This window comes from Tympanuchus pallidicinctus, unplaced genomic scaffold, assembly GCF_026119805.1.
Source record: "Tympanuchus pallidicinctus isolate F22 unplaced genomic scaffold, pur_lepc_1.0 scaffold8, whole genome shotgun sequence".
NCBI classification, from domain to species: domain Eukaryota; kingdom Metazoa; phylum Chordata; class Aves; order Galliformes; family Phasianidae; genus Tympanuchus; species Tympanuchus pallidicinctus.
The window spans coordinates 22,153,163-22,297,341 of NW_026294802.1; the positions used below are offsets into that span (position 1 = coordinate 22,153,163).

Sequence of the window (144,179 nt, forward strand, 5' to 3'; positions counted from 1 at the left end):
AAGACAAGGGAAGTACCACAGTGCAATCAGCAATGTGAACAGTCATTCTGTGTCTGAAAAGTCACTTATTTGTTCTCAAGCATTCCAAAGGAAAAATTCTCTATGTGCAGCTGCAGCGCATCTCTGATACCCCTAAAGTTGATAGTGGTTCTAAGCACTCTCTGTCCTGCTGCTTGAATTTTCAGCTGTCAAGCTGTCTCACACAGTTTTCTAAGAACTGCCAGTATCTAATCTTTCCAGTGTTAGGTTCATCAGTTTTTAAGAGTGTATTGCTTTGAAAAGGCATAGTTACACTGTGAGAAAAAGTATATATACATATATATATACACATATATGTAAGTATACATACATGTATGTATGCATGTGCATATGTTTCATGGCCTACTCTAGAACAGGGGCAATCTTTCATTTCCACAACTGATATGGTGTCCTCTGACAGCCTATTGAATCCACAGATCACCAGTAATCACTGTGCTGTCAGTGGATGGAGGGCAAGAGTTTGAAGATTCATGGCCTTGATAGCTCCTTCCTGGTGCTCATTTCCATTAGACGGTAAGGAAATGCAAAGGACTACTGTAACCTTAAAAAAAAATGCCTACTTTTGATTTATTCAGATTCATGGTGATCAGTCTGCTTTGGTTCTGCCCACCCTCAAATAAACGGGGACAAATCTGGCCAGTCCATGAAAAATACTTAGTTGTTCGTTAATAGTTCTTTTCCTTTGTGCAAGATATAAGTTGCTCTTATTGTTCTCAACATAGTGATTTTAAAGCCAATGATATTAAAAGCAGCCAGCACCCATCCACTGCAGTTCATCTGTATGCAAAAAACTTGGTTAGTTACATTTTTGCACTACTTACACCTGATGTACTTACCTCTCATTTCTCTAGAGACTAATGGACTGTCAGATATATTTAATTAATTTGGCAATGTAAATATAGATTGAATTCTACATTTTAAAGATTTTTCATCCGTAGTCCAGAAAACTATCAACTTGACGTAATAAATCTTGTGTGGAATTCATAGTTGGATACATTTTCTGTCAGTTCCTATGTTCAGTGCTTTAAAAAATGAAGGTATTTAAATACAGAGTTTAAACATGCACATGTAGTGCATCACTTCATGTAGATTAGTAGATATTTGCACTCTATTCGTACGTTTTCAATGTATTAAATATCATACATTGATATAAACAAATCATACATTGTTATAAACAACAGCCATAACACTTTTGTACTTAAAAACAGTGAAAACATAAACAGTGAGTTTATAATCTACTTTTCAGTTAAGAATTCCTCAGTGTTTGAGCAGTGCAGTCTGGAATCTGTGTGGTTTTCATTTTAGTTTGTGGTCAGACAATATTCAATCAAATGTAGTTCAAAGAGAAGTAGTTAAATACATTAGAACAAGTTAATGTTTGTGATCTGATATCCAAGAATGGCTTTCATATTGTTTAAATAGTAACATCACTAAAATAAATATGTAACATTGTGATATGATTAGACAGCCTTCTTGATCTTGAACTCTACTAATGAGCTTTCTGCCACTTTTCTTTGATTTGTTTAATTGGAGCAGTAAGGGCTTTCTGACAGCTATATGTGTTCAATCTAAGGTAGACATTGATCTTTTTTCTACATTCAGTGCAGAAAATAACAGCTCCGATGGAAGTTTTTTTCATACTTTTTTTTCATACTAGTACAAGTGTCTGAGGCTTAGGGGTGCTGCAGATTCCTGATGTTACCTCCTTTCTGCAGGAAAAGTACCTCATTCACGCCTGGGAGTATCCACACCTTTCCCATTGGCAAGGATATTGAGATGAGCAATAACTTCTTCCTGGCCTTTTGGCTGGAGCTGTATTTGAAAGGAAGTACAGGTACCAATCATCTTTCCTAGTCATCTAGATGGAATCTAAGAAATTTATGCAGGGGGAACTGAATAGCTGATGCTCTCCTGTCACAATGTTTTTATAGTGCCAGCCTAAAATGGGTAGGATAAAGTGTGCTTCTCTTTATTGACTGGAAAAGGAAGGTTAAATTATAGATAGAATTATAGATTTAGCTTGAAAGTGACCAAGATTACATGAAACAAATCCCACCTTAAGGAGTATATTCTATGTATATTTGAAGAGCTTTGATACATATTGTTTTGCTCTCATACCCATCAGGTAGATTAAGAGTTCTTGTAACACTGTGATTTTCTTTCATAGGTGACACTACCGTATGCCTTTCTTCATATGAGACACAACTTGAAATATTTTGATAAAATGAGATGCTTGCGGAAACGATCAGCAGTGTCATTCTTAGGCGTCCTTGTCATTTGCTTGCTGTTCATGAACTTGTACATTGAAGATGGTTATGTTTTGGTAAGTTTCTTAAATGAAAGAAATTCTGGAACAATAAAATACATCCCTAGAGAATCATTAAGGTTCATAATTCCTGTAGTCTCCTTTTGGTGTACAGCTAACAGAAAAATGTGTCCTGATGAAGTCATCTGATCAATATACAACACACACAGGTGTGTCAGTAAGATCTGAACTGTCCTTTACTTTTTGCCCTAAGTACAGGAGGAAATTAATGTAGAATTTTTTTTCTATCAGATACTTCCTTCTAAGCCAAAATGTATTCTGTGTTTCCCATATTTCTTGATTTCCTTCAGTCTTAATGTAGAAATTGCCTACATCTGGAATATTCATGTAAGCTAGGAGTTCCTTCTTCAGTCCGTACTATGAATCTCACTTGTAAATACTTCATTACATGATGATAGGGAATATAATTATAGAAGAGAATCTACATTAATTCCATATTTCTTTTAGGCTCTTGTATGAGTAATTTATTTTCACTGCTTTTATTCTATGTTTTTGTCATATTCTGTTTCCCATATTTGAATCTTCTAGTTTTGGTGCTACAGTTAGATGGATGAACAATTAGATGGAAATGACACCTAGTGTAAGTCAATGGTAGCAACAAATAAATAAATAAATAAATAGATAGATAATCAGAAAGTCTGTTAAGAATTTCAAGTAGGTTATCGAGAATGTAACATAACCTGCAATTTATATGTACCCTATCGATGTCTCACTGGAGAATGAGAAGTATATCTGAAGTTTTAGTTATATTTTGAATTTCCAGTTCATCAGAAATTGGATTGGGCCCAGTGGAAGGCGTGATAGCCTGAAAGGTGGAGCTAAAAAATAATAAAATTCCTAAACTAAACATATAGCATTGTGATACAATTAGACTGCCTTCTTTCTTGATTTTAAGTTGAACTAATGAATGGCTTTGTGATTCTTCTTTGTCTGACTCGTGTAATGGGGCAGTACAGACTTCCCAGTATTGTGAAAGGTGAAGTCTTTGCTGGATCTGAATAGCAATACGATAATATGAGATATGTGCAATATGTAAATAGTAATATGCTTATACGAATTTATCACAACAATGTATATCTTACTAGTGATATTAATTAAAAACATTTTACTCACTGCATTACCCACAGCAATATTGTTATCTTTGTGAATACAATTAGGGCCATCCTAGTGCTTTTTGAACTTTAGAAAAGATAACTCATACTTCCAGTATGTTACTCCATTACTGACATAATGCTTTCTCTAACAGCACTAGTACTAAGATTTTACACTGTTTGATTTATTCATGATTTCTTCATTGTAATTGAATTTGACCTGGCTTATCAATTTTTTTTTTCCTAGCAGTATTTTCTTCTTTCAGTAATTGCTTCTAACTCCCCCAGATGTCTCTGAAAGTTCTTTTATTATCACTGCTAATGGCGTTCCTCTTGATTTGTTTTTTAATTCTTTTCCTATCCTATTTGCCAACTCCCCAGATGGCTCCATGTCTTATTCTTAATTTGCTCTTTTTCCCATCTTTTTTTAGAAATTCACTCTTCTTCATTGCTTCTCTCATCACAGTTCTGGCATGTTTGCATTCATGTATCTCCCAGCCAAGTCTCTTGCCAAATCTCCTGACAGTTCTCCCAGATCTCTTGATACATTTCTGGTCCATCAAGCATTTTTCAAATGTGTCAGGCTGTTGACTTTTTATCTTATTTATTTATTTTTATTTTCAACTTTTCCAACCATGTCTGACAGCTCCGTTAATTTACTAGTGTATGTGTTCTGCTGAGGTAAAAAAAAAAAAAAAAAAATAAGCAGCTTTAGTGTTAGTAGTGAGGAAAGACACATCTGGATAGATTTTGAAGACAGCAAGCTAACCAGTGTGCCTCAGGAAATTAGAATCTGAAAGTTCTCAGAGTCCTGAAGGCCTTCTGACTTTCTAACTACAGCTTGTTTCCTGCTGGAAGATCTCCTGTAGATAAGTGACAGAGTATGCGTGTAATTGCCCAGCTTTTCTTCCCAGTTTTGGACAGCTGGTACCACTTTCACCACACACAACATGCAAAGAGCATATTTTCAGGAAGTTACAAATTAAAACTGAGATACTCTTTTTTCACAAGGAGAATCTTGCATGTTCAAATAAACCCTTTCATTGGTCTCTGCAGGGCATTTGCAGTGGAAGTGGAAAGTAATGACTGTGAAAATTAATGGCTCACCAGGAGAAATTATTTAAATTGTTTTAATAGATGGTATGCAGTGCTGATATATTCTTATGGTTCTGCTGTAGTGTGAGTGCCACTTTATTCAAACATTTAGAAAACATTCTGAATTAATATAACTTATATTGCAATATCTCTGTTGGGATACCTTGACTTGTTCTACATACTCTGAGTTATAATTGAAAAATGGATTCCTAACTCTTCTATGAATACCAGGCCTTACTTGGGCACTGTGAAAACAGTAGCAATATTGTAGTTGACATAGAATCTTTAGTGGAGCAGTGTATGTATATAAAAATGGAGCACTTTGGACTGTTCTGACACTTACAGGAATCCTTCAAGATCCAGCAAACAGTAGAACATGTTCTAAAGGTTAATCAAGAAAGAAGAGCCAGAGCTATTGTAAAACAAAGAAGACAACTAAAGAGAGTAATTAGCTCCTCATCTTCACTGATCTCTCCACAGCAGTCAGGAGAAAAACAAAACAAAAAAAACCTTTATATTTAAGGAAAAATCAATATTTCAGTTTTGCTTTCCATTCATTTTTTGAATGAACAGCAAAATCTACCCATAAGAGGCATTCCTTCAAGAGTAAAATGAAAAAACTTTTTAGTTTTTCTTTGTTTTGTTTTTGTGTGGTCAGTTCATTTTAACATTTTGTCTTCACATTTACAATTTCAAATTATTTTTAAACTTTTTATGCAATAAGTTGTGTTTCCATTCTCACATCCTATGAAATGAGGAATTTTGGTGTTCTGTTTTGGAATTACAAATGACATTTTGACCTTAATGAAAAACACTGTTTGAAAAAGTAATACTAGTACTAGAACAATAGTTTTCTGCATTTGTCATTGTTGTTGCTTGTTGTTGTTTTCTGTTTTGTTTTCGAGCCAGTTCACTGATTTGCATTTTAACCTAGAATAAGCCTTCTTCACCTAACTTATGAGAAAATGTGAAGTAGTATAGCAGCACTAGAGAATATAACAGTGCGGGACATCATCCAAAAGATCTTTACTCAGATGCCAATTATTTACTCTTCTATGGAAGAAAAATAGTGAACTTAAAATGTACATGGGATCGGTTTACAGGAATATTTATTTTCACCATAAAATACATCTTCACATATTTAGAATGTTTATACCATCAAACATAAATTTTGCTTACTGTTATTCTTGTTAGAAGCAGAACTAATGCTGCACAATGCTCTCATTTAAGACAGGTCAGGACATTTTTTAGCATAGTAACATACTGTAATAGAAGAAATAAACTCATTTCTTAATTGGCCTGTCATCAGACTAGGCTCAAACAATGTAAATTGTAAACAGTCTCATGGTGCTGCATCTTGTTATATACTTTTTTTTAAAGTCTGAGGGAAAGGTTAAATGGATGATTTGCTGATGAAGTCTCTCTTTTTCTTGTGTGATTTTATTAAGGCTCAGGAGGCCTCTTGAAAGAAAAAAACAAAAAACAAAAAACAAGAATAGGGGACAGAGAGAGAGAATGTGGTGATGTGAACTGTTCTTTGATCTGTTTAGGGCTTTTTTAATAGTTTTCTTGTTTGAGGGTTGGTTTGGGCTGTTTTGCTTTTAATCACTGAAAGTATTTTCGAAAAGATCTCCTCCACCACTTCTTTCAAGGAAAATTTTCTCATGTACTGTGAACTGATGTTCTCTTTTCCCTGTTCTCAGTATGCCAGCTTTTTTTTGTGATAATTAACTGATCCAAAACCTTTCAAAAAACAACATTTAAAGAATTTTTCTCCAAACTGCTTTTTCTTCTTTTCTTTTTACCATAATCTGAAAAGTTATTTCCTGCAACCAAAAATGTGTGATATTCAGTAATGGGTTTTAAAAAATGAGGTAACATCTACATGCTTTCAAGAAAGTGACACTGAAAAATGTTATTCTTGGAAACCTGCCTGTCTGTGTTGCCTTTCTGGCTAGCACTCATAAATGTGTTTCTCTGTATCTCTCTCCCTCTCCTATTCTTCTTGTTTTCTCACTAATAGGAAGGGGACAAGCAATTAATCAGAGAAACAGCCACGCATCAGCTCAACCCAGAGCGCTATGCTCACACGTACAAAGATTTGTCTAATTTCTCAGGATCTATAAACATTTCCTATCGCTACCTAGCTGGCACGCCTTTGCCAAGGAGAAGTAAGTACCTGCAATCTGACTGTTATGAAACGAGGTAATTTAAAATGGGTGAAATCCATGTAGTTCCTGTGGTGTTTCTAAGATAAATCAGTTAAACGGTGAGGATCTCAGAGAGTGTGGTGGGACAGGTATCTCTGAACAGGCAGTTCCTGGGTAGCTGCTAATTCAGCCCAAGCAGTGAGTGTCCTACAACTTCTCTATCTTCTAATCACATGCCTGCCTGATAAGCTGTCCTTCAGGCAGCCCCAGATTTTCTGTGGATATTTCTGCGGATCTTCTCCAAAGCTGGGAGAGATGATTCAGAAACTGGTAGCTATGCACTTGATGATGGTGCTCTACACACATTCCCTAAGACTAGACACAACTTGTGCCTGTACAGTCAATATGATTGGGATCAGATACAGCTTTCAGGTCCCCTGTTGGATCAGTCTTGCAGCTGGAATTCATTGTTTATTTAACTATGATAACTAGAAATAGGAGTTGCAATATTTATGGAGATGGTAGAGGAGGATTCTTCTCCCATCTTTCTCCCAGCCAAACAAACTATATGCTCAATCTGACTTCAAGCAGGCCTCAAGACTTTCATCTGAAGTGAAATATAGACATACTTCAATTTTATCCAGCAGTTCTTCCAAATCAATCATTTCACCAGCATAAACAGGGCTCAGGAGTCCAAGCACAGACAGTAAAATAGAATTGTGACTTGCTGATCTTCATAGGTATAAGGTATAAGGTAAAGCTGTAAGGTATAGTTTGTTCAAATTAGATTTGAGAAAATTCTGACTATGTAGGCAGCATGCCTGGCTTCTAGGGATTGTACTTCACTGTACAATTACATTTTAAGTGGAATTTAGACTCAAGAAAACCTATGCATCGTCATATCAGAGTAGTCTTTTACAAACCACTTTTTAAAAAAGTTGGTGCAGACTCAACTTAATTATCAAGTCTTAGCATTTATTACATTAAAATAGATATACATCAGAAGATATCTGAAAGTACTGATTTGGACTGCCAGGAAAGAAATATGTAATAGTAATAACTGCAAGGCAGCAGAGATTTAAATTGTTTGCTTACAATGAAGATGCATCTTTCCCCAGCAAAATGTAGCAGCATTGAAAACAGCTTGTGGAAATACAGATAAGCAGTGGTAAATTCTCTTCTATTTCAAAATGATGTCCAAATTACATCTTGCAAAAGGGACTTACGTGTGCTTACTCAGTGAGTTCTGAAGAAGAGTTAGAAAAAAATTCAACAGGGGAAAATTGGACAAGTTCAGTTAAAAATGAAAATGAAAATGCAGAGAGAAATTATCCATGCTACATTCATAAAATGGTAAATATATGCATAAATGGAACTAGTTCTGTTTAGTGCTTAAAATGATGAAAGTTTAGCTCATGTTTTGGTGCTGTACTTCACAGTGCCTTGTTTCAAAAATATTGTGTGAATCATAAATCATAATCACCTTTCTTTCTTTCAGATTTTCATAGTCTTAACATTGAATTTTTGATCAGTGGATTTTTTCCTGTCCCAGGCTTACACATTCACATTGTTTGGATTTTGTCTATTTCACACTAGTATCCAGTATGATTCTTGTTTCATGAAAAAGGAATAAACATTCTTTGCTGCACGCATCTCAGTAGGTTCGCCATTCAAAAGCTTTATTCAACATTAACACAGCCCTAGATGATAGCTTTGAAACTAGTTTGCAATGTCAGATTCTCTGTTTTTGTCTGATTTCTCTTTTGTACAGGGTATCTTACAATTGGGCTATCTTCTGTGAAACGGAAAAAAGGAAACTACTTGCTTGAGACCATCAAGTCCATATTTGAACAGTCAAGTTATGAGGAACTTAAAGAAATCACAGTGGTAGTACAGCTGGCAGATTTTGATTCAACCTGGTGTGAAGGGATGGTCCAGGATATTTCACAGAAATTTGCACATCACATAATTGCAGGCAGACTAATAGTTATTCACGTCCCTGAGGAGTATTATCCAATACTAGATGGTCTCAAGAGAAATTACAATGACCCAGAAGACCGCGTGAAGTTTCGATCCAAACAAAATGTTGATTATGCTTTCCTGCTTAATTTCTGTGCTAATCTTTCTGACTATTATGTGATGCTAGAAGATGATGTTCGTTGTTCAAAGAACTTTTTGACCACTGTTAAGAAAGTAATTACCTCAAGAGAAGGATCCTACTGGGTAACTTTGGAATTCTCCAAACTGGGGTATATTGGAAAGCTTTACCATTCCCATGACCTCCCACGCCTGGCCCATTTTTTGTTGATGTTTTACCAAGAAATGCCTTGCGATTGGTTGCTGATCCACTTTCGTGGGCTGTTAGCTCAAAAGGAAGTGATACGTTTTAAGCCATCGCTGTTCCAGCACATGGGATACTATTCATCTTACAAAGGAGCTGAAAACAAACTAAAGGATGATGATTTTGAAGAGGAATCATTTGATATCCCTGACAACCCACCTGCAAACTTGCACACCAATATGAATGTATTTGAAAACTACGAAGCAAGCAAGGCTTACAGCAGCATTGATGAGTACTTCTGGGGCAAGCCTCCTTCTACGGGGGACTTTTATGGGATTGTATTTGAAAAGCCTATTAAAATCAGTAAGATTAAAGTTATAACTGGAACTGAAGACCGGCAAAATGACATTTTGCATCATGGGGCCTTGGAAGTAGGAGAGAAGATTGTAGGGAGTAAAATAGGGAGAAAATGTACTACGTACTTGAGACTAGGGGAATTCAAAAATGGGAACTTTGAAATGACAGATGTAGAGCACAAAGTTCTGTTTGATATTAGCTGCATGAGAATTCTTGTTACCAAAAGTCAAAAAGAGTGGCTAATTATTAGGAGCATTAGCATCTGGACTTCTCAAACATCAAGTCAATAAAACGAAGCTACCTGAGAAAATACACATTAAATGCAATCAGCTGGGTCCCAACTGGTACCATTTCCCAGATAAACTGATTTATTTCCAACTCTTACCTAGAGACACAGAAAATCTGGGGAAACAATAAAATTATCAAAGCAATTTATTTTTTACTAGTTTGGCCAGGCAATATACAAGCATTTACTTGTTGAAAATTTTGAATTTTATAGGAAATGCAAAGTTCTGAAACTTTTCTTGAGATCTTGAATCCTCTTTTTTTTTTTTTAATTGTAATTTCTCTTTATAGAGAGATCTTCTGGACTGTTCAGATCAAAACAAAACATAATTACAAAAATGTTTAGAGCTATGATTACTACGTTGTGAACAGAAATTGGATTCCACCTTATGCACATTCAAATTTAAAATGTTATGGTAATATGCGTTTGTAAAATAGTTGGTGATATGTTTCTTTTAAAGGCAGTTATGATAAGGATGTCTGTCCTGAAACTGGCAATTTCATTCTGAGCACTGTAAGAAAATATTGTGGCTTGTCATTGAAAATTCTTTTCAAAAGGGAATGTATGTAAAATTATGAATCTGACATGATTACTATGTGAAAAATAGATAACTGCATCTATTATTCTGTCTCAACAAATATTGTTTGTTCTTTTTCCTAGGTGAAAGAAATACTACTAATGTTTTTTATTAGGGGAATAATTTAATCTCATTCAAATAAAATTCCTCATAGTAAGAAAACATTCTGTTTGAGTACAGATGTCAGTATCAAATCCAGGCACCCCCAGGGCAATCTTTGTCTCTTAGGCATCTTAAGTTTCGTAACATATTTAAGTTTCATAATTTTCTGTTCCTTTAATAGAACTCCCTTATGCACATAGCTGCAGTATTCTCCCTGAAAATTTTTCCACCTTCCCTACTTAAACATCCAATCTATACATGATACAAATGTAGAGTGTACCAGGTTAAGCAATTGGAAGTGAATGCTACACCATTCTTTACTGGCTGATGTCTAGGCAACAGACCACATGAAAAATGAAGATTCTTAATTTAAGGAGCATATAATATGTCTCTGATCTTTTTTTTTTTTCTATCGTTCTCTAAATTTTATCATATTGGTCCTGTTGCCATCTTTTAATGGCCTCAAGTTTTTCCCTACAAATTTATTTTGCCTGGCTTGAGCCAATAAACAGAAAGTTTCCTGAGTCCTAGTGACTTCAGTGTTATCTCTGGGTTTCCAGTGTATCACACAGGGAGGCTGTATGGAAATGTGACTTATATTACACACATACATTTGCATGAGTAGAATCTACATGTGTTTTTTTTTTTCCTCTAAGAAATTCTGCAGACATTCTCAGTAGACACTAAAATGTCCATAGGAATATCAGATGTGACACGGATGAACATTGTATTATCAAACCCAAGAATACCACAGTTATCATCTAATTTACATGTATGCGTTTTAGTTAAACCTGGGAAGCAAGGATTAAATTTCAAAATGTCTGCACTGACCAAGAGTGAACTAGCTACTGTACTCAGTACATCCAAACCTGACATAGCTATTTCAGAAAATAATATTTGAAAATCTACACGAAACAGCAATGATACTGCTTTTCCTGATTCATAAATTCTGCTAAATTCAAGTCTACGTTTGGAAAATCTCCTACTCAGAGGCAAGGTACATTTTTAAATAAATCTTGTACATGCTTACACATAACTTGAAAAAATATCCTTGCCTTTAAGAAGAGTCTATTCTCCTTAATATACACCTAAATCTCTATTCTTCTCATATGTCTATGGAAAAATATCTTAAAGCAACATACATGTCCAATATGGAAAGGAAAATATTACATTTTTCTTAATGAAAAATATGTACCATTCTCAAATGGTTATAAAAACTTTAAAAGGACCTGGTTTTTAACAGTGATTTCCCATGATTGTCAACTAACTAGTTGATAATTAGTAATGAGTCAACATGAAGCTTTAAATGAAATGTCTTTCTACATTTCCTTTCCTTGATTGTCAACTATTAGTGCTAAAGCAAATACAACTAGGCTGACTAGGAGTGTTTACTTTTACTCTGAAATGCAATATTTCCAACCAAATCTTCCAAATCAGGATGGAGAACATAGTCTATATGTTCTATAATACTCAGTCTGTAATGTTCTTGTAATCAAAACCATACACAATGTGAATGGATGATACACATTAAATGCACTCAACAAAAGCTTAAAGAGTATTTCATGAACTAGAAATGAAAATAATCGGTTCAACTGTGCAAAAACTTACCTAATGATATATATTTTTTGATATGCTTATGGTAAACAAAATAATTTTAAGTTGTATACTAAATAACCCTCAGAAATGTAATTTCAAACTGAGGCCTAGACACTGGCATTTGATGCCTGGCCATGCTTCAACAGCTGGGAGGAGTTGGACATGTCAGCTGAACACGGGGCTGTTTGAAAATGCCAAGACCAACACCTTATGCTAAATTTGTTGATTGTCTGGATTTAGGAGACTGTAACCTTCTGATCTACAGCTTACTGAGTGTTTTTACTCTTTTTAGAGTCACAGTACTTGTCGCCATTCCTTCGAGAACAGAACACAACTGCTTTCCTTTCTAAAACACTAGCAGGGAGTTTTATCTCCTGCATCATACAAACATAATAAAACCTCATTTGGATGTAGGATCTTCCCTATCTGCGAGGGTCAAATCCATGAATGTCAAGCATATGCCCCCAAAGGAAGCTTGCCTCAGGTGCGGATAGCAGTACGCTCTGGGAATGAGAGGCATGCATTAGCCTTCCTCTTATATTTTATTTTATTTGAAAACAAAACAAAACAAAAAAATTAAAGATTCATTTAACTCAGGAGAAGCAAGAACACTGTCCTATAGAACATCTGATCATTCACTTGAGTGTGTGCATTCCACTTCCTCCTCCAAGTAATTCATATTTTACCCAACTCATTAACATGGAAATTGTTGCCAACTTTTTTTTTTCTGCCTAAAAAAGAGAAGAAAAAGTAGTGTTAGCTGGTCTTCAGACAGATTTCAGAAAGATGTAATTGATATATCTTTTCTTCATGTGTTAAGTGATTGCCTTCAGAAAGAGAAATATCTAACTGGAAGTGTATATGTTCACTGACGCTTCCCAAAGTTCGGATTTTCTTTTTTTTAAAAAAAAAAACACTGATGAAACAAAAGATTGGCAGTGTCTCTGTTCATTGATGTACACTGTTGGTTAGTGTGTTTCTTGTGTTCATTTGTGGACAAAATGTCAGTATTTTCACACTGAAATGCTAATACTGAAAATCTTCCACTGTGTTCTGCACATTGATCAGTCAATTCTTAACTGAACGTGCATATATTGTTTCTATTAGCGCTGTTTGGGACTACTTATTGTACAATTCCCCTGGGATTTTTTTTTTCTTTTCTTAATTAAAAGCTGATTTGTCTTCTATCTTTTACAAATAGTGTGATCCCTTTGATATAGGGAATTTTAGGGAAGTAAAATATTTCTCCTTGTGAAGTAAAAGAACTGAGTTCCCTTTTTTATGAAGAACAAACTCAAAAGACGAAAGCTGTCAGTTTTAGCATATTTGCTGTATTTATTACCATAAGGATAATGAATGTATTGTTTGTAGATAAGTGCTTTGACATTTTTAACATGATGTTCTGTTTTACACTCTGCTTATTTTCTTCTTTTAGGGATCAATTTTTTTGTTATTTTTTAATAGGAAATTCGGATCCTGATCATTGCTGATTTGTTAAAAGTGAAATAAAGAATAAATTGTAAAAACTTAAAACTGAAAAGCTACTAAGGGAAAAAAAAAAAGAAAACATAGGCATCATTTAAACTTCAGAACTGCAGATGCAAGTAGTTTTCATTGTGAAGCACTTCAGAGATTCCGCTGGAAATTGTATCTTTTTACTAGCTTCATCTCATGTTAAATTTACAGTCCTTTGTGACTACATGTTCAGTAACTGCTAAATTATCAGTAGTAGTACAGAACATGAATTATGAACTCAAGCAATATCATATCCTCAAATGCTACAGCGTACTGTTTTACAGTAAACAGGTGGAAAATATGGATGAATTATAATGAAAACTAAGAACTTTTGTTTTCATATTCTACATACTAAGACAAGTGTATTGAAGTGTCTCCACCACCCGAACAGCTTTGCAGATAACGCAAAACAAGGGGCTTAATACTTTTCCTTCTCTCAGTCTTTGGAAAATAAAAGCTGTAAAATTTCGAACATGTTAATATTTTTTCTTTTCTTTTCTTTTCTTTTCTTTTCTTTTCTTTTCTTTTCTTTTCTTTTCTTTTCTTTTCTTTTCTTTTCTTTTCTTTTCTTTTCTTTTCTTTTCTTTTCTTTTCTTTTCATTGAATCTAATATTTCTCTTATCTTTTTATTTTTCCCTTATTTTTTTAGCCATCTAAGAAGGCTGAAATCCAAATAATTTCTGAACAGATGTATTTTGCTATCTCTGCACTGCATTTTCTAAGTTATTGCCTCTTTTACTAACTTTGATTCAGCAAATGCATCCTGTGTTGCTAAGGGACACAGAGGTTCAGGACCTCTAACTGTAAGTAGCACAGTCAGGTTTATAGACTAAGATTGCTGATTCCTATTGTAAATGAAGAAAAGAAGGAACATGTCTGGAGTCACATCAGGGTACAATAGATGTCTAAGGTCCATCTATCTTTGTTTATTCTTTTGAGAAGGCTATGAAAGTCATTTGACCTGAATATTCAATTACTAGATAACTAAAGGTACAGGAGATCCATCCCTTTTGTATTATTAAACATAATACATATAAAACTATATAAAGACATATGATACATAGGAACCAAATATTTAAATATACTTTCTAATCAGAAGCACTGCTGCTGTAGTTACTTTTCACAGTAGGAATGTTCAGTGTCTTCTTCACAAAGGTTAATTTGCAGTTTTTATGAAAACAATTAGTTCAGCTTTAAAATAAGAAAGATAAACCTCCCCCTTCAATCTTATTATTTATTACATGTTAGTTTAAGGATTAAATTAACTACAGAGATGGATTAATTACAATAACATTTCCATAAACACTGATTTGGTGTTGTTGGTATAAAATTGAACTGGCATTTGAGCTAATCTTTTTAGCTCTATTTCTAGATGTTTTTCACTTCTCATATTGCCTACTACAAACTCTCAAATAAAATTCCACTTTGCCCTTAAAGCCAGCAAAAAGGCTCTTAAAATTCCCTCTTGAACTTGAAAGTACTTTACGTAGGGTTACATTATTAATTAAATCCTTTTCTGGCTCTTTGCTAGACTTATGTGAGAGGTTCACGTTTAATGAATAAAGCCAGACATCAACAGCTGACACTTATTTCCTCTGTTCAGCTGCTTAAATAGCTGCCTTCCCTCCTTTTTGCTTTTTACTCATTAACACTGGGTTTGCTCTTTCCAGTTCAGAGAAACCTGACTGGCAACCATGGAGATCTCAGTCTGCAAATTCTCAGTCGAAGATACTGTGTTTTTATTGCATAAAACGTTCCAGTTTCTGAACACACTCAAATTTATTATTTTTTTTAACACCAGCAAAAGCACAGTGCTTAGTTTCTTGGTCTCTTTCCCCTGGCATAATTAGAGAAGGTTTTCCTCCTAGATAACTGCATGAAGCAAGGGCATTAAAAAAGGCACTAACAAGAAAAAAAAAATCATTATGCACTTAACTTTTTAAAAACAGGTTCAAGGTTTCTTTTGTGATCAGGCTTCATCTATCTGTAGCAATTTGGGCAGAAGAGATGAGAGTAGCATGATGGCAAGAAAAGGTTAAATAAATACCGTGTCTTTAGCAATGAAGAGAAGGTGTGTGTTGCTGAGCAACAGGGTCAGCCAGGTATATTTCTGCAGTATGATTGCACTTAAACTAACTTATTATTTAAGGATTGTTCTTTGTCGGAGTATCATCATTGTACTATCCCTTTTACAGTAAAAGGGAGTCTGTGATGTCCCCCAGAACTGCTCTTTTTTTTGACATCTCAATGAAAATAATAAATTCAACTTTAAAAAGCACTGCCTTGGGCATGCGCATTGATGGAGTACACACAAAGGATAACACAAGCTGTCTGTCCAGCTTACTCTATGGTAGCACTGGAAGACTTATGTCTAACAGACTTAGGGGTGAACATGTGACAAGGAACAGCTCATATTCTTACCATGGTACCCAGAATATTTTTTAAAATAAATGTAAGATTGGAAAAGACTCACTGGCTTAGTGCCCTTCTCTTTAATCATGTTACGATTCACTTTTCTTTTAATCATATGTTCTACATTTACATATGTTTAACTTGGGACAAAACTATATATGACCTAAGAAGAAAAGAAATGTGACAGTGGATTCTTGTATACCTTCCTTTCCCAAACATACCTTCAACTTGTTCTGATAATCTGGATATAGAGCTTCTGCTCAAACCAAAATCTTAAGCTGATATTTAAAATATTCTGTCTTTCCTCAGACACATTGTACCTGCAACAGCAGAGGGCTTTAGGCATAAATTATGCCTTTACAGCAATACGTGCTGATATTGAGTCTCTTGCCTTGTGCTGCCACCACTTGTGAGATTTCAGTTTATCTGCAGCCTCAGAATCAATTCTAATTTCATGCTACACTTTTTAGCAACACATGCAAGCAGTCCTTCCCTCTCTCTTTAATTTAAGTACTGAATAAATTAACATCTTGGTGGGTAAATACTGTCAAAACCCTTTCACCTTCATTCAGGAAACTGGGCCAATTTCTGTTGTTTATTTCTCAAAATTACTTCTTTCTCTTAGTCAGTGCTCAATAGATTTAAATGTCACGTCTCCTGTGAAGGCAATAAGATTCTTTAACGAGACACCCTTTTAGATAAAAAGTGCTAGTTCTTTTTTGCCTTAAAGCAAAGGATGCTCTGTTTGACTGTGTCAAAATCAGATGCATACCTTTTTACCTTCATGAAAATCTAGTAAAGCAAAGTGGCTTTGTTAATCACTCCTGAAAATGTTTCCTGGCAGCAGTCTGGTTTTGCATTTGCAAATTGAGCCAGGTTTCTCTCCTCCACACAGCTGAATAGCGTCTTTCAAGGAAGAAAAAAAAGAAGCCCCAAATAAGTCTTCTCTCTAGTGGTTGTCTGCTACCTTTCAAAGACGCAATTTCTTCCATATGTTCCTTCCCTTCTCCCACTAAAAACTGCATGTTAATTTCAATATGTGGTCTCCCATCTTCCTAATGCCTCAGCTCTTTCCCAACTGCACATTCTCATTTTCTTTTAGAAATGAGTACTTTTACTTTAACCAGAACCTCTTATATTTGGGGGATAAATGACACAATTGATATATTTACCTTGACCATAAACAATTGGTAACATATGTTTATTACTTTGTTACATTTGGGATCTTAAAAGTAATTTCTTTTTGAACTGTGGAAAGACAGCTATTCTTTACAATAGAATTTTAGAATAAAAACTTTGGTGAAATAAAATAAAATAGTTTAGGAACCACATAGATACATTTTAAAAAATTATTTGTCTTTAAAAATATATTAGAGTATCTTTGTTTCAGGATTTTGAGCAAAAAAAGAAAAAATGCATAAGTAAAACAAAATTACTGAAAAATTTCCTTTCACAAACTTTCATCTCTTCTGCCAGCAGCAAAGCATTGCATTTCTCCAGTTCTACTTCAATAAACCCAGTTTCTTTCTATAATTATATTTCCCTTACCTCTACTGAATCCCCATGAATGAATTCAGTTCAATAAATATATATCTTTTCACCGTTACTAAATATTGAACTGTTATCTTCCACAGATTTAGAGATGATGATATTAGAAAGACGTTGTTAGTGTTCCATTGCTTTGAAAATCATTGGCTAGAAGTTATTTTTGTTTCTTTATTTTCATAGAAACAGACTTTCTAAAGGCAAAGGTGGGCACAGGTTATATTTCTCCATCACCTATTTCCGTTACTTTCTTCATATCCAGATTTTGCTACTCCTCACACTTACTGCAGACACGTATTCACAGGGTGGGAAAAAACAAAAACAAAAACAAAAACAACAGCAAAATAAATAAATAAATAAACAAATAAATAAATAAATAAATGCATTGAAAGCAATAAGAGAAGGAGAGTATGAGAAAGAGAGTTAAAACATGTCTTTATTTCAAGCTCAGTACAAAGAAAGTTAAAAATGTGTTCTCCTGCTGCCTTGGCTTCTCATTGTGACACTCATTCCATTCCATGTAATTCTATGAGTGAAAATTTTTCCGTCAACTTTGCAGTACTTTGCTGAGCTTTTCTGCTATAAATCACCTGGCATGTCAGCCAGCTTTCTTCCTGGTCAGAATGCACCATGCTCTGCAGAGGCACTCTTTAGCTCACTTTGTCTGAAGTCACATCACTGGGGCTGGAGTTGTGAAGAGGAGCAGCAAAGCCACTGCTTGGTGCAGGACCTCTGTGCAAACCTACTTCATTGGTTTTTCAAGCAAGTTGCCAGGCTGGGCTTCAAGACACTGCAGATCCTGCCACATCAGTACGCAGAGGCTGGCAGAGCAGCTCACTTTGCCGTGTTTCCAACAGGCCCATAGGACTGTTTGTAAAAATGTTTTTCCACATAGCAAACAATCCTTCTTGTTATTGATTGTGGACCTGTCATATTTAACTGCAGTGAGTTTTGGAATAGCAAAGTAATAAAGATATTAAGGTAAGGGGAAAAAAAAGGGCTTGTGAATTTTCCCTAGTTAGTCATTTACCATATCTCAGCAATAAATAATGACACATTTTTCTTCCATTAAATCTAGCTTTATTTCTCTCTCTCACATTTATTAGCTGCAGAGACAACTAAAAACTGAAACCAACAAGAGCGAACTTTCCCACCCTTACTTCACAGTTTTCAGCATTTATCCACAAGGAAACATCTACCATCTGGTGAGCATATTTTGGTCAGACGCTCTGCTCCCAGTAGTCAGACTGTCTTGGAACAATTCCTAGTTCTTATTAAAAGAAATAAAATCTTTCCCTGTGCCAGTGTGGATTTTGGGCCAGACACCTACCTCAGCTACAGTGGTGCAAACAACTACTTCCAATACCAATTAAAAACAGAAGCTATATTTTTTTTCCTTTCTTTGTTTTCTTCAAGTTTTCATTATAATTCAACAGAATGAGGTTAATAAAATAGCTCCAAAACATTTTTAAGGGGAAGATCTTTAGTTTAACTCATTCACTCTTACAAAATCAATTTTTTATTTTCGTGCAGAATTCCCAAGCATTTGAAAACTGTTCTCAAGTATTTAGAATCTCATTCCTCATCATGTAAGTTATGGCTAAGCCTTTCTACTAAAACGGTCTTTATTCAAAATGATAATCAGAATTTCATAAATGGGGTGTGCATCGATCTGGGCTGCACTCAGTAGCTTATGTGGTTCCACTGCACTTGTGCCAAAAGACTTGGTTTTCAGGTTTTGGTCTTTAAAGACAAAAAGTTTCACGACTTTTTTTCTCCTCATACTTATCTTCTGAGAGACACAAAGAAACAATTAGGAGAACTGTTTATAGCCTTCAGGAGAACTGCTCGATTTTTTGAATCCCTTTTGTTGGAAAACTGATCTTTTCTCCCATATGGCACCTCAGAACAGACTTTTGGCAATCAGGCTCCTGTTTGGAACACATTCCTAAAAGATAATGTCCTTTTTTTTTTTTTTTTTTTTTTTTTTTTCCTTTAACTTCTTCTTTGAGTTTTCTGTTGTATTTAAACAATCACTGTCTGTTATGAACCTGAGGTATTTTTTTGTTGGCTTTTTCTTTCTTCTTTTTGTTGACTGGTTTTTGTTTGGGCAGATTTTCTTTGGCTATACTGAAAGTCAGATGTTAACTACTCCACTTTGAAGACTGTTTTTCTCTTTTTTTTTTTTTTATCAGAATGGAAATTAGTTGTAATAAATGCATTCTGCATCAAAATGATCTATTGCTTTCTTTTATAACTACAAATGAAAGGATGCAGGAAGAAGTGGGGATGAACTGCAATAGCACTTAGAGCTCAGAGTTATTCAAGATTTCATAAAAAATCACTTAGAATGATTTTCCATAAGTTGAAATAGGGTTTTGATTTTCTCCTCCACTTTTGTCCCCATCTTTGGCAGGGGGGTTGGACTTGATGATCTCTGGATGTCCCTTCCAATCCCACGCTTCTGTGATTCTGTGATCTTTGCACCATGTCCCTACATGTTGCTTGTACAATTACCCAGTACAGTCAGGCAATGAATCAAAGAGAAGAATAAAATATTGACCTGATCAGTTACCATTTGGCTGTATGTATGCTTGTCCTGGCAGAGTTGAGGGAATGCAGCTCAAAGAATTCAGTTAGACAGAAAGAAGACAATGTGTATTTATTGACTCAGCAGTTGTTTATAGTGGTTGTAATATTTATAACCCTTTTACTTTAGTGTCTGTACCAACATACATAATAATCTCATTGTTGAAGATCTAAAAAGATAAAAACATATTCAGAAGAATGAAAAAAATGTTAATACGAACAGATGAAGTAAAGCAGAGAAACTCTAATAGGATTTCTCAAAACCAGAAAATAGAACTGTAACAAAGGCCCAAACAGGTCTCAGTGTATTCACATTCTTCAGTTGCAAATACTTTTTTGTTTGTTTTGCATCTTCACTAGTCTAGTTTTACATAAACTGTAATAATTTTACATGAACTGTAATTGCAATAAGAAAAAAAGTCAGGTTGTCTATCTTAAAAAGCAATTCTTGTAAAGAAATTTTCTTCAATTTCACTCATGTCTCCTGTTACATTTTTACTAACCATTGTCACAGACAAGCATTTTCCACAATTTCAAATCATACTTACTTGGAAAAGTTACCTGACATACATAAATTTTAAAACTTATTGGAATACCAGCTCTGACTTTTCCATCTCCATAGCCAAAGAGATTAACACTGTTGGTAGCTGACTCCTAAAGTCAACTGAGTATTAAACAGAAGCTTTATGTATGGGTTAAGAAAACTATAAACAGAAAACTAAAGAAACTTGTTTGAATTGTATTAAAAAAAAAAAAAAAGGGAAAAGGAAAAAAAAAGAAAAAGAAAAAAAAGACAAAGACAAAGACAAAACAAAGAAAAACAAAAACAAAAAGAAAAAAGTTCAAATTAATTTTTTTAGTATGTTAAGTATTTCCCCAAAAATTTATAAACACATATATATTATGAATATACTTCTTAATCTACGTAAAAGCATAAATGGAAATAACTATGTATAGTCAGTGGATAACTGTTTATCAAGCACATGAGGCTGCAGAGTGCAGATACGAAGACTGCTATGGAATCTTGGTGGCTGTCCCAGTTTCTGTGTCTGTATGTCTACTTTCAGTTTATTCAACACTTCTCACCACTGTGTGAAGACAATTACATTAAGACAACTAAGAGTGTGAACAGAAGATAGTCAGAGACAAACTTCGCTGCCAGTAAACAAGTTTAATAGTGAGAAGATGAAAACTCATGGGACTGTGGAAGGAATGTTGTGGGGAAAACAAAGAAGATATGCATAGTTGTAATCCCAGAGACAGAAAACAAAAGATGAGCTGAATTCATTCTTGTACAGTATTCTAATGTAGTTTTCACAATTCTTTGATGTCCTTAACATTGAAAAAGACATTTGGGATTGCATAGCTTTGTAAAAGAACTCCAATTTTCTGTGTGCAAGGACAGGAGATTTCAGTTTAAAAAAACATATCAAAAATCTCCACTATAGGATGGGAGAGAGATGGTAAAGCTAAAAAGGATAAAACTACATCAATTCTTTCGATTTCATAGCAGACTGGTCATAAGAGTTATGACCTTTAGTAATTTTTAAAAAAATGACAAGGTGGAGGAAAAAGCTTCTCGTGCAGCCAGTCTCAATGAGAGGCAGATAGAGACTGAGAGAAATCAGAGGGGCTACAGCACAGATCAATATCAGGTGGATCCAGAAAGCAGGAAAGAACAGCAAAACTTAAGAGCCAGTAGAATTTACACCCACATGAATAATTTAGACCAAATTTAGATACATATGTTTGTGCAATTTACATTCTTTCTTAATGATATAGTTTCTGGTGCTGATCAAAGAGAAATAATCTAGTGAGGCCCATGAAGTTAAGTTTAAAGACATCAAATCTCAACTGCTGTTATATTCAAGTTTTCAGTGTAAAGGGCAGGTTCTAAGTTATGTTCATCTTGGAATGTCCAAAGCTGAGTTCAGTTCAGAAGGTATTTTCAACAGAAATCACTGTTTATTATCAGGCTACTCAATTTATGTGATTACACAGGCCCTTTTATAGATTTTTTATAAAGATCTTTTATATGTATTTCTATTCTATATAAATGTAAAAATACCAAAAGTGTTGTACTCAATATTTCTCACACTTGGAATTCCATTTTGATTTTGACTTTAGCTACAAATAGAGAAAATCAAAGTGAAGGAAGAAAAAAAAGAAAAAATAATCTAAGCACTTAATAACAAGTATAGTAAGCACTTTCAAATGAATTTTATTTGCTTGGGGTCAATAAATGGGGAAAATTGGTAATTGTTTTTGGATAGCATTCAGTTTCATTAGTACTGATGTTTGTTGCCATTTTAGATAATATTGCATCACACATATCTGAGATTTGGGTTCGATATTAAATGTTATGAGAAACAAACAGCTATCAGTAGTGTCATCTGGAGGCCAAGTATTGTTGTTATCTATCAGGATTTATAAATAAAAATAAAGCAATAATCCTCAATATTAAAGTGGCCTGAACTGAAGCATTTGATTTACAGTGGATGGGGTAAGACAATTTATAATCAGTAGAGAGATAACCATTCTCCAGAGAACTATTACTCACATTCTAGGTTTAGCTAAAAAAGTAAAAAGAGCAACCTCTTAGGGTATTTCAATTGTAAGGGACTGAAATCAGGCTTGGATGAAAGACTTCCAGTGTTCAACTGTTTCGACTCTTAAGTTCAGTTCTGTCACATATACCCCCAAAGAGTATTCAGACTGATGTTTTAAACAGAACATGTTTGTTTCTATACTTTTCCAAAAATGAAAGCTATAATTTCTTCCAGAGGTTTCAATTTTTCTGGTCTCAATTTATTAAGCAAAAACTTGATGATCAGTTCCAAAGACTATCCACTCTACCATAATGTCTTGGGCAAGGCTTTTATTTCACAAACACTGACATTTTGTGGTATGTTTGTGTATTCATGTGCAAAGAACAGTACATTGACTAATTAATGTTCTATGTTATGAAACTCACTTGTCTTCCTAAATTCCTTCTCTGTTCTTACAATTGTCTAAAATAATAAATTGTCTCATTTAAGATATATATATGTACAATTCTCACAAACTATGAAATTCTTAAACAGCTTTTAGTTTTTTTAAGTTAATCTTATTTATCAGTAGTGCAATTCATGAGTCAGAGGTGTGCATACTTAGTGTGACTATGAAGTTGCTGAATGGATAAAAGCTTGATTCCAAAATTGTCAAAGCTTCTTAACACTGAAAACTACAAAATACCTAATTCCATCTTAAGGGCTTCTCAACAACTGAATCAGACTCATGCACATACAGCTGCTGTGTCCAATCCCTCATTAGCCTTGTTCGCAGATCTTACAAAGTGAGCAAAAGTTTTCATAGTTTTCATCTAATGCTGTGTTCCAGCTTTAGACTCTACTTTTTAATTTGGAATAAGGGTACCACCTACTGGCCATACATTTTTAATTCCCTTCATGTCATTCCCATTGTACAGATTCAAACAACCTAATTTCATACCTCTTTCACCATTTCATACCATTCCAGGGATGTGGATTTGAATAACACTCTTACTGTTGAAAATATACATATTGTTAAGGGGTGAAGGATTGAGAAAAAATATTGTGCAGAAGGCCAATTCTTTTAGTTTGATATATTAAAGTTTTACTGAGGCAGTTATGAACAGGAAGTTTTGATTACTCAAGCATTACACAGGAATGGTTTTCTTTCCTAAAAAGAAATGTGGAAGAGTATTCTTACTTCTCCTTCTTTTCAGGACATAAACAAGGAATAACATAATCTTATGATTATCATCTCAGGTGTCTAACTCTGCCCTGGCTATTTTCTACCTCTGTAGCAGGAACAAGGAATGTCCAAATTCTTCCTCTTCAGCCATCAATCTTTATATTTGAACAAAGCACAGAAGACAAGAAGAGGCAGAATTCCTGGTTAGAATACTGAAAGTCCACAGAACAAAATGTCCTGTGAATACTAGGAGCAGATTGAACTGAGTTGGATCAGGGAACCTCAGCAGTCTTTCGTCTCATTCATCACTCAGCTTGCTGAGCACCATTCCTCTTGAATGGTCAGCTATGTGAAACACAGCTAATCTTTTGTAGCATTCCTTCTAAGGCCAAATTTCTGCAAATTCCTATTTGACTCTGGTCCTAATCACAGAGTAAAAACAAGCCCCATATTTTCCTTGCCACAAGCCTAACAACATTGTTCTCCTGAATATACCCAAAGTCTTGCCACATCTGATTCATCCTGCCTCATGCCTTGCATTCCCCCAGAGCACATCAGTCAGTTCTTACCAAATAGAATTTGCCTTTACAAAAAATCTGGAGTTCATTCTCGTTTGAGACAGAAACATTTTACATAGTAAGTGAGGAAATAATTTAATTTAGATGATATTTCATCTAGCAGAGAAAAGCATTAAAAATGACTACAAAATAACACTTGACATATTCTAACTTGTACCATTTATTTCAGTTTTCAGTGGTTAGTATGATTTGTCTTTGGAGAAGATTATCAAAGGTGGAAATGCATTATTTGTCTTTTGAATTCTTTGGTCGCTACATGGAAAATTAGCTTTAGCCTTGATTAAATTGTCATCTTCCTTATAGAAAGAAGAAGGCAGACTCGATGATCCAGTCTGTCATCCTTTACCTATTAATTTTCATTATTTGAACTCTATCTAGATTGAGTTCAAGATTGAATGAACACAAATTTCAGAAAAAAGAAGACGGATTAAAATCCTCAAACATTTGCCTTCTACAAGTCTAAAAACAAAACAAAAAAATATTGTAATGTAAAATATATACAGAAAAATAGCATCGTTTTTACAATGCCACTAAAATATTTAATGTAGGACCGGTTTTTTCAGGCTACCACTCTTTCGGACAGAAGGGACAAAACTCAAGCATTTGTTTCAGAAGATCAGAAAGACTGAGGTTATTCCAACCAGGCAAAAAATAATTAGAAGATGTGATGCTAATTAGTAAAGCAAATTTTTGTAACCTTGGATCAAATCATACAATCAAATAGAAAGTTCAGAATTAGAGAATTTTGCAGGCTTTTTTTCAGTTAAAAGGATAGACTGACAGAGAGTATTTATGATTTTATTAACAGGGGAAACTGAACCATCAGCAAAAAATAGGACAAATAAAATCACATTCTCAGAAGCAAGAAGTGAAACTGTGAAAGTGAGAAGGGAATCTAGTACTTCCTTTTGGCAAAGAGCAAAGTGGGATAGAACTTCTTACTATATTGAAGGATGTGTATGAAACTGTTTTCAGAGCTTGATGTAATGGTGCTAAATGTAATAGTAACACAGAACTGGAAAAAAAAACCCTACAATAATTTAAAAAGTACTGTAGGCCATACAATAATTTCTTCAAGGTACTGTAGGCCATACAGTAATTTCTTTAAGGAAAAAAGCATTTTCCTCAACAAATATTTTTCTATCCAGTAGTGCAAAAAAACTTTAGGTAGTTTCATAAATATATGAGGAACTAAAATCATACAATCTTCTTAGTTATTTCAGCAGAACTTGATGCAGTACTTGGCACAGGTTTTCCATTTTCCTTCAGCCATATAGCTTAAAACTAATAGTGTACTAGAAGTGAAACTGTAAACTCTGTTCCATGTGCTTAGGTACACTATGAAGATGACACTACTTTAATTAAAGCAATTAAATTATTCTAGGCTTTTCCTTTAAAACTTAATTGAGTTGAAATTTTTAAAAAGGAGGAGGGAGCTAAAAAAAAAAAAAAGAAAGAAAGAAAGAAAAGACAATGAACACTTTTAATGATTTTACAGAAGCAAAGGATTAATTATTTAAAAATTAGTTTTTGAGATTTTACTGAAGTGTTTAAGGCCAGACTGGATGGGACCCTGGACAATCTGAACTAATATTTGATCTAGCAGTTCACAGCTCTGCCTGTAGCAAGGCGGTAGGAACTTGAAAATCCTTGAGATCCCTTCCAACCCAAGCCACTCTATAATTTGTACAATTTCTATGATTTCTTTTGGTAGGAGGAGAGAGAAAAATCTGAACTTGGGTACTGAAAAAAAATTAAAGACTAAATCCTAATCTTGGAAGCATTGTAATGGGCTAAATCCAGTAGTGGGCAGAACCCAAGTGGGAAAGCAGATGCACACATATGCTGGGTATAGTTATGACTTCAGTCATCCCTAGATTCACTTACAGAAATCTTGCCCCATCACTTAAGTGAGGCAACCATTATTAACATATGGCATGTTAAACATTTACCTTAACCTTCTTTTAAGACCTTTTCTTCCTTCGCACCGTGGTAGGAGAACAACAGCTCATCACCAAAGATGGTTCATGCCAGCAGAGTTCCCTTCCATCTTTGTAGAGACATTTTATTAAGAGATGAAGTGTCTTTATTCATAAAGTCATATAGTTTTATCCACAGTGTGATACTAGGTCTGGTCAAAATATTATAAGAAAGCATAAAAATATTTATAACAAAATATTTTGCCATCAAAAAATGACAATTGTCTGGCCTTGCAAAACTTGTAAAGTTGTTGGTTGTGCCAAATCTCCAGTAGTAACCAGCAGAGAGGCTGACAGTTCAGCTGTGAATGTGTGAACTAGCTCAGCAGGAGTGCTAATTACCCAGGAAAGCTTTTGCTGGCTTGCTCTGATGTCCAAGATTGAGTAAGTTACACGGCTCTAAGCCTGTTCAAATCACTCAGTAGCCATTTTTCCAACATCTTTTGGTATCAGACCTCAATTTCCTAAATAAGTGGTTAGTGGACACATGGGTTGCCATGGCCCAGAAGCCCAGCAGCCAGGAAAAAAAAAAACAAAAAGAAGAAGAAAAAAGAAAAAAGAAAAAAGAAAAAAGAAAAAAGAAAAAAGAAAAAAATAAGTGAGAGGGTGTGGATAGTAAGACCAGATTTTTACTTCATAATTTTAATCGAATTGTGAGGGGGAAAAAAAATAATAGCAGAAAAAAGAAAAGTTATCTTGATACAGAATTTTTGACAAATAATCAAATTCCACCAATACTAAGAATGTCTAGTAATATTTTGTAGTTTGTATGAGACATATTGTTAGACTTATTAACAAAATATTTTTGAACTAATAACATCATGTGAAAAATTTTGCCTTGTCTTACTGACTAATTATTCTTGATACTGAAATTTATGTCTAGCTTTAAGAGTATCTTTAAGTCCCTTACCATTTAATTTCTTAAGATTAAATATCTGTTTGAAATTAATAAGCTGACAGCACAGAAAGTTCATGCTTTTAAGTGATTTGTAACAATAAAGCCAGAAAAACCTACTGAATTTAATTAGCATTAGTTTGGGTTTTTTTATAGTAAACCCACCCAATTATCGAGACACTTCATCTTTCTGTTTCTTTCCACCAGATGGTGGTATACTGCAAAAAATCACAAGGCCTTTCCACTCCCTTCTCCAAAAGAGGAATACTTCATTAGTAAAATTACTTTCCTTCAAGTCTGTTATTTATACTTTCAGAAGTCAGATAATTTTATTTTCCAAAGATTGAATAAAATGAATATGAATATGAATATTCATTTTGAATAAAATGAAATAAATTTTTTAATAAAGCTCCATCCTAACTCAGCAGTGACTCTGTTCACCTATTTATTCTTAGCAGAGTCTACTAGTTGCATTTTCCTCTGGTTCACACTTGTAACACAGATGCACATTTCTGACGGATAAAGTGTAAGCAAGTATTGAAAGTATATTTAGATGTCATGATACAACTCCTGTATGTTATGAATGCTTTGAAATCAGCCCAAGAGTTAACTTTGGCTTAAAGATGGGGCTTGTCTTCAACATGAGAAAACTCCAGTTCCATCACCTTCTAGAACTGTGTAACTTGATAGAAACAGGAGATTTTGAAGCTCATACAGAGCATGGATTTTTCTTGCAAGAGCCATGGATATTGGTAGCTGGGGTTTGCATGACTTGTGATGTGTTGAGCCTTATTCTAGCTAGTTAATACTCTTAATGTTCACCTTCAAGTATTGTGGTATTGAATTAGAATCTGCATCTGCATTCACTTCAGTGCCTACAAGAATTGAAAAAAAGGAAAGAAAAAAAAAAAAAGATGAAGAGCTCACACTTACAAACTTTACATTCTCATCTGTGAAACCAGTGATTATCTTTTAGTGAAAAACAGTAATTTCATCATCCAAACAATGAAAGCTGTTTATTACTAATTTTCACAAAGCAAAAACGTAAAAGGTGAAATAATGTCGTTGTCTATGCTTTATTTAACTGTGTTTCTCCTAGTCATGCCTTTATATTCATAAACAAATAAAAGGGTCCATTTTGCTAATCCTCAAACTTTAGAGGCTGAGCTCTGGGCCCCTGGGAATACGACATTCAACACAAGCCCTGACATTACACCCTAAGCTGTGTGGAAGTGAAAACCAGGCTTTAAGCCTAGAACAGGCCCATATTCTAATTATCCTGTGAAAGTCAAATCTCAGAAATTAAGCATAATTAAAGCAGATATTCTACCCTTTGGTCCCTAACATAAAGCAGCCCAGACTCCCAGTTCAACTGTTATCCATACTCTGCCAAGTTATTTTCTGCCAGATTGACTTTTTCTTCTTTAGACACATGCTCTCTCTTTTTACCTTATGCTCATTGTATCTGAAATGTTGATTTTCTTCTCTTTCAATTTCAAGACATGTTTCCTAAATCACTGACAGTTCTTTCAAACAATTAATATTCTATATGATGCTGTATCTATGACACCAGACAACAGGACCAGTAAGTTCAGATTTGCTTTATTCCTTTTCACCTTTTTTTCAGAGAACTTGTTCTCTTGCTGTGTCATTTTTTTTCAACTGATGATATACATTTTATAAAGAAAAATGTATATGAATTATTTCAGGCTCAAACGAAGATTCTTCTGGCCTCTGTAACATTCAAAGCTGCACTGGTTATAGATAGGTAATACTTCATTAGGTTTCTCCCCTAAAGTGCTTGTCTTTTCATGGAAGAAGTCTACATAACTAGTTTAGACCTAGGTATCTGACTTACAGATGGTTCCAGCCAGGTGAGACATATTCCATGCAAAAAAGTCTATAACACTTACCTGTCTGCAGTTGGGAAGGATTGAACGAGGTGACCTTGACAGTAACTTCTATTACTGTTCTCTTTTGTTACTTCATATCAAATTTACTGAACCTTCAGTTCTGTAATGACACCGCTTAGGATGCTCTCAGGGAATTGAAGAAGAACCTGTCATTTCCTGAGTAGCCCTGATCTACTGTAATTTACGCAGGCCTAAGATACTAGACAGCAGTTTAAGAAAGTAAAACACAGTATGATAACCATGTGCCAGTTTACTCTTCTCAAAAATCAAGAATAGATTTTGGCTTGTGCAATTCAAGTTTCTGCTGCTTGCTAGGTTCTAACTTAGTAGGAAAATCAAAATACAAGCTCTCACCTGTTTGATTTCTGCAAGTCCAGGAGGGCATTAGGACAGGGAAGAACCTATCATCTCTCATTTTTGGGAGAAAATAGACGTAATCTCATTGGCCTTAGTGTGAGAAGAGAGGTAACTTTCAGGAACTGAGATGTTTTTTAAAGTAAATTTACATTATATTGATCTGATGCTTTGTGGGGGACGCTGTACTAAATTCCTTTCTTCACTGTCTAGCTTTAATAGTAACAATTCATTTTTTGGTGGATCAGTTATACTATTTTTCCATACATCATTTCAACTTCCAAGAAGGCTGTCCTATTGTGATTTGCAATATCTGTTTCTTAAAATATATCTACTGCTGTCTTAAAAGAGGAAGGCTTCTCTGCCAGGTTGGGTCAAAAAGCCTCTTTTCCCTTTCTTGTACTCCCAATTTTGTGTTAATTTGAGGCCAACACGTGACTATTGAAGATAGGGAACTAATTTTGTAAATGCTGGAAGATGACCATGAGATACCAGTAGTGCAGCAATTGTGTTTTGGTCTTTGCTTTTGTCTGCACTGCTAATATATAACAACTATTAAAATATCAGCAATAAATCTTCATATAATAAAATCTTCATGTAATAGAATGTGTTTAAATAGTAGAAAAAGAAATATTATCTGTTTATTAGCCGTTTTCCTTTTTCCCAAGCCTTTCATATGGTCATAAAAAACCATACTGTTTCAGTAACCTATAGCTTTCTATTAATCTCGATGAATATCCATAATGGTGAATTTGAGCTATCTGTTCTCATTCATACCAGTTGCCAACCACATTTTCTTAGTTAAAGTTTAGATGAGGAAGATGAGTCAGAGTGCCTTTCTTTATCCTCCAAGGACCACTTGTATTTTTAACAGAAAAGCACTGAAGTGCCTCAGTGAAGAGAAGTCAGATTTACAAGCACCATGCTTCAGAGATTTTAACACTCACTCTATCTAAATAAAGACTTTACTTTTCACAGTAAATGTCAGCTCCTTTCACATTAAGACGTGCCTTGGGAAGGGGTGCAAATAGTACATTATGTTTCTTCACACACTACTAAGAACTGCTAATAAGGCATCAAAAGTGTTTCATCATAGCATATCTTTTTTCGCCTTCTGCCTTGTCAAATGTTGTTTATAATCTGTATCATCTAGGTCGGAGAAATGTGAATTTAGGGGAAAGATCATGGAACTATGCATTAAAGTATGCCTTATAATTTGCATCATTGAGCTAGATACTTGAAGATCTACTTTGTTCTAAGACCATTTCCAGATAACTTTTTAAAGATAATATAAATTTCTGGACTTTTAGTATATAAATTTGTCTTGTGGAAGCTGAAGTTCCCAATGCTACCCCTTGCTTTTACACTGTAGAACTTTCATAGAAACAGAAGTATCTCAGGTGGTTTGTTTTAGGGTTGGATTTTTGTTTGTATGTTTTGTTTTATTTTTGCCCCATATACCCTTATTTGACCTTCTTTATTCCTTAAAATATCAGTGTCCTATTTGAAGCAGAGCAACAAAACGAAGCCCTGTTAGAATAAAGGGATTCAAAAGAACTAAGAATATAAATAAAGAGAAATATCAAAAATAGCAAAGAAAAAATATTAAAAATGTAATTTAGGATTTTTTTAAGTTATCTTAGTCTACCTGTAGGAACACTTCAGTTTAACTTTTATTACCTAGACTTTTTTTGTATTAGAACAGTTCCTGCACTTCATTGCCTGAAGTTAAATATTTGCTACACGAGTATTTACAGAGACATTCCTTTGCCTGTTCAAAGAATAATTTCCTTACATTTCTTCAGTACTAAAAAATCATTTAAATTAAAAAAAAAAAAAAAAAGTGGATAACATATCATGTTTTGACCTTCTAAACCATGAGTGTGCAACCTTTTGACTTTCCTTAGCTGCACTGAGTAGAGGAATTGTCTTGGACCTCATTTAATATATAATATAATCAATTTCTAGAAGTAAAAAAACTTCTTTTATAAGTATATATATTATTCAAACATTAGAAAAAGAGGGCAACAAACCCATAAAAACAGAGGGATATTTGTTTTTGTGAAAATAATACATCAGCATCTGGTTGGATCGAAGTGGTTGCAATTCTTAGTGAGTTCTCAAGGTGCTTGTCAGAATTTTTTAATGAAGTTTTACTCTTTATAAGTAGTTGTTCATGAATGTACACACCAACAAAAAGGAATGGCATAAATAAGGCATGACTGTGAGCGAGGCATATTTTTCTCTGATATGTCTTGTAAAAATCTAGTAAAAAGACAGGATTAAAATTTTTACTTACATGTCTGATTGTAATTCTTTACATTTACTTTGAAAAATCTGAATATAATATATTTAAGTTGACTGAAAATGGAATCACAAATATTGCAAAAAATTGATAATTTTATGTAAATCTTGAAATCTCAAATTCCTTTCTCAAAATGGAAAGCAGTGTTGCATATTTTTCACTGTTCACAAAATTATGTTTAGCTAACATATCAAAATGCACAAAATTATCTGCAATGACTTGAGCTTGCCATCACTTCAGTTTCATTTTGAATGCTCTTATGGTATGAAATATAGCACAGATAAGTTGATTTTTACCATGACAATACATGTTGAATTCATTTAAATGAGTAGTCAAATCCACTGAACGTGATAAATCTGTGAGCCATTTTTCATCTTCAAATTCTGGCACAAATTTTCCTTTTGATTCTATAAAGGACTTGATTTCATTTTGCAAATGAAATCTTTCTAGCATCTTACCCCAACTTAGCCATCTTACTTGAAAAAAATAAGCGATGTCCCCATAATCAGTATCCACTTTAGAGACTTCTGGAATTGCTGGACCACTTGGATTTTATGAAATTCACAGCTTTAATAACGATTGGATGATGAGTTTACTAATTAAATAAGAAAACTTACATATCTACTTAATAACAAAAAATGTATCTTCACAGGCATACACACATATATGTAAGTTGAAATGTTATCAGTAATCATTGTGTTTTACTCACCAAGTTGCACGGAGGCATATAACGTAATATTTCAGTTCAACTGACTGTGTGTGGTAGGCACAAAGGGAGGTGTTAGCGCCATGTTTGCTTTTAGTTCTCTCTTGAATTAATTGATAAATAAATAGTCTTTCCCAAGCTGAGTCTCTTGTGATTGTGAAGGTATCTGATGAACAATCACCATATCCTTATGTCACCCCATGAGATTTTTCATAATGTTTTCTCCCCTTGTTCTGTTCAGAAGGGGGAGTGAGAGAGTGACTGAGTGACGCTTGGCTGCCTGCTGGTCTTAAACCACAAGAAAGCTAGATAGAAAGAATACCCAGTTAATACCTTCTCACATTTTTCTGTTAAGACCCTTAGTTATCTACATTTTCCCACTCAATTGTTCCCTAACAGATGCTTTCACCTGATCTAACATAGAAATCTGTAAGATCACAAGGTGAAGAGTAGATAGGTGTGATACTTATTTTAAAAAGAAATTGTAATGTTCATAATTCGTGTAGTTTTCACAGAATATTAACATAGCGCAACTATACTGTAAAAACTACCTTCAGTACGTGACAAATTTTGAGGAAAATATCAGTTAACTATTTGCCAAGGATTTCAGCTGCAAAAGCATCTGCAACGTTATTACTTCAGTGCCTTCTACATATTAAAGACAATCATTGAGAAATCTGTGCCATTATTCACTGTGTCCACATGAAACTGAAAGATCGTGGTACCTTTGTATTGTGCAGTTAAATGCCCCTGTAAGTTATACTTTATTTACTGCAAAATTTCACAGAATCACAGAATTGTAGGGGTTGGAAGGGACCTCCAGAGATCATCGAGTCCAACCCCCCTGCCAAAGCAGGTTCCCTACAGCAGGTCGCACAGGTAGGCATCCAGGCAGGTCTTGAACATCTCCAGAGAAGGAGACTCCACCACCTCCCTGGGCAGCCTGTTCCAGTGCTCCGTCACCTCACTGTAAAGAAGTTCTTGTGCACATTTGTGCAGAACTTCCTATGCTGCAGTTTCCGGACGTTTCCGCTGGTCCTGTCTCCACTCACCACTGAAAAGAGTCCAGCCTCGCCATTCTCAATCCAGTCATCCATTTGTGAGTATATAGACATCTACCTTTTCTCTTCATCTTTTCATTCTTTTGATTTCCACTTCTTGCACAGAATAAAAGTCTTGTTTTCTGTTCCAAACTGTTCTTTATTTAAAAGATCAGTAAATGTGGTACTGAAACATAACAACTGGTTATACATGTTATACAAATACCCTAAAGGCTTGGTAGTACACAAAAATAATCAACTAATTTAATTCATGCAAGAACTGTTAACTGCTAAGTAAACTATTTCTAATATCTCTTATATACCTGCTATAAAATAGGATATCTTTAATCTCCATTGTCTCAAGAAGGCAAATAGGTTTTTAACCACAAGGATTATACATTGAATTAGCTAAATTGCTTTTACTTGCTAATAACAGGCTTTATAATATTATATTCTGGAATAGTTGTCTTTAAATGCATTAAAACATTATGGATTTGAAGTTTTTTGTTGAAGGAACTGTACCATATTAGAACAGACAAAATAATTCCCCAGACACACTGCTCTATGAATAACTACCTTTAAGAAAAAAAGGCATGATGCAGCCCATATTTGTGTACGTGTGTGCACACATTTATTTTAGACCTTGAGTTAAAGATATCTAGGGGGGAAAAAAAAAAAAAAGAGTCTTAATTTCTAAAATATAAGATTACAAATATCAGGTTTGATTTTTTTAACGGTGAGTTGGCAAACAAAAACCTGATATTAATGATAATAATGATAATAATAATAATTAAAATTATAATAACATAAAAATAATAATACTTAGAATTTCTCCAGTCAATGTAGAAAATGTGAAAAAAAAAATAAGCATCAGTTTTTCATTCACATTGTGACAACACTTTGCTAAGTAGCTTAGATACTATCTCTGGACAAGTGTACTCATGCTGCTGGCAGATATTTATGGATGCAATATTTAGAATGTCTGAGAAGCCCATTATGTAGACATAAAAGAAACACATCCTACAAAACACTTCTGTAACTGAATTTCAAGAGTAAAATAGATAAAACCATTCTTATTAGAACTTTCATATCCCTCAGCTGAGCTTATAGGCTTGAAAATAGTGCTAGGCTAATATTGCACTTCATCTTTTGAGTCAAAACTATTCAGTATCTGACCCAATAGGACTGTAAAAAACAAATGCTATACCTTGGTAATTTGAGTGCAATCATGTGTAGTCTTAAAGTTTTCCTTTGTAAAAGGGCCTAGGAGGAGTTTCCTGAAACAGTGTCTGTACATGTGCATTCTCATCTACCTGAAAAACAATAGCTGGACAAGAAGAGGCTTCTGAAAGCTTTATGTTTCTTAATATCTATCTGGCCTCCCTTCAAAAGCTCTTGGATGTTTCCCATGTCATTGCCCAACATTGCTGCTTCAGAAGAGTTAGATGTTCATTTTAGTCCAGACCATTGCCTGTGTACTGTGTTTCTCAGACCAACCCAAGTATCCTGAATCTGGCAACTTTTGAAACCTGATAATCAACACTGTATTTTGTGTATTTGCTTTAAAGTGATACCAGCTAGGTTCAAGAGATTGGATGAAAATTTTAAATTTCAGTAGCAATGAGAAAAAGCAATCAAATATGTTCAGTTCCTCCTGCTGGCAACGCTTACAAATTTGTTTCTTATGTATCTTGGCAGTACAGTAAAAAGAAAGAAATAAAAATCATTTGAGATCTATTTAATACTTTATTTAGAATTCAGTATTTTTAATGTAACTTTGCAGATTTTTGCAATCATGGCTTTTGAATGCTTCAGTTTTGTAGTTATTAAAATATTATTTTCCAGTTTCTTGAGGAGATCAGCCCCTCTCACAACTTTCTTTTTTTACTAGACAGAAAGGCGTGATTTTTGATTCCTACTGTCATGTCACAGAAGTCATTGTCCTTTGTTTAGAGGGTTCTCTGAAACTGCTGTTTTATGATTGCCTTCAGTCAGCCTAAGATTGAGGCTGTGTTAGTTAAGAGCAGATCATGAGGCACAGCCACATTCGTGCATCACAAAATTAAATCAGCCATCTATTTAATCTGAAAACCACCTGTTTCATCTACTCTGTTCATACCACAGCCATTGAACTCTTCCCTAAAACTGAGATTCAATTGAGAAAAGACTGAAAACAGAAGATATATATCACAAACAATGCACAAGAAAGCTGAAGACTGATCACCATAGAGTGGTAAAAAAGTAACTATTACTTTTTATGATATTTATTTTAAAGAAAGATATGTTTCAGAGATCATAAATTATTAGTTTATGCATGCTCAACTTTTCTTGTATAGGACATTTTTGTTTTTATAGAGGATAGCTATTAGAAAAATATACCAAATCAAATTAAATCTCAGTTATGTTTAATCCTACATTAAAAATCATTCAGAGTTTTATGCAATTAGTCTGCATGAAAAATATCCAATATCTGAGGAATATCTGAAATAATTAAGTATCAAATTTCTGAGAAATTAGTACAGTTATTCATCTATAAACATCAGTAATGGACTAGGTAGGAAAAATGTTCTCCTCTATGGAGACAAAGAATACATTTCTCAGTAACTGCCTTTTGGAAAATAAAACAGTCCACATCAAAGTAATTTATTTAAGCCATTGTGACAATCTGAGTTAATGGTCTTCAAAACAACACTTTTAGACATGAGGCAATTCTGAACTTCAGGGGAAAAAAGAAGAAGAAGAAAAAAAAGCCTTGTCTGAGCTTACAAATTTTTTCATATTGTGAGGGCCTCCTCTGTCTTGAAGTCCATTTATTGCCCATTGTTACTGCAAATACAGAACAAGGGGAAATGGCCTCAAGTTGCACCAGGGGAGGCTTAGGTTGGATATCAGGAAAAACTTGTTTACAGAAAGAGTTATTAAGTACTGGAATAGGCTTGGGGAGGTGGCTGAGTCACCATCTCTGAACTGTGTTTAAAAACCATTTGGATGTGGTGTTCAGGGACATGATTTAGTGGAGGGTTTTTAAAGTTAGAGTAGTATGGTTAGGTTGCAGTTGAACTTGATGATCTTTAAGGTCTTTTCCAACCTGACCAATTCTATGATTCTATGATTCTAAATACCACAATGTTTTCACAGGCAATACACAGCTAGGGCCAATGTTCACATCCTGAGAGCCTCATTGATATAATGAGTGAAACAGAAAAAAATATGCCTGCCTACCTATTTGTTTTTTGCTTTGCAGGGTTAAAGAAAGTTTGCAATTCCACAGCAGCGAGGTTAGCTGGAAGTAGCAATAGCTAAAAGTAAAATGAAATTTCAAGAAAATAAAGATCCCCCAGACAACCAAAACATCCCTTTACATCTCTGTTTATCTGACTTAATAATGAGGATTTGATGTGCTTTCTAACATCTTAATGCTTGCTTTTCACCAGTGACCAGTAACATGAAATGCCAGCACTGGCTTTTGTATCTTTGACCATTCTACAGCCATGGATATTGTATCCTCATCTAGTTAGGACTTCCTCTCATTCTGAATGACACTCCTCTCATAGATCCCTGAACACCTCTATCAGATGCTAGGGATCAGTTTAACAAGCTACTCTGTCACACTTTAAGAGCTGCCTCCCTCACTGACACATAATAGCTGACCCTGCATGAATTCAGTGTGCTGAAAGTAAATGGGTTATTTCAAGCCATTTTTAGCCAGAGTACCTGGCTAATCTGTTTGCTGTGACTTGCAAGGAGCAAGCACACAGTCAGAGGGTTATTTCCACTAGACAGGTAGAGCACCCTAGGAGATCCACTGCCATCACCCTGAGTATCTAAATCACCTGCAAAATGAAACATAGATGCTTGCTTGTGTTTCTGAAAATTCTAGCATTTTCTCTCAGACGACAGTCACATTACTTTATAATACTTTTTAAAACTCTTCATGCTTTTAAAATGAATACACAGAAAAAATTACCTTGGCAACTTATTTTTTTTTTCTCCTGTTCTCTACAAAATAATTATCTGAAGACCATCTAGGGATTTTTTTCCTCATATATTACTTGCAGTAAATTTTAGAACAAGCTCCATTCTGCCTTCTTACTTCAGATCAACAGGTAATTTGGAATCTAAGCTGTTATAATGGAACTACAGAGCTAGTAGGCTTTTAGAAAGAGGGATGTTCTTCACTTGAGAGCATACCGTGTCACTAGTCTAATTCTACAACCATTTCATTAAAAAAATTAAAGGGTATGACTCTATTGGACCCATATTTAAGCAAAGCTCTTAAGTTCATTAAGCATTTAAATCATTGAAACAAAATGTGCTTAAATACTTAGCTGTTTCAAATTATGATTATTGTAGTAATTAGTGTATGCTCAGTTATATCTTGTGAATGCATGCTTTTAGTGCCTACTCAATAAATAAACTGATTAATAACATTTGCAGGAAGAAAACAGAATGAGCTTTGGAGTAGTGGAAATACTTTTTACAGTTAAAAAAAAAAAAAAAAAATCCCTCTCCATGTATCAACATTGGTATAACTATTGGTATGGGTATGTTATTACATGTGTATCCCTCTATATGTTTAACAGTACTTGACAGAAAATCTGATGTATGAGAGCATATGGTAATTCCTTGAGTGATTTCTTCTGGCCATTTGTTGGAACATTCTGAGGAAATATGCCAAAAAGAAAACAGACAGACTTCAAAACCAATGTCTATTCTAACATTTTGGTAGCCTGGTTTGGGAATCAAGGCTTCCCTTGGGAAGGGATCATGAACTGGCACTCTAATTTAACTGTTTCTTCATTCAGTTCTTTCAGACTCTTTTCCAGGATGAAATCCAGGAGCATGAGAGCCCAAATTAGATATAAAGATCAGACACTTTGGGATGGATGGAGCATGAATTTTCAGTGGCTCTTGAGTACTTAACAGGTTGAAAACACCTCTTTTCATGCTGAAATCTTCCCTGTGTCTGTGGAATTCTGAGACTATTATTAACTCCTGGAACTACTTGTTTGACATTATGAATTTGTAAAGGAAAGAAAAGGAAATGAATTTCAATAGTAAATTTAAGTTGTTCTTACTTAAAGTCCTCTTTCAAATATTTTTCCAAAATTTCTCATATAACTGGATATATAGTATACTGATTTACCAGTAACACCACAAAAGCATGAATCATGTTTTATTTTTTGTCTTTATTTTTTTCCTGAGCACTCATGTATAAGGTAAACACCATAAATTAGTTTACTGATTATTTAAACTCTTTTCCTTATTTAACCACTGATATCCACAATTCTGAAGTATATGTGCCTTTGCTTTAAGTCACATACTTTGTTGAAGTCTCATTACTGTATTTTCTTAAATTATGGCTCTTCAGAGACAAATTAGGAATCAAGAACTTAAATTCGCTTACAAGCAGGCCATTTCAAATATGAATTTTGGACTTACCATTTAATAGTGGACCATATTGCCTTCTTTGTTTAGATCTGATCCCTAAGAATTTCAACTAGACAATATATAAAATGCTGTGGCAGGTCAGACTACTGTATCATATAAAAATTTGCAAGCCTATACATGTTTGAGGTGTTTCAGTAAGAAATTTTTAAGAATTTCAGTAAGATTTATGGATGGTATCCATTTTCTCAGTGTATGACAGTGTTCTTTCTAAAATAGGAAAAGACTGATATATTGTTGGAAGGATGTTGAAATCTCAATTGTGTACAATACGTCATGCTTAGAAACTAGATTTATTTGAAAATGTATTGGTCTAATTAATCTCAAGTAGGAAAAAATCACAATCAAGTAACAGCAATTGCAAAAAAGACACAGTTATGTTATCATCTTGATGATCTTCCATAGTATATTTTCACACAGGTATGATTTTAAAGTTAAATAAGATAACTATAACACACAGTTACCTATAAACTAAATACACATTGTTTTCCTCTGCTGCATCAGTAATATGAACTTCTCTTGAGTATGTATGGTCTTCTAGCTTTGTTCACATGTAGTTGCCGTTTCAGAATATAGGGATTTTTTCTTTTCATTATTTCCTTTTCTTGGCTTGAATTTTCTAGATCAAAAGCGTCTTGCTGAAGTAACTGTAGGATGTAAGAAAAGACAGGATATTATCATGGCTTTTTTTTCTACTGAAAATCATCAATTCCACAAGAGTTCTATTTGCCCCAGGCTCAGACATTTCCCGAAGATCAGGGTACAGAGAAGTGATATTTAAATTCCACTGAAACTAGTAAGACCATTGGATTTAGCTATAAGAAAGCTGGTGTGTCACTCTGGAGCTAAATATGACTTAAAGTTTCCTTATCACTGTCACTCAGTAATGGTTAATTTATCCTAAAAACCTCCTAAAACACCCACTCCTTGCTAATTTCAGATTTTGTGGAATATTTTTATCACAGAATTTCTACATTAAAAATCAAAATGTGTAAAAAGAAAGGAAATAAAGTACATGAAAACCAATTTTTTCAATTAAAATATGTTATTTAACTGCATTTGAGTTTTATTTATAGTTTTTTAAGTATTTTCTTCAGATTTATATCTGCTTTATCTATTTTCATCCGTTCTTTTACCATGCTCTTCCATGGCCAGGCTGAAAGGCATTAAGCTAGAAACATTTTAGACTCACCTCAGTATTTTCCTAAGCAATCAAATTCTGTTAGTCACTTAATTACTTAATAAATGAGTGCTCATCTAAATCCTGTTGATATAAATGGAAAAAACCTCATGATTTCAACAGAGTTTGGAGTCAATCCTGGATGAGTAAGATCGCAAGAATTTGTTTCATTATATAAAGTGTTTATTTCAAGTCTTCTTCAGTTCTTCTCCCTCTAGCTCTATTCTTTCTCCCCCTATTGTGCCTCAGAAAATTCTGCACTGGATAACCATGCTCCTAGGTTGATACAGAAGCATCCTTTTTAAATTTCATATGCAGTATAATTAGAAGTGGAGCTTTGCAACCACCACAAAAGATGGTACAACTATAAAATAAGGAGCCATGATTAAGCCAGGCTATGGCACATGATTGATTCCATGGTAGATCCTTTTCAATAATAAATGTATCAGTGAAGAATCCTCTGAAAACTCTGGCTCTCAAAAGATGCAGTCTTTTTTATGCGTCATCCTAGATGGTACAGTGAACTGAGAACCCTAAGCAAACACATAGCTCTGCTTCAGCAGGCAAAAGGGGATCAGGACTCAGTCAAATTGCCCATGAACTGTGATAACTGAGGAATCTCGGTTTAGTGGAAAGCGGGTACTGATATTTAGACATATTTGTTTTGTTGGGTTTTTTTTACAGCATGACTAGATTCTTTCCAGTGTGTTTACATGAATGTTACAATAAGGTACATATCACAGATGGATCACAAAACAATTACTATTTAGGAGTAGCAACCCTAAGTTTTGGAGGGACAGAAAATCAGGATTTCCCTTGCTATTAGTTTCTTAGCAATTATAAAAAGTTCAGAGTACCTGGTAAAATTACAGGTGTACATGGCATGTATGTATTTTGAATCCTGTTTGTCTTAGTGCCCTTCAGAAACTCTGTGTAAATTTACTTATGCTTGAATAAATCTGCAGTAATTTAATGTCTGTTAAGCACATATTAATTTTGTGCTCTGGCTCATTTTCGTATGTTTATTTCACTCCTTGGTATAGTTACAAAGAGTGGAGAAATTATGTAGTTAAGGATTTTTGACATTTGTTCACGTGTCTTTATCCAAAACAGATATTCACCTCTTCAGAAGCTATGTTAAGTCACAACTCTTTCACTAAGTGGTATATTATCAGTATTAAATATTAGAAAATAGCAAAAACATAGGATAGTTTAGACAATGTGATGGGGTGATTTAAGCCAAGAGCACCTAAGATCTGGAGGAACACTTGGGATCTGAAGTAGAAAAGACCATTGTGACGACAAACAGAGCTTGAAAGTGTAACAGTCATGGAAACATGCACTTGTGACACTTCATTTTACCTCCCAGTGCTGAAAGGCTCTGCTGTGGCAAACTTTTTGGAGTTGATACACTGTCAGCATTGCTTCCAAGCTGAAGCCATCCAGAGCAGCAGGGAACTGTCTTCCAGAAATGAGATCCTCATCATCTACCTCTACCGTTTCCCCCACCTGGTTGTTCATGTTGTTGATAAGATTGCAGACATTTAGCAGGGTCACTTTCCAGTAAGAAAGTTTTGCTCTGTTCATCTGAAAATACAAAGATGTTGTATGATGTTACATTACGCATGGTACGTAATGTAATGCAACTTTTGTTTTGTTTTGTTTTGAGTGGTAATGTATGACATTTAAACATTTTGGAAGGAAGAAGCTTGTTTGTTTGAAGTTCTTTTCATCTGTCAAGCTTTAAGACAATAATTAGAGCATGAAATTAGGACAACTCCTTTATTAAAAACACCAAGACTGTTTCCCCACTGCTTTACCCCCCAAGTAGATATACATGATGGAAAAATAAACTGTTACCAAACCAGAAAGGTAGCATTTCATAGTCATTCTGCACAGGTGCAAACAAAAACACAAATGGAAATTAATATAATATAAATTCATAGGTGTAAATCAGGACAGTGAGTCAGACCCAGTGGATAAATTTCCAGTGCCAGATTCCTAGCTAGATGCCTGTGGTTAACTAGATGCTCCTCCCCAGTTCAGAACAAATAGCAGTCATTTCAAAATTCCTAAAGAAATGGAACAGAGTCCCTGCTTCAGGGCAAGTTGTCTGGTGAAGCTGGAGCCAGTGTTATGGAATCTGTAAGCCCCAGGGATTTTGGATACTGGAAAGTCATGAGTGTTAAGTGATGTGAATAGGACTAGGGGCTTGGATGAAGATGGAGTATAGGTGAAATAGAGTTGTGCAAAAGACGAACTTGGTGGCTAGACTGAAATGCCTCATGAGATCAACTGTCTTTGGGTGGTCCATAATGGAACAATTCAGAGATATTACAGGAAGACAGAAATAAAGAGAGAAATGTCACCATAATGTGATCCAATAGTTTACATTATTTCAGAGTAATTTGATTTTTAAAACCTTTAGCAAATGATAACAAGAATTTTTACTTTTTAATGGCACTATTTTAAGACAGTTATTGAAGTAGGTTTTTTTAAATTATCATTAGAAATACCTAATTTCTGTCTCAATCACTGTTTTCCTTCTCTGTTGTCTTTGTCAATTCCTTGGTTATGATCTATTTATTACCCTAGTCATTATTTCTTCTAAATTGTATCCCTCTTAGTGCTGAATATAGAGATTAGTTTCATTCAAGTAGAACCAGTGACACAGCAATCTCCAATCAAAAGTCAAATAGCAAATTCCTATTTATTAATGGCAATTAATGCCCTTGAGGCATATATTAGGATGCTGCTCTACCTATGAACTGAAATGTTGTTTCTTTTTCCTGCGTGTGTTAAGTTAAATACGGGTATTACATTAATACAGATATTGCCTCTTACCAACAGCATTAAATAAGTGTGTGGATGCAGTTTTTACCTAGCTGAACATTGAGTAATCACACAACCTGCTGTTTGTTTAAGGAAATTTTCTAACAAAGAGGTATTATATGCAAGATCTCTGCATATTTGCAACTGTTTTTTAAACTAAAAGAAAGAAAATGTAGATAAGTGAAGAAGAAAAAAGAAAAGCTCTCATCACTAATAACAGTAGTTACAAGAAATTGCCTTTTTACCGTAATCATTAGTTCAGTATGCAACTAGTACATGCATGAATTTCAAAATGAGACTAATTTAGCCTTTTTAGTAAAACTGCTATGTTCTTAGATTTCTATTAGGGCTTGGATAGCAAACAGTATTTTGTTTTGAGAAGAAACTAATCTCAAACCTTATTCAGAAGGTTCTACATTTTTCAATTTGGGCTCATGTGCTGTCTCATCTGGGCTCTCCACTCAGGCATCCCATCAGTCTAATTACTTGAAAAGTTGTGGCAGGTTCAAAACAAAATTGACATCTGTACAGAATGCCTGATTTAATTAGCAAAAGTTAATTTAGCCAAAAAGCAACTGTTCACTGAAGTTTCAAAATCTTTACTCTGTTTTAAAGTATTTGTGAAATGCAAACACAGAGCTTTTCTTGCCAAATGAGGAGGCTTTTCCAATACAATTCTTTCTCCTTGTATATGAAAGAAATATGAACTAGAACATCCCCAGCTAAACTGCAATGAAGAATAAAATCCAGGAGCAGTACTGTGTGAGAAAGTGAGAATTCAGAGTTGAAAACAAGACTATGCTGATGGATATGACTGGATCTTTTTGATCTGAAGTTATTATTTTATGTAACCTTGATGTATGTCTTCTTTTTTTAAGGAACATTTCTCTCTGTATTAGCAAAATACCTAAATTGCAGTCTCCATTATGTGCAATTGGTCTTGGCTGCTACTTATGAGGTTAGGGAAAAAATCTTACAGTGCTGTATGCAAGCATACTTTGTTAGTCAAGGGAGTCTAATTCTCATTAATAACATGCATCACTTCAAAGTATTTTCACTTGGATACGCATGCTTCTGACTTACACTGTTGCCAGCTCCCAGAATAAGACTATGAAGCATTAAGAACTTCAGTCAAGAGTGAAATACTTTTTTAACTGAACATGGACCTCTCTAGATCATGTCCAGTTTCTGAACAGTGCAGGCATGTTACTTTCTTATAATCTACTTCACTATTACAGCAAGTATTACAATCACACAGCTTTGTTTTATAGGTTATGGAAAATCACTGAAGAGGGCATGTTAAAAAAGTAAATAAACAAAAAAAAAAAAAAAAAAAACAAAGAAACAAACAAAAAGCATGAAAACACAGTTTCAGATGACTGTAACACAAATGTTCAGGTAGACATTCAATATGTGAAATATTTTCCACAGATGTCTAAGCAATACCAACTACAGTTGCTCAATGTATGTTTTGGAAAAACACCTACATGAGAGATCAAAGAAATTGTATCTGCCAAGAAGGAATAAACTGTTTTGAAGATTAACTTGAAAAAATCTGGGAGGTACCTGGTGGAACAAAAGAGACTGCCATATGAATCACAGTTAAAAATTATTAATGATGAAGAATTCATGAAATGAATATGATACATGCATTTCCACTGTTAAACATGCTTCTGAAATATGACTCAGATATATGGTTTCCCATACCTTTTTAAATACTGAAAGTGAACTCAAAATTGTCTAAGAAACTGAAACAAGCTTGGGAATATTTCCCTCTTAGACAGTACCTTTTCCTGTGAAAACTACAGAGAATCTCAAGTGATAATATACATGCTTTTTTCTTTCAATTTATGATTGAATGATGCTCCAGGACATTTTAATATAATTTTTGCTGTTTCTGTTTTGTAATGAATACCCCCAAAATGTTAATTAAAATAAAATAAATACAAATATTCAGTTCTCCTTTTTTTATAATCTTGCCTTTATCTAGTGAAAGCAGGTGAAAAAGATTCAAGACCAAGCAAAATCCATGGTACTGAACAACTAGGTAAAACACCTGACTTAGCTTACAGAATTCCTGAGATACAATGCAGAGAATTGAGGGCTCGTTACAGTGCCTTTTCTGGTGTACTTCACTGTCTTTAGTTTTGCTTAATGACTTCCTCTACACAGAATAAGACAGGGAGACCACTTATTTTCCAGCAGTATTAATAACACATAAAGGACTCAGAATTACTTCTGCACTGTCTCTACATAGGTGCTTCAATGGTTCCTTTTCGGAACAGTAATTGAATTTTGTTCAAAACGTAACAGTAGAAATGATAACAAAAATAATTTCTGCCTTTAAGCACATGAATTGCATCCTAAGGTTTTCTGTGATGTATACTAATGCTAACAAATGTAAGGACTTGCATGCAATAACTGAGTCAGGAAGTTAGAAACTCTTAGACAGCTGCAGCCTCATCTGCCTGATACAAAGGCTAAACTTTCTGGGTATATACAGTTAGGAACAGGCATTCAAGCTCAGAAGGTTCAAGATTTCATAAAAAATTGTGTATGTAGGGATCTCAAATGTCTATCCTAGTAATAATGATTCCTTCAAATAAACATTTTTTCCTTCTTTTTTTTTTTTCCTTGAACTAATAGCATTACAGTTTTGTTTGAGTTCAAGACAGTCTTCATGCAAATGGTGGATTCACGATAGCACTTAAGAAGCTGTGAGTAGATGTATCTTTCTGATGCAAAAGACAGTCAGCAGGTAATCATTTGCATATTTGTGATACTTCAGATTACGTTATCTTACTAAATCTTCCAAAAGGCTCCTTGGACTTTATCTTAGAAGAAAGACATATAAAACTTTTTAGGGTCTTGCTTGATCCCTGTATCTTTGTTGAGGCATAACAGCAGGGAAAGGTGATAAGCTATATTAAATGTTGAAGGCAGTTCATGAAAGCATTAATGTAATTTTTTTAAATATGGAGATATATTCAGCACATGGGTGACTTTAAAGAGTATCTTGCAAAAGACCAGTAGACATTTATCAACAGTCTGTGAAGTCAAAAGAATATGGTAAAAAAGCATATTTCCATAATATTGCATAGATTTGATGCCATACTTCACAAGTACCTACTTAGCTAGAATTTTTCTGTGAAATACCAGAAACATGAATGATTTTACTGCATTTTACTGCATTAGATCTGGGCTTTCATAAACGTATTTTTTTCCTTCTATTTTCCTTCCACTTTATTGATGAGAACCACTGAGTCTTTTTAATTGGCTGGATTTCCCTTGCTGATGATTACCAAGTCAGTGTTAAAGATGATTAATACAATTTAATGGTAATTGCTCTCAACTAGAGACTAATCTCAGGCACAAAGACAGTCAGTTATCATGCATACCATCCTAAAACTAGTCTTTCAAGTCAGAAACATGGTTCTATTCTAATGAAGACTAAAAACTAGCAAAGGCCAACAAAAAAATAATAATAATTTATTATTTCAGTAACAACTGGAATAATGATCTATCTCTTGTAGAAGTAGTTTCATACACCTTTTAAGTGGTTCCACTATGCCTTTACTGTCAAGAAAGAGTACTTATTTTATACTAACTTTATTATTTTATTATTTTATACTAATTTTATACTAATTAATTTAAAATAGTGATTTAAAATTCTATCACTTAGAATTAAAATGTCTCCATCACCCATTGTTTCTGTCAACTTCAGGTGTCATGTCACTTGCAGTATCTATACCATAAAGCCATTAAAAATTAAGTTACATGACGTAAAACAATGTGTAAAAGTATATAACAAACATCTTTGTATTATCAACAGGTGCACTTTATATGGGCATTTTTAGTTACCTTCAATTGCACTCTACAGTAAAAGAGAAAAAAAGATGGAAATGGCATTTACAGTTACAGTTCCACTCTAATCTGTGGCAGCAATAGAATAGCTGCAGGGTTTTCTCCCAGGGCGTATTATGGTTTGGCAGGCAGAGAAAGAACTATTTAAAGAACATTAAAATTTGTCTCTGGGAAATAATCTCTATTAAATCTTTCTTTACTTTAGAGAAACCAGCGGCAAACAGGTTTGTTTGTGATCTACCATGCCAGTAAAGAATGTGGGAACTTAAGAACTGCTGGACCAGATCAGAACAATGTATTTTCCAGCCTCATTTCTTATCCTGGTTTATTCAAATGATGCTGTGGAAAAGCTCACATATAAGAAAATACAGTATAAACATAAGTCTTGCAGGCAGGTTTTTTGTTTCTTTTTTTTACAACTAGCCATTGGCTTATGAATTTTTTTTTTTTTTAAATTTTCAGAAGAATGTAGTTTTATTTTCCAGTGAAATCAAGCACCAAGAGTTAAATCATTCTACTTTAAGCCTAGGAATCTTGTTTCAGAGTTTTTTCTTCAAAATATTGCTGAAGAAACACTAGGCTTAGATCACTTGTGGAAAATAACAGTACTGAGGAAATGTCTGTCAGCTTGTTCAATACATATGTGCAACACTTGCTACTTCACCTACATTAGTATGAGTTTGGAACAGAACTTTTGTCTACTTGTTTTAAATAACATGTTTATCATTCATCGTCTGGCTACTTGTCAAGGAAATGTCATTTGCCAGATTAATAGTTTCATAGTCATGTCCCCATGTTCTTGTACTAACATTATAATGAAATTCCTAAACCAAAATCAGCATATGTATTAACAGATTTTGCTTTATGACTGTCTTAATTTTATATGCACATAGAAAAAAATTTCCACATAAAAATCTCACTTAGAGATTTGACTAAAGGTTAATTTAACTTTCAGCAGGCATAATCTTATTGGAAACACATTTCCTCTTATAAATTTATCTCTCTACACATTTTTGACAGTTTAATGAAAGTATCAATGTTACACGTGAGGAACACTTTTTTGTGTGTGTCACATCAACACCTTTAAATTTCCTTTGAACTGAGAAAATCTTACACCAAAGTGATGTCTAGCACTGAACTTTCAGGCCTGGACCATAGGTTATTGCTTTGTATGAAGACTTTTAGGTTTGTAATGAGAATTCATTTGCTTTCTAACCATTAGCTGAAAGAGGAAAAATAATTACCTTTGATGTATACATATTGGTCAATAAATCTGCTTCTAATGCTTTCATTTCCTCTTCTGAATCTGGGAATAAACCAGTAACATATGTTTATTATTTCATCATAAATCATGGACATTTGAATTCAGCAAGCAAAATATAGATATATAAATGAGGTTTTTTTGGGAAAAAAAAAAAAAAAAAAAAAAAAAAAAAACAGTAATAAAAGTGGATTCACAGCATTGTGTTCTAATGAGACTATAAGGAGGTTTTTGGTACCAAAACTTTATTTTGAAAGGGATATCCATCAAATTTCAAAGCATGACCAAGCTTATTGACATGAATGAAGGAATTCACTGTTCGCTTGTAGACAGGCCCATTAATTTTCAGCTGTTTCAGTACAAAAAATGGTGCAATTTTCTTCATCCAAAATCAGACTGATTTTCTTAATTACTACTTGTCACCTCTACTAACTAACATTTACTTAGCTGCTGTTTTTTGGGAGCAATTGCAAACATTCTCAACTTGGATCTTCAAGGTGTTTTTAAATGGTGACCAGCAAATTAATGCAAAGTCATTCTACTACAGTCTATTGGAGATAAGCCATTCTTCTGGAAACCCTATGAACATTTCTTTGCTGAAGGGCTATGCTCAGATCTATTAGACTGTCTCTGTCTCCAATCCAGTCTGCTCTCACACAGCAGCCATCTATTCCCCGAGTCATTAGAGTGATCATCTTCTGTGCCTGAGTACAGTACAGTACAGCAAAGAAGAGACCAGAAGTCTCAGTTTTTAACCACCTTTATGCTTATCACTTGCTAAGGAAGTAGCTTTCTGGAACATTTTTGGCTTTTGCTTCTGCCATATGTGAAAAATCATAGCATCTTCTAATACAAGTAATGTAAAATAGTATCCCCAAGTTCTTTGTCTCCTCAGACATTTCTACCAGTTGTGATTCTGCTAAAAGGAGTTTTTAATAGAAGTGAATATTTACTAAACAATCACTTTGCACAGTTGTACTGCTTCCAATTGTGTTAAAGTCACCAAAAAATGTCTGTGCCTTATGTCAGTCTTTCTCTGCAGTGATGCTGATGTTCAGCTTTGCATTACTAGTACGCTACACTAACTGCTTTTACTTAAAAATTGTTACTTAAAATATTGATAAAGACTGGATGTCAGTACTGCAGCATGTCACTAGTAACTTCTCTATAGTTAATGCCTTTCAGCCCTTTCAGCACTACCTGTATTCATCATTACCTAGTTTCTCAATAGCTTCACCAGTGATGAAGTCCTTTCTGCTGGCATCACATGTTCACCTGAATTTTGACTACTGATACTAACAGCTCTTGCAAAGGGATGAATAGTGCATGTGAGACAGCATCACAATTTGTTGTATTCTGGGGCAATGAAATGACTCATATCTGGTTAGGACCCTGTAAAAGCTATATAGAACAGAACATAGTTTCCCCACCACCAAGGGTGGAAGGCAGATGCAGAAGTGGAAAGCTTACTGAATAGATGGGTATTAAGAAACATCTTTAATGAGAAAATATCTGGAGGATATTACTTAAGAAGCTGTTCGCACAGTGAAGAATGAAACAAAGCCTGGAGGAAAACGGAGTGTATTCAGATAATTCAGGAGTGAAAGAGACAGATGACGGGTAAAAGCAGAAAAAGAGCAAACACTCAAGAGAACAATCTGATTACAGATTATTGTTCAAATCTGAGGAAAATCCAAACACTTTGCTGTCTTTTGTATGCTTACCTTATTATTGATAGGAAATATAGCTTCTTTCTGTATATCTACATTCTACAGAAATAGTTGTCTTCTATTAAAACACACTTTCCCCTGAGAGCAAACATTTTCAAAAGAAAATTGATCATTTTCCTAATGACTTACTTGTCCACATTAGCAAAAATTCATTTGGCTTTTCAACACAAACTTGTCTGTGACATTTCTCATTTAAATATAATTCCAAATTTTCAAGCAAATGAACCATCATGTCAGTTATACATACAATTCTGCTTCTTTTTTATACGAGTCTATTTTAATTTCCACTGGAATCTTTGACTTCAGTGGTTTATGAATTTTAAATTTTCTCACAGAAAATACTAGTCATGTTTTTGCTTAAAAATCTACATACATATGCAGAGAAAATAATAAACTTTTAGCCCTGTCCCAAAGAACACCAGGTCTGTAAAGCACACAAAATGATTATGCTTAAGCCATGACAAAATACAAGTTTAAGTGCGTTACATTTTTCTTCTGTGGGGGAATGTATACCGGAAACTTGCATCCAAAACAAGGAATTCTGAATCCTCCTGGATACTGAAGCTAAAAAATTAATCTACTTTTAAACCTACTCTTTACATTTTAATGGAGTTACAAGTAACAGTAATTTGTACACTAGTGAGATTGGATTTTGAAGACTATTCTACTACACATCTGTCACAGTACACCTGTTTAATTGCAATTTTTTTTTTTTTTTTTTTTTTGTCATAAACTGATGATCTAAATAACACACACTTAGCTATTGTCACTTTCCAAACAAGCTGGCAGTGCATTTTCATGTATGACCCTATTTTTAAGGTATCTAAAGCAACTGATCTTAGAGCAGAAATGCACTTTCAGCTAGTATCCTATTGTGTGATCAGCATCTTTGTGACAAGCATTTTTTGTCATATCAATGCAGTTGCTAGTGATTGTTTTTTTTTTTTTCCCTAGAATCCTAAAACGGTACTTCAGCTACTAAAAAGTGACTACAGTACATATAAAGATAGTCATGCTGATTGGACTTTGATGGAAGGAAGAAGAAAACACACTATCTATGATACCTTGGAAATACCTGGGATTCAAATATCACAAATGTAGCAACATAATTAATGGGACAGCCTACATCGACGTTCCTCAATGACCACTCTGCAGTTACACCATGGTAGTGATGCTGCGGAGGGGAATGTTTTGCAGATAGGGAGTAAATTACGGGAGTGATGGAAAATGTGATGCTGGACAGAGCCCGCTCTGTGCGAGCCGGGAGCACCTGCAGGGCATAGCCGCGTCAGACCGAGCGCACCCCGCCCCGTTCGGTCCCGCTCGAGGCTGCGGGAGCGGCTGGCCGCGTGGTGCTGCCCACCGCACGGAGGCTCGGGGCGCAGGGCGCGGCGGAGCTTACCTGAGCACAGGCTGCAGGAGGCCAAGGCCAGCAGCACCACGCACACCAGCTGGGGTCTCATCCTTGCAGCGCCACTCTCTAGAAAGTAAAGTCCATAAATCCTGGGGAGAGACGGAGAGAGAGACAGACAGACACACAGAGAGAGCTCCGCTGCTCCGCGCCTCGGCACACACACTGGCGGGCGGCCGCAGGCACCAGATGGTGGACCCGGACCCTTCCCCAACTATATAAGCCTCGGGGTGATGTCACGGCGGTGCCGCCATCGCCTCATGGTGAAGAGCCCTCCCTCCACCCCCTCGCCCCCTCCTTCCTCGCCCCCCCCCTCCCCCCCCATCTTTTTTCCCCCCCTCTCCCGCTGCCCCCCTCCGCCGCTGACGCCACCTCCCGCCTGACGCACGCGGAGCCCCGCGGGGCGCGCAGCGGGGCGCGCAGCATCCCCACTCCCACCCACGCGCCCGACTGCTCGTATCCCGGCAGCGACCTGCCCGCTGAGCTCGAAAAGCTCCCATCTACAGATATGATAATTATTTATGAAAAGAAAAAGTTTCCGCAGTTTCTCGGACACCTGCGCGTGCGATGCGCCGGGTCACGGGTTGCGCCGAGACGCGAGCACCTCGTGCGGCCGTCGTGGGATGTGCTTTGCCGTCTGGTTTGGCTTTCCCTGCAGCGTGGGGGAACACGGGGGAGACAACGGATAATAGAAACAAATGAAGTCTGTGTGAGAGAGAGAGATAACGGGAAAGTCACTTGATAAAGGTTTTTCATAGGTGCAAAGAAGTGCTAACGTCCGCCACAACCAGACTACCCCTTCCGAAAAGAGAAACAACAGCTATTGTTTCAAGGAGAGTAAGCGCTCCGTCAAGACGTTTATCCAAAGGTGTAGGTGTTCTGCTTGAATTTCACGACATTGGTAAGACAACCCACTAAGAGGGGACTCTGCAGCCAGCGCCCGGAACGCACGAGCGCAAAAAGCCGCGGGGCACCGCGGGACGAAGCGGAGACAGCACGGGGCAGACGGCGCTGCCCCAGGACGAGCGAAGTGGCAGTGAGGGAAGGGGGGCTGCCACTAACTGTCCCGGTCAGTCCTCTGCATCCTAGAGACCGGCCGTAAAAAAAATAAAAGGCACGGAAATTGTCTGAAATAGACGGTAGGGCAGGTTAACCTTTAACGTGGAGTGTGCAAATGAGAAGCTGAAGACTAGCATCAGCCTCCATCGCGGCGCTGCTCGTAGCATGATTTGTCTCAGATACAGAGAAATGCTCCATCTGTTGAATGGAGATATTACACTGCAGAACATTTTGGTCTCTGTGAATGCATTTAAGGACGGATGTACATGCCACATATAGCAGGAATGCACTCTGGTAGAATTCTGCTAGCACTAATGTTCTCTTCACTATAGAAAGTTTCCTTTGAAATTCGATGGTGATGGGTGCCTCTGTCCTTATCTACCTTCTATTCCTGTCTGTGCCATGAAACAGATACCTCATTAACAGAAAACCTGCAGAAATTTCAAAACCCTGCTGCAGAGAACATCTGGTGGGAAGAGTTCAATTAACTGAATTCCTTCTTCCCTGAATCAACTTTTGTAACAGGATAAAATTTAAATTTGTAAGCTATTTTGGGTTGTAGATGCTTAAATGCATGCAAAAATACAGCTGAGTGCATTCCAGTGGTATTAGCTCTGTTTGTGTGTACTGGTGGGAACACATTTTCTGCCTTACTAAAAAGGAAACAGAAAGAAGGAAAAAATGGAAGGGAAGGGAAGGGAAGGGAAGGGAAGGGAAGGGAAGGGAAGGGAAGGGAAGGGAAGGGAAGGGAAGGGAAGGGAAGGGAAGGGAAGGGAAGGGAAGGGAAGGGAAGGGAAGGGAAGGGAAGGGAAGGGAAGGGAAGGGAAGGGAAGGGAAGGGAAGGGAAGGGAAGGGAAGGGAAGGGAAGGGAAGGGAAGGGAAGGGAAGGGAAGGGAAGGGAAGGGAAGGGAAGGGAAAGGGAAAGGCAGGAAGGCAGGCAGGAAGGGAGGAAAAATTTATCACATTGTGTGGGCTATACTAGTCTGCCAGAAAGTTTCAGCTACAGCTCATCTGCCTTAGCATGGGGGTTAGATGGCCACTCATATTCCTCTCCAGTCCCATTTTCTATTATTTCCGTGATGTAGAAAGACCAATCTGCAGCTGATTTTGCTCTGTGGGTGTTCTGCAGTTCAGGCAGCTCTATGAATGAGAATCATATTTCATAGGTATTTTCTAGTGCCTACTCTCTGTCACAGATTTCCTCAATAGTGTAATTGCCCATATTCTTATGTAACTGGAATTTATAGGAATGATGTTTTATTTTTTTCCTCAGGAAGAGAGTAATTGCCAGTTTTCCTGCCATTAAAAAAATCACCTAATTGCTTTAAAATAAAAAATAATAACCCTGGAATTCTAATATTCGTGCATCTTAGGAAATGACTGTATGTTATGTTATGAGCCATAATATTTCTTATAATTGTTCTGTTTTCACCTGTTTAGTTGTTGTTATTTTGTTGTTGTTGTTTGTTTTGTTTTTCCCAAGAGAAATGTAAAAGCAGAAACTTCAGTATTAAAAGTCTTTGCTTTCTCATCACGTTGAATGTTCTTCACACATTATCTTCAAATGCCCTGGATCAGGCATAACTGAGTTTGGACAATTACATCTTTTTTTCCCAATAGAACTAAACTATCTTCTATTTCCCAGATGTTCCTGTGATTGCTTTTTCTAACTCTTTTCTACATCTGTAGCTCCTTCTATTCTTTGCATGCTAGTACTTTTAAGCCTTTTAAAAATGAATGCCTTAAATCACCTTGTTTTCTGCAAGGTGAGAAAGAGCCTTGTTTTCTTGCAAAGGATTATCCCAGAAAAAACTTTTATAAGGAAAACAAATTCTTAGACCTCCTTCCATCCCTCTTTCTTCTTAAGTATTTCTCAGCTAGAGAAAACATGTATAGCTCTTCATTAACGTTAGTCCACTTGGGAATCATTTTATCTGCTTGCCCTCAACATGATTTAAACAGTCTATCCAGGCCCACAAATCATCTCCATTCACAACTGTGAGACATCTGAAGATAGTGAAACTATTAGGCAAATGGTAGATTCATTAAAGAACAGATATCTTTATTTCATCACTGGAACAAAAAAAAATACCATCTCTACATGTGGATGACACCTAACACAAAAACTGTACGCACCAGAAAGGAGAGAACCACTCTGCCATAGGAAATACTGGAAACTATAATATGGTAGATTCATTGTTTCCAGTTAGCAGTTTTATGCCTTAGAAACAAAAATAAGCACAGTGAGAATAAATGAGATCCAATTCAGGCTGTTTGTATTTTGATATTAAATTATTAATTTGTCTGAGATTTTTGTGTTCATGTGTGGTTTTTGTTTGGGGGAGTGGAATGTTGTATCCAAACCTTCAGGAGATGTAACAAGTATGGAACTGGAAGATGAATCATTCAAGATTCATTCACCTAGGAATTATTTCACAAGTTTTTAAACAGCGCACTGGCTCAAGATGCTAGTTCATCATATCAAATTCAAATTTAGTTGATTTAGGTTGCTTTGCCCCTGCAGCAGTTTGGCTACCAGCAGTTTAAGTTAATTTTCTTGATGTAAAACTGGAAACATCAATTTCTGTCATGTCAGCTCCAGAAAAGTAGAGAACATCTGAAGTATAAAGTAGACAGTGCAGATGAGTTTCTCAGGTAGTTTAATTCTGCAGCATCACTTTCTTTGTCACAAAATATGTCTAGGGTTTTTCATTCAGTTTAGTCAGGACAGTGATGCTCAAATTTTAGCACTGTGGTCAAATGCTGAAAGTCTTAAGACTCTGGAGACCATCTGTGCTGCTGCTGACAGTATCATAAAAAAACTCGGAAATAAGGGAAGACATTTCACAAACTGGATCATTCCTAAGTAAATAAAAAATTAAGCATCCCCTCCATTCTAAACTCCATCTCCTTTACGCATTCTGTCATATGATATTTGAAATTTGTGAGATTGTGCACTTTAAGGAAACATTGAAGATCCAACAGAATGATACCAAAATTTATTGTTGTAGAAAAAAAAAAAAAAAAAAAACAACAAACAACAACAAAAAACTAAAAGCAATCATTATCTTAATCAGATATTTTTTTTTTCATACACAGCAAATCTATGACACATTTTGCAATGAGCTGCAAATCAGCACAGATTTATATACACCTAATGGCTAATTTCTTTAAGTTTTAAAGTTCCAGTCTCTGAAACTGTGAAAGAGGCAGTGAAAGAGGCACTCCTGTGCAGCCTCTGCATCTGAGGACTACGTGTCTGGCAAGGTTGTTATTTGTGATACTTTGACACTTCAAATAGCAACAACATCTTAGTACCCCAAAGGCCCACAGTTCTCCAATCACAGAATATTTTAGGTGTTATCATCTCAATAGAACGAAGGCTCATTTTTTCTTTTTTCTTTTTTTTTTTTTTTTTTTTTTTTTTTTTTTAATTTTAAACATAGGCATTACATTTTTGAGACATTGAGATTCCCTAATCCTTCTGCTGGCAAAATAGATTCTGTCTTTATGACTGTAAAGCAAGTGTGGAACGTATGCAGCTATATGTATGTGCAGTTAAAACTATTATGAACTGCCAAATTGTGAACCTTTCAGTCATATGTATGTGTAAATGTTTGGGCATTGTTTAGGAAAAGTTATTTTGGATAAAATAGGCTGGAAGAAAACTATCTTCCCTCCTACTCCTACTTTCCATTTTTTTTCTTTTACTGGTATCTTCATACTAGCGAGCAGTGCAGTTTAGAAGAGCCACCACAGTGTGTCATGGGAGTTATGCTTTGGACACCTCCTGCTTACTTTCACCTCTCAGCAGTGCATCCCCAGGCCAGACTGCATCTTTGTTATTTCTTGATTACATATTTTCTCCAAATAGCCAACTTAATCAATTTTTCATTTGTCTCCAGTGAACCATGAATATTTTAATGCAACTTTCAGCATGTAATATATACAATGGACATGGGTGAACAGCCTGATGTAACTCTATTGAAGACTGTGTGTTTGTGTGACTCCCTGTTTATCAGGGTGATTCTGCTTGAAAATTTTGTGCTAAATTGAAAGAGTGAAATGAAATTGATCTGCATTCAGAAGCGTGACTGCCTTTTTCCAACAATATTTTGATTTTGTCAACAATTGTCCCTCAGATTTCCCTTGAACATGGCAACCAAATATATATGTAGTATTCATTGTTATATTGCAGTTACATAATGTAGGTAGGAATTGGACCCTGCACTGTGTAATTATTGAAAGTATTCTATTTTGCCTCTTAGGCCACCTTCACAAATTTCTTAAATAATCACACTATTTCTTTGTTCCCAAGAGACAGTTTCAATTTAACTAGTTACTTAGAAATCATACAGCCACGAAACTACTTTGTGTTAAAAATGCAGAGGAATATTTCCTTTGTGCACAGTAGAGAAGCAACATGTTATTATTGCTGTAAATCAGTGAGATCATGCTGATACCTTCGATTTAGCATGATACGGGTTCCTCACCAGGAGACTGTAACAAGTTTCCTAACTATCAGTAACCTTTCAGTTTTCATAAGAAGAAGCCTCAGGAGTCACTGACTGTAGCATGACTGACTGTAGTCTGCTGTAGCATGAGAAAAAACAATCATGACCTCATTATGTAGAAGTGTTTCTTGTATTTGCTTATTATTTTTACTTATCTTCCTTTTTCAGAAAACTTCATTAAACAGGGTAAAAGAACTATTTTTACTTAAATTTATTATTCATATACAAGGTGCTTGGTATCACCATTTACATGTAAATCATTTTAAAAAATGTTAGATTAGATTGCTCTTGATGTATTAATTATCTTTACAACCAAAATATCTTTAAAGCCACAGTGAGCTGTGGTTTCAATATTGTGCCAGCATGCAGATTCCAAATCTACACCCTTTCTGCAACATGCAGCCTATGAGAGATGAAAAGCATCTATGTAATTTGCACATCTGTAAACTGAAATTTGCATGTATAGCATTTAAGAAATTCCTTGGAGACCAAAAAGCAGACATTCCAATAAAGAAAGACAGGGTGGTAATAGGAATATTTTGCAACAGCAAACACAAGCAATGAATCACTTGCAAACACACAAAAACAAAACAAAACAAAAGAAAACAAACATTTTTCTGAAAAAAATGCATTCAGGCTTTTCATCTGATGAATATTTTGCATTTGCATAACACCTTTCAATTTCAGTGCTTTTCAAGCATTAATTAACTAAAGCTGTGTCTAAACTAGTATGCAGCTGTAAGTATATGCTGCTCTGGAAAGAAGAAAAAAAAAAAAAGAAAAAAAAAGCATCATCTGCAGCAGGCAATACCAGCCTTGTAGCCTTGTTTGCGTTGGTAAGGCTTATCACTGGGACTGCTGAAGAGATGCAACCTTTACCCCAATTACTTATCAAAATCATCAAGAGTAGAGCATCCTGCTCCTGACCAGGTGTCATGATAGTAGTTCCACATGTGCAATTGCTATCCATTTCCAAGCTTTTTTCTCCCCTACTTCTTCCCAACAGAAATATATTAGACTGGGAAAAGAACAGTACTGCTGTCTTCACTGTAGGTAAACTGGGGGATTCAGCTAGCATAGGGTGCTCACACCTCAGTTTAGCACAGTGATGTCAGCCATCCCTTGTACTGCAGACATGATCTCAGCTTCAGACCACACCCCTTGTGCATTGATTAGTGCTGTTGGAGCCATGTTTAATTGAGACCCAGAGGCCACTGTTTTCTAATCACTACATGACGTAGCCCCAGTCCTGCAGACACCTTCATACATGCCTAATTCTATGATGAATAGCATGACTCAATTGCTGAAACTCTAGCTTGTCTGTATCTGTAAATTTCAAGTACCGATGGTGAAGAAGAATATGAACTGTTGATTTAAACAGAGAGCCCTGGATTGCAACTCTTCGTTTCAGTGAGATACTTCTGAAATTCTTTGGGCACTAACTGAAAATGTTTTAACAATACAACGTTAAAAGTAGGATTAAAGAGTATTAAATGTACCTGGTGGTCCATTGCAACATTTCACATTGTTGATTTAGGTAAAACTGAAATTTTTGAAAATCAGGAATAAAAACTTAGGGCAAAACAACAAACTTCAATTTCTTTTCTTTTTGCTCCTTTTTCCCAGCCTCCTCTGGATGAACAAACGCTCCAGCTGTACTCACTGGCAACTGGTGAGATAGACTGGTATTCACTGTTAGGGTTAGCAAGCATAGCTGCAATGGCCTCACTCTATAGGGCTGTACCTCTATGAGCAATGCAACTTGTTGCAAGTGAGCCTCTCTGCCTCTGTTTCCACAGAAGTCATCAAAGGGAAAAGATTTGGTTATGCAGATGAGAAATGAGGTCCCTCTGCTGTGGGAACAGACACTTGAGGTCCTAATGAAGAAAGAATAATGTTAGATAGCATCACTATAGAGCTAAGGGGTATGCAGAAAGAGCGAAGAAATTAAACTTAACAGGTGTGGCATGTTATCTATGACAGGCTTATACAGGTACAACAAGTGTAGATAGTTTTGACTCTTCACAGTCCAAAGCTGCAGCAGGAGGATGTTCACTGTGAGTAGAGAGAATTATCCTCTGTGTAGGTTTTCAGAAGTTCAGTTCATATTTACCTTAATAGAGAATATAACATAGTACTAACCAACTTTGCTACTCTTCTGAACTCACTTTACTCACTTCTGAAGTTTCTCAGAAATAAATGTTAGAGGTAGTTTATGATGGGTAGTTCAGATATAATTCTAACTTTATCAGGTAAGCCAGTGCTGAGTGAACCTGTACATTTTCTTTTAGTGGAATAGGGCTTGCAGCTGTATTTGGAAATGCTTGCAGTGTGCAAGCACCAGCATCATCACTGCATAGAGGCTTTGTACTAGAGGCAGATTCCACAAGTGGTTCTGACAGCAATTTCTATTCTTCACAAGATAAAAGGAGAGGGTACTTGTTTGCCATGTATAACAATACAGTGATGTTCTCTGTCATTTATTGCACCTTTGCATATAGGCTCCAGTGGCAGATTCTTGCCAGACCATACCCTTCGTGGTCATAGATTTGACTATACATCAGTCCCCAGTCATAGATTTATGCACCTATCCAACTAGATCTATTTTGAATAGCATTTCATGTCATTACACAGGCCTATATGGTCGATCATAGTCATAGTCAGGGATTGACTAACTTCACTCTAATTCTATACCTCCTAGTGCAAGGGAGCTAGTTTTAAATAATACAAGTAACCTTACTCATTAAAATCAGTGGGAGTTAATAATATAAGCAACTTTGAGGATTTGGACCTGAGGCAATACTAAGTCAAAAGTGTCAATACCTCTTTGTTACATAAATATAATCCTCATATACTACTTGTCAGTAATATGGATACTGCCCACCAGGAGGATGGGGCAGAAATCAAGGGGTACATTCTTTTTATCCTCTAGAGTCGAGGTCCCGGGGACCATGGCAATTTTCTTGCTGAAACAATAATTAAACAATTAGTTGGGGAAAATAAATCCTTGACCAAGAGGCACAGGATAGTTACACAGCAGTGACTGTTTACAGGAAATCAAGTCTGCTTCACTGTAAGGAATCCTACCCTAGTCCAATCCAAAGTGACATATTCAGAAGATGTATGTCTTGATATATATTTATCTCTCTGCTGTTATCTGTTTCTTCCCAGTGCTTCTTTTTGGTTTGTCAGATTCAAGCATGCATCCCACATGGCTTTGCACCCTTTGAAAATCTTCTTGTTATCAGCTGGTCTCCAATACTATCTCTTATTTGAATTTCGGTCATAAAATTCATATATGTCAAATCTTCCTAAATATTTCCTTAGAGATCTCTTCCCCTTATTGGAGCTAATGCTTAATCTGTCAAAAAAATTGTGACTCAAATGTCTGAAGGACATAAACAGTTTCAAATGTAATATTAAATTTGAAATTGGCAAAGGATCAGAAAATACAGTATAAAATATATTGCCCTTTCAAGGCAGCAGGTTCAATATTTTTAAAAATTGTTTTTGTTTGTATGTTTGTTTGTTTGCTTTTATTGGTGGGAGGTGGTTTGGTTTTGCTTTGTTTTGTTTTCTTTTGTTTTTTCATTTCTATATCTTAAATTGGTTCTATTTGCATTGCTTTATTCTGAAGTTAACACCAGATTGATGTTAAGTCAATGTTCTGTCAAATAAATTTGCCTTACAGTTAGGATGAAGGTAAGAAATTCTTTTGAATATGAATTACTGGCCAGTCTCAGGAGGTTCGTTCTTTTCTCCTAAAGGAGAGAAACATTCATCATTCATTGTTCTGGAGATCAGTCTTTCCTAACACATTTGCAGTTGTTCATTTGTGTAAGAAGGCCTTGATCAGAAAAAACTCCCACTGGCTTCAATGCAGAAGCTTCAAAAAAGCATGTAAAATGTGAATTTAATTGTTTCCAGGTATTACATCATATACAGATTCCAACCTTGCTGAAAAGTCTTTTTTTTCTTTTTTTGTCTTTTTTTTTTAAAGAAGAAATGGAGTGAGAGAAAGATTTAGAGGCTGTTTTAGCCTAGAATTTTCGTATGTTATCTATTAAGAAGCTTTCTTATTCTTCATGGTACACTAATTTCCTTTAAACGTAATTCATGAACTGTCAGTATGGTAGAATAAGATTGTGAAACAGCAGCTTTCTGCCACTGTGGAATTATGTGTGATACTTTCCATCCTTCCCTACATGATACAGGATTGAGGGGTGTAAATCTTTGTTATTGTCCTGCATGAAAATAGGCTGCAGGGATGGAGGTATTTTGTCATTTAGAGAAGGTCTGTGCATTTTTCATGAATGGCTAGTATCTTGAAAGAGGGAAAGCTTGTATATCTGGCCCATATGTGAGCTGACATCTGGAGAGGATCTGCATGCAGATGAAAACAAGCATGCTGGAAATGTACATCAGAAAAACAATATCAAGGATTTTGATGTAAAGTTGAAAAGTGATAGGCTTAATCAGAGCAGGTACTGTCAGAATCTTAGGAACTAGCATTAAAGTACATAAGCGTTTCTCTAATGATTAGAGTGGTGTTCACCTTCAGGGGGCATGTATTTCAGATGTTTGGCTCTAAAAGATGTTCAACAGACACAGAGACTTGTTTCTGAAAATCATTTTCAGTTGCAAAGATCAGTTTTTCTAAATGCTAATTACTTAAAATTACTTAAAAATGAATTTCACTCTTGAAGTGTTAAATAATGCACCTAACTTGCATAATGAACCAATTGCTCCAGCTCAATTGAGTAAGAGACTTTAGAAATATCAGATGAAAAATAAAATATTAACCCAAGATATGTATTTATCTGAGGAATCAGATCTGGCTATGAACCTCTCAGCGATTTAATGAATTTCAGAAAATATTTATTCAGATGTGTTTATAGCCCCACATTGTATCTATATCCCTTCCCACTCCCCACCCCTTCCCCCCCAGTAAAACTATTTTTGGTATATTTTTAAATAAGGAAAATTATTTTTATATGTATATGTCTTCTCAACTGCTAAACCTCTTCCAGGAATAGGAAACGTTCTTGGTGAATCTGGTATATTTCCAACATGTGTTTTGTAATAGGTACAATCTCAGCTAGGGCTCCTGGAGCTGTTCTCAGATCCATTTTAGGTTTTCTGATGAAGGCTTTATGTCAATTATTGGTGACCCAGACACAGCAACTTGGGACAAAGTATTTCATCCAAACTGCTTTATTAGATGTGGATGCCACAATAGTCAGAGCTACTACCAAGTCAGACACTTACCCAAAGAATATAACCACAAAGCACTATTGTAGCATGCCATATGAACTGCTGTGAAAAGTAATTATATATTTCATAAGAGGATTAAAAAAAAAAAAAAGTAAAGGAGGGTATTAGATGGATCACTTATCTCTATCTGATGTTTCCATGATTACTGTGCAGTTCTGGAAGAGCTGAAAAATTAACTCATGTCTCTTAACACACTTTAATCAAAATTATAGGGTGAAGAAAAAAGATCTAATGGGCTGCTGGAGGAAAAACAAAACAAAACAAAACAAAACAAAACAAAAAACATAAGGAATGGAGCAATTGTTTTGTTATGTCCAATCATTAACAGACAAACTGGTTTACTACACCAAATGCCTTACTGGTGTCACATTCTATCCCTGATACACGTCCCGCACTGGTAGATTTTTAAGTTCACTGGTAAAAATAAGGCAAATATGAAATAGTCTTTTTATTCCCTAAATCAGGTAATCAGCAGTTTAAGTACATTTGGAGCCAAAAACTTGTTTAATCCACTACATTTAACTTGTTTAATTATATTATATCTACTAGTTCTATAATAGATAGGTTATTCATTAGTATACCTCAGTGTTTGGTTAATTTCCTTCAGCTCTTATTGCAGACTGTTCAGGTACCTAAATGACAGACATTTACCATTAGAGAAAGAGTAGACACTTATCATTAAAAAGTTATAGGGTTATAGGTAAAGTTATAAATATATGTATAATGGTAAGTATTGTAAACGGAAAAAAAAAATGTCAAGTCACAGGACATCAGCTCAGTACCCAATGAAAGCAAGGACAGAAAGAGGTTTGGGGCTGGATGAACAACGTGTTGACTGGAAGTTCTGCAGAGACAGAATTTGAATCCACATCTGGGGAGTGGTTCTCTCCCTTGAGATCGAATGATGTTTATGGTTAGGAGCTTGTAGACTGTAAAACTAATTCTGTATCTGAAATTATCAATAAAAACCTAGTTACAGAGGGGCAAGCTGTCTGTTTTGTTTACTGTTGTATTAAAGTAAGGATAATCCTTACATAGAAGTCCTCTACACAGGACACAGTGGCTGGGGTGGTGCACCAGCTGGATCCAATTTGCAAATTGTAACCTACAAGATTTCTTGCAGTGAAGGGTATGCCTTTACTGGGAATGCAGTGGGAATGCAGGATAGTGGGAAAAAAAAAAAAAAAAAAAAAGGTTTAGGAAACAAATGTACAGAGGCAATAAAGACTTAGGAAAACTGTGATTTATATGACCTCCAGTAGCTGTTTAGTTTTGCCTAGTTGCTTTTTGAATTCACTCATTTTTGTCCGTGGCAGAGTTGGCAGTCAGAGCGCAGATTTACAAGGGCTGCTCTGAAAGTAATGCCTCCTACTTTATTATGTTGGCATGATGTCAGAAGCTGATGTTGATGGTACAGCAGAAGTTGAACCTTTACACCAATATTCTGTTACATTTTGTTTCAGTGTGACAGATGGCAGCAGAGGGGCAGTCTGACAAAATGGCATCTGGCATGGAAGTGCATATAAAGCAAAGGCATGTGATTGAATTCCTACATGGGTAAAAAATGATACTCACTGACATTCATTGACACTTGTTGAACATTGATGGAGACCAAATCGTGGATGTGAGCACAGTGAGGTGGAGGTGGTACATTTCATCAGTGGTGATAGCAGCATTAAAGTCAAACCACATTCCAGATGGCCATGTACAGCTGTCAAACCATGACGTGAAAAGCGTCTCAATCAGCTCATCCATGCAAATCAGTGGGTTATGACTAGGGAACTGTGTACACAGCTGAATATCATGCACTGGAAACAATGGTGACAATGTTGAAACGTGACAAAGTTTGCATTAGGTGGGTGCCATGAATGCTCACACAGGAACAGAAGGAACATCATATGCAGAACCTATTGAAACCACACAAGTCTGAAAGGGACAGTTTCTTGGATCATGTCATTGGTGGTGGTGGGATATGGTGTCACCACTATGAATCAGAGTGAAAATGGCAGTCTGTGGAGTCCATGTGAATTCCCCATTGAGGAAAAACTCGAGATACAGCCCTCAACAAATAAAGTGATGTGCACTGTTTTTTGGGATAGGAAAGGAGTGATCCTTGTAGATTTCCTGGAACCCGGACAAACCATCAAATCTAACCACTACATTGCAACATGGACTAAGCTGAATGCTCAAATTCTCAGAGTCAGGCCAGAGGAGATAATCTTTTACTGGCAATTCAATAATTCCAGGACCTATACCAGTCTGAACATGATGGAACACATTGCCAGTCTTTGCTGGACTGCCCTAAAACACTCACTCTATAGTCCAGACTTAGTGCTTTCTGACTTCTACCTGTTTGAGCTGAAGGTTTTTTGCACGGCAAGCGGTGGCATTTCATAGCAATGCCACCACCATAATAGCTGTAATACAGTGAGTCATCTCCATTGGTGCAGGCTCTTGTTTATCACTGGCAAAAATACGTAGCTAATATTGGTGACTGTTGAAAAAAAGTGTTTTGTTACTGAGAATTTGCTCTGTCAGATAGTGTTATTGTGCTCTTTATATCTGTTGTAGTTTCTGTGGAAATAAATAGGTGGCATTAGTTTTGGAGCAACTAAGATATTTTAACTTTGCTGTCTGATTATTTCTGCAGGTCCTTGTATTTACACCAGAAGTTATCACTGTTTTTACTTTCTTCTCCATAATATAGACTTTTTCCATAGTAATCAGATATTCACAGATTTTTAAATTTGAAAAATGTTATTGCTAATGGATTTCTGATCATATATTAATCTGTGTCTTAAAATTCTCACTGCCATTAGCTGTCCCCCTTTTCCTCATACTATGTTCTTTTTCAGTTGGGTTACTTGCTTTATTTTTTTTAAAATATTTTTTTTTAAATATTTAAAATTTTTTTTAAATATTGAAATTGTAGGCTCAGAATGAATGTTTACAGTATCATAATGAGCTTTTCATCTTCATTCCTGATTTCATCCTAAATAGTTGTTATATTTCTTTAACCAACTGAGCTGAGGTCATCAGTATGGCTTTTATCTGTCAGTTTATCATCAGTCTTCTGAGTCTCTCTTGCAAATTTTCTGAAGTAAGTTGAAAAGCATAAATCCATGCGCTCTCTGAGGATACATCACCCAGTTTCCTGCATTTAAAACAGTTAGAATCCCAGCACTGAGCTTTCCCTCTTAACCTATTGGACCATTTAGTCTAGTGTCACATATTCATACACTTGGCTGCACTTAAAGCAGACAGAAGTATTTATGATGTTGTAAAATGAGGCTGTCAGAGTACTAGAAGCGGACTATGCATAGTAATCTCAAACAAGGAATGGGTAATTTATTTAGTTTCTAAGGGAGTTTTGCTGCTTCCATGGAGGTGCTCACTGCTGCAGTCAGAATCAAGCCTCACAATGTGGCTGAGCCAATCTAGCTGCTCAGCTTTGCTCAGATGGGAAATCCTCTTCCCACATCTCTTGTCAACTTGATCCTTTTTGTCTCCCTGTGTGCTATTACTGACAACTGCCAGACACCTCAGTAAGTGACTTTAGTTAGCACAGCAAAAAACTGTTTATTCACTTTCTCATGTCAAATCAGTTTTCCATTCATTTGAAAAGTAAAATGATGTAAGCCCAAAGCTTGTTGACAACCTGATCTGACACAAGGAAAGGGTCGGCAGTCTGCCCAGTGGGAGTGGAAAGAGACCTCCGGTTTTTTAGGCCAGCAAGACATTAGGTTAGATGAAGTCATTTCATGCTAAAACGCTCTCTGCTGCCGAGCTGTCCTATCACATAGCCAAAGGGGGAGGTCTCATTCTTTCCTTTCTTTTTGATTCCTTCTTTTACTTGGCTCCATCTCTTTCCTTCTTTTTGTCCTGCTTCTGATTCAACTCCTCCCTTCATCAGCTTTGGAAATCATACTGTCTGACTGATCTTGTTTGATCCAGAGATAAGCCAACTCACAGCATCAATCAGTCCAAAACAGACAGAGCAAACTCTTGTTGCTGGGTCATAATTTGAGCGAGTTTCTTCAGCTTTCCAGGAGATTGGATGAGGTCCCAGAGGCTATGTGAGATAGGTGCTGGAACCAAATGGTGGGTATGAGGAAAGAATGGGAATGGGAGGGCAGTAACACATCTGTACTTTGTTGCATGTAAAAAGTTAATTTGGCTCTTTGCATTCTCTGAAATTATACCTGCACTTTCTGGTTAAAACTAGATTGCATATCTCTATGCTGCAGTGTTTTTTCCAAAGGAATGATTAAAATACTTACTATGAGCTGCTTTGGAAAATGACAAAATAAACTTTTTTGTTTATTATCTTTAAGCTTTCTGATCAAGTACCAAAGATTTGCATCCAAATTATTGTTCATTATCTATCTAGGTGGCAAGTAATACTCTAATGTCTACAGTTCCTTTCCTTTCTCCTTTAAATAACAGCGATAGGATGGGCTTTCTTAGGATTTTAAGTTCACTATATAAACATTTTATGGAGTGTTCTAAAAAAAAAAAAGAAACAACAACAACCACCACCGACAACAAAAAACCTGTACCTGCAAGCTGTACTGGCTGTCATTCATTCCTTACTTCACCTACGGGGAAGATATTATATGATTTGGCTGAGCAGAGCAGCTCACGGGTTAAAAATGGGATGTTACCAGCTATTTGCCTTTTACTTTTCACATGAAAAGAGAATGATTAGGAGATAACTGTGCTCAAGACTTGAGCTGTGGAGTTGTGGCTTTCTTGTTTTTTTTGTGTGTCCCTATGGCATGCTGGAAAGGGCCCTGGTCTGGAATGTTGGCCCAATGTTCTTGGAAGATCAGAATTGCAGTTTAAAGAAAACTAAGGACATGTACATACAAATGCGGAACGTCTGAGGTGCTTTGGAAGTTTAAGAGCCAGCTAACTAAACTGTTGTGTCAACACTGCCTACAAAATTAACCTGTCCCTCTGACAAGTTTGTCTGCTCTCTGCTCCAGTCATTTAGTTTGTGTGCTGAAGAACAGAAGTTAATTTCCCTACTACTGCTTTTTCTTATGTTTTTGTACATGTATTTGTATAAAATCAGTAAGTTCTTTTTCTCTTTATGATACTTTTGTCTGGGGTTCTATAGATTAATTGAATACCAAGTGAAATAGTATGTATTCACTTATTTATGGTTTGCTAAATGTCTTGGGTTTTTTTTTTTTTTTTTTTTTTTTTTTTTTTTGTTATTCTTGCTGTTGGTTTTAGGTTTGGGTTTTGTTTTATTTTGTTTTCAAAGAGCAATGTTCCTTGTTCGTAGGATTCTCTCCTTTATCTTACAGGCACTCTCTTTATTCCTGGATTTGGTTAACTTAATTGTGACTTCCTCTCCTCCCTCAGCTATGGGGAGAATGTCTGCTTCTTAGTGCTGGAGTCTCTTGCAATTCATTGCATAGCTACATAAATGCAGCATTATGATTGACTTGCATAAAGGGAGCCAGTTCCCACATTAGATAAACTTAGTTTTCAAGTATTTTGCATCTTCTGGTAGAAAAGGAACAATTTACATTGTATTTTAATATTTCAATAAGTTAAAATTGTGAGAAGACTATTCAGGAGTAATAAAAACAACTACATATATAGCCAGGTTCTCAATTCTTTTTGTAATTTAAAAAAAAAAAAAAAAAAGAAAAAGAAAAAAAGAATATTATTCTACAGATAAAGCTATTTCATTTTACCTCTGCTGAGAAAAATATTTATTTGAATATTAATTGTTCACCAGGAAATGTTACACTGATTTGATTTTTATGCCAAGTATGCCTTGAACTTCTGTTAGGGACTGAAAAAATTTCCCTGTCCTTTTTATATGAGAAAGTCTCTTCATGGTACATGCAACCTGAGAAAACAAAAGGAAAGACTTCTACAGGCTTAATGTGTTTGGGCTTATATTCATAATGCCAAAAGCAGTCTACTTAAAATCTGCCCTGGAAGCAAGATGAGAAATCTGAAAGTTTAATTTCTGCTTCCTTATTTTTATGTTACTTGGATGATTACTGAAACAAGGCTTTTTAAGAGTCCTTCTCTTTGTAGTCACAGCTCAGAGAATTTAGAGACTTGGGACTGAACTGAAAATATGTGGGGCATTCCCAGCACTGCTAGTAATAGGTAACCAATGGAATAGGCCTTTGCTTTGTTTTCTTCAGTCTGCTTAAACATCTTGACTGAGGGAGGAAAGGGGAATTTTAGAAGGAAAAAAGAAAAAAAAAGGCCTTTTTCAGATAAGTCCTCAGTCTGGTCGAGTACTATCCAACCATTCTTCCCCACCCCTCCGCCATCATCACCTCAGTTAATAATTCAGTACCTTATTATGTTGCACGTTTGGTCAGCCACATAATGAATTTGCTCTGTAATATGTGGAAGAAAAAAGCAAACTGAAAGGAATAAATAAATAAATAAATAAAAGATGATACAAATAGAAAGATAAGAATTTACATCTAATATGTACCTGCTAAAATAACTGTACAAAGTAGAGGACTAGAGTGCGCTGCGCTGGGGGCTTCCTGTTCCAGGACTCTCACCTACCGGCATCAGCCTTTGTGGTGCAATGGTTCCTCCTTCCCATGCCCTGCTCTAAATGAAATTGAAGAAAGGGAGTGAAGGGGAAAAAAAAAAAAAACAAAAAAAAAGTTGTTTTCCTCCTGAAACTTTACTTCAAATCCCTCGTTCCCAGAGGGTTCCAGCAGACAGGAACTGTAGCATGCATTAATTTCCCTTTTGGCAAAGCCAGCTCAAAATAATAACAAGAAAGCACCTCCAACGTTCAAGTACGAACTGAACCTTTCATGCTGCTGCCTCGCTTGTTGTCTGCTAGGCCACGCTTACCAGGTTATCGGAGGCCCCATTAGCCACGAAAAGGTTTGCAAAGTTTTTCATGCATATAGATACTTTACTTCAAAATGTAGGGAGAGCAGAGGGGCCACATAGGTCTAACTTTATCCCTTCATCTTCCTATTACTTGTCCAACACCTTGTAAAGAGGTACTGCTCCTTGATCTGAAAGGCACGTTATTATGTACTGAGAACTGGTGTGGCAACTGTTGCCAGCCCTTCATTAACGCTGGTGTTTAGCCGAACGACTTGACCTGAAGTGGCTGGAGCCTCCCGGGGAAAGTTTTCAATCCTTTTGTTGTGTGTTTTTGCAGAGTTCCCCACCGGAGCAAAACCCCTTCTCTCCCATTTGCTGGCTGGTGCCCGGGGGCGATGAGGCTGAAAGTTTAGAGAGCTCTGTGCATAACTTCACATCACAACAGCAAGTGCGCGTTCCCTTGTGTCCCGTCCCCCCCCCCTCCTTCTCCCTCCCCTTCTTTCTTTTTCTGCTCCTAAAACGCCTCCTTTAAGACTGCAGCTGGGCAGGACTCCAAAGGTGCAGCAGCAGCAACAAGCCGGAGTTCAAAGTTAGCAGTAAATTGCACAACTTCCAGCTCATCGCTACGCTCGGTGACTATTAACAAGCTGGAAGGCGCTCAGGGAAAAATATAGGGGAGAAGGGAACACCCTCGAATTGTTTGGGGATCGCTGATGTTATGCTTCTGCCGCTGGGATCATGGCTCCCTTTGGAAGGAATTTATTAAAAACACGGCATAAAAACAGGTAAAAAAGCTTGCGTGCGCGGAGGAAAAGGGAGGGGGATACGGGATGGAGCTCTTTTACTTTTTTGTTTTTTGGTTCTGTGGGACGGATGTGTTGCTCCGGTCCCACGCAGCGCCGGGAGCTGTAACTTCGGGGCTCACCTGCGGCCGGGAGCCCGGCCGGAGGCATCAGGGTGGCGAGCGCGGGGGAAGGGGCGCTCCGTCCCACTCCCCCATCGGTCTCTCTCCTCTCGGGTCTGGCACATTTGAGTCCCGAAAAGCATTTTCAGCAAAGGGAACGTAAGTTTTTCTGACTTTGAACCCACGCCAGCACGAACAATTGAAGTTCCCCCGTGATAACAAGGTGAGGCTGGGCCGGGTCTGAGAAACGACGCTGGTGACCCCCAGTGAGGGTCCTGAGGGCGGCGGGAGGTCGGGGGGACCTGGAGCCTTTCGCCTGTGCCGGGAAAAAAACTCTCTGAGTTTCTTACGGGAGAGCCGAGCCGCGTCGCGCCGGGCCCTCCGCATCGCTTTTCCCCAGGCGGGGGGAGAGCCGCTGAGGATCAGCCCCGTCCCTTCACCCATGTTCTAGCTCTTAAGTCTGGAAGGCAGGAGAGCTTAATCTTCCAGCGTTGGCAAGGGGGGAGCTTTTTAGCTAACCTTTAAACTGGGCCGGACTTGAACAACTTTTTTTTTTCCTTTTTTTTTTTTTTTTTTTTTTCTCCTTTAGACAAATGTGCCAGGTGACAGTTGTGGTCCCTGGGTTGGCTCCTGAGGAGTTTTAATTTTTTATTTATTTTTTAATTTTTTTTTGCAAGGGACTTTGCCCCTCTGTGCATGCTTCCACATGCCACACACGCAAACTATTGAAAGAAAAAAAAAGAAAAGAAATAGCCCCGTGTGGAGTTATGTAATCATTTTAAGTGTAAGGATGCCACTGAAGTTTTTAAGAGTAACTTTGCTTGGAGTGAACATGCTACTTTGAACCCCGTGAAATTTAGAGTGGCTAAACCTAGCTAAGGTTGAACAGGAACAACAGTGAAATTGTTTTTCACTTTGGCTCAGTGAGAAACTCAAAAATCATTTTTAATCTCTTCCTGGTTTGACTGGTGTTCTCCACTAAAATTTGGTTCTTATTTAGGGGTCGGCAGGGGAAAATCTTTTCCCGAGGGAATGTGATCTGGCCTTAAAAAGTGGCATCAGAATGTATTGTTTTTTATTCCAAGGGCAGGTTTTGGCTTTTAGATTTCCCATTTGATAAACTGAAAGTTATTCTCATAGTGGGGTTGTGTGAAAATATTCAAGTATTGTATGTAGTATAAATCAGAAAGACTGTAAACAGCTGAGGTTTAAAAAGTAAGACACTGTTTTAGAGTTATTGATATCATGTGTTACCTCTTATCATGTATATTTTGCTGGGAGTTCCAGGAGCAGAAATATTTTGAAGCACTTTTTATACGCCTATTCAATGTTCATATACTTCAGAAAGATCTACTTGAACTTCTACATGAAATTGCTTTTACATAGAGCTATAAATTTATTGCCATTTAAGTAGAAGTTTTGCTAGTGACATCTATTACCTGAATAACTGAGTTAAATCACAAAGCACAGTTTCCCACTGTTAATGAATCTGTTTCTCTTTCGGACTTGTGAAATATCTTTAGACTATTTGTATCAATCTCACTGCGTTTGCTGATGTGATATTCTATTCCTCAGGAAAAGAAACTCATAATCCAAAATTTTTAAAGAGCCAATAAAAATTCAAATACCAAAGGAACCATTACAGTACAGAATATCTAGCATTTTCTTCTCATTTCCCATTTTCCTTTGCCCCCCCCCCCCCCCCCCCCCCCAAAAAAAAAAAAAAAAAAAAAAGGCAATAAAAGAAATGAATGCCTTTATGAGCAAACAGTTGCTGTGGCAATAAGAATAAGAAGGGGTTGAAACTTTGAAAATCTTGTGGCCACAGAAGAGGCAGTGGTGGGAAGTTAAGAGGGAAATAAATCAATAAAAAAGGTAAAATACATAATTCTGAAACTTGCTATTGTCTTTTCAAATATTCAAATTTTGATGTATTTAATGCTAACTTCTGATACTGACTTTTGAGAATTAAACTTTATTTATCCAACTAGTAAATGGATCTTGTACTATGATTACTGAAATAATTCTGAAGAAATACTGAAATAATTCTTTTTTTCATTTGATAGCCTCTTTACCAACTCATTTGAAACCATGAAAAAGAAGTCAATTGATCTTAAAATCAAGCAGTAGCTGGGACTCAGAATTTGTGGCCCATAACCTTGCCTTAGTTTGCCTACCTGTAAAGGGGGATTGAAAAGAGATAGGCATATATATGCATATTTAATGTACTGCTTTGCCTAATAGGTCTGGTGATTGTCAATGTCTTCAAAAAAGCTGTTGTAAGAGAAAAGTTACCAAGGGAGAATACAGGAATAGCAAACTCTATCCTCTCTCCCCTCCTTCCACTTTGAATTTTCTCTAAAAGTATGTAATGAACATTAATTACATGCAAATATAGCACCTGGAAATAAACAAATGAGAAGTAAATTCTGTTTGCAGTAGGAGGAGATAAAGCTAAGTTAAATGGCTTAGTGAAGGCAGCAAAGGTAGTTGGAACAAGAGCCAGAAGGAAAATGAAGGAGTTGCAGTCATTTGCTCAGATAACAAGATGACACCTCTGTAATTAGTGCTTGTCTTGCAGCATTGCCTAGAGGTTCCAGTACAGGTTCAGAACTCTGTTTTGCAGTAGACTCTTCACATCCAGGTCATAAAATGTCAGTCTCTAATTCAAAGAGTTTAAAAAAAGGTTTACTCTAATTTTATCTGTGTGTATGAGGAATTTCATCAGGAAGCAAGGGGATGTTGGCTGTGATGCCATAAGTCTTTAAAGAAAGAAACTGATATTAAATTTCAGGAAGACAAAACCTGTACTGAACTGCTTCTAGCATTTGGAAGATCTGTGGGCGCTACTCTCTTGTGCTGAAATCTACCTCAGTAAGGAGACAACAGAAGGCCTTGGTTACCATTCAGCCCTTATTTGATTTGATTTCAGAGGAGCAGCCACTAGGAATGTAACCCTAGCATACTTTTCTTGGCCAGAGGGTGATATCTTGATATCTTTTCCAAGACTTGCAAGGAGTTTTTATACTGTTCTTCAATCTCCAATGACATCAAGAATAATTATAGTCCCTAGAGCGTGTATGTACTTGTTGACATTGTCCCCTGGAGAACAATACACCCAAAAGGTAGCAGGGCCATGCCCCACCCATCTATGAATTCCAACTCTGTTCAGTAGGGACAGACCGCATCCTCTAAGACAATAAAGAAAAAGGGGCAGTTTCCTGAAGGACTAAACTTCAGCAACATGAATAAACTCAAGAAGATAATTTTTTATGCAGATATCTTAAAGACACTATGCTTCGGAAGTGTGTGATGTGATGAAATGCTTAGCCAAAAACTGAGGTACATAAAGTATTAGTTCTTTGCAGATAAGGTCTGGTATTGAACTAACACATTAGACTGCACAGAGACAAAACAGCTCTCTATCCAAATATGAGCAATGAATACAAAGTGTACTGTGTTTATGTACCAGTGTTTCACATTGTATGCAGTTTCCTGGTTGCTAAGTAGAAGATGAATCTGTGCCCCATGGATTTTCTTAGGATTAGGATTTCTTTATCCTCAGGTGCTAGATTTGGTCAGTCTTACATTCATCAGTCATGTAGATATTTCAAACTTTACTCGTCTTCTCAAGGATATCTGGATCTATCATTGTCTTACCTGCCCTGTGATCTCATAACAATAACTGACCCCATTGCTATTTTTCTTTTATTATACCACTTCATTGAGTTTTTCACATAGATCTTACTCAAACTTGCTGAAGCCCTACTCCATGCAAGCTGTTGACCAGGGTAGTAGACATCCAAAAGGGAGAGCACACAGAGAGTCTTTCTTCTTTGTATGGATGTCCTAGATGATGCAGGGCTATTCTGTTAGGCACAGGTGGCTTGAGAAACACTTCTGCCAGCATAATTCAGGCTGATCCTGAGTTTACCACAACTATTAGTATGCTCTGTTGACATACAATGCATCTGAACCCACAGTACTGTTTGATGAGGAAACAATTGTATTATAAATCTATTATTACTTAAATGTATTTATTGCTTTTGTGGTTCCTTCCTGATTTTTTTTCACCTTTTGCCATCAAGGTCTCGTTTCCACAGCCATTAGCATAGTGTTTCTGTTTAGTAGGCAATCATTTACTTTGTCTACTTTTTTCGTTTTCCTCTCTTTAACCATCTAATCCGTGATTCAGATGTAGAAAGAATGACTGTATGTATCCATTCATTCATATAGATATAGATAGAATTCCTCCTGCCCTGAAAGTCAGAGGCCCCTCCTCAGCGAGAGTAACATTCAATTGTTCCCTGAGGATTTCTATTGCAATGTAAGACAATGAATTAGATTAGAGACTTCATCTATGGGATGCTGACCTACCATTACCATGTTCCCTCCCTTCCTCCCTCCCTCCAGTAATTTTGCATCATACTTAGTTAGTTATTCTGAACCTTTCTATTGCTTTACACTTCAGTACTCTGCTGTACATCAAGTCTAAGACTTGATGAAGAAAAACTGGTTTTGGTCAGCATTTTGGCTTGGACAGAACATGATGTTGGAGATCAACTACTTATCTGAATGAACTGTTTGTGACCCACACTGTAAGTCTTACTGTACCATGTGAGGTGTCTAATACTTAACTTCTTGGATGAGCATTTCTCCAGGAAAGTCCACGTGAAGCTATAAATGTGCTTTTTGATCCAAAACTACTGGATATTTGGTATGTATGTTTGAGTGAGGGGGAAGGGAAAGGGGGACAGTAGGATGAGTGTATAAAGGCTTATTTAGAATCAATTGCGTTATCCGTTTTAAATTTTAAGCTTGAAAAGATGGTGCTTGTTTGGTAGTGATGGAAAATAAGCTTCTCCTTGTTTTTACTTTTACTTAAGAAAGAAATGTATTAGTGAGCCATTTAACAAATTATTTTTTTAGCCAGAGTTCATATATTATAATTACTTTTTTACCTCTGGCTTGTCAGCTTTGTCTCAGGGGTCAAAATGATTGCATACATTTTCTAGTAATCTTCGTACATATTTGTTCACTTTCAGGAAAAGCTTTTTGTCTAGCAAAAGACTAATCTTATTTCTGAAGAGTTAATTATCTACTATTCCAGGAGGGCAGACAGCAATTTCATACCAGTGGAGTAAATAAAATGACTAATAGAAGTATGTAATACTACACCATCTAAGGAAAGAGCTTTATATAGGTTAAGTTGGAGCTAATTTGAAACACTAATACTATGTGCAGTCTGAGGAAAGCACACACATACAATGTATGGACTGAGAAGGCACACTTCAGACAAAGAAACATGTTTTTAGTAATATAGAAGAAAATCTTTCTAGGCAGTGGTAATTTCATATTTTACTAATGAAAAATGAGTATTTGCCATGCAAGAAAAAGACTAATTTGATAAATGTGGTGATTTCAGTAGAGAAATATGTTTCTAGAGATGGGAAATTACTTTTTAATATTCTTATATCTATTAAAAGTCAGTGATAGTCATGTAATAGAATATTATAGTTTGTAAGTTTTAATATAACAAATGATGTACAAACGTGAGTTAGTTCCTCCAACTTCTGTATTTAATACATAGGTAAAAAATAATGGTAATAAAAATATGGTGCAAGATACATATTCTACTTAAGACCACACACACATCAAACGAAATATTAGAATGAACTTTGGACATGTTGGTACCCATTTGTGTACATAGACGACTGAGCTATCAGCACTTATACTATTTCTCTTACATGTTATGTTACTCTGCAGACTGACTTTCTGTCGTCTTCCCCAGTGTTATCGTGCTAGCAGTTCCACAAGTATCACATAGAGCACAACAAAGTAAAATGGGTTCAGGATGATGAACAGAAGGAAAGAATGACCAACAAAATGAAATTAAAAGGAAAAATAGTTGGCTAAGTTTATTTGTTAAACAAATACCAGAATCATCCTCCTCAGATAATAAACAACTGCAGTTCATTGTAATTCTCGGGTAGGTAAGATGGCATTTTACAGACATCATGCTGAATTCTCTGAAAGTTTCTGTCAGATCAATTTGTATCTGATCTACTTTGCATCATCTATTTCATGCCTATGTCACATTAACAAAACTTACACAGAATTGGGTGCAGGATAGTTGGCATACAAATGATGGTGATGGCTTTTTACCTCCAGGACTGTACATTTTCCATGGAACTCCCAAATTCTTGCAATAAGAAATGAGAAATTTTCATACATGATTTCTAATGCATGTATGTTACACATACATATAAAAGCCAAAAATTAGTTTTTACTTGAGAATGTTGCAGATTTTGGAGACTCTTACTAAAAATACAATTTGTTTTTAAAAGTACTGAGCACTTTTCTGGATCTCACCTCAAGGAATTACCAAAATTACTCACTGATCACCTTTTCCTGTCTTGGCCTATCCAGAAATGCACTTAAGGAGCACGTGTTGTAATAGCTATAATGATACAAGCTTGTTTATGACCTCAGACAACTGATAAGCATACCTAGTTTTCCTCAGCTGTAATTTAGGACCTAATGCTTGCATGCCTCAGGAGAATATGTAGGACATGACTAGACAGTGAAAAATTCTGTGGAAATGCAGGGTATTAAAGCAAGGCAGTGGGAGAGGTATGAATAAAATCTGGGAGTTCCTTATTTCTAATCCTTGTACAGTCCACTAGACATGTCTGTCACACAAAGAAATAAGAATGCATAGTGGATTATTTAGATTTCATTTCACATTTCATGACTCACTTAGGAATTTTTAAGGGTCTAAAATTTTTCATAATATTAATATGTCCTGTGGGGAGTGACGTGGTTTTGTGGGGTGAAGAAAAAGAAAATAACCTTTGAAACCAAAACTAAGAATGGAAGGTCTTCAGTAGTAATGATAACAAAGTTGTCATGTAATCATTCTTTTATAGCTACAAAACTTAAAGCTTGATCGCATGAAGAGAGAAAGAAAAGACACTGCAACTGAAAGAAATTTTTCCACAGAAAGTTTGGCAGATCTCTCAAATGCCTATTATATAAAGATGTGTTTCTATTTCACTAAGTTTTTCATTCATTTTTCTGCCTGAGCATGTTTACATCTGTCAGATTGAACATCTCATTTTTGTGCATTAGTGTTAGAAGTAAGAAGCCAGGCTATCGATCCATGTTGGAAACCTGTAGGTGATGTAAATCTCGTTTTCCTAGTATTTTTTTTTTTTTCTTCACTTGTTTATTCTACTTTTGTTAGCTGCTTAGAAGTGATAGGAGGAAGATAATAATGATTATATTACACAGATTATACAGAGGTATTTGCTATAAAGGAAATGCATAAATACCAACCTCCTTTTTTGAAGGTAGATTGTGTCAGTTTGGTTAATCTGTTTTCTTTATTCTCCACTTAATGTAGGGAATTTTGAGTTATGAATTTCCTATTATACTGGAAAAAAATCATCTCTCCAGACAAGATATTTATTTTGCTCTCATTTTAATAATACAAAAGTAATAAGGCTTAGATTAAAAATGGAAATGCATAACATTCAAGGGCTAAATCAGGTTTATAAAAGTGTAATGATAATATATTGCAAAAATTTTGTTTTGGTCAGATATGTTTACCTTAATTTAACTTGTAAGGATGCATGACATCAATGGAATCATGTGGTTGAGTGAAGACTACTAATTTTTAAGGCAATCTGTTCTTTTGTCTTGACCCTGCAATTTACTCTGTGTTCAAAGACTTCTTCGTTCATACTACTTTGTTTTCCCTGACCTTTTCCAAATTCACAATAACATTAAGTCTCATTGAAGGTGGTTTCCATTGTTAAAACACTTTATATGACAAAAAACTTAAGAGAAAAAGTCAGGGCACTATTTTGATAGCATATATTGTGCCTAATTTGTCATAGGTAGGTATCAAATTCAGATTCAGATTACTGAGCAAAGTCTGACTTAGTGATATTTATAAATGAAGAATAATATCGTGGTCCATCCAATGGATAGTCAGGAGATTACCACATTGAAAAATAAGCTGTGCCTGAGAGAATATGGATCAGTTCAGAATACAGGAATTAAAAAAAAAAAAAAAAAAAAAGTGTGCTGTATCTAGCTAGATTGGGTTAGTCTGTTAGTGTCAGTGAAATTTTCAGCTGCTCTTGTTTTTGTTGGCTTTATAATCAGCAAATTGGTTTGCTAAAATGTTTTTTCACTTGGACATTACCTGTTGACAGACTTCTTCTGTACTGACTGCTAAAGCACTAAGTGTACTTGTTCAACTTGATTATTGTCTGTATCTCTCAGGGCCACTTTGCTGTCAGTATCCTGTTTTAACATATCCAGTCTCCTAACAAAAAATTTAGATTTGCTATGGACTTTCCTGCACTTTCCTAGAGTTTTAGTGCTTTAAGGTCTTGGTAGATAACTAAACACATTTGTTTACTCACAAAGACCATTTCATGTATCAGACAAAGATGTAGTTATTTTTGGAGTGCAAGCATGTCACTGCATGCATGTGGATGGTCACAGTACTGGTTACTGACACTCAGACTGTCCATTAGATTCAAGTGCACAGTAAAGCAAAAAGATGAATTTCAACTTAGTCAACTTGAGCCATTGAACATTTATGCATCTATTAATCTCAGCACTCTTTGTAGTTAATGTATATTTTAGATGTATACACTTCCAGAGGGCAATTCATTCAGACATCTATTTTAGTACAGGATTAATCACCCCTGTGGAGGTGCCTATCTTATGCCACTGATTAAAGAGGAAGGTCAGAAAATTGTCTTTGACTACACATCTACATTTTACATAGCTAAAGTGAGATGAGCTGAGCTCCACCTCAATCACTTTCAAAGGAAAAGACTTCATGAAGCATGCGCAGACCTTATAGCACATCTATTTAATTGTCTTTTGTACCTTTCATTTTAGTAATTAAAAAGGGAATAGTAAATAGAGAGATGAATTACAGATGGGTAATGTATGATTAAGGGAGAACCATCCTAATAGCATGGATGCTATTCCTTACTCCTGCCACAAAATTCCGATGTGATTCTGGGCAAGTCACGTTAACCGCAGCTTACAGAAGTGGTTACTCACTGCATGTTCCTCATTTTATAATTCCATACCCTGTAATATGTTTTGCACAAGAGCTGAGCAGAGGAAGCTTAGGGATATCATGCTTTGGACATCTCTATAGATATCAATTCAGTTAACTGGACTGGGAGCTAAAATGAATGGTTTGGCTTAACTCTTTTTGAGTTTTGAACCCTTCTATCCCTAGGAGAGAATGAGAAGATAAATTAAGTAATGTGTCAGTTTATGAAACAGTTGAATATCTAGTGATAGAAGGCATAGTAAAAAATTAACTTCATTAATTAAATTAATTACTTTTAAATTAAAATAAAATTAATTAAATTTTAATTAAATTAAAATCAAAGCCATCTTTTGCAAATGGTAGTATCATACATAGGACAGAAGACATAGAATAGACAGATACTGAACAATAGTAACTAATAAGGGTTAGATTTATGACAGATGCTTTGATACTTAGATCTCATTGTAATCACCTAAGACTAGCATTAAATCTTCTGATATTCATTAAATTATTATTATTAAAACCCACACTAGTAACATTTTGATTGACAGAATTTTCCAGTCACTTGTACTATCATTATGTCTCACACCAGAGTGGAAAATTCTGGTTATAAAACTCCCTCACACTCTTCCACAATTAAGAAAAAAACAGCCTTTCATCTTTCTGAGCTATGAATTCATATTCAGCAGTACTGTCCAGAGCACACAAAGTGCAGTCAGGTTCCCTAATGACCTGAACACACCTGTGAGATACCCGCTCTGGCGGCCTCAATATGTATTTGTGAGGGAAATTCTGACAATTTTTTTTCTAAACTGAATTTTTCTTTTCTAAACTGAAATTCTCTCAGTGTTTCCTTTTGACACTGTTCCATTTTGTCTCAGTTTGCGCAAATTACTTACATAACTCAAATACAAAGAATTGTGTTGAAGGGAGAAGGGGATCAGGCTCTTGATTGTCATTCTAATTAATACCACGATGTGTTATGCGGTGGACATCTAACAGTACTAACAGTAAATACTTAAGTCCTGCCCTTTTCTTTATGCTTCTGCCTATTTTATGTAAGTTTTTCCTGACCTTGCGGTTTCAACAAATCCTGTTAGGAGTTAAACTCTTCCATGGCACTTTTTGTGGAAGTCTAGGTGCCCACAAGGGGATTATGAATTTCAGAAGCAGGGAAAGCATATGAAAGTGTCTGCAAAGCCTCAGTGCTTTCTATGACTGGAAAGCTGGAGTACTGTCATGCATTCAGTGAGATGGGGGCCAACATAAGTAAGAGAAGGCACCTTGCTGTGGGTATGCTGAATTGAGTTTGTCTTGGTTGAATGAAGTAGCATGGAAAACTTCAATAGTGCTTCCAAAAGTTTGAGTATATATTGAGCATATTTCTTTTCATGAAAGTGTTTGTGCGTGACAGGCCCATATTTAGTATATAAATGCATATATAGTAGTTCGTGCTCTGTGTATCGTGTAATTCATATCTATAGCTAAAAAAATAGACTGTCATACACCTTATTACTGGATTAACTTGTATCAACTGCATCTAAAGATCAATAAAATATATTGTCTATCTCATCATTATAAATAATATCTGCAGAAAGACATTTCTGCAGATTGTATGAATGTGCATCAACATATTACAAAACTTGGTGCCTACAAGAGTTCTTTTAAAGTCAGAAGTGACAAATAGAATGTGAGCATGCCATGTAAGAGTTCTATTCATGTATATTTCTCTAAACATCACGGAGTTGTTTTCATGGCAGAAGGAAGTATGCCTTCAGTTATTTATCACTGTTTTATCCATTCAGGTTCTGCCATGTACAGTCAGAATTAAACTTGTCCTTTTCAAGCTATAAAATCATCTATGTTGCTCATGTGTTGAAAACATCCCAAGCTGCAAAGATGTTTGGATATGTGAAATAAAGAAACATTAGGTTAATTTGAATGTTGACTCAGTTTGACTTTCCATGAGTTGAAGACAACATATACTTTGCGGTGTCTTTTTGGTGTCATCGACTTCTTGGGATAATGACTATTCTGCCACAGAAACATCTTGCAAAACTAGCCCCATAATGTCTTGGATCTGCCATAGTCTTTGGCCACAGACACTTCTGTGTGTGATATCCCTTCAGCTGCATGAACTTTTTGAATGTTTTTTTTATTAAAGTGTTTGGTCACTTTCAGGTGAGTTATCTCAGACAATTTAACAAGGCTCTTATCTTTATGACCCAATTCATCTGATGTGAGTGAAGTGTTTAGAGTGAAGTGGACCCATCTGGATACCAGAGAATATTTATGTGAGGATTCAGAAATGAGTTTTTCTTAAATTTAACTAAGGACAAGAAAAATTGAACTTACGACAAAAGTTTTTAAAGCAGTTTAGGAAAAAATAAAAAATAAAAATTCTTGTACTCACCATTTCGGTTTCCTGATGTTTTGGAAGAAACTTCAGGCTTACATCATGACCAGTCAAATATTTTAGGATTTACATGTCTTTTTTATCTGAATCATGGGACATTCTTCCACTGGAGCCAACTTCCTTTATCTTTTCACTGCTAAAATGTTTTGTGTGCTATCAGACATCACTCTTTGGTATTCTTCACCTACTCTTTATTCTTCACATTAGAGCAGACAATTTCCTCTTGATCTTTATGATCTAGCATTGACCTTGCTTCCAGACAGCAGTTCCTCCCTTTTTACCTTTCCCTTCTCTTGCTCAACTGTCTAGAACTAGTTTTGCAAGCCCCTTTGCCATCTTTAGCATATCCATCACTAGGGCATCTACTAAGGTTAAAAATTTATTTGCTCAGTAGCCTCTTCAGAGAGGATGAAGAGCTTTTTCAGAGGCCCTATCAGCCCTTCCCTGGGGCTACATATTGAAGCATACATTGATAGGTAATTTTAGGAAATTACTTGAACGCATAAGCTGCAAAATCTCCCCGATTGTAAAATGGAATTAAATGCTACAGTTTTATTTTCAAAAATCCAACTCCACTCTTCTTGTTAGTATAATTATGTATTTAGTACTGAATTTAGCCCTTTTAATATTGAGTCCACTTTGTCAGCTCATCTTTTTATCTTTCATCCATTCAAACACTGTAAGTAATGGAACACATTTTGTAATCAAACTAACTTTCAAAAAGCTCAAGAAATTAATTTGGGAAAAAAAAACAACAACAAAAACTGATTGTAAATGAGTTTCTGGTAGAATCCCTTTTGAGGCAACATTTTCAGTACACTTCAATGAAATAAAGCCAAATGGAGAAAATCATACAGTATAATTTGAAAATGGTTTAAAGTCTGTAAAATATACTGCAATTAATACAAAAGAAAATTGAAACCCATTCTTACTCCCGGCAAACTGTAAATATATGCATATATATACAATAAATAGATAGTTGGATTAAGATATATTACGATGGCTGCTCCAAAATTAATTCCTTCTATATTATTATGTTGTCCCACAGTGTCAGAGGCAGATGGTGGTGGTATGACCGCAGAGGTTGAATCTTCCCACTAATATTCCATTACATTTTGTTGCTGTGCAACAGATGGCAGCAGAGGGGCAAAATGGACAAAAGGATGCGCAGCGTCCTTTGGGGTAGGAAACTTCTGGATTTGTGATAGAAAACTTTTGTTTTTCCTGGAACCCTAACAAACTATCAATTCTGACCACTGCATCACAACTCTGACAAAACTGAAGGCTCAAGCTTACAGTCCGGCCAGAAAAGAAGACAAGCTTTCTCTAGAAGCATGAGAATGTCAGGAGCCATATCAGTTTGAAGACCACAGAGCACATCGCTAATCTCGACTAGATTGTCCTACCACACCCTCTCTATTGATGTTTTCTGACTTCCATCTGTTGGAGTCAATGAAAAATGGACTGAGTGGGTAACATTATCCAACTGCCATAATGGCTGTTGCCTCCATTGGTGCAGATTTTTGCAAGTGAAGCATACAGGCTTTTGTACTTTGCTGGTGAAAATGGTAGTGCTAATGTTGAAAAATAGTGTTTTCTAGCTGAGAATTTGCTCTATCAAATACTGTTATTGTGTTCTTTGCATCTCTTGTAGTTTCCATGGAAACAAACAGGAAGCATTGCTTTCAGAGTAAGCTATGTGTATATATGTATATATATACATAAATTGTTTTGAAAGATTTTTAGATGTGCAAAGTTAAGAAAGCAAATAGAAAATATCAGATTTCTGGCTGCTGATATGATTGGACTTTGGGTTTTTCTGGGGAAAAATATATATATGGGTACTATAATTTTATAATACACAGTAGTTTAGATTTTAAATAACCAAACATGATGTTTGATAAGATGATTGAGCAGGTCCATAGGCTTGCTGTGGCAGAAGAGGCATTCCTAAAGCCCACATACCATGCTACTTGACATACTCAGCAATCTTTGCATTGACGCCCATTATCACCTGACACCATATGACTTAACTCAAGGATCAATGCTCAAATGTATGTATGTATATATACATATATATATATATATATGCACATACATTTCACAGGTAGTCATCAGATTACCTACCACTTCATGAAATTCTAAGTTTTGCAGTTGCTAACCTAAAAAATTGAACTTTGCAGTAAAATAGTATTTAGGATCATCACTTGTCTCAAATAGTTGTAAGCGTTTTTGTATACTTTAAGGATGGGCTTAAGGTGTTAAAAAAATCAATAAATAAAATAATACTGATTCATATGATGTTTCTTTTTAAAATCATGAGCACAATGTCCATGCTCTGAAATTCACCATAGGCTGCTATGGAGCAGCCACAGCAGTAATTAAAGTCATTATCTTTAAAGAAAAGACTGTAAGGAACAGAAACATTTCTTTGCTGAGACTCTGTTCATCTTGAGGACTTGGTGAAAATAAACCAAGTCCATCTGGACTTTGTTTTCTTTCACTGTGAATGAGGTTAGCAAATGTTCCCACGTGCGGCCACTGAGAGTGGAATTGTTTGAGCCGTACTCTATGTCTAAGGGTTCATAAGATGGTAACCATTATAGTCTCCTTTAGCCCAGGGAGTATCAGAAAGGCGGCGTGAAATCTTATCATTTACTTGTCTGCATCTTGTTCCTTTATTCAACTTACTTTATTATCACTGGTGTGTGTATAGTGCACTTTGTTCTTGTTCTGGCATTCCAAGCCCTGCCTCAGAATGCTTTGTGTATTTTTTCACTGAGAAAGATGTCAACAAACCCCAGGGGGGGATATAGTATACGTTAGCTTTTCAATGAGAGCTGAACACAATTTCATACAACAACAATAACAAAACTAGTGCCTACAGCTCCTGGAATTCCCCTCGTTTCTTTTAATGTCAAAAGCTTGTAAACAGCCAAGGTGATTCTAAAAGACGATTTAAAAAAATTCTAGTGGGAGAATTTAGATAATCTAAATTTCTACTGTAATAGCAGCTCTTAACTTTGTCGTCTTGAAGCTTTTGTTTTAAATTAATTATACATATTTCTTGTTCTTCTGCAAAGTGACGAAATTTTAGACACATTCTGCACATTTTTAATAGGAGCCTCTTAAAGATTCTACAGTTTAACCAGTGCTTTAGTATACACAAACATGTAAACTTGATATATACAGAGAGTCATTTTGGCAATATAGTGAAATTTTCATGGTAGCTAAAAAAAAACCTAGCATCTGCACTTATCAAGTAGTAAGAGCAACCCACTGCTCAAAATCAAAATACAACATTTACTGTATTGGTGTTCCTAAAGTTTGCATGTTGTTTACTAACATTGAGGAATTTGAAAATGTCTGACTTCTTGTTCCCCCCATCATGGTGTAACAAATGGTTTCCAATGGATATGTTAGTGTTTGTTTTGGCTATGGAGCTCCTTGTGGATCTGCCACTCCTGTATGACACCTGTTTCCTCAGTGGCATTGCAATAGACACATCAAAGCATGTTTTTTCAGTAAAGCAAATTGTTAATACTTTTGTCGTTCATCTTGGAAAATATTTTGGTATACAACTAGCTCTGTTCTTTTCTCAAGCCTCCACTGTGTCAGGCCATCACAAATACGGACCCAATACGATAAGCACATTACCTGCTGTGACAATTTGTGTACAAGTAAAGTTACTCACTGAAATTCCAAACATTTTTTGAATAATATCCACTTACCAGTCTTATGACTTTGAATATACAATGCAGAAAAGATGATTTGTCTGACAGGAAGGAAATTTAAAGCATAGTTTATAGGAATGTGTACCCTCGGGGAGATAAATGCTTTCTGAAGTAAGACTGAAGAAAAAGACAGCAGCAGATGAAGTCTTCATCTGAATGGAGACTGCAGCCATTGCACTTGACTCTAGCTTAAGTTATTGCAAACTAAACAGGGTAAGGGGCAGAGCTAATAAGCAAAAGGAAGTATACAGAGCTTTTGGTTAACTCTGATGAAAATCTGCCCTTGGAATTTGCAAAGGAGATTTTGCAAAGTATTATCTGTCAGAGTTACTGGTGTTACTGTGTCATTATTAAACCTTTTTTTTTCTCCCAAAATATCATCTGCCGTAATTTTTGCAAGGTGGATTTTCAGTCCTTGTTGGTCCTTTTTGTGGGATGCTTTTATTTCTTTTATATAAGTTTTAGGCAGTATGAGTTGATGTGTTTTTTTTCTCTGTAATTTTTCTCAAATATTGGTCCCCATTTCTGTTCCTTTGTCCCAAGCAGTGCAGTTATTAGAAGGAAGAACAGTTTCTCTTGAGATTTTTGCCAAAGTTTGAGGCTTAAATTCAGCAAGAATTCTCTTGTGAATGACTTACTTACAGTGAGACAATTAAGTTGAAGAACTTTATATTTTAAACTATCATAATTTTTTTTGTTATGTAACTATAGCAGAACAGTACTATCTCAAACAAATTCAGTTACTTAACTGAAAATTGTCATACAGCACTAATATAGTGTAAAATGTTTGAATGAGCAGAAATTTCTACCGTAAGTCATTGATGAATTATAATGTGTGTAATTTTATACAAAAGCAAAATGAGGTGATAACATTCCTCTGAAGAAGGGAGTAAGGAAATAGTTATAGTTTTAATTGCAAAAATGATAATTTTGATAGAACAAAATTCTCAGCAGCTGTTGCTAATTACAGTGTTTCATAAAGGCTTCCTGATTCTGGAAATCTTACTGAGTTAAAAATTTACACATTTAAAAAGGAATTGCAAAATGCACATGAACTGGCAGTGAAAGAAGCATGTGGTACAAAGCTGGTTTGAATAGCCTCTATTTAAATCATTTTCTTGTTTAAAATATCTGAAATATTATGATTAGAGCATCCAAGCTATCATGTATATGCATATGTTTGAAAAAAGTCACATGAATATCTAGAAACCTAATTTCCTCATTTGTTTTTAATAAATGCCTATGTGCATTTCTGTAAAGGAGTAAGCTATATCATAAAACAGCATTAATAGATATAGTAACAGATGGTAAAGAGAAATTTAAATTATCTATTTTCAAATAATTACTTTGCTTTCACAAGTTCTGTCGTGTTCTTTTTGAGCATTCCTGTAGTATTAAGATTACACTAACTACCTATAATGAGTTTTTCTAACTGTTATTATCATTGTTAAAGAGCTCCTTGCCAATATACCTTTTAACTAGATACTGCCATTGCATTAGTGTCATGCAAAAGAGAAGAAGGAGCAAGATTCTGGCATCTCATACTAGAAATTTTTATCCCCTACATGAAACGGATATAACTGTGTAACATTAAATTAATATTTCTGAATTTTTATTTATTTATTTATTTAGGAATCGATGAAGGGGAATGGCAGAGTTGTTAGTAAATAGGCTGTCTTGAATCCCTAAGGCTTTGGAGTAATTCCAGCTTCCCTGCATGGTGAGAGGAGATACTTCCTCATTGCTGCCCTTAGGAAAATCAGAAGCATGTAACAAGCTACTTAGATGAGAGGTATACTGAGTGTAGGGAGGGTTTGGCCTTTCTTTCTGAATAACTCTTCAGAAGGTGATAGAAAGCTGAGCAAAAAGGTGGACTAAATTTGGGTGGTCTGAAAAAAATTTGTGTGAACTTTCAGTATTTGTTTCCCATTGCTTTCATTTGTTTGCCAAAGGTTGAAAGTCTGACTTCAGTTTCCACATGGTCTGTGGAACCTATTCTCAATTGACTCAGTGTTTAAAATCACTTTGTTAAAAATCCTTATTAATCAAATTAAGTTAGATATGCAATACATGGCACCAATATGTCCATTTGTCATAAATCTCATCGGTAAATATAAACATAGCCTAAATAGATATACATATATTCAGAATTATTGTCCATTGCTTCATATATGTTTTCTACATATACATTAATCTATTGAGATTTTGATAAAGAATAAGAAGAGCAATTTCACTGTCATTTCTAAACATCATGTAGAGACTGATAAACTACTTAGTTCTTATACACCTGCACGCACAAGTGTTATGAAAAGCTCTGAGATGACAAGTATAGTGTGTGTCCCATGCAGGTTGTTTGTATCAGAGTTGTGTTTATAATATTGGCCTCTTCTTACTTCCAACAAGTAAATATAATTAAAAGCTATCATACTGTTTTGTAGTTACGGCTTAAATCTGAGGCACAGAGATAAAAATCTTTATTAGCAAGTGCCCAAATAAGGGATGTACTTTCTGCCTCCTTACGCTCTGAGGAAGCACTTAAGGGTGTCAAGGAAAGAGAAGACCATAGCACACTTGTCAGAATCCAGATGGGCAAATATGTCACCTCAGCAGCATGCTCAAAGGCTCTTTGAAACACCAGGTTATTAAATGCTCTTGTGGCCACTGTCTCTTGTTTTCTCAGGATACACCAATTGTGTCGTGTCCTTTTCAAAAGAGAGCAAGTGTTTTGGTGACTGAGCCTGCTTGGCCAAAAGATCCACATTGCCCAAAGCGGTAGGCAATAGATAAGACACAGAAGGACTTTGACAAAGAGCTAAAGCACACAGATAGAGAGGGGGAAGGGAGAGCCTGCTGAGAGAGGTGGCAGGATAGCCCTGCCTGGGCCTGTCTAACACTGGCACTTCCTGCTTCTTAGAGAGCTCCACAGATCTTTCTGGACTCCAGAAAAGCATTGAGGCGGCAGGTACTGAGGCTTTATGCAAGGACTCGTCTTTAAGTACCTGGTAGACAGCAAGAGAGTTGTTTCTTAAGATTATTATTTGTCTTCTGTTACATAGTTGCTTTTGATTTGCCCATTGAAAAAGTGAATTGTTCTAGGTGGCATCATGACTAAATGCAGAGTTTTGTTTCACAGAAGTGTCTAAATCATGACTCTTTAGAGATCATGACAGATGCATACCTACCAGAGAGCACAGGCCACCTGAGGACGCTGTTAGAGCAGCAAGTCAATGATAAACTATCATCTGATTTGGTGCAGGTTAGACTGCATATGCAGGTGCACTGTTTAGGTGATTTATACTGTTTGTATGAGACTGTTCATAACCTACAGTTCTGTTGGTTTGTTTGTTGTTTGTTTTTGCATTGCAAATTATAGCTGTGTTGTGTTGTTTAGTTTTCTGGGTGTAATGTATGTTGAAATGTATTCATAGAAGCATAGCATGAAAAAGAAAAAAACAGACACGTCATGACATCTGATTAACAGTACTCAAATTCACACATAATAGGTAAAAGCTCTTTTATAGCTGAAAATTAAGATTATAAAATATGATTGCACTAATAAATAGCTGAAAAAATAAAACTAGGCTATTTCACACAACTTTCCAGAATGAAATCTTTGATAGTAAATTTATAAATTATTACCAATTTTACGCATTTTTCAGCCAAAAATTAATATATTGTTTTGTGTATAAGTTAAGTTCACTGGCAGATTTTTATTGTATTGTATTGTAAGTGAATTCAGTGACTGAGAGGATCCACCTACTACCATTTTTGATCGTGACCGTAATCAAATTTTACTAAGAAAAAAAAATTTGTCTAGGAAACTTGTCATATTAGTTTAAAATTATTGAAGCATTAAGCAGTAGTGCTAGTAAGGGGCTCACAAAAATGTATTGGCTTTGAAATTTCTAGCCATTACCTAATACTTTTAAGTTACTCAGTTAGTTTAGTTCCTTGGGACAAGTAGATAAAAAATAGAAATATTCTGAAAGGAATTCCATTTTATTTTGATGTGAAAGTATGCGAAAAAAATTATTGTAGTGAAGGAAGAGAATAATTTTATCTGTGGGTTAATTTTTCTCAATGAAAAAAAAAAAAAAAAAACTATTTTAATGTCAATTATATTTTAGAAACAATGTATTAAGCTTTTATCAATGTAATGCATAACCAATCTAGACCCAATATAAAATTTTTTGAAATTAGTAAGGACAAATGGGTATGTAGGCATAAGGATGTAATTCTAAAAAGAGTAAATTATTTATTTGATTGTCTTGACTGCTTGTAAAGCTATATATTCCATATATAAGGTTGCTAACATTTCCAAGAATGCAACGGATTACATTTGTATTTATGTGTGGTTCTTTCATGTCAGTCATCTCTTTAGTGACTATAAAAAGTGCTGAAGTTATTAAATATTTTGACTCTGTGCAACATAAGTATGTGTTTTTGTTTTGTCTATACACTGCTGGAATGTATTGCTTTTCTTCCCCTAGGCCTGAATATTAAATTAATGAAGTGTATATCTGACATGCAACAGTCAAAAAGCAGGAGGCATAAAACTAAAAATGAAAGCAAACAAAATATAATCGAAATTTACTTTTCACCATTCTAAAGTTTAAATTCTCACCTGTTTCTGTGCAATAAGTGACTCTGCTGGGGAAAAAAAAAAAAAAAAAAAAAAAAAAAAAAAAAAAAGATCTGCATATTACCACTATCATCAAGGCCTTAAAATTATGGATTATGGATAGTTAGTTCATTTCAATGGCCACTTCAAAGATACAGATTTCAAATGCTTTAAAGACTTTACAGCAACAGCAGCAAATGGTTTTTTTTTTTAATGAATAAGTTGTCCAGATGGTTTTGAAGAAGCTCTTACTGAAACTGTTATTCAAGAAAGCCAAGAAAGCCAAACATTTTAACATTTTAACTAGATAAACAGCTGCTGATGAGTTATTAAAAAATGACAGTTCCTTTGCTTCCTTTACAAAACTGCAGGATGCAAAGGTTAAGGAATCAGTAAATATGATAAGCTTTCCTCTTTTTTTAAATGACCCTCTAAAAGCAGATCTCATTGCTGAATATTGTTATTTTTAATATTAAATTTCAGGGGAAAAAAGAAAGAATCATTTTACATTCCTGTTACATTTCTCTTGAACAATGAACCATAATGTGATTGGATTACTTTCACATGTATTTAGCTGCCTGAAAATGAGATATTTAGTTGAAGGTGATCACATGGATCTCTCCTAGTTAACAAAACAGAGAAAGTTTCATTTGAATTTTCATACCAAAGATCATAGGTGGTTTAGATTGTGGAGGTCTTCTTTCATGACAAGGAGGAGCTTTGGTAGCAAATTTATACTGACTTAAGCTCTGGATTTCTAAGTGAGATGAAATGTACTTGATATATGCAGAATCTGCCCTCTATTTTCTATAAAGAAAGCATACTTAATAAAAGATGATTCCTAGTACTAGCATCTTCTTGCATCCTAAAACAACTCCTTCGTAATTGTTATGCTGTGACAGACAAGCTGAAGTTTTGTTTTGGGGAGTGGGAGGGCATAAATTGGGTTGTGTTGATTAAGGAACTACAGAATTAATTTTACTTAAAAGGACCATGGTGTGCCACATCTGTTTACTACTTTATAGTGGAAGATAATAAAGAACACCTTTGATTTTTTTAAAATATATTAGAATTCCATAGTACTGTAAGAGTATAAATGACACATTAGTTCATTTTGGATTAAAAAGCATAATTAAAAATATAGTAATGCTGCTGAATAAAAATGAGGATAATATATGTTGTGACAAACATGGAAAAAATAATGACAAATTTGCACTTTACAGACTTATTTTGATCCTATAATTAAAACAGTGTTCAGATTTTTTTCTTCTTTTCTGCAAAAGGTGAGAGTATAATTACAAATATATGTTATATGCATTGTATGCACATGTATGGAAGTATATATCTGTGGGTATAAGCTACTTGAGTCCTCTGTGCACCATTATGTGGATAAATTTTCCATTCTTGTGATGCTACTATTAGTTAGACTTCAGTATTTTAAATATGTAAACATGTATACTTTTCTATGAACAATTAAAGAAAAATCCTTCCAAAGAAAGCTCAGCATAGAGTCTGGCTGGACAAGTGTGCTGTAACTGAAAAAATATTGTGGATGGGGGGAGGAGGATGAGCAGCTAGAAAATTAGAAAATTTTCTACATATTTTATATCTGTATTTGGGTAAAGTTTGCAGAGATCTTGTAGAAATTGCTTTCCAATAAATGTATCTTTCCATCAGAAGCATGCTGAACCCCTGCTGAAGTCAGCAACACGTCCATATGAAAAATGTGTATAACATAAGTATTTATCAGTACACAAATGCAGTGAGGTTATCTGTGGGTTTTTAAGTTTTTTCTGAACATTTACTTATATCACAGAGAGAAAATGTCTTCATATACAAACTTTAAATGAACCAGAAGGAAAAGAGAAAGTAAACTTTGTAACTCAGATAATCTCTTACACACTGAAAAAAAAACAAGAGAGAGACAATATATCAATCAGTGAAAAAGAAGAATGAGAAAAAATAGGAAGAATTTCCATGTGTGAACAGATTGTGTTAAGACTCTCAGAAGAATGGTAAAAGACCAATATGATATTCATACCCTAAAATGTATTTATTCATTATGAAAAGCAACAGGGAAAACATGTTCTAAACTTACTGCTTCAATATTTCAGTCTAATATTTCTGAAATTTTTAACACTCATTGCATTTTTTAATTTTTCTGTCAGTACTTTTTCAAGCTGAAATTCAGTGACTGGTAGTACAGTTTTATTTTTATGTCAGTTACTTGTATGGTAGTAGGAAACATTGTTTGAGACACTATTTTTGACAATTCATTTTGCCATTTTCTGTGTCTGCCATAAATTCTTCCATGTTTTCTTAAATAGTGTAGGAAAAATGCATTTTTCTTCTGAATACTAGTTTTAAAAAATAATTGCAATAAAATCCTGAAGTAAGAGGGACTTATTGAAATGAGAAAATGAAGTTATCATTCTAACAAAACACAGCTTTTACAGAAGAATATTCTAAGACTTGAAGCAACACAGTTTGATAGAGTTCTCCTGTATCATGATACTAATAAAATTGCTCTGGTAGGTTTTTTCAGTATTTATTTCCAGTCTCCTGTCTCTTGAGGGTTATTGCCTTCTGGTCAGAGTGGCACCTATAGCTGAGTCAATCATAGTTCAATTTAATGCACTGTAGTTTTTCTCCTCTGTTGTATAATACTTAAGAAAAATGAAATAAGCTATATTGCTTTAATAATTATAGGTTGTAACCTATTAACACAATTAACCTAAGTAAAACTCCATTCCTAGTAAATCTCAAAAAAGAAAAATCAACTAGAAGTGTCCTATAAATGAGTAGTTCTGGATAGGAAAGAAAAAAAAAAAAAAGATAAATAAGTGTGGTATTGAATCCTTAGAATACCGTGGACATTGTCATTATCATTTTCAGGCTTCCTTGTCAGACTGGATTAAACTGGAAGCGATACCAGAAAATCCAAAAAAAATGTGCATTACCTCAGAGAACTTGTTATTTTTATCATTTTAGGCAAGAGGCCTAATCACCAATTCCAAACAAGTGTGTGGAGGCTACAGGATAGGAAAATCCTGGACATCGCATCCTCCTCTCCTATTAGCCATATTTTCTCCATTTACCATGGCCCATGATAGTATAGAACTCAGAAGGAGATAAATTTAAAAGTTAGCTCTAAAACAGGCACATCCAACCCATGACTATTGGCTGCATGAAGCCTTGGACATCTAGTAATGTGGCTTCAGATTTTAAACTTCTAACTTGGAGTGATTTTTAGTGATATTTTGAATGAGTCAGTTTGCATAACTCAAGTACAGACTACGTAGGCAACAGCAGAACATGCAGAGGGAAAGGCACAGTGCAGGACTAACTCCTCCTTTTGTGCCCACCACACATACTTGAATTGAAACTCATGTGTATTATAATTATATTATATTTATAATTATATTTTTATTATATTATATTATAATTATATTATTATATCTCATAAAATCCTTCTTTCCAAATTGGAAATACATGAATGTGATGGATGGACTATTCAGTGGATGATGAACTGCTCATAAGATCGTAGCCAAGGAGTAGTGGTCAATGGCACGCTGTGTGGGTGGAGATCAGTGACAATGGTGTCCCTCAGGACAGAGAGCAGGAGCAGAGAGGTGATTGTTCCCCTGTATTCAGCACTGGTGAGGCCGCACCTCGAGTACTGTGTCCAGTTTTGTGCCCCTCACTGCAAGAAGGATATTGAGGCCCTGGAACGTGTTCAAAGGAGGGCAACAAAGCTGGTGAGGGGTCTGGAACACAGGCCATATGAGGAGAGGCTGAAGGAGCTGGGAATGTTCAGCCTGGAGAAGAGGAGGCTCAGGGGAGACCTCAGTGCTCTCTATAACTTCCTGAAGGGAGGCTGTAGTGAGCTGGGGGTCGGCCTCTTCTCTCGTGTCATTAGTGATAGGACCAGGGGGAATGGCTTCAAGCTACGGCAGGGGAGATTCAGGCTGGACATGAGGAAGTATTACTTTTCGGAAAGGGTAGTCAGGCACTGGAACGGACTGCCCAGGGAGGTGGTGGAGTCACCGAGCCTGGGGGTGTTCAAGGAAAGGCTGGATGTTGTATTGAGGGACATGGTTTAGTAGGAGCTATTGGGAATAGGTGAACGGTTGGACTGGATGATCTTTTAGGTCTTTTCCAACCTTGGTGATTCTATGATTCTATGATTCTATGATTCTCAGGAGTCAGGACTGGAACTGATATTAATATCTTCATCAGTGACATTAACAGTGGGATCAAGTGCATCCTCAGCAAGTTTGCAAATGACACCAAGGTATGGAGTGCAGTCAACATGCCTGAGCAATAGATCTTTTTTACCGTCAGATTCTTTTAAAATAGTGTTCTATTATCTTTTTCTCATTTTCAACACTGTTTTGCTGTGTAGTTTGAAGCAAGATTCTTCACTTTAGAAGTCTGAATGATAATAAGAGATTACAGAATATTTAATGTGATTAGAGCAGATATGCAGATCTGAAAGTCATGTTAGCTTAGGATAGCTTGGAAATTGTCTTGCTTATTATTAATGAACACTTGTTAAGTCCATAAAAAACAGATGTCACATTTCTGTGGGAATTAACAGCTGGACAAGTAGTAACGTTGGAGCAGTAGTAGAAATTGCTGTGTTTTTCTGTTACTAATTCCGAACGTATTTTTTAATGTAATTTAAACAAGTATATTGTATGGTACAAGAATATGGGATTTTTTCAGTGTATTGGTTATATCAGAATACTGGTGGTGTTCATAAAGTCTTTGCCATTTAAATATAATTTAAATTTGGTCTCTTTTTTTCTTTTTTTTTTTTTTCCCTAGATCTCCCAGCAAAGACATGGCTTCAAATGAACGAGAGATTGTGGTGTGGGTTTGCCAAGAAGAGAAGATTGTATGTGGCCTGACAAAGCGCACAACATGCGCAGAAGTGATTCAGGCTCTGCTTGAGGAACATCAAGCAACATTTGGGGAGAAAAAAGTCCTCTTTGGAAAACCTAGTGATTACTGTATTGTAGAAAAATGGAGAGGCTCCGAGCGAGTCCTTCCTCCTTTGACAAAGATTCTGAGACTTTGGAAAGCTTGGGGAGAAGAGCAGCCCAATTTGCACTTTGTGTTGGTAAAGTCCGATGCTTTCCTTTCATTTCCATTGTGGAAAACAGCTGAAGCTAAGGTAGTACAAAATATAGAAAAGCAGTGGGAACTCAGCCCAGCAAATTACATGAAGATGTTGCCAATTGACAAGCAAAAGAAAATTGTTAGGAAGACATTCCGGAAACTTGCCAAACTTAAACAGGACAGTGTTCAGCAAGACAGAGATAATATGGAGACACTGATTCATTTAATCATATCTCAAGATCATACCATTCATCAGCAAGTCCTTAGAATGAAGGAACTTGATATGGAAATCGAAAAATGTGAAGCAAAATTCCACTTAGACCGTGTTGCCAACGATGGAGAAAATTATGTGCAGGACTCATATTTAATGATCAATCCAAGTGAGGCTGAGCAGCAAGGGAGTAGGGCAGATGATCAAAAAGAGATGCATGATTATTTCAGCAAAAGTGAGGGAATTTTACAGGTTGAAGAGAGACTAAAACATCACAAACAATTAATAGAGAAGCTGTGTGCTGAAATAGAAAAAGAGGTACATGGTATATGCTCAGAAAAAGATGAAGATGTTGTTCATACAGAAGGAGCGACTAATGCTCAGCTGGAAAACTCAGATTTGGACAATGTAAAGTATGAGCTGGAAAAAAGTATGAAAGATGGTCTCAGAATCAATTCATACCTGAGCTGCATTCAGAAAGAACTTACCTACAGGGACTCGCTGCTTCAAAAGAAGGAAAAAGAATATGAACTTCTTACAGAAGAATTTAATTTACTACATGTTAAAGACAACATTGAAGTGAGGCTTCCATCAAACGAGGAGCCGCCTAAGGGCAGTGGCATCTCCAGTAACAGCACTGCAGTTCCTGATTTTGTTCATAGAGTGACTAATTTGGACATAAACGACACTGACTCTGACACTGGAATTAGCTCTACACACAGTCAGGACTCCGAAATAACTTCTGGGGACATGGTACTGTTATCAACATAGTTGAAAACAGTCATGAATTTCTGAGAAGTGGTTTTTTGGAGGACATTTATAAGAATAGACGAGACTTGTCTTGAAAGTTCATCCCTTCAATATGTTAAAAATGTAGCACAGCTCTAGAAAAGTAAACAGTGTCTATGTGCTTAAAAGTGCACTTGTTTTTAAAAGCACAGATAGACTGGATCAGCTGTGAATGCATTCATAGCTAATACATGCAAGGCTGTAGGCTTTGCTAAATCCAGACAGACTGTTTAGTCTTTGTAATATTGATACTCAGTGAACAGGGGCATTCTGACTTGTTTGGACATCTCTCTTAAATTTTTTGAAAAGTGAGCTAGACATTATATGGAGAGCTTGATTTTCCTTGGCATGAAGCTGCTGTAAAGGAATATATAATCAAGCACATAGACTCTTAAAAATTAATATTTATGATGCTATAAAACAAAAAAGCAATTTTGTTTGTGTAATTTATAATCCAGTTTTGAGTTATTAGGAAGATAATTTCAGAAACACTTAAGTCCCACTTTAGAAATGACCATACTCACATGGATTGTTAATTTCCATTTTCTTTCAGCAGCATCCAACTGCTGGTAAAATTCTTGAAACTCCCACTCTTCTGCTCTTACTCTGCAGTTGCCGTGGTGATGCTATGTGGACACAATTTCTGCCAGCGGGCATGTCAGAACTGCCTGCCTCCTGCTTCTGTGAGCTGATAAATCCCAAACTCACACCTAGCCCCAGGGGCATTTTCAGGAAGGCTCTCTCCTGCTTATCTCAACAGTAGGATCTAGTGACTTGGGTCTCCTTAGATCATGACTGTAAAATCAAACATAACATGAGAGACAGGCAGGAACCAGACATTTTTTACTATCTGTTCCCAATGGCCAGGTACTTAAGCTTCTCAGACAGCAAACAGATATTTGGAGCAGGGATACAGACATGTATTTGCTATGTCCTTAATAGAAGGACTTTAGGATAGAGCTAAAGCTGGTCCATTCTATATATCTAATTAAATATTGGGTAACAAAGGGAACAAAAAAGAATAGGAAATGAGATTTTTATAACTATGTGGTTAAGTCAAATGATTTCAATTAGGATGTAGTCATTAATCTCAAATCCTTCTCCAGTGAATGCTGCAAATTCAAAATTAGGTATAGAAGTCTTAGTTACTGAACAAGGTTTCTAACTCTGAGCTAGAAACTGCTGACAGAAAGAACACTGAATAATTTCTGGGTTGCACACTGAGGGTTGCTATGTTTGTATTTTGCAGATCAATTTGTTTAATGCTTTTGAAAATATAATGTAAATCTGATTAAGTGAATTGAATGGAGAAATAGTTACTAAATGAAGTTGAACTCCGAAAGAGTTCAAAGATAGCCTGCAAAAAAGGCTGACAAAGTGAGTGAAACGGCAATACTTAGATAGCATAAAGGTAGAATATTTCCAGATGCACTGCTTTCTTTTCCTGTATTTTCTCCTCTTAAATGTTTGCCAGACAACTGTACTCTGGAATGACAGAATTGTTGGGACTGTTGATTAGCACATATTACATTCAGGAAGAGAGAGAGAAAAAAAAAAAACACTTTTTCTAAAAAGCTAATTTTTTTATACCTTTCTCTCTTTCTCTCCTTCTTTCTTTCCTTTTTTCTTTTTCTTTTTTTTTTTAAGATTTTTGAGTCCTAGATATTATAGAATTTCTATTCCAAGAATATGTGGTAGTTACCTTAATATATTATTTTGTCTTATGTTTTTATCATATAATGTTATTTGAATACTTCAATAATAATATGTCATATTTAGGCTCATCAGCTCTTGATGAAAACTCAAGTATGCATCAGATATCTTATCTTTGTAATAATTTATTAACGCAACTCAGAATCTTTTGAACTCTGTGATATCACTCTGACAAGTAGAAAACAGAGCTTTGACTGCTGAGAGTAGGCTAATGTATTCTCTGAGTTCATGTGAATGTAGCTAATAGTTATTTCTACTGAGTCTTTTTTATAAATACTTAGGGGGTAAAAGTTCAAGCAAAAGAATATACATAACTATGCAGGCCAGTACAATACCTGTATGGGAAGTAATTTCCACTTACACTCTGCCAGATTTATTTTACTCATAGGAATTTGTACTGATTTTCACATGTCATCTTCATCCACAGTATGTGCCTGATTATATATCCCCTGCAACTTGTAGATCTTGAGTATTACTGTGTTCTAAGAAGAAAATAGGAAAAAAAATAGGTTGAGAGAAAGAATATTTCTTAATAAAATAAATTAACACAATTCACGGTGTTTTGAATCTTATACTTTGATATCTCATAAAAATCTTGTTTATTTGTGAAATTAGATAAATGTGCAAGATGATGAAGTGTGCATGCTTTCCTCTTTATCTGCTTCTACACTTTTCACACACTTAATTGACCTGTTTTTAGCATGCCAAAGTAAAATTTGTAATCCTTTATCTTCACTGATTTGCATCAACTGTCCACAGTTTTTTTTATTCCCCAAAGAAAGTGCAAAAACAAACATTTGGGTTCGTTTCCTGCCATTCTCTCAAGCCAGTTCCCTTTCTATCTACCCTGAGAGAGAAAATGTGTAATGTCAAAGTGAAATGAATGGAAATTCATTTTGCTACACTCATATGTACTGAAAGGTTTTGAAATAAATAGTTATTTCTTCAGAATGAAAGAAATACAGAAGTAAATAGCTGTCAGACTCAGCCTGATTGTTTTAGTATTTAGATAGGTTTGTTCCCAATATGTATCTAGGCAAAGTGACTGTCATCTAGGTTAACAGCACTGAAGAGAATGGACTTTGCTAATACAAAGCTCCTACATACCTAAATAGTACCACGTATATCTTTGTAAGAAATACCTCTATAACAGTTTCCATGTAATACAGTGAATGCTCAAACTTCATGTTTCTGCATTACTTAGTATGTACTTTTACAAGTTTGATGAAAGCAGATGAGTCAGTTTAATTACCTGCTTCAGTCCCTTGATGATGACTCTTTAATTTACTATACAAATACAAAACATAATTATCATTTTATTGTACATACATTTACAATATTTTCCATCCATTTATATACATAAGCATTACAGCGTTATGAGAAAATTGTTCTGGTGGGTTTTGTTTGTTGGTTATTTTTTGTTGTTTTTTTGTTTGTTTGTTTTTTTGTTTGATTTTCCCTGGGAAAATTGAGTAATCCCCCAAGTACTTGTTTCACTTCAAACTAATAGATTATATCTTTACCTTCAAATTGTGCATTCAAGGATTCTTTCCCTGGCTATATTATGCTCCATGCATGTACACAAATTGCTGACAGAGGACATTCTATTATATGATAATGACAGATTGAAGCTCTCATGTCTGTGAATTTCAACTTGCAGCTTTAAACTGATAAGATTAATAGGCTTTTCATTTCCTTACATGCCCAGAATCATCATTTGTTATTTTTGCATATTTCCAACTGCATGAAGACATAAACAGATATAATGTAACTAATCATTATTGCAAAATCATATCATCCTGGTTGCCTAATTGTGTTCATTGCTTTGGACAGACAAAAATCTAGATTCATGAACCTAATTCAGCAAAATATTCATATATGTAGCTTAAAGCAAATCGTAACTTGAATTACTTTATGTGTGATTGATCTTTATTATATTTTCTTTAATAATATATAAGTATTCCTTGCTTGATAAATATTTTCATTAATAGTGCAAGTGGAATGTACATAAGAAAGGACTTCTAAACCTCCCTTAGATCATCTCTTCTGGTTTTGCAAGTTTAATAAGCTTGAACATAAATTACTCTTTTCTACTAACAGTTGTGTGCTCATCATGATTATGTGCATAATATTTTCTTTTCCTAGAACTGAGGTGTTTATCCTTCAGGGTATTTTTTCTACAGCATTTAAAAAACAACTCAATTACTCGACATTTTATAAATTCTGAAAATAAATTGCTGATCACTGTCTTTCTCATGTCTCTCTCTGACAATATAAACACTTCAGAACTAATACGACTACATTTAAAGTGCCCATAATGTAATTTTTTAAAAATATATTAAATGTTTGTTTCCTGAAGTGTGTTTAAATGAGTATAGTTCATTTTTTAAGATTTTATTTCCTTTGTGATATGGTTTTATAAAATGTAATAGTCTCTAAAGTTTATTTTTTATTTGTTTTGCTTTTTTTTTAATTTTAAAATGAAACTCGGACTATTTTGCACTATATCGAACTCTCATAGTTCTTTCTTAAGCAAAAGCTTTTGACTGAAATGATTATCTTACAGAGAGAGTTTTGCTGGTATACAAAATACACAGAGCAAGAGGTTTTTTTTTTTCTAATTCTGAACAGACTCTAATATTTCATTTACATGGCTTACATCAAACATAGATTTTCCAAGTGATGCTTGCTGGTTGATTTTTTTTTTTTTTTTAATCAGATTTATGGATGCTTTGTGTATCGAATAGATCAGGACCAGTTGGACAAGTCACTTATTTCATTGGGAGCTGTTCATAATGTTTTACAAGCTTTACTGTTTAACTCAGAAAATATTTCCAAATAAGAACCTATTGTTAAGTTTGGGCATTATTTCACTTTTTCTGAATTATGAATAAAGTACTTTCATTTTGTGCTACATTTGTTTTTCAGAAAAAAAAAAAAAACAACACACTGAAAATTCAAAACTTCAAATCTAATTAGATTTCATATCAGTTTTCTATCTTATTCATCTGGAATTTGAGGGTTTTTGCATCAATGATTCATCCAAAAACCAAATGATCATAGCGTTTTCAAAAATATTTTCAGTAAGAATGCCAGAAACACTTGTCTGTGCTATCTTTCTCAGCTGAATCCTCTGTAAGGATGTGAGATGTAGTCTTTCTGCATATGCAATGATTGTATGCAGATTTTACTTGATTAGGCTGTTGAATGATATTTTAATTCACCTTAATATTTGAAAACTTCATATCTGATGTTCAATCCAGTCACTGGCAAAACATTTTTCAGGAAATGATCTTTTTATAGAGGGGAGAGGGTCAATCTTGTTAGGATCCAGTTAAAGAGAAGATAAAAAGCTTATCTGATACAAAAGTTCAATGTTAGCGAACTTTGATCAGTTTGATCAAAGTAGTGAGGTTGAATGGATTATATGATATTATCTGGAAAAAGCCACACAGTTACTTTCCATGATACAGAATTTATGCTGTTCCATGATTCAAAGCACTAGAATAGTATACAGGAGTATCTGAGTCCTGAGAATAGTATATGTCAATATGTTCATTACAGATTATAGGAGGAAAGAATTATTCACGTGAGGAAATGGCTGTTAATTCCCTTTCACCTGTATTCAGAGTTTTTGCTAGGCATTGATTTCGATTTTATTTAGAGAGCTTTTGTCATGCATTACCTAGAAGTAGTGCAGAATCCTTTTCTATTGGACTATAGCGACAGAAAAATACTCAGTTTTTACAGTAATTTTAATTCCTTTGCAGGTTGTCACTGACTGTGAACATAAAGCTTGTTTTATCATTTTCCTCGTTTCTGATTTGACTCATCTCCATACATTACATAATGGACTACCAGTTTTATCTGTTTGCAACACTATGCAATTTCTATTATGTTCATGTAAGCATTTTTCTGAGTTATTCAGTTGATTAGATCAGATGTTCTTTAGAATTTTTTTCCAATTAAAAATATCTTCAAGTTTGCTGATGACACCAGGCTAAGTGGTGCAGTTGATACAAAAGGAGTTAGGGATGCTATCCAAAGAAACCTGAACAGGCTTGGAAAGAGGACCCAAAAGAATCTGATAAGGTTCAACGAGGCCTAGTGCAACGTGCTGCACTTGGGTCGGCGCAATCCCAGCTATGTATACAGACTGGAAGGAGACCTCATTGAAAACAGCCCTGCAGAGAAGTAATTGGGGATTCTGGTGGATGAAATGTTTGCTATGAACCAGCAGTGTGTGCTTGCAGCCCGGTAGATCTACTGTTTTCTGTGCTGCATCCAAAGAAGAATGGCCAGCAGAGAGAGGGAAGTGATTATTCCCTTCCGCTCTGTCCTTGGAAGGTCACATCTCAAGTACTGTGTCCAGTCCTGGGACCCCCAGAACAAGAAAGGCATTGGGCTGTAGGAGTAGGTCCAGAGGAAGGCCAAAAAGAATATCTGAGGGCTGTAATATCTCACCTGTTGAGAAAGATAGAGGGATTTTGGCATATTTACCATGGAAAGTAAAGGCTTCAGAGAGACCACGTTTCAGCCTCCCAGTATTTAAAGGAAGCTTATAAACAGGAAGAAGACTGAATTTAGCATGATCTGATAGTGATGAGACAAGAGGGAATGTTTTTAAACTAAAGGATTTAGATTAGATATTAGAAGAAAATTATTTTCTCAGAGGATGATGAGGCACTGGAACAGGTTGCCCAGAGAAGCTGTGGTTACCCTATCCATGGAGGTGTTCAAGACCAGATTGAATTAGCGGTTGGCAACACTGCACATGGCTAAGGAGTTGGAACTAGATAATCTTTAAGGTCCCTTCCAATGTAAGGCATTCTATGACTCCTTGATTCTAAGATGATTCTTTGATTCTGTGATTCTATGATATTACCTTTTTATTTTATGTTTATTCCTGTTTTGCATTGGATATGCTGTATTTCATGTTCTAAATTCTGAGCACGTGCATATGTATTAAACGGAAGATTAAGTAGCTACACTGCTGTTGCTTCAGATTTTATTTTGCCCAAATATTCATAAAATAGATATTCACATTTTCTTGAAGAAGGTTTCTGATTAAATCCCAGCTCACCGAGTCTATTAGTCTAATAATTTGCACACATTAAATTGCCTTTTATTTCATTCTACTTTATGAAAAAGTTTAAATGGATCAGAAGATTCTTTTAGATAACATAGGCATGATTTGATTGAAGTAGTTCCTATATTATTTATAGCTACACTGAGTTCTGAAAGCAAAATTATAAACTGACACTATTCCTTTTCTGGTCTTTTCATGTCAAAAAGGGACAGGTCAATCAGAAACCAAAGGGTTTACTGCATAGTCACACATTTCTAGAATAGTCAGCAATGTGTGGATTAGCTAATGTTCACTAAACTGTTCTAGTATGTTTAAATATGCGAGCTTGAAATAGTTGTGAAACTGTTATTGCTGATAACCACAAAAAAGCAGAACCTTCCTTGTAACATTTAGCATGTTTAGGACTGTATATTTTTGTCATCTGGATTATTATTTTGCTAGGCAAACAGTTGAGTCCTGTACATTTAGACACTCTTACTCTTTGGGAAGGATTGCGTTAACAAGCAAGTATTCACTTGTTTTTCATTAGTTACTAAAATTTGGAGGTTAAAAATAAATTTTAGATCAAGTTTTTAAGAAAAACTGTACAATTCTTTTCTATGAAGATTAGGCACTTCCATATTATTGTGGGTTTCAGCATTCTTTTCTAAAAAAATCTTCATATATTTAGTTTTGATATCTAAAATTACAGACTAAGAGTGTTTGTAGTTATGTCAATATTTGAGCTATGCAACACAGGCATTCAGAAAAAGACCAAGTCCTGTACTTCTGTAACTATTTCATTGCTGTGCAATTCCATGAGCTTCAGAAAAGAGAGATTACTTATATATGACTATGGCGTGGAAGCAAAGTAATTGCATGGCATCTGCTGAAAATTAAGTGAATGCATTATGAACTGTAATATGTGATAGCTAACTTCTTGAATTTTGTGATTACATGGGACTCTCTGCTTTCAGGAGTAAGAACAAGAATAAAATTCTTGATGTAACCTTGTAGAACACTGCCTGAAAAATTTTCTGCTGTTTTTCATCAAACATAAGTAGCTATTTCAAAACCATCAAATTTTTATGATCATTAAGCTGATGTTATGGTTTGCTAAAGTCTTTCAATTGTTACTTTAATGCTGTAGTTTTAAATCACAGATTGGCCTCCAAAAAAGCTCTTTGCACCTGAATTTATGGGACAATAGAACTGCAGATTGATATGCAAAAAATGTGTCTGTCAAAAGAGTATCCTGATATCCAGCATTTTAGAAACTGCTTTGATTTCATTTCTGGACTCCCTGTTGAGGTATATTCTCAAAGAATTATATATATATATATGTATATATTTATATATATACATATATATGAGGATTTTCCTCTGAAATATTTTGTGCTCTTTCCTATAGTAAATGGATGGTGTAACAGTTCAAAACTGATGCTTGAAAGAAATTCTGTAGAATTAAGCATGGAAAGAATATTTTAACCTCTTCTAAAAATGGGTTCCTTATTTTTCTGCACAAAATCACAAACTTTTGTCTTGATTCCCTGCTAATTCTTTATTTTGTTATCATTCTCTACATTACCTTTATAATATAGGTTTTATACATTAGTTCATTAACTAATATGTTGCTGTTATCTTACAGTTTGTTTGTATTTCTACTTTGCTTATTAATATCTGATTTTCCATCTTTTTAGGCCATGACTCTCCCCAAGTAGCATTTTGACTTGTAATTAGTGCAAACAGCTTTAGACATCGATGATTGTTGGTATGGTTAGTACAATACTGAGACAGAATTTTTATCAAAACTTTAAAAAATGTATTACTGACAAATGTTCATCCGGACTTGCAGACATGGGATCAGGAAAGCCAAGGTGCAGGCAGAACTGAACTTGGTGAGGGATGTGAAAAACCATATGAAGACATTTTACAGCCACGCTGGCCAGAAAAGACAGGCCAAAGTGAGCGTACCTCCTTTAGTAAATGTAAAAGGAGAACCGGCTTCAGTGGATGAAGAGAAGGCTGAAATACTGAATGAGTTCTTTGCCTTGGTCTTCACTGGCAGCCAGGATTCTAATGTTTCTCACATCCCTGAGCCCTGCATCCCTAAACTTCTAGGTGGGGAATGGGGAAGTAAATCCACCTCCGCTGAAAGGGCAGAGCAAGTCTGAGACTGCCTTATGAGACTGAGTGCGTACAGATCTATGGGACTAGGTGGCATGCATCCCAGGGTTCTGAGAAGCTGGCTGACATAGTTGCTGAGCCACTTTCCATCATATTTGAAAAGTTGTGGCTATCAGGTGAGGTCCCGGATAACTGGAGGGTCACACTGATCCCATTTATAAGAAAGGGAACAAGGAGGACCCAGCGAGCTACAGGCCAGTGATTCTCAACTCTGTGCACGGGAAGATCATGGAACAGACCCTCCTGGATGACATGTTTGATCACATGAGGAATGAGCACGTGATCTGAGACAGTCAGCACGTCTTCACCAGGGAAAGATCACTCCTAACCAATCTGGTGGCCTTCTGTGATGGAGTGACTGCATTAGTGGACAAAGAGAAGGCAACCGATGTAATTTACCTGATCTTGAGCAAGGTCTTTGATGTGGTCCCCCATCACATCCTTATCTCCAAATTGAAGGGATGTGGATTTGATGGTTAACCACCCGATGGATAAGAAATTGGTTGAAAGGCCACAGAGGGTGGTGATTAATGGTTCTATGTCCAGGTGAAGGCTGGTAATGAGCAGCGTCCCCCAGGGTTTGTCTTGGGACTGGTGCTCTTTAACATCTTTATCAGTGACATCAGTGGTGAAACTGAGTGCACCCTCAGCAAGTTTGCTGATGACACAAAGCTGAGTGGTGCAGTTGACATGGTCGAAGGAAGGGATGCCATTCAGAGGGACCTCAATAGACTTGAGAGGTGGGCCCAGGTGAACCTAATGAGGTTCAACACAACGAAGTGCATGATTTTGCACTAAGGCTAGAGGAATCCCAGGCATCCATAAAGACTGGAAGGAGCAGACCTTGAGAGTAGCCCTGCAGAGAAGGACCTGAGTTTTCTAGTGGATGAAAAGCTTAACATGAGCCAGCAGTGTGCTCTTGCAGTTTGGAAAGCAAATGGTATCCTGGGCTCCATCAGAAGAGGGGTGGCCAGCAGGGACAGGGAGGTGACTGTCCCTCTCTATTCTGCCCTTGTGGGGCCCCATCTGGAGTACTGCGTTCAGGTCTGGAACCCCCAATACAAGAAAGACAGAGAGGTGTTGGAGAGGGTCCAGAGGAGGGCTGGACTCTCCTCTGATGGTCAAAGGACTGGAGCGCTTCCTCCAGTGAAGTGGAGGAGATTCCCATCCACCGGGGGGATGGAGATTCATGATGCTTGAGGTCCCTTCCAACCTGGGCCATTCTGTGATGCTGTGAAATGCACAGTTTTACCAACTACAGAGTAGACTGGTACTCTGAATGTAAAATCACTGACTAATAAAGAACATTGGGAAACTCAGTCTGTAGGATTTCTTTTGGGGCAAGGTTGCTTTTTTTTTCTTTTTTTTTTTCTTTTCTTTTTTCTTTTTTCTTTTTTTCCCTTAAGACAACAAAGTATGGAAATACACTGGGAATGGGCTTGTTATGAATCATGCATTTGTATGTGTCTTCCTCCCATTTCAAGCTTTCCTGCTACAGCACTGGTATTTCTGGCATTCAACGTGCTGAGACTCTCCTATTCCACTATCCTATATGCCTGATGCTGTCAAGTCAGGCTTAGATATGATCAGCTGCATATAGAAGTGGAGGTCCCAGTGTGAGTTATCAGAAGCTAGTAGTTTATGCTTGGCAGATGTTTGGCTCTCAAAGCAGGTAATTGTGAATCTCACAATTGAACTGTGCTGCCACAGCTTTTCTCCCAGCACATAGTCTTATAGATGTAGGAAACACCATCATCACACAATTGACTGTTATATCCCATGACGTGTCATATAATTTCAGCCTTACTTTTTCTGTGGTCTGAATCAGCTTTTGTGAAATCCGAGAGAGAGATGAATTTGTGTGGTTAAGCATTAAACAAGATAAAAGTAAAGCAAAAGTTGAAGTGGAGCCAACCATAACAAAAAACCCTTAAAACATACTTATAAAAAGCCAACAGAGCAAAGGTATACACACAGATATACAGTATTTTCTCCCTTGTGGGTGTGACAAACTCTCAGGCCATACTCACCCATATCATATGGCAGCCCCAGAGTTGTTTCTATTTGAAAATGAAAATTAGAAACAACTGTTCTGCAGTGACACTAATCATCCATTGTCAAGAACAAGGAAATTTATCATCTCTAGGATTCCTTAAATTGAGACAGGATGTACTTATGCTCTAGTAAACCGCAAATTATTGAGCTTGACAGTATTCACTTACATAGGAGAGGAAGATGATATGTTCTACTACAAGAATTATTGGTAAGCTTTTATGGCCTGTGTTAGGCAAAGATCAAGCCAGATGATCCTTATGTCTTAAAAGCTGTCTTTAAAATTTACAGCTTCTCAGAAACAAAACCTTGTCGAAGAAATGATGAAAGAAAAGAGGAGACCTGAAAAACTGCCTTAAAATATTTTCTTGTAATTAAAGCACTACTGTTTCCAGAACAGGCAAATCTTCTTGTTCTGGACTTGATTATAGCCATCACCATGCCTGCCACCTCAAAAATAAATAAACATTCAACATACAAAAATAAAACCAGAACTAATTCACAAACTGGGAATTCTTAATGCTCTCCCACCCCGCAATATAAGGTATTGCCTACACCTCTGATGTCAGGACATGCAGAAATTCACTTGCTAGCATGACTGTCTAAACAGATGCAAAATCATCCTCTTACAAGTGAGAAACTATGCTCAGAATGACTGATCCATTCAAAGTTGTGAATTCCATCAGAGTCAATGAATAAAAAGAATTAGGCTTGGATCTATTAAGCTAGTATAGTTTGACTTTTCTTCCTATCTAGATTCTGTCATCTAGTCTCTACATCTTTGCACACAGTAAATCTTCCATATTTTCTTCGGTTAAAATTCTAACACTACCACACGACTACAAGTGAAAGCACTGTGTGAGACATCTTATAAAAAGTGAGAAGATGGGGAAAATGAATGAATGCAAAGAGAAAATAATTTGAAATACATGTTTTAAAAAAAGGAAGTAAATTTCTATTTTCTTCAACTATGCCATAGCTGAAAGGTATTAATTCTATATTCTGCTTCTTCTGCATAGTTTTTAGCTGGATGCCGCATCCTTTTTAAGGATAAATTGCAAATTTCCAAATTACTTCAACTTTAATTCTTAATTTTCTATTCACTATTTTTGTCTAGGTTTGAGACAGTTTTGCTGCATGTGTTCGTATGAATTCAAGTTCTAAAAATCAGTCTTGGTTTTACTTTATTAGACTTGGAATCTGTACTGACATAGTCTATTTAAACCATTTGAAGTTACACTGAAGTGTCTTTAACTTGCTGCTATAAAACAACACCTGCAAAGATTACTTGTGCTTTTTTTTTTTTACAGATTTACTATAAACCATCAAGCACACTAACAGGAGGATTGTATTTATGTTAGATTTACACTTCCAGTAAAATAACTTATTAAATTATAACAAGGTGTTTGCAAGACTGAGGAATAAGAGGTGCGTTACAGGTCCTTTGAACAAATGTGGAAAGCATGAGAACATAATCATAGAATCATAGAATCATAGAATCATAGAATCATAGAATCATAGAATCATAGAATCATAGAATCATAGAATCATAGAATCATAGAATCATAGAATCATAGAATGGCCTGGGTTGAAAAGGAGCACAATGATCATCCAGTTTCAACCCCCCTGCTATGTGCAGGGTCGCCAATTACCAGACCAGGCTGCCCAGAGCCACATGCAGCCTGGCCTTGAATGCTTCCAGGAATGGGGATCTACAACCTCCTTGGGCAACCTGTTCCAGTGTGTCACCACCCTCTGTGTGAAAAACTTCCCCCTGATATCTAATGCTATATCTAATGCTGATATCTAATGTCATAGATCTTTTTATTGACATATATACTGTTAAATCACAAGCTATTGATATGGTCTCCTGTGCTTACACAAAAAAGAAAGTAAACAAATAGCAACAAAAAACAGCTACCACAGGAGGAAAAAAAAAAAGAAAAAAAAAAAGAAAAAAAAAAAAAGATGAAGGATCTCATTTAGAGGGTGAACAAAGTAGAAATGCTTCAGTGCATTCTTCAGATTTAGTTTCAGCATAGGCATCAGTTAATAAAATTCAGATGATCCTATATGAGAAGTCATCTAATTGCCAACTCCATCTATTGTAATGGGAATTGGATAATTTACTGTACAACAGAGTTGAGAAACTGTTGGTGCAAATGTGCTTTCCTGATAGCAGCCTCTGGAAAGTAATTTTTCAAATTTTATTAAATAAAGTTATTTGACAACCTCCTAGTTCCCTGCAGAACTGTGTTGATCTCTGCATATACATACCTATGCTGAGCAGCAAATTACATGTAAAAGAATAAGAACATCTGCAAATTAAGCTCAATTTATCTTTAAAGGAATAGCTATTTCACACAGAATTGCATGACTTGTTTCTCCAGTAAGTTAAGCACATCTTTCTTTGCCTAACTTGGCAAATGATACAATGTTCTTGGGAACAGACAAGTAGAGAACAAAAGAACTGGAATTGTTGCTTTCATAGTCTCTCAAAGCTTGATGTACTCCGAAATCCAACTGTACTGTAAGGCCTGCAAGAGCCTTAAGGCATTAAAAATTAGGAAGAATTGCTCAAGGAAAAGTGAAAATAGCGATCTGACTTCACATAATTGGCAAGGAATTTGGTACACATAGTTCTCAAATAGGTAGGACTGAATTTTCAGCAAAGATTATGCTGCATCCTAATACAATTTCAGAGCTGATGCATCAAGTACAGTGATGATGAATGAGCTATAATGTTACAAGCATCAAGAAGCAATTTTTTCTTATTCTTTGTGGAAGCATCATTTGTTTTGTAGCATACAGCATAATGTTGTCCCAGTTTAGGATTCTAGTAGTCTAAAACAAGTGATTTATGAAATTGTTGTGTCATTGTCGGGACAATGTTATGGATCTCCTTCTACAAACTGAAAACTCTCGTAAGTTTTTCCTCCTTTTTAATTTTTCTTTTAATAGTGAGTTCCCTGTATTTGCATAGGTTTTTAAATAAATCTCAAAAATTTACATGTGACTTAGAAGTGTAAAATTTTGCAGGAACATTGACACTGAAGTCATTCATAGCCAGCTATTGATGCCAGGCAAAAGAATTAAGGAGCATAAGTTATATTATAAATAGATCACTAGGAGGAAGTGCTAGGGAGAAAACAGATCCAGGAATAACTATTCAGAACTGGTTATGGCAACACAAACTTCTAATAAAAAGGTTTTACCCGAGGGAAAGAAGTAAAACCAGTAAGATACTGACAAAAACTCACTTATAGTTTAATATACGCCTGACTTCTTCAGTTCCTACTCCCTTTAAATAGGCTCATTGCATAAAAAGAAATTGTCTAATAACTACTTCACATATTACTGACGTTTCTTCTATCCTGTGTTGTCAGAATATGATGTAATTAAGGATTAAGTGCTATCAGAATGGTCACAGTCAAGCGACAAAGGAGAAAAATAATCTTATTTTTCATATTAGCCTAATTATTGATTTGTCAGTGTATTATGTTTTTTTTGATCCATCATCTGTAGATAGACATTTTGTTGTTGCATCCATGCCTGAGTGACACCAACAAGTGACTGCTTATATTAGCATATCTATTGCAATTCATATAATTTCACCTACATCTTGAGTGTCAAGATCCTTTTTTGACTATACTCTCCCATTAAGATACCTGAGGATTTACAAGGATGTAACCGTTCCTTTCAGAAGCAAGAGTTCACAGGGGCTATTGGTGGAGTGTGTAAATATTTACAAATATATCATACGTATCTGGAAACATGCATCAGCAAAGCAGGCTCCTGTTGGACACTCTGGTTGGGAGCAGATTTTTAACAGTGAAGAAGAAATGGTGAAGAATGGAGGATGCATCAGTGATGAAATTCTGCCCATCCCCTCCTGCTAACAAGAAAGTGTGAGTGTGGAAGGTAGAATTAATATGATGCACATGGATTTATTTCTCTAAAAATGTTCTCCCTCAGCTCACAAGAGGCTGGGAGACAGTGACAGAGGCTTCCGTGGAAAGCAAATTTTAGAGCCTCTGCTTCATAGGAAAAAGAGACACCCTCGCACAGCTTTTTTCTAGACATCAAGCTGGCCTTTCCCCATGTGTGGAGTCCAGAATCTGCACTGTGGCTAACCAGGAAAACTATGCACAGAGTATCAGTTATATACAGAGTAAAACGACTATCATTGTTTCCTCAATTCCAAAGCTGTTATCGCTCAAAATTTTTCAATATTCACTAACAGTCATTTTCCAAAAATAATAGCTGGCTTTTTTGCCACGTGTGCTGCAGTCATGCAGCAGGCTCTTTATTATATTTGTGAAGCTACTTAGTTTCTAGCTGCAAAGGATGTGCAGTGTGTATGAGTTACAAATTGCATGTAGGTTTCACTTTGAATTTTCTGCCTTAAGATACCTCATCTAGGGCATACTCAAGAGTTTCCTGCTGTGGTAACGAATGTCATAGAGTCTCCCATAGCTATTGTATATAATAGGGTCTCATGGCTTTTGTTATCACTGTAGGATCACATCTTAAAATGGTTTCAAAGCAAAAGCAAGACAAAAAGCTACTGGTATTACTGTCATTGCCACTTGTGACTGTGATTTGGCTCTACTGAGTGGTGACTCAAGGGAATGTGTTTTGAAACCATTCCTTCTCATATGCCATCTGAACTGAAAAGCCACATTGTTTGAGCATCTGCTAGAAGAGCTGAATTCTTTTTTTCATTATGTACTGGGGAAGCTATTTGACCCACTGGAGTGTGGGGACAAATTCATGAACAAATTTTTGAATGTGCAAAAATGCTGTTTAGGTGTATGCTAGGGAGGATGGATGAGAAGAAAATGAAAATTAAAATGTTTACATTTTAAGGCAACATTCAGCAGCAATTTTACTATATCTGACCATTTTGGTAGAAGCTTTCATGAAAGGTCTCATGAAGATTTTCATCTTCAGGTCTTACAGCATCTTCTGGAATTTGTTAATGTTGCTATTTTCAAGGTAAAGCAAGGCAGAAGAAGAGAATGGAGTTTGCCAGTATCACTTAGCCTGCCATTCAGTGGCAAAGTAATGAAATTGCTGCAAAACAAACAAACAAACAACAAAAAACAAACAAACAAACAATAAAAGCCCTATATTTTTAAGCAGAAATCTCATTCTAAATGATAATGTATAGCATTTATATGGAAAAACATGATAAACACAGTGTTGATTTTTCCTTCTGTCTGTGTGCAGATACAGTCTATGGAAATAAATTTCTAAATTCTAAAGAGGCATTTTCATTTTTATAATGGAAATAGTTCTTCAGTCATTAATAGTTTGGTTATTTAAATAGCAACTTAATTTCTCATATTTGCGACAGTAACACAAAAGGTATTTCTGCATAGAGATTACAGAATCATTTTTTTCTTATCCAAGAAAACTATTATCTAAGAAAACTACTTAAAAATATATTATTTAACTTCAACATCAAGCATTCAAATGTCAAGATCAGTTTCTTGTCATAAAATGAATTAAATTCATTTGAATTCAGACATTATAACATGCAGGCACCACAACCACATTAACATATACTGTTTTTCAGCAAGATCGTCCTTTGTTCAGTGCAGGTAAAGTACTTATCACATAATGGGCCATAGTTTCAGATATTATTCTCTTCTTGTTCCTGTTACGATGTTCTCCTCTATGCACTGCACACTATTCAGGCAATAATAAAACTTAATAAATCCTGGATTCCACTGTTTTAAGCACCCATGGAATTTACAAATGATTTATGAAGACTCACATTTTTTTTTGTTGTAAGCCATTCTGTGAAGAGGAAAAGAGAAGCTGAAGCACAAAAATCTTATGGTCAAACATATCAATTAATATTACATGTTTAACGCGATTACATGTTTAACAAGAGTTCTTTAGAACTTGACTCATAGCATTGACCCTGTCTCAATGACAAGTTCAAAATTCTGACTTCCACTGATTTTATTTGCATTTCATTGATTTCTTAGGATCCCCATAAACTAGTCCTTCAGTTCTCAGTGGAAGAAGAGGTCCTGCTGAAGTGGAAGAAGAGCAATGCAGATACAGCCTTGTACACAGCATATGATGCATAAGACAAGGATCACCCCTGGAGGCATTCAAGAAATATTAATTATTGCACTGTCTTTTGACATAGTTTAATGAGAAAATATTGGTTGTAGGTGGATAGTTGGACTAGGTGATCTTGGAGGTCTTTTCCAGCCTTGGTAGTTCTCTGATTTTATGATTCTATAGCTAGGGATAAAGTACGATTATACTGTTTGCCATGTAGAGAATAAGTCTATCAGTCTTCCTATGGAATCTCCTGTTTAAAAAGAAATGAATTCAAAATCATTAGTTGCCCTTGAAAAGTTCAACTCATTGTCATGTCAATATCAAGATTAGAAGATCTTTTTGCCAATTCTACCTAGTCCTTTTGTTTATTTTGAGCTTTCCAAGGTTTTTCAAGTAAATAAAAAAATAAAATAAAATAAAATAAAAATCCAATGAAAGTAAAAACTCAATGCAATCTCACCAAATAAAATAGAAACAGAAATAAAAAGGCCACATTTCCTTTGTACATCACATTGCTGATGGCAGGTCTTGGTCTGCTATCAATCCAAATGACATATCCCATAATGGTCCTTAGGGATTTTCTCTTTCCATTGTCTTAGGTGCACATCTGTCCACTCTCTGATCTTTATGGTGACCTGTGCTCCTAGTTTCTTGCTGTCATTCTCCTTCATTTGTCTCCTGCTTTTCTCTACAGTCTTTCAGTGAGCTTCCTCTGTCTCCATGATCTCCTCCCCAAGAGGAAGAGAAATCTCCTGTCTTCCTTACAATCTGACCCTCTCACTCTGAGTGAGAGCAAAATATGCAAGTTGGAAGCAAATAAATCAGACATACACTTTTCACAATAGGAGCTTCTAGGTAAAGGCAGTATTATAATCTCAAATTTGGTTTCTCTTGAGATCTCCTCTTTAATTTTCAAATAGAATCATAGAATCAATAACCAAGGTTGGAAAAGAACTCTAAGATGACCCAGCCCAAGTCCATCTCTTAGCAATTTGTCCTACTGAACCATGTCCCCCTGCACAGCGTCTAGAAGTTTCTTCTCTTGACTAAATAATCCCAGCTCCCTCAGCCACTCCTTGTAAGACTTATGCTCCAGACCCCTCACCAGTTTCATTGTCCTCTGAACATGTTCCAGGGCCTCAGTGTCCTGCAGTGAGGGGCCCAAAACTGAACACAGTACTTGAAGCGTGGCCTCACCATGGCTGAGGACAGAGGGATGATCTCTTCTCTGCTCCTGCTGGCAACAGTATCTCTGATACAAGCCAGGATGCCATTGGCATTCTTGGCCGATAGTATTTAATTGTTATTGTGGTGTTTGTGGTGGCAGTGGTCTCTCTTTAATACATAGCTGTTGTTCCTCGCTAGGAAAAAAAAATAGCAGTAGGAATTGCATAGTCACAGGGAGGCAATTGCTTAGATCTGACTCTAAATCTGATATTCCACGTGAATTAATGGTCACTGAATCAGAGAAGTCAGATAAGAAATTTTTTTAAAGAAGAAATGGAGAAACATGAAGTTCTCTTGCGGTTTCATACTGGCGTATGTATGGGTCATTGAAATTGGAATATTTATATTCCTTGTTTAAGACAATAGAATAAAATAAAGGATTTAAGACCATGTAAACTAATGTGGTCAAAGGAAAGATTAGCAAATGTTATCCTCTGCATGGACTTGTGGTAGAGGAAAATGAGCAATTTTGCTGGTGGCTTTTGTAGCTATTTGCCTACAGGAGGAATGAACAATGAAGTTATAATGTTTAAGGCTCTGTTATGAGCTGCAAAGAAGATGACACTGCAATAGCACAGGGTGTTGCAATATTGTATCCCGTTCTTTGTTGCTTCTCTAACCTACCACCCATTTCTCAGCTCATTGTCATTCTCACTCATAGTTTCTTGTCTCAGCCATATTGTTCTGTCCATAAAGTTTTATTTCCGGTTTCTCAGGTTTGTCCTTTTCTAACACCTCTAGATTCTCCCTCTTAAATTCTCCTTGTTATTGCAGATTTCTACTGCTGCTGCCAGGCCAAGCTACCTCTTCCAGACATTTCCATTCTCAGTCACATTCCTTGGTTTCCCATAGTCTTCGTGCCTAGTCAGTCTTTGCTATTGAAAAGAACTGAATATGAAAATGTTCGGAGTTTTCCAGAAGAGTTCAGCCTGAGGCAGCTACAAAGCAGGTGGAATTCCAGCCTAAATAGTTAAAGTCGGGCAAAGTTTAATGCAACATAAAAGAAAGTCTTTAATAACAAGCAATGGTACTAGCCAAATCTTTATAAATCCTAATCTGGTTCCCTTTGAAGTCAATGGTAAAAGTCCCAGTGGGAGCATTAATGCTAAAACTTTGTAATATAGTAAGCAAGCAAGCACAAGTTAAAAATGCTTTCGTGGATTGGACAGCAATTACAAATGAGAATATCTCTCCTATTACAATGAACATGAATATACACTACGCATTTACCATTTTGACTTCCATTTTAAAAATGTACACAATTAAATCTGTGAAATACCTCTTTGAAATTTCTCTGACTAATGTGGTCACATGCTGGACTTCCAATGTCATGGAAAATTGAGAAAATCGATAAAGTAATTGTTTATGCATTTAATGCTCAAAATGACTTTCCACTCACTTGAAAAAGCAATGTTCTTTGTTGTGGCTGTAATGGGTAGCAGTGTTTCAGTTTCTAAGCATTTTACATATATGTTCAAAGTAGTACAAAGAAGAGGAACATAGCCTTTTTCCCTTTTTTTTTTTCATTTGTTTTTCTGAAGACCACAAAGGACTCTTTCATGTATGGGGTAAGGTAGTTTTAAAATTCTCATACAGGGTAAGTTACAATCTAGTAGCCTTTGGTTAAGGCTAGTATGCAAAAATAACAAATATCAGGAAAAAAAAGATGAAGGTGGAAAAAAAAATTGAAAAGAGCCCAGACACTGTCAACATACTGTAAGATTGTGGCACAGGCTGTTCAAAGTTCACAAAACCAAAGGCAGATTTTTGTGGGTCTTGTGGATTATGTAGATGGAATCTCTTTTTCAAGATTGCACTGTGAAGTCATTGAAGTCCTCCAACCTTCTGCATGGATCTTATTTCCCAAACTGTAACTTTGGGCATAAACATGGACAATAACACTCAAAATTTCTTCCTTTTCAGCATAGTAATGAGATCTCTATTTGTGCTATCTATGAATTTTGGATATACTTGCCTAGAAAATCATCCTGTAAGTCATATCCCCCCTGGCTATTTTGTTACTTTCCAATGTTAAAAAAATGTATATATCAAAAAAGCACAAAACAAAACAAAACAAAACAAAAAAGCCCACCACCATCATTTTGTTTCTATCATATTTATCTTGTTTAACTCTTTTTGATGCATGTAAGTTAATATGCTGTAATTTATATCATTATGAAAAGTAAATTATGTGACCACAGAAGTAACAAAAATAGTCTCTAATAATGTTTTTCATGTTAAGAAATTCCATTTCTTTGATGCCCTTTGGGAATAATAAATTGTTTTTATTTTTTATTCCAAATTCCATAATGACTCTTCTGAATATCATAATTTTTAAAATAAGTCATTTTCTTTACTAATCTCCCCTTACCTCCTCCAGGAAAAAAAATTGAAGTTTGAATATCTTATTTGTGATCTGACTTTTGTACTGGAAAACTCAATAGCAATGTTAGCCTCATTCATATTGGTGTAATTACTATCAGAATAGAGTTCAAAGCTTCTGCTGCTTGTTGTAGTGCTTTAGTTTCTCATTAGTCAGAACACAATTCTCTCCAGAACTCTCCCTGTAAAAATATTTGGAAACAAATAGAATTGTTTCCAGGTTAATCTGACCTATCTGTATTAGGTAAATTAAAAATTTATTTTCTATTCCATTTTCTTAATCATCAGGATTGTTGAATTTCCACGTACTATAAACTGACCAGCTGATTCCTAATGCTTTCACGCTTTTTTTTTTTTAGGACACACAAATTTCATTGTTGCTCTTTAAAAGGACTGCTATCTTTTTACACAGAACTTCTGTTTAAAGGACTGAGCTGTTTTTCATTGGCAATACCTTCATAGTTGGTCTTTTGTTCCATTCAGAATATTTTCCTAGCTCCTGTCATAAGTTATCTGGTCCAAAGTCACACAGTGTGCAGGGTTGTAATATTCTTCTGTGGAAATGCCCTATTGAAATTCAAAAGTGCTCACTTTGAAAATTACTTCAAACAGTGCAACCACTGGTTGAGACAACTGTGCTTTTTCTGGGACAATTTTAGAGTTGTCATTTGCTTCTATGATATAATTAAATAGAATAGTTCAAATAACCTAGAGCCAAGCCTGCTCACTGCTATAAACTGATCCTTGGGTGATTACTTCCCTCCTCTCTCCACCCAAATTTTTTTTCCCAGGCATCGCAATCTTCTCATATTGCCAGTATTCTGCATCTATCTTCTCCTATACAGGAAGAGGCCTGCAACTCTTATGCTTTTACACTGTAGACCTAGTGCTGCCTTCAGACTCAGTGATTCATAATGGAAACATACTGCTCTTGTCTAAAGTATACCATGCAGTGGAAACACTAGTATTTCTTTTATCTTTTACGGAAAGCCTTGCTAAGTAACAAGTAAAGATGAATAATTGATTTTGATGGCTCTTATATGTGGAAAATCCTTAACTACATCATATTCTGACAACATAGCACACAGGAAACATAAGTAACATAAAAACATAGTAAAAAACACATAGGAATCTCATATTTCAGTTTACAAGACATTTACTGCAGTGTCATTAAGCAAATAGTATATTATCTGTCATAGATATTCAAGAGAATCTTCCCTTCAGCCTTCTAGACATGAGCATTAATAGAGGACTTCTGTTACAGTGACTGATGCCAAGCAGGGTTCTGAAATTCATTCCTCTAGAAACAAAAGGAGGCCTGATGTGACTGATGAAAAAAATAATTTTAAGAATTTAAAAGGCAGAAACTAATGCTACATACATTTTCTTGTAAATTACTATATACAGTAAAATGTTAGATATGAAAAACAGAGTATTTATTGCTTGTGAGTGCAGGTAACTTGAAAGAATTTTACAGCTCACAGTAAAGTCCTACAAATGAGACTTCTGAGGTAGCAGTAAAAGATAATTTTTTTCAAATTTATGGCCCATATCCTGAAAGGCATTTAGAGACCTAAATGATAGAAATTATATCCTGAAATACTGCTCTAGATCTCAGGCTAACTACCACATGTTTATATATCCAGTTAACTCCACTTTTAGTACGTGTTCCAGTACCTCTGAGAGTCAAGTCCTATAAGACTGTAAGTTCTATAAGATATTAAGTTCTTTACAGAGAGAGTGGTGATGTGCTGGAACCGGCTGCCCAGAGAGGTTGGGGATGCCGTGTCCTAGAGGTGTTCAAGGCCAGGTTGGATGGGGCCCTGGGCAGCCTGGTCTAGTATTGAATGTGGAGGTTGGTGGCCCTGCATGTGGCAGGGGGGTTGGAGATTCATGATCCTTGAGGTCCCTTCCAACCTTGGCCATTCTGTGGTTCTGTGATTCTGTGATTCTGTGAAGATCAGAAAAGAGATCTCCTAATTTCCAAGTAATTTTCTAATTGATCTACAGAAAATAAAGTATAAGCGGACCAATGAGATGAGCAGAGCTATGAAAAGCAGCCTGTGATCCTGTCCTTTGGAATCTACTAATTTTAGAATAGTACAACACAAACACAAAGTGTTGATCACATTAATTGTAACCATTTTAATATGGGCTTGAATATATTCCCTATTAACGAAGACTTCTTGTAGGGAAAAAAAGCCCACAAAACCAAAATTTATTTAAAAAAATTAAAATTAAAAAAAATTGTTTGCATCAGTTGTGCAAGATGTAAAACAATTTAAATTTAATCTTGTAAATTGGGAAGCCATTTAATAATATCACTCTGAAGGTAGACCATGTAGAGAGGGATACATTTATCCCTCTAGAATCAAGAATAAAAAGGAATGGAGATTAAAAAAAGTATATATAACAAAAGTAGAAATATTTTATGTTGATGAGGCACAAAATAAGGCAGGGAAAAAAGAAGTCTAACATTCTTCAGTTAGAAAAGGTGAAGTTTAGAGTTATGTTCTCTCCTCAAAGATTGTCATTTTCTTCCTGCAGATCCTTTGTACTATTTTCTGCTGTAGTCTCTAATTGTTTGTTTGTTTATTTTTAAATGTTCTGAAAGCCAGCCACTGGGCTGTCAGATTAAAAAAAAAAAAAGAAGAAAAGAACTACAACATTCAACATTCACAACATTTAGTTGTGAAAAAAATGTTGGTAGTAAAATTCTGCTCGTTTAAATCTATTTATTTATTGCATGTGAAAACATATAATATTTCACTAGTTCTGCATTTTACATGTTTCTGCTACAGTGCAATGCCCGAAGTTGAAAGGAAGAGGAATATGAAAATATTGTCGATTTACATTTACTAACAGAAAAGAGTGGGCAGCAAAATAAGAAGAGAAAGCTGAATTAGAAAGAAATCAATAACAAGATGAGAGTGAAATTGTATATGAAATGAATTCTGGCAGAGTTATTTAAAATAAAATAAAACTGGAAATGAGATCATGCATTTAAATTGTTCAATAACTACCTCACTGACCAAAACTGTCCACAGTTTAACAGTTATTATTCTTAATAGAACAGATATTATTCTTAATTAGAATTACCCTCACAGTTCATTATTTCTAACTTGACAGCAGTATTAGACGCCAATAATTATTTTGCTTGTGTCTGGTAAGTCTTATTTGAGATTCATATAAATTTTGTGATTCCCTAAAGTTGGCAGAATCAACTTAAATGTAGTGCTGCATGATTTTTTGTTCAGTTTAGAGTTGCCATTGTCATAAATTTATGTTCTGATTGTAGTAACTGAATTAAAAAAAAAAAAAAAATCAGTTTTTAGAATTGCATTTTCATCTGTGTTATGTGGAAGAATTCCTGGAAAGTCTGTAGATTTTATTTAGACCACTCAGGCAGTGTTTCGCCCTTCCTGTGACATATTTGTATAAGAGTGAGAAGCACCACATGCAGTTTCCTAATTCTGCATAGCAAGATACTGATTGCTTGTACAAATATAGAGGTAAATGTCTAAGATGTCATCTTCTGGAAAAGATAGTATAAATAAAGCATATGTTTTACTTTAGTACTTTTTATTATATTAAGAGGAGCTGGTGTACATGGTCACTTTCACATCAGAGTGCTCGAGGTACTCTCTGACTCTTCTCACATGAGCTGTGAGTTGAGGGGTCTCGGGAAAGGAGGCCAGAGCCAGAGGGCCATATGGGGGTGCCCAGCCAGCCCTGAACTCTGCAGCCTTTGCAGATGCAACTTGTCGAAGACTAATACTGCCAAGAAATCCTGAGGATATCTGTCAAAAAAGACTTTCATAAGAACTATGTCCAACCTTAATGACGCTCTGAAAAGTTTTGATCAGATCTCATCTGAGATACCAGAGAAAGAAGTTTCCTTTGATTAACAATGGCTGGATTTTACGTAATTTAAAGCAGGAAACGCCATGCTTTATTTCAATGTAGATGTAAACAGAGCAGTAATTTGTTATCTGCAACTTTTTTTTCAACAGTATTCTAATCCAAAGTCTCACATACAAAACTTCAAACACATAACAGCAGTAAGGGGAATACTACTGTTAGGATAATATTACACCAAAGTAAATGATAAAATAAAAAGCAGAAAAGAATTCTGCCCTGTTTTTCAATTATTTTTACCTCTACAACATGAATGTTTAAAAATTATGCACAGTGGACTAGCTTGTATTTAGTAATTCCATTTTGTGAAGTACTTTAAAATGTTTTCTTATTGCAAACTACAGTTTCTCTGTGTACCCAAATTCATGGGTAAGGTTTTCCAGACCAGGAAGCTCTAACACAATGCAGTGTGGCTGCATTTTACCAAATATTATGATTTTTTGTCCAAGTTCTTTCTCAAGATTCAAGATTGATTGTTGAACACTCCCACCTACACACACACAGACAAAACAAACAAACAAACAAGCAAACAAAAAAATAGAAGTATTTTGCTTATCTTCCTCTTCACAAATAAATAAACACATATTACATATTATAATCTCAATGGGATTTAGATTGAAAGATACAGAACACACAGTATCTGGAGAATAAGCACATAGAAAAAAAGTGCTTAGCATTAGCAAACAGATTTGAGTTTGGTTTTCTGTTGCAAACTATTTTCATGGCAAAATAGCCACATGGATTTGGAGAAGCAGCCATGCATAAACTTAAAATACCTTGGGTATGTCTCACTCATTAGCTCTTGCTAATTCCCTCATACTATCACAGAAAATCTACCTTACTGCCTGAGAGTAGAGTAATTCTTCAGTTTCTGCTGAAGAATTCTGAAGTGAATTGGATTAGTGGGACTAATGGCCTATGCGTACATGATAATTTTTTGTTACCAAAGGCTAGACAGGTTCCAGAATTCACATTCCTGAGCTGGGTGCTCCTGACCTGAAGCCCAGCAAGCCAGTGGGCCAGGCTCCACCTGCCTCCTGCCATGGTAACAGCCTTCAGATCAAACTCTGCCTGCTGCAGCACAGGGATATACTTGATATTATCAGAAACCATAAATGAGCTTCAGCTTGGGCTCAGTGAGCCTTGCAGGGTAAATGAAGAAGGAACAGTCGGTCATGCTGGCCTCAGCCCTGCTGGTGAAGATACAGTGACTATGCCCTACTCTCGAAAGGCTTTCATATGTGCTTACTCACAGTTCATGACTGAATCATCACTGGTGCCCTGAGACTGTTCTCTGAAACTGCCAGGATAGAGTTTACTTTGGTGTCTTAGCATTTCTTCCTGTCACAGAGGCTGATCTAGGATTTAAATGCAGCCTGTAAGTGGACAGTAGCCCTTTTGCCCCTTGGCTTCTCTGTTCAACACCAAACTCACATGCTGTACAGAGCCTGTTACCCCGCTAACATTTTTTCTCTTCTATTCCATTGCCATTTTCTAAAAATATCCCCCTAATAAAAAGAAAAGAATGTGAAAATTATACTTAAAAATATCAGTTATAAACTGGAATACAATAGCTATTGCATTACTAAATTATCAACCATTCATCTTTTTAAAATGGAATCTGAACAAAATGAATGAATATTCTAGTTTTATAGGTTTTTTTCATAGTTATTTATCATTGTCAAGCATTATTTAATCAAGTTTGAGGCATGATATTCCAAGTTATTTACAAACTAACACTGAATTTTATTCCATAAAATCCACTGGGTTTATTGTTTAGCTGCAATTTATGTCAGTACCCATCTATTCACTTTTGGATGATGAGTTGCCTGTCTGTTTTACAGAAGTCAAGACATACTCAGTTGGCTGTTGTATAGCATTAAAGATCTGCCTGTCCACTGAAGTCAGAGAGGAGAGTACTGCTACTCTTTTCCTACATGACAATCTATATTCTGTGTGACAGCAAAGTAGTGATGGAAAAGAACAGAACTAAAAAAAAAATAATCCTGTGAAGCCCAGAGGACTCAACTAGCAAAAATCACACACATATACATATATTTTTAAATCACCTAGTTTACTGAATCTCCCAAGAGTTCTAGCACTACTCAGAACTGGGGCTGATGAAGTTCCCTTGTGAATCTTGCAGTTTCAGCTATATAGAGCATATCATGATTAGCATATGTTTCTTTTAAAAATACATTTTGAAGCCCCCAGGACCTGCCATTTGTTTGCAAGCCATAGTAGTGTTTCAGCCTCACTGAATTGCTGATTTTAGGACAAAAACTTTACTTTTTACGATTGTGAGGTCTATCTTTGCAAATCCTGTCTCCCGTCAGATCTTAGGAAGGCCGCTCCGGATTGCAGCAGAAACTAGGAACTCTCTCAAAGTGAAAGTGAAGCAGAAGACAGGTAGGCTTGAATTTAGAAGTAGTCTAGTTTAGAAATGCCTAGAGTGAAGCAGAGAATTTAGTAAGAATTCTCAGATTTTTTTATTATTATCTTTATATTTTTTTCAGAACTTCAATCCTTTTCTCTGACACCTAGAGTCCTAGTTAGAAAGACACAGGGGTGATACTGTCAGCCGAATCTAAGAGTATCAGAAGGGTACTCTGACAAATCTTGCCCTTACAGATTTTCTGTGGATGTTGTCCCTAGCTGTACAGCAAACTCAAATCAATGGCTTAGCATACAGTGCCATAGTGCGTACCTAATGTGATATTCTTATTTTGGGATTTCATGGCATAAAGGACAGTCTTGAATTGTTATCTACGTCTCTAATCATCCATGCAGTGTGTACAGCAAAAGAGTAACTACCTTCTTTTCAGATAATTCTTCAGTGTGATTTCCACTGGTCCAGAACCATGATATTCTGGTTAGCCAATGTTCCTAGCAGCAGGAGCCATTTGCAGGATTGACACAATATGGTTTCTTAGGAGGTTCTCCACATGAGGAAGATTCCAGTAGTTGCTGCCACTGAGAAATGCATAAGACACAACTGAACATGCTAAATTTCCTTTCTGCAGCCTGACATGCTCTTGTTCCTCAGCCAAGCAACTGTGAGACAAGAATGTTAATGCAGAAGACATCCTCTCTTTCAATGACTCATCTCCCTTTAGTCCTAATCTAAACTGTTTTTCATAATATCTCATGTATCCTCTTTATGCCCTTGAAAATGAAAAAAAAGTTTTTTCTTATACAGCAGATTAGTGCTTCAGAACTTACCTTGGCTAAAAAGAAATATTGCATTTTTCTTACACAGTTAAAGTATTGTGACAGAAACCAAGCTATATCAAACAAAAATCTATATCAAACAAAATCTATCTGATTGCAGTACTTCTTCACAACCTTTGAAAGATAATGTTAATTACTTTTTTTTCCTGGACTCATTAATTTTCATTATAATTTAAAATCTAAGCTTGTATTTTAATTTGGGTACATTGTTCCCAAAGTAAAGAAGATATAAAGTTTTAAATAATTTTTGAGCTCTTAAAAAATTCTTGTTTTCAAATTCAGTGAAAATAAACGTATACATATATTTTTAAAGGCCAATTTTCAGGCATAGACAATTTAATAACAGTTCAACCGATTCTGATAAAAGAAATTTAAAATTTTTATTTAATTTACAAAGAATAGAAAATCAATGTAAATCACTGGAGTATACTATAGGTAGTATACCTGTCATGGAAGATGTGACAGAGCTTCATAGTGTCTTTTTTGTTTCTGTTTTTGTTTTTTTTATATGCTCAATTAGTTACAAGAGAATAAATAAGAAATACTTTTTAAAAGGATTTAACATAAGAAGTAAAGACTTCATCAATCTGAAATTATCAACCAAAATATGACTTTTCCCTAAAAAAAAAAAAAAAAAAAAAAATTAATGGCATCTACTTCTAGAGAATGTTCCTAATACTGAAATCTCAAGAAGGTCTGTTTATAAATTTCAATTATGCAGATGCAACTGTTTAGCTAATTTAGCTAATCAGGAGAATTTTGTACCATTGCATCCAGAACAAAAAATGATGATTTTACTGCAGATAGTGAAGTGAAACATACTAGAAGAAACTGTTTTTCAAAATGAATTAAATTAATCCAGAACTATGTAATCAGCTGAGATAGCCAAAGCCACAGTGAAATCTTCACTAGTTCCCATATGGTGTGACACCACCCATACTACTACAAAGATCTCAATCTCATATTTTCTGAAGTAGTGCCCTGGGGATTTTAGAACTTTTTGTGTGTGTTTTGCTATTCCTTTCTATCAAGAAGAAAATGAAACTGCAATGCAGATGAATGACCTCAGGAGCAGAGAACTCCATTGTTTTGATCTGGATATAATAGGAGAGAAAATAGTATTTTGCTGTTTGAAAAATTTCTCATCAGCTGTACTAGGAGGCTGCTGAGTGGCATGACACTGCCAGCATGGGCATATTTCAGTTTAAAATGAAGTCTACCTACACAAAAGCTAAAAGCCATTTAACTTATTGGAGGCGTTTACAATATGTGAAGTTGAATCAATGCTATTTTGCTATTTTGCTATTATGAATTAATGCAGGCGAATACCATGATCTGGATATTCTGTCCATATCTTGTTAATATCAGATGATATGTAAATACCTGCTCATTGTAATGTGAATCCTAGCAGGAAAAGATGGAAATTAGGACCTTTGTTTTGGTGTGATTTTCTGATGCTGAGACTAATAAAATGTTTCCTTCAGCACTTCTCCCTGGCCACACCTTCCACAGAATCCTAGCCTCTGTGACCAAAGAGAGCCCTGCTGAGCATCTTGCTGTGATTATTCTTTTTTCACCACCCAAAGACAGATTTTCAGAAAGAGTCTCAAGTCTTAAAGCCTATGCTGCTCTTTATTTTTGTCTTGCCCTGGTTATCCATGGCAATGCTATCTGCAAACAGCAGGAGGAAAAGGCCCTTTAATTGGCAGCTTTCCAATTTTATTCTCTGATAGTTCACCTTGAGCTAGCAATGCTGCTGCGCAGCAACAATAGTGTAACAGCATGACTTCCCTCAAGCCAAGACCAATAGACACAGTTACTGTGCACCTTTCCTGCTACTACAGCTGCCAAGGAAAACTGGGCCTCAAAACCCTCCTGCCATTATTCCTGCAGGAAACAGATTACACAATAAGTCTCCATCTCAGTACTGTAAATGCTCAAAATGGGTCTTCTAAAATTTCTAAAAATTCTTCTCATTATTGGGTTCAGCTACAGAGAGAAGAAATGCTATTTATTTTGTGATAGAAAGACACCTAAAAAATCTTTTGTAATTTTCTCACATATCAAAACATTTCCAGTTACATACTAGACCAGATAACTTCTTAGGATGGGCTTTAATGGATGGTTCAGTTGTTTTCACAAATCTCCTCTTTATAAAGGCACTTTAAACAGTGTAGCATTCTTAGATGCAACTGAGAGTAATTTACAAAGGCCCATAAAGTACAGCTCTACCTCTCTCCTTCACCTGCTTATCAGTACTTGTCAAAATGTCAAGTGCAGATTATTATGGAATAAGACATGTCACTGCAATCAACCTCAAGATCCCATCATTCTTCACATACAGATGTTCATGCTAATCGTGGGACATTTTCTCTAAAGCTGTTTGGCTAAAAGTCCAACTTTTACAACATCTGTAAAGGAGTACTTCTTGCCTATAATGCAGTGGAAAATGTAATTTCTTGATTTCTGAGTGAGGGTGCCTTTACATATGCTGTTCTGTGGCCTTCTACAGCTCTGTAGAGAATGTTGTGCTTTCTGTCTTTGACTACGTCAACTAATTGAATGGAGAGCTTCTGGCCTTCCTTGCAAGCTATCATCTTTGCACATGAAATAGTTTTGTAAAAGAATGCACAAATACAAGTGTTACTTAGAAAGCATCCTGTGCCATATCTATGTTACCTGAAAACACTGAAGCAGCTTCAATTGTAACAGAAGTGATTCTGAAGCCAACATAAGCAAGTCCACAAACAAAGGGAAATGGTGCATCTCCACCAGAAATGTATCTAGGAGCAGTATAAAACTGCAAAAAGAGATAGTGACTCATAATGGAGTTCGCTAGTGATAGGGTAGGGACTGCAGAGAAGAAAGCAGGAGTGACAACTATGCTTATTCTGACTGAACTGGAAAAACAGAAGTCTTTCCCATTCACTCTTTGGTTAGGTTGCAGCTGCCCATGACCACAAGCCGTGGGGTCTAGCCTTCTTGACTCTTGTTAGCCTTCCTTCTGAAGACATCCATTTACTCTCACCACAGCCTCAAGCCTCCGCATTGCCTATAAGAAGGAAAAGAATTGAAAAAAGAAGGAGGCATCCACAGGTTTCACACCATAAGGGAAGTTCATAAATCTGTGAATAAGCAAGTATTTCTATGGTCTAAAACTATCAGTTTGAAACTGAACAGTTTCAAAGGAATGAGTTGTGAGAGAGGTGATTACACCAGTTTTATCTTCAATATGTTCTTATTATATTTATAAAAGTTTATAAAATTTTATAAAATTTATAAAAATGTTTGTTGCAATATGATCTAATTCATTCTTTTTTACTAGTATATTAAGATAGCTTGCAAAATTTATTGCTTCTCTATTCCTCTTTTCTCACACTCATTTTCACTTATTTTTTCATAATGGCATCTATGCATAGAACAATCCATTTCCATTCATGTCTTAGTTCTGCCTTTAGATTTCTTCTTAGGCAAGTTTTGAATCTTTTCCTATCTATTTCCCTTCCAATAATTTCAACTATAATATATATGTATTATAATATATAATATTATATTATTGTAGTATAATATATATATAATATATATAATAATATACAATATAATATATATAATCATACATTGTATTATATTATAATATTATAATAATATAATATATATTATTATATATATAGTATTATTGTATATTATTATATATTATATATATATTATATAATAATTTCAACCCAATATCTGCATTAAAAATCATATTTCTTTATAATCTCTCTTTCTATAAGAGCTTTTCATGAAAGCCCTCTTGCAAAGTGTTTTTGGCCATTTTCTGAGCTAAATTGTTAATTTGTAATAATATACAAAGGAGGCGAATGTTGAGGAGATCCTCAACTCACTCTCCAATTGTTTGCCTGTTGGACTTACATGTATTATGTAGCTGGTAAGTTTGCCACTGGCTCCTTAATGTGCAAAGCTCATATTGTGTTCAACTAGATGTTGGCTAAGCTTTTCCCATTCTGACATTGTCTTGTGAATTTTTAGATTAATTGAAATTTTGGACTAAGTGAAAGCCTGAGACACTTAACTAACAAAATTAGATTAACACAGATCTAATCTGTTTTTGGGAAGTACTGAACTAAAATCCCAGGTGTATAAGATTCCTCACTTTTTGCAGCATATAGATGTGTTGGCTGTTTCAAAGTAATTAACTTTACTTGCTGCTACATTCTGCAAACTGTAATCACTCTCCTTTTTACTGTCTCATTTGTATGTGCTGCCATCTGATATACTCTCTCTCCTTGTTCCATAAATTATGTTTGTTGCACTAATTATGTGTTCTCCTTTCCATCTCATCCAATCACAAAGTTGTTTTGAAGATGTTTGACAAAACTTTCCATCCAAACCAGACACAGACTAAACATCTTTTGTGGTATATGTCCAAGTACTTACTATATCCTGTCTAGGAGTGTATTTCTCGTTCAGTAGTCCACAATACTTGACTTACACAACCTCTTCAGCATTCTGTGTTGGGCTTAGATTCATTTCTCATACATAATTATAATTCTCATACAAATAGTTAAATCATGACCGTTTCAGAAAGACAAAAATAAAAAATCAAAAATCATGACAGGACTGACATTTTATTGTTTTGGTTTTGGTATTCCGGCTGGAAAGCAAGAAGCTGTCCAATTAAGTTGTGGACAAGCAAAACTGATATATCAGTGTCTTGAAGCAGTAGAGTGGAACCTACTACTCACTATTAAAATCACATTTTACCCTGGAGTTGCAGCTGATTTAGCTTAAGATTAAAGTGCAGACAAGTCAGAGTTTTCACTTGTGTGACACTCACGTATCAGTGTGATCTTCCTCAGGATATAGTGATCTGGATATTTACAATCTCACTTTTTTACATGTTTGTAAAATTGCTATATATTGTTGCATCTATTATCATACTGTCCATCTATATATTCTGTACATATATACAGTTGTTTACCCGGGCCTGTATGTATTGGCGAAATCAGCAGAGGTGACACAGCAATACTTGTGAATGTTTCAGTTAATATTAATGCTCATTCCTTAGCTTCACTGAAATGTTTTATGATAAAGTCTGAGCTCTAGAATCCTGTAAGCATGTCTCAAGGCAAATTATACAGAAGAGTACAGTTTTGCTTTCATCGTTTTCATTTGCAAGTATATTGTGTATTGAGTTTGCTGATAATACGTATCAGTGTTCAACAAGAACACTTTTTATGCATGCAGTACTTCTGAGGAAATTAAAAAGATGGAGAAACTAGAGCAGGTACCATAAAAAAACTTAGGCCCTGCTTAATATATCTTGTAAGCACATGCTTAATTCTTAGATCTGCCCATACTGAAATGCGTTTGAAGCTGTTTCACTTTGTCCAAACTATTTGTTCACCCCCAACTTAAACTCTTCTGATCAAATGTCTAAAATATACATCCTTCATTAGCTATAGCAGTAAAACACTTCTAACAATATAGGAACCACATATGTTCTTTCATCTTAGACATATTTGCTTCACTACTGCTGGCTAAAATCACTTAAATCAAAGTCTTAGAGCAAAACATTCAATTTTGGCAAACTACCTTTACTACCATTTTGGCTTTTCATCAAACAAAAATTAAATGCCTGCAAAGAAAATTGCGGAGCAACTAATGCTTTACAATTTACTTTTTTTATTTTCTTCTTTTTTTTTTTTTCTTTTTTTTTCTTTTTTTTTTTCCCCACAGAAAATAAACCCCAAAAATTTCAAAGTTGTCTTTCCTCCCCTAGCTGCATAATAATTTAAAAGACACAATTCAAGGTTTTCCTATTGAGGTTACTTCTGGCAGAAAACACGCCTTTTTTCATACGGAATTGTAAGGTATCCTATTATTATCCATTATCTTGTCACTCATTAACTTTTATTGATGTGTAAGTTTTAGTTTAGTTAAGTCTCAAGCTTGAATACTGTAAATATAAATGATCATACTAATTTCCTTATTCTGCAGTATACTATTAAAAACATTAAAAATAAAAATGTAGTAATAGGAGCAATAATTCATGTTGGAGATGAAGGCTTACACAAAATCAAGTATACGATATTTGACAGTCAAGGGCTATAAAAATTATTTGAGAAATAGTTTCCTATAATTCAGTGAATAAAGGAATTAGGACTAGTTACCAAATGACTATCTGGAAAAAACAGTTATGATGACTGTGATTTCTAGTAACTATAATTAAAATTGATAATTATCCATCTTTTTTCAGTCAAAAATCAGAGAAAAAGCAAACATAAAATAAGAGTCAGGTTGTAGCAATACTATGAAGAAAAGTATTACTAAATGGTAACCTTGCTTGGAAAAATTACATGACAAAAATGCATAACTAATCTAACTGATATGACTTCTAGGCCTGGTTGAAAAAAAAGATCTTCAAATGGAATGTAAGAAGTTGTAACAAAAGCAACTGAAATAGTGGTCACAGTTTATATTCTTAGAAACTAAGTTCTAAAGTCTGACTACTTGGCAATTCTCAGCATCTTTTCAGCATATTTAATTTCCTTCAATTTTCTAAAAGAAAACTTTATCTGAGAACAACTACACTGTACTTAGAGATTTCTTTTTGGTGGCTAAAAATAACTGCCAAGTCTTTTTATAATATTTAGTGATTCCTAGTGTGTAAAATAAGTTCTTATCTACCTGCTAATCTATAAACAAAGCTTTCAGAAGCTGTGCTAGTGAAGACTGGGACTAATTGTGTCATTCTATTGTGCAATTTCAGTTTGTTTTTTTTTCCTTCAGGAGAACGTATATTGTCATCAGACACCCAGTCATCCTTTAGGCAAAAACTGTTGCTCTCTTTAATTTGACATGCTCCACTATGAAAAGCTGAAAATCACGTCACTTAATTCTAGACCTTCCAGAAAACCAGGATATGCAATATGTGAAAGGCATCATTCCTAGAGATGGAAATAACAGGAGCTGTTGTATTGTTAGTATTGTACATTTAAGCTAATCATCAGTGACCTACATAGCAAGAAGGGAGTAAAACAATAGTCGCAACCTTTCCAAGGGCAGCTGGACAATTTAAAATGGCAAAAAAGCTTAAGATGAAGTGAAATTTAGACTTTCAGTTATGATAAACGATATAGAACTATCATCAGCAAGAGAGCTCCACAATGTCTTCCAACACATTCGGGTATCTAAAATATCTTTAGAAAATACATTTTGCAATAGTACAGATCTTCAGCCAAATGTACAAGTTCGTATGCTGACACAAATTCATTTGAACATTTGGGCCTCTGCCTAGATTTGACAATTCCACGGACCTCTCATATCTCAAAACCTCCTCTCTACTCTTCTCAAAACCTTCTCTATTTTCAGAGATAGGGATATACTTTTATTAGTCTTAGGCTGTACCTGAAGCTCTTGTCAGACAGAAACTTGACCATTTGTTCTTGTCATTGTCTGCCCTGTATAACAGCTCAGTCAAAATTATTTGTGTGTCTCTATTTCTTAGTTGAAATCAAACATTTGACCTTTTCTATATATGTTCTGCTTATGGTTGCTCTTGGTTGTATTCATCATGATCTCAGCTATGCATCAGTGGAGGAAGTGCTTCATTTGCACTTGAGAGAGAAAGCATAGTGGGAAGATGTGTGCAAGGTCACAGCTTCAGAAGAAAGTATAGTAGTTGCCAGCTGTGTAGAGAATTACAACTGTCAAAGGACAGTCCTGTACAGATATGTAAGGTACGTATAACCTGAAATTTAAAGACTAGCAGGCTTTCACCACAGACCTAATTTAAGATACTTGAAAGCACTTGTTTATGAGACACAATCTTTTGTTGTAAATCAGATACGAATGTACTGCAAAAATATTTGTCAAAGATATGGAGACAAATCACATGCAACAAAGTGTGCATGGAAGAAAGACTTATGGTGTTATCTTGCAAATAACTACATATAATAAGATTCCTGTACTATAATCTCAATATACTCTGTATTTTGGACCTGTATATGGCAGAAAGGTATAGTGTCTCTATATATATATGTATGTATATATATAAATATATACAGTCCTTAACACTGCTACTTTACACTAGAGAGAGATACATAACTTCTCTGTCTGGACACAGTCATTTTTTTAGAACACCAAACCTCTGTCAGTTAAGATGATATATAGAGTTGCAACATGAAACTTCTGGAAAAGAATGTAGGTCTATAATGAGAATGCTGGCATAATAACAGTTAAAGCAGGCACATGGTTTCCACCTGTTGCTTTAATAAGTAGAACATTTCCTTAAAATACATTTAACTCATTGGCTGTCCCTATGCAAGCAGCAATGCCACATTTCATTTTTAGTTTAGTTTTTTGTAGACTTTATATTGACCTTGAATTTGGAGGCAGAGGAAGGAGACTTCCAGCTCATAATCAAAAGCAAGTTGATTATACTGAGTAGGTAGAAACCATTATAAAGTTCCAGACTATCTCTACAGCTCTGTATATTGCTGCAGAGATAACTCCTTTATTTTATCTGTGTTATTTTTGAATGCAGAAAATTTTATTGAATTTCCTATGATCTCCTTTGTCCTCACCATTAGCTATCCAAATCCTACTTTAGTATACATTATTACATCTATACATTAGTATATCTATTATTACATCTATACATTAGTATAGATGTTCCTGAAAGCATTTGGATTCCTGACTATAAGTCTTATCTTTATCTTGAATTAAACTGAACTACATGGAGTCTTATCCTTTCTGAACTTTCTTTACAGTTTTCTAGTCTTTCTTCTGTTTCCTTTTTTTTTTTTTTTTTTTTTTTTTGTGAGATCATATTTAATGATAACTATCAAATGAAGAGCTCTATTCATAGAGATAAAGCATATCCTATCCTACAGGAAACATTTTCTTACAATAAAATCAGTCCAGGAACAAAGCTAGTTTGATCCTGTGTTCAGAATAATAAGTATGATGTGAACAAATGTCCACCTGGAATGAGTGGACTAAGAAATTTATTTCAGTCTTCAGATATTATTGATTATAATTTGAAACAGAGTTCTGGAGGTGAAAATTCTGCTAGAATTACTTAATCTTTTCAACTCTTTCACATCAGATCTTCTCTTTGAACACTTGTTTTTGAACAGAATTCTCAGTGGCCATGTGTTTGTATTTTTAATAATGACTAAATAATTTAATCAAATACTGTGTATCATCAGTGAAGTATCATATGGCTCTATACATGTAATAAAAAAAAAAAAAAAGAATATTCTTGCTCAATTACCCCATCTTTATCATTTTAACATTAATTTTTCCTTCACTCAAAATGATATTCTGTCAGTAGTAGACTCAGTGTGAGTCAGTTGTGTATTCTGGCAACTAAGATGGAAAACTGCATTTTGGAGTGCATTAAACACAGCATAGCTAACTTGATCAAAATAGGTAATTCTCCCACTAGATTTAACATTGGTGTGGCCTCACCTTGAACACTGCACGCAGATTTGGTGTCCACAATTGTAAAAAAGATTTTAAAGTATTTGAAAGCATCCAAAGGAGGGAACAAAGCTGTAGAAATGTGGAGGACATATACTATGAGAAGATGGTCAGGTCATCTGGGTTGCCCACTCTGGAGAAGAGAAGGCTGATGAGACCTCATTGCTCTCTGCAACTCCCTGAGAGGAAGCAGAGAAAGATGTGCCAGACCCTTCTCCTTGTGAACTGACGATAGGACACTCAGGAATGGCACAGATCTGCACCACGGGAGGTCCAGATTAGACATTTAGAAAAAAATTTTTAGTGTGAGGATGATCAAACACTGAACAGGCTTCTTAGAGTGCTGGCTGATGACTTGTTCCTGTCAGTATTCAGGAAGCATTTGGATAACTTTCAGCTATCCCTGAAGAAGTCAGGCAGTTGAACTATATTTTTGAAGGTCCCTTCCAATTGAATCACTGTATGGTATTATATTGTATTACAATTCATTCAGTTCTGTGCAACTACTTGAATTTTTGGGGATCTAAACCAGTTGCTTCCTTTCCTGATGACCTAGCAAAGATTTGTATAATATTTGTAATACAACTTACCACCTTAACAGCATTAAAAAATTTGGTCTTTTGATTGAAAAAAGTTTATAGGTGTAGTAGGATTTCATACAATTTAGAACTGTACATAGATATGTACAAGCCAGAAGATTCAAAATATGTTATAAAAAAATTGCTTAAGGTAGGGAGGAAACTATCTCCTTGCTTCCAGCAATAGTAAAGCTAACATTTTCTTAGTTATGATTTCATGATTCTTTTTATCACCTTGTTGGGAAAGATTTTTGAAGTGGCTCAGGTCCATTATGTCTTGAAGAAGGTCAGGATTCAAACCCCTCAGGCTGCTGAATATTGTAACATGAATCAGTTTAAGCTCCCAACTTCTGAGAAAAAGAACAATGTTTATTATGAATCAGTGTTACAGATCAATCTGTGTTCGTGACAAGGGCAGCAGGTCTGCAAGCCCACCGGCCCAAAAAAAGGGGAAAGGGAAAAGGCAGAGGAGAGTAGGAAGCTGTGCGCTGTGCCCAAAGACAGAACAGTGGCAACAAACTAAGGAGGAAAGTTAATTTTACTAAATATTATATAAGAATGCAAGATAACACAATATAATACAATACAATTGGAACTGAGGCTAATAAATAAAATGAGAGAGACAGTGTCAAAAATTGAAAGCCTTACTTTGAACTGAAGGCAAAACAGCTGGGGAGCACAGCCACACACTGCCAGGCAGCGAGAGAGAGAGCGCGAGTCCCATGACTTGCAGGTCTTATCTTCCACACTGAACACAAAGTCCTCTGGGATATGTAGTTCTTCTTTTCTGAGAACCAGATATCAGGAAGGTTGTCAGTCCATGGAACAGGAGTATTAACTGTTTAATTCCCTGTGCTTTACATGATGTTATGATGTGGAATACTGATAACAAAAATCATAAAACCATGACAATCAACAACATCACAAAGACTTGTGCTCAGAGATGTCATGGATCCTTGGAGACATTCAAGGCCAGGCTGGACTAGGCTAGAGGTATTATTAGACAGCCAGATGTAGTGTTATACAAGTGTGGAGGCAACAGTTTGATGACGGCCTGGACTCTGAAGAAATGTGGAAGTGTTCCTGCCAGGCAGAGCTCAAGGTAAGAGGTCTTATAGAAGCCAGTTTAGGTCTTTTCACATAGTGTTCCAATTATTGTGCCTCTTGGAATCACAATATAGAGACAACTGAATTACCCTTTATGTAACTGTCTCTGGTCTGTTATAGCTAGATATTAGCTAGAGCTAGCAAGCCCCCAAGACCGCACGTGACTCTTCACAGCCATTGCAAGTACTCTGATTGCAGAGGACTTCCCTTGATATAAGATACAGAAGCTCCCATTTTAGACATTTAGAAAACGTTCCAGCATCCCATTAAGTCATTCACTCTTTTCGTGATGCTTTCTTCAGAACTTGTCGGACATTGACAAGCTGAAATGCAATATTCCATACTAAATTTATGTGTCATATCAAAATAGTCTGGATGCACACTGTGTCCAGTATAGTCTGTGGCTTTGTGCCAATTGTAAGAATGATTTATTATGACTTAATATGCCATGTACTGCAACATGAAAATTTGTCAGAAATAGTCAGTTGCAGACAGGCAGACATTCTGGGCTAATATTTTACAACTAGCACTAAAGAGATGCATATCTGTGATCTTAGAGGAAATTTCAGTTTCATCTGTCCCTAGCATATAAACTATCATTTTGGACTAAGAGCACGTGGTTACACAGAACAACAACCCTCAGAAAGCATATTTATCTTTTAATTTATTTGAGAGACATAAAAAAAAAAATAAAATTACTTTTTGTCCATCTATAAAAATCCATTTTTTAAAGAAAGCTAACAATTACAGCATTCTATGGATGAATCTTATTCTAAATAATTTCAGATGGCAGAAGGAGTGACAACACCTGTACTCAACTAAAATAAAACTGAACAATTAGAAAGTGAGTTTTGATGTGGTAAATGAGGCTTCAGTTATTGTGGGCATAGACTCCCATATTTTCTTTATCAGCAGATGCTGATGTTACAAAACCATAACTAGCAATTGAGCACAGATGGTTATCTCTGTTCAGCACAAAAGCTCAGAAGGGAATAGGCACTTAAATAGAGAGACCTCAGTCACCCCTCTCAGCAAGTTTCCTGTTCTGACTTTCAAACAATACGTCTCACAGTTTTCAAGTCACATGAAATCTGCTCAAACAGAAAAGTAACCTCAGTTGCCATCAGTGCAGACCAAGCAATAAAAAATAGCTGATCTCACCTGGCTGACACACAGATTTGTGGCAGCCATTTATTCCTGGAAGTGGATCTGCCTGGGGCCTGAGTTATAATGACTTCCATTAATATACTGGGTATAGTTTGCTCCCTCATATCTAGAAAGGTATTAGATGACAGCAGTGTACATATGTACAAAATTTACTCATTCATCACTGATTACTTTTGTACATACTGCAGTGCTGGCCGGCTGGCTAAAATAGCAAAATGTTTTAAATAGATTTCAAATTTCTCAGCTTGAGATAATTAAAAAAAATAATAATTTAATTCTCTGATTTAATTTGCTGACCATGAAGCAAAGGATACGGTTGGCAGGAGGGTAAATAAGATGAGTAGGTAAATACATCATCCTGATACTTCAGGACAATCAGTGAGAACTGGAGTAAATAATGCAAAAATTAAATATAGCTGAACTGCATACACACTTAATGACATAATTGGCCAGGTACTCTCTGATCTTGTCCTGTAATGAGGAAATAAAAGTAGTTGGAGCTAAAGAGGAAAGTTCAATAAAGTTCTGAAATATTCAGAGATCATTTGTGATTCTCTGAATGGTTTTAGCAGACCCATACCTGGTACCATTAGATGCTGTCCTACTCTTGGAACATTGTACAGTGGATCTCCCTCAGTTCTAGCACAGCTCCTGCTCCTGAGGAGGATGTGTATAACTGGTGAATATAATTTCTATGGCTTGGTGCTGAACTGTAGGAACAGATCAGTGTGTCCTGATGAGCTTAATGAAGTCCAGGTGCTTATTCAGATTACCAACAAATCTTAAGTATATTCATGGGATGAGATATGTTATAAATTTACCTCTGAAAATTCCAGTTTATCCTGTTCTAGTTTATCATATCTAGTTTATCCATAGTGCATGGGTCAGTGTATCTTACAATAGACACAGTTAGGAAATACACAACTGTATGTACATGAAATGTCTACACCCTTTCTGGATTGGTGTCTCAGTAGCTCTGAAATGACATAGATTGTAATCACTTTTGCTGAATTAAATTTTGTCCAGCTTTTTCTTGATGCCAACATTTTTATGTTATCTCTTTAAACGTTCTCTTTTTAAAGCTACCGGTTACAATGGCTGAAAAATTATCCCTATAAATGAGCATATTGGCAACTATAAAGTACACAGTATGCAAAATGATAGTGGGTGTGTTGCTGGTGTGGCTGTCTCTCTCTCCTGCCTGAGAAAATTAGTCATGCTGAAAAACTGGTACAGTTCTATATGTTTGCTGTTCATGTAATCAAACTACTTTCAGAAACTGGGATGGAAGAATATGCTGTAGAAGAGATTTGAATTGAGTATGATAACCAAAGGGGAGTTATCTCCAGTGATTTCTCCTATCCACAATAAAGCTGGAAGATTTATCTAAGTATGAAAACCATATGTTAATACTGCTTGACTGACATTTATAACAGGAAAATTGCCTGCGTTCCTGGAACACGATGCTTGTAAACCAGTTGTGAAGTGAGTAGTGCAGGGTGGTGACTCTTATGTATGTAATGAAAGGTCTTTGTAATATCTTTTATAATTAACACTTTAAATTCTGTGTTACACTAATGATCTTTCTCATTATTTAAATAGGTCAGTATTAGGTGGAAAGTGGAACACAGAACTTTGCAAAGCATTATGAGCCTTGTGGTCCACCATCCTGAATATCCAAATAATAATTTCAAGGTTCCTGTATCTCACCTACCCACAGATTCTGTGACACCTTTCTTATATTTTAAAACTTACTAATAATAATAATAATAAGAAAAAAAAAAAAAAAAAAAAAAAAAAAAAAAAAAAAAAGAATGTGAATTAGATAATTCACATTAGCCAGAGTATTTTCTGCCAATATTACAGTATCTGTAGAGAACTGGAGGACGTGTTGAAGGTAAACACAGCTAAATCCAATGTTTTTCTTCATCTATGGGATTTTGATTCTGACCCTCTTCCTTTTTCAGGAGTAGTTTCACCTCCAGGATGTATGTTACTGTGGTAGGAAGATTCACCTGAGCAGGCTGTGGCTATTCTCAATAACAATATTTTATTTTGCTAGCAACATTCCTAAGAATATAAGCTGCTGATTATGCAGCTCCCATTATCTTAGCACATTTGCCTTTAGGAACCTTGAAGAAAGCAGGAATGGCCAGCCTCATTTTTGAAAGAAGACAATAAAGAACTATTTCTTGGAAGACAAAATTTCAGCCTGAGGTACCTGAGAACAAAGAGACATCCACCTCCATCACTCTTGTATATAAGTGTAGATTTAAGGCACTTGGGGGTTTTTTAGCGATCCCAGTTGAAAGGAGCTAACTTGCATTTCTTCTCATTGTGTTCTGAGTATTTCATATTTCATTTCAAACCACCTGATTTTCCCCTTGCTGTATGCAAATATAAAATTTCAAATGTACGACTCTGAATTTCATTTTTCTTTCAGCATTAGCATATTAAAAGCATCAGAAGCAAAGGCCTGGTATTGTAAACAAATTATTTAAATGGAGTCTAAATACAGAAAAGTACCTAAATCAATTTGCAGACAAATCAAATGGAGCTTTAATATTTTATTTTTTTAACTCAACATGAATAATGTACAAGTTATCAGACATTAACAGTATCATAGTATCTGACTATTAAATACTGAGATCACAAAACAATACAATTTACTGAGTTCTGACTGACTTATTCTATGTCTTAAGAACACATATGCAGACAGATAGTGTGAAATCAGCCATAATTTGATTGTAAATCTGAGTCCATGAAAGTTGGCAATTTGCAGCATTAAGCAATTCCAACCCAAGAGAAAAGTTGGCATATTAGTTCTACCTGGTAAGAAAAGTGAACTACTGAAGAAAAAGATCATAATTCTCAGTTTCATGTGGAGACAGAATAAAGGAGAAAAAAAAAAAAAAAATAGCTGCAGGTGGTTATGCATTAGGTTTGTATCTTTCATATATCCTCTCCTCATATGTACAATTTAGTTTGCTAGTAGGGAATTTCTCATTTTGTTGGCTCCAATCATTGTCATTCTCAACTTTTTAATTGCACATGAAGCTGATTTTATCCTCCTGGACAATTGCTACCTACCTAGTTTTTATTTTTCCTGCATATTCTATTTATAGGAAATTATCTGTAAAAATACCTCCTAGGAATACCTGAAGTCCTTGCTGAAGATACAACAAACCATTTGAGGTGACTTAATTAATCAAAACACAAAATCCCTAATAAACTCTAAAGTCCTTTGTTGGATGTAGCTGGAGGAGTTTTTCAATACTGGCAGATAAACAGAAACAGATGTCTTCTATAAGCTGTTTATAAAGCTTCTCAAATGGAAAAACATACTATATGAAAGAGTTGAGAAAATAGTGCAAAACATTTTTACTACTGTTGACTTTATTGATCTCTATTAATAGCGGTGCTGCTGTGCAAATTGAAAGAATAACTGTTGACCTCTAAACCTCAGACATGTTTATCTCTCATGTTTAAAGGTTTAAAGGCTAGAAGAAATGCACAAACTCTAAATTACAAGGAGCTGAAATAAACTGAAAAAGTCTAACCATTTGAAACAGTTTCACTGAGACAGTGAAACAAATGTTGCAATCTTTATTTATGAGTGTAGAGAGATGTCTCAAGCAAAGAACAGTTTTCTGCTAGAGAGAATGGCTGAAGCAGTATTTCAGTGCAGGAAGGACTGTACTATGTGCACTTCATCTCTTTTTAGATTACTTGAGTGTTATTGCTTTGAAGACTTGAAATAAAGGAATATCAACACTATCTATAAAGACTGGTCCAAAATTAATGCCTCCTATTTTATTGTGTGGGTCCGTTACATCAGAGGCAGATGTTGGTGGAGTGGCAGTAGTGACTGAACTTTCCTGCCAATATTCCATTACATTTTATTGCTTTGTGACAGATGGTAGCAGAGGGGCAATCTGTTATTTAATTCCTTCATGTGGAAAAAATGGCACACTTGAACATTCATCAATTGTTGCTGAATATCTACAGAGACCAAACAGAGGATATGAGTACCAGTGAGGCACTGGGTAGTGTATTTCAGCAGCAGTGATGGTGACATGAAAAGCAAGCCACATTCTGGATGATCCCATAGATTTTTACAAGCACAACATACAGACTTTTGTTCATCACTCGCAAAGATGCATAGCTAATAGTGGTGACTGTGTTGAAAAATACGTTCTGTAGCTGAGAATTTGCTCTATCAGATAGTGTTATTGTGCTTTTTGTAGCTGTTGTAGTTTCCATGGAAATTACTAGTTACTATAATGTCAGCTTGTGACCTGGCAGACATAAGCTTGATTTCCTGCTTTCTTAGAAGTTCTCAGAAAAATTCTTCTCTCTCCATGCTTTTTCCATATATATAAAATATATAAAACAGTTACAAAGTACAATAATGAAGACAAGTAGAGCACATGCTTTGGAATTATGGAAAAAGCTCTGTCACTAATTATAATATCAAGAATAACTAAAAATATAGAATGGGTACTCATATCTGCAGCCTGATTATAGCTACTTCTTACATAAACTTTTAGAAGTGAAAGTCACTTTCCTAAGTAGGAGTCATCCCTATCACTTCTTTCCTGATTTGATTTTGACAGAGAGAACATAAAGTACACTGAGAAAACATTTGTTATGATAACATATAGTACACAAGAAGGAACTGAATGAACAAAAGTGAATTTGGGGAAATCGCAAGGACTGACTCATTTTCCAAAAATATGTACTTGATATGTGATAAAACCCAAAAGATTAATCACAAGTAACTAGAATGACTGCAAACAAAACACAACTATCTCTCACTGCTTCATACAACACAAATTAGATATTTGTATATATTGTTCCACCAAAATTTAAATCCGATAATTAACTACTAAACTGATGATCTGCAACACTTTATAAGCATCTTAGACAAAATAAGAACGTAACACACAAACAGTAAGCGCACCTTTCTGGGCTTTGTTTTGTTTTGCTCCCCTCTTACTTTCTCTATTTCTATCTCATTGCCTGTAATCTTACCATGACAACTGTACTTTGTTTCTCCTTTACTAAATTACACTTTGAACTTGCAGTGCTGCGTAAAGCAGTACTACAGATGAAAGGACTGTTCTAACCTGAAATGTTATCTCAGAAAAAAAAAAAAGAAAAAAAAAAAAAAAAAAAAGAGAATTGCTTTAAGTGTAGACATGAAAGCACAGAGAATAATAATGTACATTCATATCAAGCAGTGTCATGCAAGCATTACAGTATGCTTGATGTCGAACATCGGAGACCAGTTGTTGAGTCATTGGGAGGGAATTAATAAAACAAGAAAAGAAAATCCCATATTTGGAATAACTGAGATATTATGGCTTGAGGTTAGTGCTGTACTTACAGAACTCACAAAGCTGAAAACTCTGTGTTACGTATACATCAGAATAAGTCTTTAGTCATGATATCAGTAAAACCTTTTCTCTCATTTTCAGTAATTCCCCAAAGCAACCCCCAAAAGGGGTGTTTTTCTTTATTCCATTTCTCTGTATTGCAGTTGTGCTTAACTGTTATCCTTGAAAGTTATGTGGCATGTTCTCTTTGACTATAATTTTAACTTTTGTAGGTTTTGAGATTTTAAATAAGCATTATAAATTAAAAGAGAGTTGTGGTGTACTTATTAAGAAATATTCTTATATGAAGTTTGACCAATTTGATCATTGTCTATAATGAAATGACTGGCTTGGTGGACAAGAGGAGAACAGTAGATATTGTCTACCAAGACTTCAGTAATGCATTCAACAGTGTCTTGCTTAAGATCCTCTTAGAAGAGCTGATGAAATACGGACTAGATGAGTGAACAGTGAAAGACTGAAAGCTGACTGAATGGCCAGTCCCAGAGGATGGTGATCTGTGGTAGAAGGTCTACTTAGAGGCCAGTAACTCGCAGTGTACTTTAGGGGTAAATACTGGCTCCAGTTCTGTTCAACATCTTCATTGATAATATGAATAACAGGACAGAGGGTATCCTCAACAAGTCTGAAGGTAATACAAAAAAAATGAGGAGTGCTGCCATCCAATGGGACTTGGACTGGCTGGAGATGTGGGCTAATAGGAATCTCATGAAGTTCAACAAGGAGAACTGAAAATTTCTGCAAATGAATACAAATAGCCCCATGTATAAGCTGGAAATAATAGAATATCAGAATATTACAATACCTCAAGTGTGAGGGATCTTCAAAGGACATTGTGTACAAGCATTTAACTTCTTCAGGACTGACTAAAATCTAAACTTTTAGATTTTAGTCTAAAACTTAAACTACAGTTTTACTCTAATTCATTAAGGCATTGTCCAAAGGCCTCTTGAACGTTGACAGGCATGGAGATAAATCACCTCACTAGAAAGCCTGTTCCAGTGTTTGTCCACCCTCAAAGCAAATAAATATTTCCTCATATCCAGTCTGCACTTTCTTTGGCACAGCTTTGTGCAGTTCCCCCACACCCTGCCATCAGTTCCCAGGAGCAAAATCTGGCACCACCCTCTGTGCTTCCCTTCCTCAGAAGACAGATTTTAACTCTCAGAACTCGTCTGGACTAGATAAACCAAGTGTGGTCAGCCTCTTCTCAAAGGACATGCCTTCCAGTCATGTTATCAGATTTGTTGCCCTCCTCTGGGTGCTTTCAATTACCATAACATCTTTTTTATATTTTGGAGCCCATTCAAGATGAGGTTGCACCAACAATAAGGAGGAGAATCACCTCTTTTGACCAGCTATGTTTAATGTATCCCAAAATGAGGTTTGTTATCTTCACTGCTAGGGCACAGTGCTAGTTCATGCTGAGCTTGCAGTCACTTTCCCAGGTTCCTTTCTGCTGACCCGCTCTCTACTCCTCACTTTCCAGTCTGTGCCTGTATCCAGCATTACTTCATCCAGTGTACAGAACCCAGCATTTACCTGTGTTGGACTTCATGCTGTTGCTAACTGCCCAGTGCTCTGATCTGCTCATATCCCTCTGCACAGCTTCTTGTCCCTGCCAGGAGTTAACAGCTCCCAGCTTAATAACAACAGCAAACTTGCTGAGGATGCATTCCATTCCTGAAACATTGAACAGCACTGGTTCTAGCTGAATCCTGGGAAACATGATGGTGACCATCTGCCAGCCAGATATAGCCCCATTCACCACACTCTTTTGAGCACCGTCATTGAGCCAGTTCATCACCCAGTGCAGCATGAACCTATTTATCACACAGTTGGTTAATTTGACCAGAGGATGCTGTGAGAGATGATATCAAAGACCTTGCTGAAATTCAGAAAGATAACAGCCACCCTTCTCCCTTTAGCCGCAAAAGCTGGAGACCTTATGATAGAAGGAAAGCACATTATCAAGGCATGACTTTCCCTTGATGAACCCATGCTGGCTAATAGCTTTGCTCTTTTAGTGCCTTTCAGCATCTCCCAGAACAATCCTCTCCACAGCTTTTCCACGGACTGAGTGGCAGAGAAGCAGAGTGAGGCAGAGCGCAGAATCACCGGTCCCTGCCCTGCCCCGCCCCAGGTGGAGGCACTCCGTTCTCTGGCGCCCCATAGGGGCGAATTAGGAGCTACTGTTCGCTTGCTGAACGGCGCGTACGGGGCCCACAGACCGAGATATTGTGGCTAAGAAACCCCCTTAAGACAACTCGTGTGACCTCGTGAGTTCCTTGCTTTTCTCAGCAGGCACCAACTGCCGCTGAGGTCTTGTAAAAGCTGACCAACTGGAAAGCAGCTTTGCAAGAAAAGGGCCTGGGGACCTGTTGAACGTCAGGTTGAGTCTGAGCTGATAATGTGCCCTTGCCACGGAGAAGGCTGATGGGCTGCATTTGGCAAAATATTGCCAGCAGATTGAAGGAAGTGATCCTTCCCCTGTACTCAAAATTGATGAGGTTCAGCCTATGTTCAACTCCGGGATCCTCAGCACATGAGAGGGATGGACATACTGTAAAGAGTCCTGTGCAGAGCCACTAAAATGGTTAAGGGGTTAAAACACCTTTCAGATGTGGAAAGGCTGAAATGGATGGGACTTTTCACTCTGGCAAAGAGAAGGCTCACAGGGCATCTTATCAGTGTGTACCAGTATCTGAAGGAATAGCACAAAGGTAGTGCTCAGTGACAGGACAAGAGGCAATGGGAGCAACTGAAACACGTAAGTTTCTGCCCTTAACATCAGGAGGGTCCCTGTGAACTGGAACAGGTAGTCCTGAGAGGTTG

At 35.7% G+C, this 144,179-nt stretch overlaps 3 protein-coding genes across 8 annotated transcripts; 2 read left to right on the forward strand and 1 right to left on the reverse strand.

Annotated features, from left to right (window-relative positions):
- Positions 1–450: 450 nt before the first annotated feature.
- On the forward strand, positions 451–10,676 carry MGAT4C (MGAT4 family member C). The gene is made up of 5 exons (XM_052668542.1): positions 451–552; positions 1,755–1,873; positions 2,207–2,362; positions 6,575–6,722; positions 8,473–10,676. The coding sequence occupies exons 3-5, from the start codon at positions 2,234–2,236 to the stop codon at positions 9,627–9,629; spliced, it is 1,434 nt and encodes a 477-aa protein (XP_052524502.1). The 5' UTR covers positions 451–552; positions 1,755–1,873; positions 2,207–2,233; the 3' UTR covers positions 9,630–10,676.
- A 27,938-nt stretch (positions 10,677–38,614) lies between these two features.
- On the reverse strand, positions 38,615–51,402 carry NTS (neurotensin). The gene is made up of 4 exons (XM_052668555.1): positions 51,163–51,402; positions 48,014–48,075; positions 41,436–41,660; positions 38,615–39,540 (listed from the first exon to the last, which is right to left on the reverse strand). Exons 1-4 carry the CDS (start codon positions 51,221–51,223, stop codon positions 39,394–39,396), a joined length of 495 nt encoding a protein of 164 aa, XP_052524515.1. The 5' UTR covers positions 51,224–51,402; the 3' UTR covers positions 38,615–39,393.
- Positions 51,403–69,371: 17,969 nt separating this feature from the next.
- On the forward strand, positions 69,372–96,022 carry RASSF9 (Ras association domain family member 9). 6 transcript variants are annotated; one of them, XM_052668545.1, is made up of 2 exons: positions 69,372–69,640; positions 94,449–96,022. In XM_052668545.1, exons 1-2 carry the CDS (start codon positions 69,594–69,596, stop codon positions 95,722–95,724), a joined length of 1,323 nt encoding a protein of 440 aa, XP_052524505.1. In that variant the 5' UTR covers positions 69,372–69,593; the 3' UTR covers positions 95,725–96,022. The 6 variants fall into 6 exon arrangements, with proteins under 6 accessions (XP_052524505.1, XP_052524507.1, XP_052524506.1 ...); XM_052668547.1 differs by lacking the exon at positions 69,372–69,640 and adding an exon at positions 69,799–69,982; XM_052668546.1 differs by lacking the exon at positions 69,372–69,640 and adding an exon at positions 74,130–74,357.
- Positions 96,023–144,179: the final 48,157 nt, after the last annotated feature.

Excerpts from the sequence above, each read along its gene's own strand:
- MGAT4C (XM_052668542.1), top strand. The coding sequence starts at position 2,234 with ATGAGACACAACTTGAAATATTTTGATAAAATGAGATGCTTGCGGAAA. Across the intron at positions 2,363-6,574 it reads TTGAAGATGGTTATGTTTTG|GAAGGGGACAAGCAATTAAT; the intron begins GTAAGTTTCTTA and ends TCTCACTAATAG. Across the intron at positions 6,723-8,472 it reads CACGCCTTTGCCAAGGAGAA|GGTATCTTACAATTGGGCTA; the intron begins GTAAGTACCTGC and ends TCTTTTGTACAG.
- NTS (XM_052668555.1), bottom strand. The coding sequence starts at position 51,223 with ATGAGACCCCAGCTGGTGTGCGTGGTGCTGCTGGCCTTGGCCTCCTGC. Across the intron at positions 48,076-51,162 it reads CTCCTGCAGCCTGTGCTCAG|ATTCAGAAGAGGAAATGAAA; the intron begins GTAAGCTCCGCC and ends GTTTATTCCCAG. Across the intron at positions 41,661-48,013 it reads CCAATATGTATACATCAAAG|ATGAACAGAGCAAAACTTTC; the intron begins GTAATTATTTTT and ends TTGTATTTTCAG.
- RASSF9 (XM_052668545.1), top strand. The coding sequence starts at position 69,594 with ATGGCTCCCTTTGGAAGGAATTTATTAAAAACACGGCATAAAAACAG. Across the intron at positions 69,641-94,448 it reads AAAACACGGCATAAAAACAG|ATCTCCCAGCAAAGACATGG; the intron begins GTAAAAAAGCTT and ends TTTTTTCCCTAG.